This window comes from Zosterops lateralis (assembly GCF_965231275.1).
Source record: "Zosterops lateralis genome assembly, chromosome: 2".
Taxonomy (NCBI): domain Eukaryota; kingdom Metazoa; phylum Chordata; class Aves; order Passeriformes; family Zosteropidae; genus Zosterops; species Zosterops lateralis.
The window spans coordinates 107223571-107339702 of NC_139763.1; the positions used below are offsets into that span (position 1 = coordinate 107223571).

The following is a 116132-nucleotide window of genomic DNA, read 5'->3' on the forward strand; positions in this document are numbered from 1 at the left end:
CAGCCCCAACCACGCCTGGTACAAGCTGGCAGAGGAGGTGTCGGGCCGCACCGAGGTCACCGTCAAGCAGCCAGGTGGGTAGTCTTGGCATTGGCTCCCTGTCCTGGTGTCCTCGTGCCTGCACGGCCCTGCCTGGGAGGAGGGTTTTCCCTCCTTTGACGTGACCCTTGTCCCTCTAGGCTGAGCTTGTGTGCCTTTCAGTGTCCCCACATGAAAGTCTGTAGGGCCACTGCATTCCAGCCAGGTTTCATTATTCTTGAGAGTATTCATGTAGCAAGAGTGTCAACTAGCGACTTACTGAGACAGAACCCCCTGTGTGCCTGTCTGGGAAAGCATTTTTATGTCTTGCACACAGTTTAATTTTACTCTGTGCCTGTATCCTGGCAGGCGCAGGGAGCCTTGTCTCTTTTCCCTTTGCACATGAGATGGGAATAACGTTCAATAAAGTGGGGAGCTGGCTGCCAGGAAAGGAGAAATATGCTCTGTGGGTGGTTTCCGTGGCAGTGGATGACACTGATAAAGGTAAGCTGGTGGAGGAGCTAAATATAGGCTCCATAAGCCGGGACAAAGGGCAAAGGTGAGAGTCAAGGAGGCAAGTACTGTCCAGAGCATTGGTACTTCATGAGGAAGCCTGCCTTGTCCTTGCTTGTTCCAGCTGCTTGTGTCTGGAAGATAAAATCCCTCAGGCAGGTTGGATGCAGTTGGATATCAGGGCTGGAGTAGGGTGCTTAGTGCATTTTCTCTGTCTGGATTTGGCTGGCTAGACACAAGCTCTGTGGACAAGGGTGCAAGGGGGATATTGGACGTGGTCCCCAGTGCAGCTTTGCCTGGTCACATACTGCAGGAGGCACAGCAGGCCGTGGCTTGCTGCCAGTGCCAGCTCCTCATTTCTGTCTGCAGACTCCCAGGATGGCTGAGGGGTGGTCAGGGCTGGGAGAACTGTAACTGCCCCCTTTGCACTGCCCACCTCTCTCTGGGAAGTACGGTGCTTGTTGCTGGCTGCAGCAGCGGTACCTGGGAAGTCCAGACTGGCCCTGGAAAGAATTGTGAGGGATTTAGGAGAGTTGGACACGTCATTTTGCGTAAAAGAGCTGACTCCAGTCACCCTCCTGTGTATCAATGAAGTTGTGGAGCAAAAACCAGGGACATTCCTGAGGCAGCAAAACACTGCATGTGACTTTGCCCTCATGCCACTTCTTGTTTTGCAGTGGGGGTTCCCTGCAATCAGCTCTCTGTTCTCCACCTTGCTGTTTTTTTCCTTTTTCCCACAGTAGGGGGGGCTTACTCCTTGGGTGTGATCAGGCTAATGCCTCGTCCTAGGAGGAGAACAAGAAAAGAGTGAGGTGTGATCTTCCTTCATTAGGTTTCTGTGCACTTAGGGCCTTCCAGGTCCTTCTAGGAGATAGTGGGTTTCCAATTCCCTGCACTGAAATGCTAGCCATTTGTTGGTGGCTAGCCTGAGATTTTCAGAAGACCCTAAAAAAACACAAGCCTTATTTTCTTCTCCTCCTCTATATTTTTTGTCCTTTCCTTTCTCCATCATTTTTTCCTCTACTTCCATCACACCCCAGGATTGTGGCCATGCATGAAAGGCTTGTGGGGAGACAAAGGACCCTTGCAGCCCTTGGTCACACTGAATTTTTAATGGGGCTTTTCCCTTAGATAACCGCCTGCAGGTCAGCCAGACTCACAAGAACATCACGGTGCTGGAGAACGAGTGGGTGACCCTGGAGTGCCTGGTGAGCAACCGGACCAGCCCCTCCTCGCAGCTGCAGGTGGAGTGGTCGGTGTGGCGGCCGGGCCGCCCCGAGAAGGAGGTGGTGGCCTGGCTGAGCCGGCAGAGCACACTGCACTATGGGGACCTGGCAGTGCTGGGAGAGCTGCGGAGCCGCCTGCACCTGGAGAGCCCGGCCCCGGGCCTCTTCCTGCTCTCCATCCAGAACTCCACCGTGCGGGACAGTGGCGCCTACGGCTGCCGCGTGGAGGAGTGGCTGCTGGACCCCGGAGACCGCTGGTACAAGCGCGCAGAGGATGTCTCCGGGCTCATCACCCTCGCAGTCAGGCAGCCAGGTGAGTGGGCTCTGGTGCCGTCTGTCCTGAGCAACCCTGGGCCCTCTTGGGCAAACACGGATCACCATCTGTCTGTCAGCAACACTGGGGCCAAGCACAGGGCAGGACCATGGGGCAAACCATTCTGATTCCGTTTTCCGTGTCCTCTTGATTGCATTCTGGCTTTTCTAGAAAGAGTGTACAGCAAGTTCTGCAAATACAACTACGTAGGCTTGGCATTTTGTCACTGCATCTGCTTTTTTTTTCCTAACACTTTTGGCAGGTTAAATATGGTAGGCTCCTGATTTTACTCACGTTTTGATTGAGAATAGGATGGAAGAAGCTACCTGTGCTTCCCAGGTATGTGGCCCAGGGGAAAGGTCCTTTCGTGAGAAGAGGGCAGTGGAGAAACACTACTGAGTCTTAGTGACCTTGCTGTCAATCAGCACCCCCAGATCCCTTTCTGCAGGACTGCTCCTCTAGCTTCTCCTCTCCCAGTTCTACTTTGCATGGTGTTACTCAGACCTAGGTGTAAAATCCAGGCATTTCAACTTGTTAAATTCTGTTCTATTCAATAAAGTCCAGATCTCCAATCTATCTAGATCGCTTTGTAAGGCTTCTTGTCCCTCAAGAGAGTCAGCAGCACCTCCCAGTTTGGTATCGCCAGCAGATTTGCTAATGGTGCATTCAACTCCTGTATCCAGATCTTTGATAAATATATTGAACAGCACTGGCCCTAAAACTGAACTCTGAGGGAACACCACTGGTGACCAGTTACCAGCCAGAAGTAACCCCTTTCACTGTATCCCTTTGAACTCTGCCCTTCAGCCAGTTCTTCACTCAGTGCACCAAGAAACTTCCCCATAGCTGGAAGGATGCTGTGAGGGACAATATGAAAAGCCTTACTGAAAATGAAAAACTGCATCCACTGCCTTTCCTTCATCCACTGACAGAGCAGGTGCCACAAGGATACTAAATTATTTAACCAGACTTCCCCTTTGTGAAGCTGTGTTGGCTGTGTCTGATGACTGTGTTTTTCTTTGAATGCCTTTCAGTAGTACCCTGGATAATCTTCTCCATGATTTTTTCAGGAACTGAGGTTTCTAACTGAGGTCTGTAGTTTCCTGAGTCTTCCCTCATGTCCTTCTTGTAAATTGGTATATATACAGGCCAGCTTCCAGCCAAAGAGCACTTCCCCAGACTCCCAGGACCCTGGGATGATGTTCAGGCGGGATCCTGCTGTAACTGATGAATCCCATCAGGCCCCATGGACTTGTGGACACTCGACTGATACAGCTGATCCCTCACAATTTCAGAGTCTGCAGATGACAAAGTTACTGTTCCTGCACTTGTGGTCCTCTGGCTCATGGGACTGGGCAGCCCAAGGTCTATCAGTATTATTAAAGACTGAGGCAAAAAAAACATTGAATGCCTCTGCTTTTTTTAAATCCCTATTAAATAGGTAACTGTCTTCAGCAAATATCAGTTCAACATTTTCTTCAGACATCATCTTGCTATTAACAGCCTTAAAAAAGTGCAGATGCAACACTGACCAATTTCAACTCTGACTGACCTTTGACATTTTTGTCTTCTCCCTCCATATATGAGCTACAGCTCTGTAATCTTCCTGCAGAGCCTCGCTTCCAGAGATCATACAATTTCTTTCTCCTCTTGAGCTCCACAAGGAGTTGCTGTTCAGCCAGTGTTGCTTGACTTGAGACACAGTGGAGTTGCCTGCTCCTGTGCTCCCAAAAGGTGATTCTTAAAAACTGACCAGCACTGATGGACTCCTAAGCCATGAAAAGCAGATTCCCAGAGTACTCTGCTAAGTTTTGCCTGTTTTAACAACAGATAACATGCAAAGGTAGTTTACCTTGGAAAATACAAGTTCCCTAGTTTTTGAGGCATATGACTCAAGATTAAATGTCAGTCCTAAAGGCTGTAGGACAAATAACAGTACAGTGCTCCTTCACTGAGTACTTTCCAGCTTCTAAAGCAACCACTCTCCGCATATTCTGCAGGGCTTCATGCCTGCCCATTCCAGCAAGATGTCAGCCTCATAACTGTGCAGAGCTGGCAAAAGCGTGAGGTTCTGGAAAGATTTTAGTGGTCATTCCTAGCAGAGATTTGTACTATGGAGGAGGAGCATTCTTAGGGGACAGCAGAGCCCTTATCTGCCACATCTTTGCTTGGGAAGTTTCGCTGGCCAGCATGGCTTGAGCAGAGACACCTCCCAAAGCACCTCCTCTGTGCCATGCTGGGTTATCACTACAGCTCTCCATCCAGTGTGATAATTGCCAGCCCTGATGGAGGGGATAATGAACAGCAGGAAAAATCTCTGAGGCTCCTCTTGAATTGCAGAAGAATGTGTGGAGTGGGAAGAAGAGAGGGAGTTTGGGAGTGCACTAATCAAAGATTTTTTTTTTTTCTGAAAGTGCTTTGTTGTTGTTTGTTTTTGTTTCATAGCAGTCAGTACTTAACAAAATGACTAATCGTGCTTGTGATTCATGTCTCATTAGTGAGGATCTCCAGCCTCATCTGTTAGGGCTATAATCATCAGCAAAGGAGGGGGAAAAACCTCTCAGCAACTTCAGACATCAGTTCTCTTTATGCTTAACCTGCTAAAGGTGAGGGGGACTTTGTGTCAGTTTTGACAAGCCATTTCCTTCCCTTCCTCCTTTCTTACCTCAGTAGTCCCCAAAATTTCATGACTTAACTCATTCCTGTTTCTCTCAGGAGCCTTCTTTGTGAAGATGTGAACTGCAAATACTCATACTGCTTATGGCCTGAAGAGCTCTGGTCTTAATTAAGGTTTTCCTCATGGGACCATTTAAAAAGTGTTGGGCAGGTGCTGTAATGAGAAGCCCACTGGGCACAGCAGCCCTGTGGCTGATAAGAGCTGAGGGACAGCAGCCTCCTCCTGCAGGGACACCCAGGGTCTGCACAAGGGAGGGCTTGCCCAGCTCTCCTCTCTGAAGGAGAAAGTGCCTCTGTCTTCGGTGAGCTATTGCCCTTCCTGCTCAGCTCCCGCTTTGGAAAGGGCTTTTTAATCTTTAAATGAAAGCTTAGATCCAGACTGATTGTGATCCCCAGAGTATGTGCTCCCTGGCAGGATGACTAAACCAAATGTTAATTGCTCTTGAAGTCAGCCTTTAATCAACTCATCGTGGGTTCTGGCCACTGTGTCTCCAGTAAAAACATCTCTTTAGCCTTGCAGCAAGCACTAGAGGGAAAAAAAATGAGAGGAAGACTTTTAGAGCATCCTTGCTGCATCAGTGTTGAGACCATCTCAGTGGCAGAACCCCTTACCTAAATGACTTCCCAAGCTGCTGGAAGAGGTCTTCTTCTCTTCTGTCATAAGGATTTCCAAGTCCTATGAACACTCTCAAAGAAACAAAAAGCAGGGAGTGCAATGTTCTGTGCAGCAGTAGCTGGGGAGAGGAATAGCACATTGCTCCTCAGCATGCGCACCAGACCTTGGTATCCTGACATGTAGCATGTCTGGATCAGCTGCAGCAGCTTCCTCCTCTTGTCCCTTAGTTGGGGTGAGGATGGGCAGGGGTAGGATGGTGCTTGCAGCCAGCACCTGTTTGACCCTGTGCCAGATGGTGTGTGGTGGGGTGAGGATGCTGTGCCTGCAGGGTTGGCCTCAGAGGAACCTGTGAGTCTTGGCAGGCTGCATCAAGCTTTGGGTTTTGCTTGGATCATGCCCAGCACCAGAGTCATGACAGTTTGTGTTGATATAGGATGGTTTTGATGATAGCTCAGTGCTCAACTCTTGCTTTTTGTCATCTCAGATCCCACCTTGCAGGTGGACACAGCCACTGCCAACCTGACGGTGCAGGAGAAGGAGTCCTTCCCGCTGGACTGCAGCATCCTGTCCCGCTCCAGCCCAGAGTCCCACTTTGCCGTGACGTGGTACAACCTGCGGGCCAAGGAGGCGGGCGAGCACGCGGAGGAGGGCGAGGAGCAGGAGGAGGAGGAGAGGGAAGTGGTGCTGAGTGTGGGCCCCGATGCCATCTTCAGTCCTGAGGCCGGTCGCTGGGAGGGCCGCCTGCGCTTCCAGAGGCTCTCGGCGGTGCTTTTCCGGCTGACAGTGCTGCAGGCCGGCGGTGCGGACACAGGAAACTACTCGTGCCAAGTGGAGGAGTGGCTGGTGGATCCCAACGGCGTCTGGTACCGCCTGGCTGAGGAGGAGTCAGGGATGGTCGCCGTGCACGTGCAGGATGCAGGTGAGGAGAGGTGATGACTGGCTGGGGCCGTGGCCCTGGCATGCTCTGCATCTTTGGGTCAACCAAGATGAAAAGGCCAAGGAACGAGTAGGACTGGGGCAAGTCTGTGGTGCTGGTACTTTTCCAGTCAGCTCAGTGTTTCTTGCCAGCTCATGCTCTGCCTTAAGTATCCATACTGCACCTAGCTCTGTACTGGTGTTGTACCCACAGCATTTACCACCTGGTGTGTCTGGAGTCAGTGGGGACAGGCCTTGCCACCCACTGGGCTTTAACCCTCCCCTTTGGGGGAAGTTGGATTAGCTCTGCACAAGAGCATAGGTTGTGGCACATGGGTCTCCTCACATCAACTCTAGAAGCTGTTGCATGGTTTAGAGGTAACTGAGATCTTGAGGGCCCTTTTTGTGGGCCCTTAAGGGAGATAGAGATCCTGAGGTGCTGCTACCTTTGTGTAGCACCACTGAGAGAATACAGGCTTTGCAAGGCTCCCTGATTTATAAGATACTATAAAATCTCCACCAGAGAGGACTCTATCACTCATTAAACTCTTGGGGGATAAAGCTGAAACATATCCTGTTAGAACTTTCCTCTATTCTAACACTGTTATTTTTCCCAGAGCCTCACCTTCTGCTTTGACATAGAATAATGAGCATGTGGCTTTCGATGTTTCTGAGGAAGTTTGCATGCCCTGATTACAGAGAAACCATGAAATGTGACCACCCTGTGTCTCTTTCCAGGTTCCACACTGCAGTCTGTCATCTGCTCCAATGACGCCCTCTTCTACTTTGTGTTCTTCTACCCCTTCCCCATCTTTGGCATCTTGATCATCACCATCCTCCTGGTGCGGTTCAAGAGCCGAAACTCCAGCAAGAACTCAGAGGGCAAGAATGGGGTTCCCTTGCTGTGGATCAAAGAGCCTCACCTCAACTACTCTCCAACCTGCCTAGAGCCACCAGTCCTCAGCATCCACCCGGGAACCATAGACTAAAGAGGCAGAGACACCTGTAGGGACGTACAGAGGGAGAGAAGCAGAGATACACACCGGGAACCCTGAGGAGCACACTGGGGTTTGTTGTTCTTGTTTCATTTGTTTCAGCGTCTGTGCTCCGACACCGTGGCTGAGCTCTGCCCAGCCAGCAGGAGCAAGAAGGTCCAAGGCTTCTTCCAGCACCTGTGGGAACATACCCCCTCATCCCAATGGACAGAGGCACTTGCTGTACATAGCAGATGTTCCTCTCAGACTAATTTGATTCACATCAGTTGCTGTTTTCGGCTGTTACTTTTTTATTGTTTCTTTTTTTGGTCACTCAAACTGTAGACTTTCCCTGCCTTCCACACAGTGTGGAGTTCCCTGGGGGTATTTGCTCCTGGGATGATCCCTTTGGAAGTAAATGTATATGTTTTCCAAAACAGACTGTTTTTCCTTCTCGGATTCAGTGCCACAGTGAAGAAGGTCTGTTCTCAAGGTGCACTGAGCTAGCTTCTCCTTCCAAAACAGACAAAGCCAGGTCTGTCCCCAAAGGGGTTAACTGGGCTGTCTATCAAGAGGTCCATTTCAAAGACTGGCTATAGCCTCAGCATCTTCTTGCCTCCATCTTACTTGTTTTCTCAGGAGGGAGCAATTCACCTTTTGGGAGTGTTCCCAGGTCTCAGAGAGAGTGAATATTAAGCATGCTTGTGGTCAGGACAAAAGCAGTTTAGTTTGTCTCAAGGAACTGAAGAGGGGGGAAAGGAAGGACACCTGAAAGCCCTGACTATGTTGTAGTAAAGAGGGTCCTTGTATTGTCTCACCAGAGTCATGCTCCTCCCTGGTGTCCATGCTGCCATCTCTGATGAGGCAGATCTCCTCTGTGCCCCAGTCATTTGGGAATGGGAGGCTTAATCCAGTCTCTGAAGGCTTCAACGTGACCAAAGTAATGACTCTAGGAAGGAAGGAAAGGAGAAGCTCCATGGGTCAGGTTCACAGTCCGTGGATGGTTCAGCCAAGGAGCCCAGTAGCAAACATGCCACGTAATCAGGATGTGCAGTTAACCACCACGTGTCACGAGTTTTCCTGTGGCTGCACTGCTCGCCAGTGTGAGCCTGGACAAAGCAAGGGGCCTGCAGCACATCAGCACCCTGGGGACTTCCCTGTCCCCTTGGCCAAGAGAAATTTTCCCCCTGCATTTATGTGCATCTGCTGTTTGTTTCTGAGACTTCAGGAAGAGAATCCGTTTCTCCATAAGCTCCCCCTCCTGGTAAAGTCACCTACTCTTGTAAGAGTCATCGTGGCAGGAAATGTTGTTCTTTCTGTGAAAGATATGGCTCTCGTGAACCAAACCAGGGCTCTCTCCACATGGGGCACCTGACCTCCTGCACCCCCTGATGCCAAGAACCCCTGCCCTGTCCTGTGGAGGAAGCTGCCTCCTCCTCCCATAGGCGTTATGTCTGGCGGAAGAAAATGTTTGCCAAAAACGGCCTTTTGTTGTCTTCCTCGATGTCTTCCTGGCAAATCTGGCCATTTATTTTTCTGCAGCGTGGCTGAAGCCAACCGGGGGCGGATGGGTGCAGCCGCCAGACCCCCCCTGCCCCACGTGTGAGAGGTGCCATACCCACAGCCCTTGTCCTCTCTGGAGGGTTGGACTGCTTTCTGGGAGCAGGGGGACCTCAGCAGATGCTCTGTAGCACTAAGTCAGTTAGACCCTGATGCCTTGATGTTTCAGAGGTGGTGGAGCTTCAGGTAGGAGATTTGCACCGTGAAGCCTTGCTCCTGTCTGGGAGAGGACCCACGTGGCTGCAGATCGTCCCGTGATAAGGCGTTTGGAGTTGGCCACCTCTGCACCTCTACCAGAACAGCACTGGTGTCGTCTTCTGCTGGGAAGCCCCAGTTTCACTCGTCCCTCTGTGAAGTCTGCCTCCTCAAGACGTAACTGCTTACTGGCCCCAGCATATGCTAAAATCACACTCCTGTATGTATCGCACACCCGCACACTTGTCTTCCCTTTCTGCCTAAGACGTCTGCAAAGAGAGGAGTGGGATGAGAAGTGAATGGAAGTGAAGAACCGAGGTGCAAACAGCTGCAGCCAGTGGGTATTGTTTCCCAACTGTACTATCTCCTGTATGTCCTGCTCCTGGGCAGGAACCACGACTCAATTCAGCTTTAAGGAAGAAGAGAAAATGAAGTCGGCAGGAGCCCTTGTTTCCTGGGAGAGCTCTGCTCTGCACCCGAGCCACACTCCTCGCCAACCTGTCTGCTCCAGAGCAGGGCTCTCCTGAAGGCCTGCCCCATGGCCCTGCCCCACTGGGGGATGTGGTTCCTGCACAGACCCCAGGCTTTCCTGGGAAGTGGTTTCTATGGTGATCCCTGAATGTACCTTGCTGGTGACGTTTCTCCATTGCTCTGGCAGTGTGTTGCCCAGTCTCAAACTTCTCTCAGTTTTTATAAGGCAGACTCTTCCTGTTAAAAGTTTTAACACAAAGCTTTTCAAACCACTCTCTCAGTGGTAACTTTCTGTAATGAACTGAAGAAGAAAGAGAGACAGGGTCTCTCTCCCTGTCCATGCATGATGTGGAAAAATGTTTGGGATTTTTTAAAAAAGCAAAAAGTGGAAAAAAAACCCCAACAAAAACTTTGTACTATGTTGCACTAAAACATGTTTTATACAACACACCCAACAGCTGTAGTAAACTGTGTTGAAATTGTGAATCCTATTGCTGCTGGTTTTTGTCAGATCTCGGCTTTTATTTTGCCTTTATGTGCACTCACAGCATAAAGGTGTGCTGAGGCACTCCTTTTGGGAACCCTCTCCCTTTGCCTCTACTCCTTGATGAAGTAACTCCTCTCCCTACCAATCGTAGCACATCTCTCTCTTGCAGCTGGAGCTTGCAGACACCTGGCACCTCTGATTTCATACCCCATCCATCCCTCAACCTATGCCATAACAGAATATAGCATTTAACAGAGGCCTGTCAGGTCTTTTTATTGAGTGGGATACACTGGTTTTGAAATTGTTCTGAAAACAGTAAAAGTACTTTGCTGTGTCATAGTCCAGATTTGAAGAAAAACCTTATTTTGATAGAATTATGCATAGCAAATGTTAAACAAATTACCTTTAGTAACCTTGATGAAAGCAGAATATAGATCACTAGAGAAGCTGATGTAAAATGCAACCTGTTAATACTCATTACCTGCTTTTGCCTTAAGTAAGGATTTGGGCAGTAGTCTTGAATTCCCACATTCACTTGAAATAGGGAAGTAGCATGATGCATTCATACCTGTATTACAGGAGGGGCGTGGAATTGGGTAAAACGTGCTGATGACACAGCTTTAAGGTCAGATTTGGGGTTTTCTTCCAGATTCATTTGAAACAAAAAAATATCCTCAGCTAAAATAATTTTATGAGAAAGCTCTGTTGTCCCCAGACACAATGGGCTGCTTGTGGCCCCTGCTCCCCTTGTAGGGGCAGGATGTTGGTTTAGGGCAGCTTGAATGGGGTTTGCTGCCTGTCCTGCTGCTGCAGCATGTCCAGCAGGGCTGCAGTGGGTGCTCCTGCTCCTCTTGAGGACCAGATGATGTGCAGCCACCCTGCAGCACAGGAGGGATGTCTCGGGGGACCACTGTGTGTTCCCATCCAACCACCAGCCCCAAACTAGTGCCGACGTGGCCTCCCCCCTGAAGCCAACACACAGAGAAAAGGCAGGTCTGGCTCTGGCTTACATGCATGAGATTTAATCCAGGCAGGTTTGCAAACCAAGCGAGAGAGCACGGGTAAGCGCGCCTGTGGGGTGCCCTGCCGCAATCTCCTGCCTAGCTGAGGTTGTACAAGTCCTTGGCTACCTTCACCAGGCGGTCCTTGTACTCCAGGTGGGCGTAGAGGGAGGGGGGAACCCCCTGGAAGCCGTACATGGCGCCCCACCAGCCGGCGGCGATGGCGGCCGTGGAGTCGCTGTCGCCGCCGTGGAAGAAGGCACGGTGGGCCAGCTCCGTCCACGAGTCCCCGGCACCCAGCACGGCGTCGTAGGCGATCATGGGCGCGTCGTGCCCGCTGCTGCCGCCCCAGCCGCTGTAGCTGAGCGCCGTGTAGAACGAGTCCCTCTCCTCCACGCCGTACTTGGCCGGGAACTTGGGTGATGAGATGCCGTCCGAGATGCCTCTCTCCGCCAGGTATTTCTTCCACTGCTCCTCGAAGTAAGACCTGCCAAACGGGATGGGATGGAGCGGCTGTCAGGGCAGCGGCACAGAGCTGAGCGCCAGGCAGGCGCCAGCGGAAAACGCGCCGCGTCAAGAGCCCAGAGGAAGGGCTCGGCAGAATGGCAGGCAACCCCCATTTGTCAAAACTAGGGACATGATTTACAGTAAGAGGCACGAGGACATGTTTCAGTGAGTTAGATTTCCCCTCCCTCCAGCCACGTGAGAGAAGGCAGCCCAGCACCTGCAGGATTCAAAGGCTCAGAGTGAGAACTGAGTCATCTTCCCAAATTCAGAGCAGTTCTACCTCTGTGTGTGCCCCTGCACACAGAGGTGTCGTGAATATGCAGATTTGGTTATAACTTTCAAACTGAGCTCAGCCCTAAGCTTGATGCTGTTCCCCAGCCCTGCTTGCCATCTTTCATAAGGTCACAGTTGCATGAGATGACAAGTCTAGGTACTTCATACTGGATCCGGTCACAACTACATGACCCAAATACAACCTGCCTTTTTTTTTCCCCCAAGTTGAGGTATTCTGAATTGATTTGATCCTGTGGCAGGTGTGTGCTGCCCTAGGAGTTTACCATAATGTGATTACTGAAACTTAGGTGTGAGCAGAGCTCACCCTGTCACATGGGGGCTTTAAGAAACGGTGATGCAGGGAGTGCAGCTCACCATTGCTCCATGTTCTCCTCCACAAAGTAGTTGGACTCTTGCACATAGGCTTTTGCCCGTGGCAGCACCTCCATCAGCCCCTTCCCCCAGGCCACAGGGGGCATGTTGTTGACCGCATAGGCCGTGAAGAGGGCTGAGGCCAGGGCGCCCAGGTATCCTGTGGGGTGGTGGTGGGTCATGCGGCCGCTCTCGATGCTGACTTTGACCAGGGTGTCCAGCTGGGCGGGGCGGTGGAAGCGCAGCCCGATGCACATGGCGCGCATGGCGGCCCCGCAGCCACCCGCCCGCGGGCTGAACGGGATCCGCCAGCCGTCCGGCCGCCCTGGGTCGAGCTTCATGGTGCCTTCCAGACACATGGTACCTGCAGACAGGAGCCACACAGCCCAAGAGAAAGAAGAAATATCAGCAGGAGAGAGCTTGGGAACAAGGGGGATACAGGGATACAGGCAGGGCAGCGGGGAAGAAAGCATCGCTCTGCGTAAGGGATTGGAGCTTCCTTTTAAAAACATACGTTGTCTGCTCACATACATATCCTGCCTTAAACTGCTGGAGCATCCTGCATAATTTTTGTTTGTTTGAAAATAATTAGAAGGTCTAGAGGGTAGGAAACAATTCACCGCTCATTTACTGACATAGTTTATATTTACATTTTGTGTTATCCATAAAACATATATACTAATAGACATATACACATTTACCTAGATATCGCTCTCTCTGTAAACAGGTTTGTAGGATCTCTGACACAAGGCAAGTCTAGGTAGGTAATTGATTTTTCACAGGACTTATAAAGGCAGAGACCTCACAAGCTTCTCAGGAATCTTTCCCATTTCCTCACTAACAGAAAATACACTGATGGAAAATGTCTTCCAGCTCTCCCTTGCTGCAGGTTAAGTTTGTCAGAAATCCTTGAGTGTAGCACCTCACCTCAACAAGTCTGCATAACTGGCTTTACTGTACTCTTCTTCCAATAAGCTGAAGAGCAGCTGTACTAGGTTTGTCCAGCTCACAAGTTCATCTCCAAACACTGCCACTAAAGGTAACTGCAGAAAGACTAAAAGAATTGAGGCAAGCCCACCTCTATCTCTTTCATATTTCTGCTATTTAGTTTTTAAAGAAATTACTCTGCTTCTTCCAGTGCTGCTTCTTCAGACTAACACATTCATAGGACAAAGAAAACCCAGCCAAATTTCAGAGCCCAGCCAGCTTCCCCAGCCAAGACAGTGAAATGTTTTGAGAGCTAAGCCCAAATGCTTGTGCGTAAAGGAAAAACAGGTTTGGAACACTGAATTATCTTTCACCTCACTTTGGTGCAGCTCAGTCCCCATGATCTGTGACTTTACTAATCTCAGTCAGGTACTGCACTAAGTCTCCTACAGAGCTCTTGGCTTCTGCACTTCTGGGTACATGTTTGGCAGTAGGGTTTGCTTTATGTCAGTCTGTTTTACTGCACTTACGGCACCCTTGTCACTGAAATATCTCCAAATCCACACACAGCTTTAAGACTGGCTTCTGGATGTATGCTAAAAATAACTAACAGCTGGGCACTGTCAGGAATAATGTCACGTGCTGGGCCAAGTGTCTTTAGCTCTACTAGGACTGGTCACCACCAACCTCTAAGTGAAGTGCCTGCGAGTTTGCTTTTAGGATGTCTCAGTGTGAGAACATGTTCAAGCCTCTAAATTTCAGGTAGTTTACTAATTCAGGGCTGGCTGCCGTGTATCAAAATTGTTAAGAGGGATATCAGCATAATTTTCAACTTCATGATGACTAACAGAAAATTGGGGCATTTTTCTAAAAATCTCACCACCACACCAAGCATTGTAGCCAATGACCTGTAACAGGACATTAAAATGAACGTGTCAAACAAAGCAGTAGAGCTGTGCCAACTACTCTCTTTGTATGTTCTGGTAACAGAGAACTTATTCCAGGAAACCAAGGGGGAGGGGAGAGAGCACAGGGACTTAGGGTAGCTTAAAATCAAAATCTGTATAACAAAAGCAAAGACTGCTCTTGCTGAAACTTGGAGGAAAAACATTTCTTCAGGACATGTCTGAGCAGGTTGAGACCACACACCTCAGTCCTTAATAAAAAGTGAGATTGTTCTTTCACTAATTGCAGCTAAAATAAAGAGGAAGATGACAAGGCTTTAAATGGAAAGAAAGACTGGTTATTTTGCAATGCATTTTGCTTGAGCTTTAAGCCTATGCATATTTTAGGATATGACTACTGGTAACTTGCAAGTGGAAAAATTGTGTAAAACAAAGGGTTGTACAACAGAGTCTCACGATTTAGGAAGTATTACAAGTATTGTCCCTCACACTTTTGAACTGTTAAAATATTAAAACATTGGAAAGCTGATTTAGGAAGACTAAGCTGGAATCACATCAGGCCTTTTTTTAAAAACAGGTTTTTAAAAAAACTGCTGTAGGGAGTTCTTGAATTAAGAAATTGTTTCGGAAATCCTTCACATCCTGGTTAGGAATCCTTTGTTACTAACAACAGGAAATTAAAAGTAACCCATGCATGGTACTGGTCTAAGGAAAGAAGAAATGCAAGGAAAAAGTACTGTGTGAATTAGGGCAACCTGAAAAACTGTTTCAAGAACAGCTGGACACAATTTTTGGGATAGGCTTTCATTCCGCTTACCTAGACTCTTCAAGAGCACAGACAGTAACAGTTGTTTGGGGTTGATCAGTAACATATAAAAAAAGGTGAGTTAAACCACATAGTGGTAAATAATTCCAAAGAGAGAGGATTAAGACCAAAAGACAAGGTTTTCTGGGGAAGTGCTATATTTGTACCATGAAAAAAGAAGTATGTCTATGCTTGCTTAATTCATTGCCTTTGTAATCTGCAGGGAGCAATGAATTTGGGACTGTGGCACCTCAAGAATAGCCAGAGTGGATGCAGGGATTACCTTGTCACTGAATTATTACCCTCAGAGTTCTCTCCTGGGGCTGTGTCCCTGAGGGACCCTACTGTGGCTGCCCTGTGACTCAGAACGTTGTGGGAATCCCTTTGTTACTGCAGCTTTGGGTTTTCAGGTCTGGACTCCCTCGTGTGAGCCATCAGTGTGACTTTCCCCCACTGTTCTAAGGAAATCTCTTCTGTGTTGGGCAAAAGTTCCAACAGCAACTTTCCATTCTCAGCCTTCAGGGCTGCAATTCCCAGGTGAGTACTTAGGCCAGAACAGCACCACCATGGGTTTTGTTCTCAGTTAAAATCCATTTATTCTGAACTGCCAAAAGAAGTTACTGGGATGCAACTTTTATCATTAGGACTTGTCAATATGGCATGGAGACTCCAGACAGCTGGATTAGGTATTCCCTTCAGTGAGAATTAAACTGCTAAGGGTCAGGATTCAAACTCTCAGAGCTGAATGCCTTTCCTGTAACTGCAGCAGGAGCAAGTCTGACTGTAAGATGTTAAATTGTCTTTGGACCTATTAAACAATGTGTATTTCTTTCTTTACCTAGATAATCTGACCTTTCCTTGTCATTCCTCTTAATGTCCATAGCAAGTTTGCTTTCAAATTCTTCACTTCCAAATGGGAACTTCTTTTGGACATATTGCAGCTCATTTTAGTCACAGAAGGAATGCCTTATATGTCCTATTATCCTTAGATATTATTTACTACTAACATTTAAATTTTAGGTTCTTCTCCTTTTCATCTTAGGTTTCAGTCACCAAGATTAGTGAAAATTCTTCCAGGTGCTGTCTCACTGCCAGCTGTGGTTAGTCCATCTTGGTTGGGGGAACTAAACTATGCTGCTTCACCAAAAATGCAGTGAATCTCTTGGAAGTTTGATCTGCCAACTTTGGTTGTCCTGACAAGCATCTTTAGCCCTTCCTAAATATTTTATTAATTAAGCCACTCCAACAACTGGGATATAGGTGCTAAAAGAAGATTGATAATTTAGCTCTTTACACAAGGATAGGGGCTCACTGTGGAAAGGTAAGCAGAATAAATTCCTGTTCAGGTTTCCAACCTGGTTTATTTTGGAAATGCACAGCTCCAATACACTATGCTCAGTGGCAAGATTTGGCCTTTCCCATGTTTAATGTCAAGACAGAAGACTCTTGACATACTCTTGCCACTCCAAATAAGCACGTCTAAGCATACATACAATTTCAGTGTATAAACTTTGCACAGGACAGCTGAATTTGAGTGTTTCCTGGATACTTCATGCTTCCTGCCCTGGTCAAATTCAGAGGCCCAGCCTAAGCAGCTCCAATTTAAATGTAACCCAAGCATCCAGAAGAGTCTGGGCCATGAGCACAGAGACAGGTGGAATCCTCGGGGAAGAGCTGGGTCAGGAGGGCTGGGTGAACCAGGAACCACAGGGATGTGTTGTGTGCGGTATCTTGGCTGCTGTAGCCTGTCAAGGTGCCCTTCCTGGATACTGCCAGGCCCACTGCTTGTGGCACAAACTCAGCACCACTGTGTCTATGCAGAGAAATGAGAGATGACGGAAGTACAGGGGTTATAAAAGAAGATTGTGGCCTGACTTCCTGTTGCAGAAAGCAGGCATGCAGAGCTAGCTACAAGTGGACTTTGGGTTTAGAAAGTGTAATTACTCCAAGCAGGGATCTTTGTGCCTTTAAATACATGTAATTTGTTGTGTTTCTGATGAGAAGTTCTGTATTCTTGGTTTAAATATGTTGCTTTGCATCTCAGGGTGTGCATTTCAGTGGTTGAATGTGTATTTTTTATCCACTGAATGTAGGAATCCCAAGTGCAAAAGCCATCACCCTTCCCGAGCTGAGGCTAGGCCTCAAACACACCCAGAAGAACGTTTTGTGAATGTGGGAAAACCACTGTATTTTTCATCTAGTTCAGAGAAGCCCAAACCCCTTCAGCTTGCCTTATTCCATTCTCTAGCTCATCCTGAAAGAGGTACTGAGTGTGGAACACTTTTGGCTTTACATGAAATGCAGTTAACACTCTAAACAGCCAAAAGCAGAGCCAGGGCCAGCTGCAGCTCCAAGCTGCAGGAGAGACCTGAGCAACAGCACGATGGAGGGGTTACCTGGAGCTCTGCCCTCCATGTCATTCATGCACTCCTTGTATTTCCTTGCAAGCAGGGAGTAGAGACGTGGTAGGCTTGGGTTTTTCCCAGCAGCTATCAGGGCTTCGGCCGTAGCCAGGTGCATCACGGTGTCATCGCTGACTCTCCAGCCTTGGATGCTGAAATTGCCCAGTCCCCCCATCTCTTCCAGCTCCTTGTGGATGACTGGGCCACTCATCTGGAACTCCCATTTCCCGTTGTAAAATCCCAGCGTGTCTCCAAGTGCACTCAGCACTATGGATGCCACGTAGTTTTCCACCTCCCTAGGACACATTTTTCGTCTCACAACTACTTCAATGTAGAAGACACTAGGAAAAAGAAAAAAAGATAAGAAGAATGAGAATTAAACCTTTCCCAGAGCAGTATAGGGTTGTCCTGCTAAGCTCCAGCAGGCTGGCAGGAGCCTGGCACATGAGTCTCACTCAGAGGATGAATTTCTTCACAGCACACGAAGCCTGTGCAGCTGCCGTGGGTAAGTGTGGCAGCCCCTGGGCCAGGGGCACCTGGGGATGTCCTGCTGGGATGCTGGTAGCAGCCCAGGATAATGCTACATATCGTACCCGGCTCAAAGACCAAAAACCACGGGCAGGACTGCTGAACCATGTGCGGAATTTGACCACAACCACGTTCTCCACCTTTCTGAGTGCATGAGCCAGCTCAGAGCAGCACCCAGCGGCTTTAGTGCCCTGGGGTAAGGCGAGGCTGCCCCTCGGGGGTACAGGAGGAAGGGGTGTATAGGGTAAGGCTCGGCTGACCTTTGGCAGGGCCAGGCAGTGGCGGTGACACCAAGCCCCGACCCTCGGGCAGGCGACAGCAGCGGGAGCTCACACCGGCAGCGCTCCCGCCCCACGGCACCTTCAGCCAGGAAACACCGACCGCGCCCTCCCCCTAAACCCGCCCCAGGCCAGGGCTTGCTTCTCCTTTTCTCCCGTGAGAAGCAGAGGCGGCGGGGGCGGGCGGGCCCGGGTACTCACACAGCCAGCGCCCCGATCCCGGCCAGCGCGGCCAGCGCGGCCACCACCTTCAGCAGGCTGCGGGGCGCGCACGGGGGGCAGCCCCGGGCCACGGGCCATCGGCGCCCGGCCTGCTCGGCCCTCTGCCCGGCCTCTTTAACCCGCACCGGGCCTCTCCCCTCGGCCCGGCCCTGTGCGGCCTCCCGGGGCGGTGTGAGCGGCCGCGGCTCCTCCTCGGCGGCCCCCGGGCTCTCCCCGGCGGGCTCCGGGCCCTCCTGGGCGTCCCCCCCGGCCGGGGCGGCCTCGGGGCGGCGCAGGCGGACGGGCTGTGCGGCCTCCATGCTGAGGGGAGGCTGCCCGCCCTCGGGAGAGCCGCCCCGGCCCCGAATGGGAACTGGCACCGGGGAATGAGCGCGACGCGCGGAAACCAACTGCTCGCGTCGTTTCAGAAAAGGAAAAGGCGCTGAGTGAGCGGCCCCTTCCTCCTCCTCCGGGCTGAGCAGGATCCCGCTCTGTGTCTGGGTTTTGGGAGGGCTTTCCTCAGCTTTGGGTTGTGTTTCCCCTCCTCGGTGCAGCCCGAGCGGAGCCTCCAGCCCTTGCCAGCAATCCTTGCCTTGCCCCTGTGCCTGCCCCCCAGCAGAGCCACAGAACTGCTGCTGAAACTGCGGGGAAAACAGGAACTCACTGACAAAGTCTTTTCAGTGTTAGAAAATCACGGCGTTACTTTATTTTGGCCAGGGTGTGCAGCAGAAATCGTGTCATCCACGCATGTCCAGGCTGCGCAGTGAAAGGCAGTCCACCACACGTGGTTCTTTGCTAGACTTTTCACCCATCTATGCATAAAACAAAGACATTCACATTCATTGGTCTTAAATTACACAATTCTGAGTATTCGATCTCCTGTTGGTTATGGATCCCTTCCCCTTTGATGCTGATTAGGCCCTCATTCTTTGGTTCTCTTGTCAATCTTTTCCCAGACCAGGTGTTTCTGACCCCATCCGAGGCAATGTTCATTAATGTCCATTTACCTCCTGTGTATTTTCTGGCAACTCCCACTCTATAGCTGTTAAACTTATCAGACCTCACTCAATCTCTTTGAATAGAATCTTTTAAAGAGAAACTTCAATCCCCCTCCCTCTGGGCAAAGGTGAACAACCCCATGAGTAAAGTTACATCAAAATTTTTTAAAGTTGCATCATTTCCAACAGAATAATCAGTGTTGGAAGAGACCTTCAAGATCACTGAGTCCAACCATCCACCCAGCACAATCACTTTAATCCCTTAACCACAAACCATCATCCAGGGCCACATCCAGACACCTCTTCAGCATGGTCAGGGGTGGTGACTCCACCACCTCCCTGGGCAACCTGTTCCAATGTCTGACCATCCTAATAGTGAAAAACCTTCTCTAATACCTACTCTGAGGTAGGTAGAAGAGGCTGTAGAAGAGGTCGTTGAAGAGACCAATGAGATCACCCCTGAGCCTCCTCATCTCTAGCCAACCTCTTCAGTATTTGGTATTTGGGGGCAACACTTTCCCCACAGCCCCAGCCTGGCCCAGATCAGCTCCCTGATGACCCCAACCCTCCCAGACCAGGGCTGATCTTTACTATGTCCAGCAGTGCTGTTTTACATAGTGTCCTGAGGTGCCTTGTGATCCCACTGCCTGGCTTTATCCTTTGTTTTTAGTTTTGGTAGTGGTTAGGTGGCTGAAGGGGTCAGTGGATGAGGAAGGGATAGGAGCACAACACAGGAGCAAGAGGCAGGACTGAGCATGGCTGGGATTGCACTTTGTGGAAGCTGAACATTTTTACCAGCTCATGATCACCTCCACACCAGGTCTCCAGAGCTCTCATTCACCACAGAAGGTACCAGCACCTCTTATATGGAGGGAAAACAGAAATTTCCCCCTTGGTGCCTATGGGAGAAAGCGGTGGTAGTTTTTGAGCCGCAGCCCTGGGGGATTTCAGGGCAATCACCAACGTAGTGCTGGGTCAGAGCAGAGTCCCTGGGGAATTTGGGGGCAAGTCAGAGTGGGGTGCTTGGAGGTGGCCATGGGGGAATTCAGGTAGCTGAGAGCACAGGTCTGCATGGGAACATCAGCCACGATGGCCTTGATGCTTCACCATGCCAGGTTCATTCCTAGATCTACTCCTCCTCTATGCCCTGTTGCAAATGTGGAGTTTGAGAAGCATCTAGCAGGAGAAATCGTAACAGAAAAGGAAGTGGGAAAAGAAGCTGCCGATGTTCCAACACTGCCAGCAGTGCCTGATGACCTTTTCTGCTTCTCTGCTTCATTTTGTTTTCTCTAGAACAGCTCTGAATTTACCCAGGTTGGTGCAGTGCTCAGAAGCAAAGTGGGGCTTTTTGCTCCTAAGGTTTGGGCCTGTGAGAGGGAAAACCCCTCCTGCTTTTGTCTTGCAGAATGGCTGTCTGTGAGAAATGCCTTCTGCTCCAGCCTCAAGGACAGCAGAGCAGAGAGGAAAGTCACAGGGCTACTCAAACAGAGGAGAAAGATGGGACATCATCTCTACATTGGCAGAAAATGGCCTGTGGGTCTGAGATGTTTGGTTCTCTTGATTGCTTCCAGCTTCCTGAATTCTCAGCTTCCTAAAAAATGAGAACATGATGTACATGCAGTGCAGTTAAGTGGCATCCAAGAGATATCAGAGAAAAGTGTTGAGGGCTTCTTGCAGACAGACAGCGGATAGTGATCCAGCAGCAGAAACCATCAGCAGGAGCCTGCAAACCAGGAGTGGGGAGAGCAGCAGTCTTCAAGCTCAAAGGGATGCATTGATCCCAAAGGGATCTCCGTGTGTGAGTCCCATGGGATGTCCACAAGTGGGTTAGGAGAGCATTCTCTGTCAGGGAGCACCTCCATCTCCAAGAGATTGCAGGGAAGCATTTCCCTGGCTCAGACTGTGGTGTGGGGAGGTGGGCACATTTCTCCCCATTTGTAAAGATGGCCTTCTGATGCTGAGCACTGCAAAGAGTTTGACTCACTGTGTTGCACAATTCTGGGGGTTTGCTGTATCTTTTATTAATGAAAATTTAATTATGAAAATTATTTTAATTATGAAAATTTAAATATTAATGACCACTGTGAACCAGTGGTCAGGATATGCCTTCTGGGAAGTACCACATTGGGAGCAGCTTGCTGACCTGCCCCTGCCATGTGTTGGACACTGTGGTTAGCACTCACTTAGACTTAGAATTTTCCTTTACATTCATCTGGAAAAAAAGGGTAATTCTTTCTGACTAAAAAAATTTGCCTTTCTAGATGAGCTCAGGATTGAGGACTCCTATTAGAGGGGGCTGTGAAGGGTAGCACTGCAGCACTGGAGCTACAAACTGATTGAGACCCTGAAGGACATTTCCTCAGAACTACATGAGGCCTTCAGGCTAGGAGTTAGAAAAAAGGTGAACATTAAAAATGCATGCATTGGTGCAATTAAACACATCAGTGTCCCTGTTCTAGATCCTGCAGCTGTCCCCAAAATGGGACTGTAAAGGCACATCTGGAATGCTCATTTTCTCACCTCCTCTATTTATCATCTCCTTGCCCTCTCAGACTTTCCACAGAATCTTTTTGGGTCTCTCATTCTTTTAATAGTTCATTTTTCTCTGTAACAACAGCTGGCCTTTTTTTTTTTTTTTTTTTTTTTTTTTTTTTTTTTTTTTTTTTTTTGAGTGGGGAATATTTCTGGGCTTACCCCAGTTCTCAGTCCCCAAGCATGAGTCTGTCACCTGTCACTGGCCAATAAATAACAATGCTCTGTAACAGGGGCATTCAAAGCAGGGGAGGCAAGTGCCACATGAGGTGTGGATCTCTGTGGTGAGCCTGGGCAGAGTCCTGGCAGGGCAGTGGTGTGTGACCCTGCCTGCCTGTGCAAGGGAAGCACTCACCCTTGCAGGATGCCCTTGCAGGACCAGAGGTGTCTCTGGGCAGCTGGGTTTCAGAGATTACTGGACTTTTAGTCTCTTACTGAAGAAAACAGAGTTATTGCAGAAATATCAGCCTTGCTCTTTCCAGGTTTGTCTTCCACAAGCTAAGAGCAGGCCTGACTCACTCTCCAGGGCAAAAGGGAAATGGTGGAAAATCAGTGTGTTCTGCTCATTGTGGCACCTACTGCTCGCCTCATGATGCTTTAAAAAGCCATTTAACACAGATTTAAAAACAAAAATATAAAAAATGCAACAGAATTTAACTGTTTCAAATAACAATAATTCTGCAGGGCAGAAGATAAACAGGGCAATTGCCTTACCACAGAGAGAGGCACTGCAATGCCAGCTTGAGACAACCAGAAAGGTCAGGGGCACAGGGAGCATCTGCTGGACTGTAATCACCTTTCCCTTGTCCACATCTACAAAATGGAACTGCAAACTCATCTTTACTGCCCCTTCATCAGGTTCATAACTGACATGTTGGTAAGTGGGAGAGTGTGGGCAGGAACCTCCCACGTACACTCCAAATCCTACTTTTGAGCCTGGGAACATCACTGAAGCAATCCCAGAGAGCTCTCGTGGAGCTGATACCTGGCTCCAGTGGTGGATCTGAAACTCCATGGCTGACAAGCCAGTTGCTCCTTGCTGTGAATCAGGTGACATTTTCTTTTTGGATTGTGTCCTTTCAGAGAGTATCAGGGTGGAGGGGAGCCCGTCAGAGGTGTGACAAGCCTGCAAGCAGAGGGGCCCATCAATCTTGCCTTACAACCACTCTCAACTCACCCTACAGCACCAGCAGGCTAAACTTGGAGGTCCTTGGCACTTGCCAGTGAGAATAAACGCTAATGGAATGTGGTGCTTAGCGGTGGGAGGGGAGAAAGTTTCATCATACTGTAAGTTTTGAAACAATGATGCTCTTCCTGCATTGTGCAAGCAGCAATGTTTGAAGTGTTAGATGTGCTTTCCTGCCTTGAGAGCAGATTTTTCCATTCTGTGGGAAAAGAGACAGTTTGGGGAGCATGATTGAAGTCCACAATGTAGAAGAGATGTGCCAGGTGCAAGGAAAATGAAGAACAGCTGCAGGAGAAGGAGCTCAGTTGTCTGGGACAGAAAGCACAGCCCTCCAATCCCAGCCAAAGCTCTGCTGAGGCTCCTGATTTTGCAAGGATAGAAGTAGTGTAAAAATAAGGATGAGAAAGGAACGAGGTTGGTGAGTAAGGGCTTCTCTTCCTTCTGCCAGCAAGTTGCAAGTGTGTTCAGGATGTCTGAGGAAATCGTGAGCTGTGTACAGGCACAAGAGCTAAGCTTGAGGGAGGAAGAGTTGGAGGCAGTAGCTGAAGTTTAGGAAAGCAGGTGGATGGGAATGATACTCAGAAATTCCTATTAGCTTACTGGGGAGGGCTTGTAGTACCAGGGCCTGGCAGGCTGAAGGATGACTTTCCTCCACTTGAATGATTTAAACTGAGAGTAGGCGAAATTGTAGGTAAGATAGGTTAGGAAAAGCCCTGTGGTTGCTTTGAGTTACTTGACTGGGTGGTTATATTCCACCAACAGGGATTTCTTGATGCTGGGTTGTGACCTGGGCCTTCTTTCTTGTCTTTCTCTTGTGGCTATTTCGTCACCAGCTCCCTCTGTAATGCTGCTGTTCTTGGGACTGACTCCTGCTTTTGAACATATACTAAAAGAACAAAAGGGCATGAGAATTAATGAGAAAGGGCTTAGGAACAGCAAAAAGGACATTTGAAAAGTTACTTCTGCATTTGATTCTTCATGAATTGAATTTCAGAGAATTGGGAAGTGCTGGTTTGTGACGGAAGAGGAACATATGAGCAACATCACTGAATGCTCTATTTTATCCACTGGTCTGACAAGGCTTAAAAATATCTGCCTATGTTTCCTTTCTCTATTTACGTGCTTTGTGTGATGCAATTCAGTGGTGACATTGTTTTGATGCATGGAAGAGTCCTCCTGAAAGGAGGAGCAAGGACTCTGGCAGTGGCATCCGCCCTTCCAGCTTAACCCTCACCCTGTGCATGCACCCAAACTCGCAGGGCAATGAAGGCTTTAGAGGGGTCACCAAAAACACTGATGCTGTGGCCAGTCTCCTGGTGTGTTCCCAGGATGAGCCTGGTCCAGCAGAAAGGACAGGCAAGCTCCTGACAGCAATCACTAGGCAAAGGAAGCTGCTAACTGTGAAACCTCTTGCTCTTAAAACTGAGACAGCACTTGAGGTCTAGGAGGACATGGCTGCTGATCTGCCAGGTATGTGGCTGCACAAAGCTGCAAGACAGTGTAAGAGTATCTGGTTTGGGGAAAAAAAACCTAAGCATATTTGATGTGGTGTCAGACCTCATGTTGTTGAAAGTTAAGAAAATAAGTCCAAAAGACAGAGAGAGGCATGGGGATAAGGATGCTGCCCTCCTTGTAGGTTTAGAATTGCTGTGATCTGTACCTCTGGCTCTGCACTGCCTCTGAGCAGTCACTTCTGCTTGGAGCAGAGGAGAAAATCACACCTGTGCTTTCATCCTGTATCAAAGACCCCATCCCTGTGCTCTACCCCAGCCCCACAGCAGCAGGAGCACAGGACAGCTCCTTGCTTGACATGGATGTGACAAGAGCATGAGCCCAGGGCTCCGGCTTTGTGTCAGCCCAGACATTTGCTGGGTGTGGGAAATGTGTTGGTCTCTGGTCTGTCAGTCTGGAGTAGCTGGGGAGCTGTAAGAGGCAGAGGAGTGTGAGATCTTTTTCATGCTGTTCATGCTGTGCAATCACCTGCTTGCACTGGGACCAGTGCTTGGAAAGTGAAATGTTGCTTGTCCTGTCCTCAGTCCCCAGAGCCTTCTCATTTTCTTCCACTGAGTATCCCTGACATGCCAGCGGCTTTGATGTAACCTGCTCATGCGTGGCTCGAGTTGTTCTGGCTGTGATAGTGAAACCTGCGGGGCCACGCTTGGACTGGCATTGCTGTGTCCAGCCTTCAGCAAGGCTGGGTGTGAGGAACCCCTCAGAGCCTTGGGCTGGGGCCAGGAGGAAGCTGCTTGTGCAGAAGAGCTGCTTGTGCTCCTTGCTGGAAAGGCTGTGGGTGGTGGCAAGGGGAAACGAGGGGCAATAATAACTGCCCCGTTCAGGAACTGGCATGGGAAAACACAGTCCAGTGGTGAGACTTTCTACCAGTAGCAAAGGTCATTGCTATCATTAAGAAACTAAGGCTGGAGAGCTGTGTAAGCTGGGATCCCCAAGCAGCCAACTAGCCTGACCTCAGTAAATGGGAAATGAGATCAAGTGCAAAATGAGTTTACCAAGGCTATCTCATGGCTGGCTATCTTAGTGGGTTTATTTTGATAAGATAATTGACTATGTAGACAGTGGACTTCAGTAAGGCAGCACTTACAGTGCTACAGGCAAAGCCATTAAGCTGGAGAACCAGGGGATTAATGTGAGCATTGTAAGGATTTACCTAAAGAAAGGATGTCAGGAGGTTGTGCCTCGAGGGAAGCAAGCTGGGTGGAAAGGAGTTATAAATGATGCTCCTCAAAGGGGTGATCTTGTTTACCCAGCAGGAAAACAAGCTGTAATCAGATTTGGTCAGATTTGAAGGGCTAAGTCACTGCAAAGATTTCTCGGGCTACAAGAAGAGAAGAACTGATGGCACCAAGGACAGGAATAGGGTAAATAGGGTGAAAAGCAGCAGCACAAAATGCAAGCTTGGATATTGGTTTCCAGCTTGAGCTCTGCCATTTGAAAAATACAGAGTAAGTGGAGTTTGACCAAGGATGAATTCTCACCATAGTGTAGCCAAGAAAGAGAGGAAGGTGGGCACATCTGCTGAAGGAGCCAAACACAACACCTGTGCTGTGGCATTGCCTTGTCTCTCCTGGCAGCTTTTCACGAGCACATTTAGATCTTGGGCCTCCCATCAGTCTTTGCCCTAAGTGGAAGACAAGATACATTGATGGAGGAGCTGTACTGTCCAGCCAGCCTCACCTGAGCCTCACAGGTAGTGGATATGGCCTCTGAAGAAAAGGAGATCCAAGTCAAAGACACCCATGCCCCAGCAGTCTGAGGGTTTCCATTTAAAAAATTGTGATACCCATTTAAAAGGGGAAACCCCATGGCTCACATTTAGAGAAAATTACTCTCTTTATGTTCAAATGGAAAAGAAACAAAGCAAAGCTGGACACCACATTTAGGTTTGAGATTCTGAATGTTTTCAGGCTTGGTTCTTGTTTTAGGTTTTGGGGGCTTTTGCATTTGTTTGTTTTCTCCTGAACTCCCCCACCCACCCTCAAATGTCAAGCTGGCAGGTTTCTGGAATTGAGTCCTCCTGAGCTTTGCTTTCTGAAAATCCTGAATTTGCACTTCCCATGTTGCTGTCTGATCTGTGTATACACTACAGTGAGCTATGTCTGCTGATGCTTCAGCAAGGGCAGATACATAGCTGCCTCGAAGAAAGCAAATCTGCCAAGAAATGTTGTGTTTGGCAAGGAAACTGCTCCAACACAAAGAGTGGCCAGTCTGTGGGTTGCCAGCACAACCTTGCTGCAGATGGAGGTTTTGGAGGTGTTCTATACTGATCCCTCTCCTGAGCACATGCAAAATGAAACCAGCTAATGTTTCCTAGCACGCATATGGGCATAATTTTTCAAAGGGTTGGAAAAAACAGGGGCCCTGACAATGCTCTTCTGAGCATTGAATTTCTTCTTCCAAGACAGAAGCAAGCCAGAGCCCAATAAGGATATTACAATCACAGCCTCAGCAAAAGGAAAAAACCCCTTTATTCTGTTGCTGTTAGTGATAGAAATACATGTTTCTTTTTTTTTTTTTTTTTTTTTTTTTTTTTTTTTTTTTTTTTTGTGGATTTTTTAATAGATCTGTCTAAACCATACCTGATGTAAAAAAAAAAAAAAAAAAAAAATCACCCCAGGAGGTTAAATTTTTAAAATGAAGCCTAACCACAATCAAAACAGAGGACAACAATGCCTGGCAGCGCTGATTACATGTAGTGCTTTCAGCTCTGCTTTTAACAGAACCTATAATTCTGCTTTTTGGGCATGATTTTCATTGAAAACAGTGTCGCATTTTCTATACAAACCTGTGTCAGGATGGCATTCACACCTACAAATATGGTGCTTGTCCATATGGGAAAATTGCAGGTAGGAAGCTGGGCTGCAAGATAGCAGCATGCTCATTGTTTCCAATTAATTCCTTGATTACATGCTCCTGTGGGCACCAGGGGTGATTTACTTACTTCACTCTTAAAGGCAGGAGAAGTTTAAACACAATGATTTGTGTGAAACTATATGTAACATTTTGAGTTGATTTAGTGCCCGCTTTTTGTCAACAGCCCCTTCTCTCTTTCTCAGTCCACCACGTTCTGCTGCTGATGCTGCTTCCAGTAAATCAATGCAACTCACAAAAATGGCCAAGAAAAGCAAGTTTGTTTAATTTTTTTTTTTCTTTGCAGGGTTAGCATGTTGAACCAGATTCCATGGGGGCACTGAGGGATAAATGTTTAGTGGTGAGATTTGTCCCTGCCTCTGATCAACTGTATGGAAGTAATTCTTGGGATTTTTGTAAGCCTGCATCTTAGAAATCAAGCATCATGGGAATCAACTGTGGATTACTAAAATCAAAAACAACCTTCTGATGAGCAAAACATGCTTTCAGTTTGTCAGTCCTTATTCATCTTGACAGATTCCTCAAGCTGGCAGGACAAATGCCCAGCAGACCTCATGGAGAAGGCAGAGCCAAAGTGCTGCTTCTCCCACAAGGTACTTCACACCTTGATTCTTTCCTTTTGCAGTTGCATTTTCATATCCACATGTCATCATATTGGCACACAGGCTTAAGTATTTGCTTGCTTGTGTTTGCACTGTGTCAGTTTCTCATTGTCACTGTGGTTTTCATGATTAGGACAGTGTGAATTTCCATGGATCTCTGCAAAGCCTCTAGGACCTCAGGTCCTCAGATTTTGCCTCTGTGTGATCCACTCTGAAGCCAACTCGGAACCTTACACTTTTTTCCCCAGCGAATGCAAGGCTAACACAGGGAAATACAGTCCTGGATAGGAAACAGCCCAAAAATCACCTTCCCCTTGATGCAGTCACTTGTGCCAAAGAACAAAATGCCTGATTAGGCACGCTTTCCAGGGATCCTGCTATCCTCAGCTGCACCCTGGCACTGCTGGCGCCCAGAGCAGGGAGCGCAGGTGCCCTGCCTGCAGGGAGAGGCAGGGCTCCAGCAGCCCTCCCAGGGGGGAACAGGGCAGGCACTGTGCTCTGAATGTGCAATGCTTGCTCCTGGTTGCATTCACATTTTTCCCACGTAATAGCACCAAAAAAAAAAAAGGTAGTCAGGATAAGGCCATCTCAGCCACAGAGCTGCCGTTCCCTGCCAGCCTAAACTGCTTGTAAAAACAGGACGAAGGCTCACAGCCCCTTATGAGCCAGCAAAGCCTGCAATGCACCCAGCACAAACAGTAATTTAAGTCTCAGCACAGCCAGATACAAAGCTTGAGCTGCCTGTGTGCTGAAATAGTTGGTGGGAATATCAAAACCAATAAAAGTCAGCCTGTGTCTTCTTCCCAGCCTGGTGCTGCCAAGGACTGTGACTCCCTGGCACAACCATTGCAGGCAGCCCATCCTGCTTTTGTGAGGGAAACCAGTGTGTTTGCAGCACTGTCATCACCTACAGGGGTGGAAACCTCAGGGGATTGCATCCTCCTTTATGAGCACCTCTGCTACAAGGGAAGAGCTTGCAGGAGCTACCCTGGAGAAAAGGTGTGGATGAGGGCAGCTGTGAGTGCCAGCCTGTTTGCACAGACTTGTCACTCTCTCCTGCACAGTGGTTACACAAACAGGGATGCCTCACTACAGCAAAGGACAGCAATCCAGTGGATTCCTTGCTGTCAGGTAATTGAGGAAGGTTAATCCCAGATTATTAAGGAACTTCGTCAAGAAGCCCCAGTGCTTTGTGCAGTAAAAATTGAATATCCACCCATGCAGTAATCAGGTCAAAGTTACACTTGTCAAACAATTTTGGTGCATTTTGCATTTGCATTGCTGGGATTAATTTTCCACATTACCCCCCTCTCTGTTTCTGAATTCAGAAGACTTTTTTAACTTTATTGGTCACTCCTGATTTACCATGGCACACCACGCATACTCGCTGTGCTTTCAAATTTACCATGTCACCAAAGCACACCTTCCTTCCTTCCTTCCTTCCTTCCTTCCTTCCTTCCTTCCTTCCTTCCTTCCTTCCTTCCTTCCTTCCTTCCTTCCTTCCTTCCTTCCTTCCTTCCTTCCTTCCTTCCTTCCTTCCTTCCTTCCTTCCTTCCTTCCTTCCTTCCTTCCTTCCTCCCTTCCTCCCTTCCTCCCTTCCTCCCTTCCCTCCCTTCCCTCCCTCCCTTCCCTCCCTTCCCTCCCTTCCCTCCCTTTCTTTTTTTTATCTGTAAACAAGATGATGCTTGTGCTCCAATCTGTGCCAAGACAAAGAATTCACTTTTTCAAATTTTGCCAGTTTTAGAATCTGAAGGTTGGGGAGAGCTAGGGGGAAAAACAAGAACAAGAAGTCTCTGGAGCTGTAGGAATTTTGGTATTGTTTTTTTCCTTTGTAAAGATGAAAGGGATTTACTGTAACCTGAAACCGTTGGATTTTTCTTCTTACTTCACAAAGTTATTTTATTTTGTTTTTGATATTGCATAGGAGACCATCAGTCTTTTTGTGAAAGGCCTAACTTCTCAGGATGCTGGGACCACTTTGGTAAGGTTGCTATCTTTTCTTTTCCTACAGGAAAAGAAAAGAATTTGTCATATAATTCCACTGAGAAACAGATGAGTATTACCAGCTGAATTCAGTTCATTACTCCACATACCCTGTATTCCATGTGCTGATATTGGAACCAGCAAATGCTGACAGGACAAGAAGAAATGGCCTTGAGTGGTGCCAAGTGAGGTTTAGATTGAATATCAGAAGAAAAAAAAAAATCACCAAAAAGGTTATCCAGCCCTGGAACAGGCTGCCCAGGGTATGAGGTATCCCTGGAGGTATTTAAAAGACATGTAGACATGTTATTTATTGGTATTTATTGGTGGACTAAACCCAGTAGTGCTGGGTTAACAGTTGGACCAATTGATGTTAAAGGTCTTTTCCAACCTAATTCTATGATTTTACGAAAAAAAAAATTCCCTAAAAATGTTATTCTGCTTTGCAATGGGATAATTTCTCTGACAAAGCTGTTTTAAGGGCATTTGCACAACCATATTTTGGTGATGTACACGTCTGGAAACATATCTTGGGTACTTCCCATTCAACCTGGACATTCTGGTATTTAAAAGCATATGGATGTGCTTTTAGTTCAGATTAACACAGATTGTAATGGCTGTTCACCTTAAAAACAGTGAAAGATATCCCAATGTGGTTATGAATACTCAGTGATGAGTGGGTGCTGTGTTTTGGTTTAGTGTTTACCCAGTTCTGACCTTCTGATAGTTCTCTGAGATGTCAGTTGAGAAAGAGAGGGAGGTTGGAGTTCTTTTGTATGTTCTTGACAATCAATAAATATTCTAAGTAAGGATGTTCAACTGCACTGGAAGTGCATTTCTGCAGAGGTGGAAAAAGTTGGTGATGTCAGTGGATCTACAGGAGAACACTATGTATTTGAACACTAATGTATTTGAAAAGACTTCCCTTTGAGTGCAAAGGAATTCTACCACAAGTGCTGATTACTTAAATTAATTTCCCCTACACAGCACATATGCTGCAAATTTTCACTTGTCTTTTCTGCTTTTTCCCTAATGGTTTTCTGTGAAAGCAATGGAAAAATGTAGTTGTGTGATGCTCTCACATCTTCCTCTTTTCTGCAGTAAATATATTTAGCAGAATTTAAGCATTTTTCTCATTAAATCTTAGCTCCTCTCCTGCAATAATTCTACATATTTAAAGCTGTTTCCAGAGCACATAGGGATGAAATGCTGAAGGCCTAATCAAGTGCAGAAGAAACCTTATTTCTGTGGGGATTCTTCTGTGAATTTGGTGGGCTTATATTATTCTCTGCAGTGCTCAAAAAAGCAGTGTCTTCTGTACTGTGACTTCAGTATGTAGGAGTCCTTCAACTTTGTTAACTTCCTAAAAATGCATAACACCTCATCCCTTGAACTGATGGATTCCACAAATCAAGGATATGATACATGCTTAGGGAAGCTTTAAGTGATGGAAAAAATATTACTTCTGCCTCTTATCAAAGCAGAACAAAGCACTTGGCTGCTCCTCTCTCTCTGTTATTTCAGTCTCCTTGCAATCAGGGAGATCTCTGGAGGAGAAAGGTACCAAGAACTGCAATACCTAGGAAAAGAGAAGGAGCCCTGAGTAAGAATAACATCCTTGCGTTCAGCTGTCTATACAAAATTTAGGCAGCCTTAGCTGGTCCAGGTTCTTCTGTGTGTAATAAGGGGTTGTGGTACTTCCTTACTACAGTCTGGCAGCTGATAGCTCAGTTACTTTTCCTGGGAATGCTCATCCAAAAGCAGGGTTAAGTCCTGAGGAAGAAATGCAGATGCAAATGTAACGGGCTGGAGTTTCCTTCTAGTTCTAACATGCTAATGGCAGAAATATGTATTTTAAAAAAGCTTGAATTTGAAATGAAGGGGAGGTGATGAACTGTAGAGCTGTAACAGGGTTGCCAGTAACTCTGGCAATGTTATCTAATGATAAGGATTCATGATTAGACCAGCAGGAGAAAGTTTATTCCATCTGACTCTCAGAGAGGCAGTACCTGCCTGAGAGCTGTGACTTAGGGAAGGTGTGTATGGCTGGCTGTATTAATGATACTTTCTTCTTCTCTGAGCACCATGGAAACACTTCTATGTAAACACATGGTGCTACTGTCATCTGCATTTGCAAAACCACGCTGGTGGAAAATGCATGGATGGAGTACAAATGTACAGGATTTAGATCATAGCCCAAAACAAAAAGCACAGGCACTCAAAACCCTGCAATGGAGAGAGTGCCAGTCTGACTCAATAACAGACTCCTCTCAGCCATTTCATATACAATGATTTTCTCTCTGCAGAAATGCTATAACCTATATTTGATTTCTCTACAGAATACCATCGTTTTAATTACGTCAAAATAAAATTCTGATTTGTAATTCAACCCAGTCCATCTAATCTATCTAATTCAAGGAGCCTGTACTGAAGAAAAACGGGAGCAATATAGCAGCAAATCGTTTCAGATAAAAGGGATGCATTTCATTTAAATCATAATAATTTAAACCAGCAAACCAGAAATCTGCATTTAAATAAATTATTTTACTCTTGATTTGTATTTGCACTTTTTTTTTTCTCCTTGAAAAATACCAGGTTTTCATTGCTGTGCAGCCCTCTTGCTGTGATTATTACAGCTAAATAAAACCCCTTACACTGCAATCCCTTACACTATATCAGGGTTTATTTCATTTTGCAGAAGAGTGTGTACAAATATTTTGCAGGAGATCTGTACAAATCTACATCACTTAGCATGCATTTACTCCCTCAGGCTCTTATTTACTAAGTGGTTTATTTTTCTGCCCAGGATTTGCTCCAGGCTGGCTGTGTTTGGCCCTGGCTTTGTTTGGCAGTTTGGGTTGGTGATGGCTCTGTCCTTGCAGGCTTTAAAGCAGGGATGGTCCATACCTCCCCCTTGCCCCATGCAGAGCTGGGGTCTTGGGTGAGCAGTGGGTGCCTTCTGGGGAAGGCAGGACACAATGCTGGGGAGGCAAGTGCTCCCTCCACTTCCACAGGGCTGGTGGGTGCTCTCTGGTGACACCACAATCATCCACATTTGGCACTGCTTTCACATCCTGCTCCCTGTCCAGGTGCTCAGCCACGACATCTATCACGTGCCGCCTGAGCAATCTTTAAATTTTCTTTGGAAAATCCATTTCTCGATGGATTACATCCACTGGACCTGAAACGGTGGTTGCGGGCATTTTGTTTCGTTCCAAACATAATTTTATCCAACTGTTCCCAAAGCAGCACCAGAGTTCCACTTAGCTGCATTTTAACCCCCAAAGCCCCCAGCACTGCCTGACACACACATTGATAGGCAGGACACCCTCGTGGCTGGAGGAGCACCCAGAGCATCCCCAAGGGATGAAGGCAGCCGGTGCCCGTGGGGGCGATGGGGGCGGCGGGCGCTGCGCCCTGACGCACGCCCTGCGAGGAAGCCGTGGGCGGTGTGAGGTGACTTATCAGGCTGAGCAGCCTCCCGGCACCAAGACTTCCCCCTGCACCCTGTCGGGGAGTGTTTCAGCAGCCTGTGGCAGCAGCCAGGCACCCATGGCCTGGCTCTGAGCCCTCTGCCTCCTCCCTGCCTCAGGGGTGGCCTCGGTGCTGCTCGACCAGGGAGACAACAGGTACCAGGGGAGAGAAATGGGCAGGCTGGGCTTGTGCTTAGGGGTTTTGGTGGTGGCAGCAGGCAGGAAGCAGAGAGACACGGTGGAGGGTGCTGGGCTCCTCAGGCTCTGTTCCCCTAACCCTATTCCCCTCTCCTCCCAGGCCAGGAGCTACAGGAAGATGATGTGCCTTCCTGCCTCCCCACCGGTGCTGGCGTTGAGGACGTGGCTGGGGCTCGGGCTCTTGGTGCTGCTCTGCCTTGGGATGGGTAAGCAGGAGCCAAAATGGGAGTGTGGGAAGGGGCTGGGCACCAGCAGCAGCACCCCTGTGATGCTCAACAGGGGATGGTGGGCCTTGGGACACTCCTGGCGCCTTCTGCCAGGGCTCAGCCCAGGCCAGGGTTTGGGGTGGCTGGCACTTCACTGAGCAGCCATCAGCTCTCAGCTTCCCAGGCCCATTGCACCAAGCTGCTGGCTCCCAGAGAGCCATGGTGATCTCCCATCCCAGCCAGGGTGAGAGAAATGAGGGTGGTTTTGGTCAGCTGTGTCTGTGCATGTCTGCACATGTCGCAACCCCTTGCTCTTTAGCTTCAGTGGCGGGGTGGTTTCTGCAGTTTTTTGGGTGGTAAAAGTGGGTACATGGTGGAAAGATAGAGAAAGGTGGCAGCTCAAAGTGCTCTGCACCTCCTGGGCAGCTCAGCACACAGTGGAGTGAGCTCTTTCTCCAACAACACAAATCCCCGTTGAAATCGTGCCTGGGCCGTGCCCTGTCCTTTTCTGAGGACTTGCCACAAAGCTCACACAGATCTCTCCTCACCTCAACAGGCTTGGGATGAGTCTTCTCATGTGAGTGAAGTGTTAACCTGGAAACCACACAAAATTCACTTCTGAGCTGGAGTTCGTTGTGGCTGCAAAATAAGTTGTGTTTATTGTAAATTTTAGTGTTTCACTGCTGCTAACGATACTCTAGAGCAAACCTGGGCTGAACTGAGGCTTTAGATAAAAATCAAGCGATGCTAAATTAGGAGCTTTCCATGCAGCTATTGTGAAACTGGGAGATATTTGATGCTGGGTTTCATTTTGAGTTTCAGTCTTAGAATTTTAAGATAAAACTTGGAGAATTTAGCAGGGAATGAATTGCAGAGATCACTTGTAAAGAAATCAACGACCTCCAATGTCGCTCTGGGATCTCTGCTCTTCTGTCTTCCCCTCACTCCTTCCCCTACCTCTGTGCTTGCAAAGCATTTGTCAAGCACAAATATATTTTGCTTGTATTTTCATTAGGCAAACAATCTATCAGGAGTGGAACTCCTCAGTTTCTCTCTCAGTACTTTAAGGGTTTGTGGTATGTTAATAATGTAATTACGAGCGTATGGTAATTCACCAGTCATGTAATTTCTCTGAAAACTATTCTGGTGCCTTGGCTAAAGGGTGTATAGTTGGATGCATAGTTTGATGAATGCTAATATCCACTGATAGGAGTTTGATAATAGAAAAGAGCACTCACACACACACTCTGAACCCTTTCTCTCCGAAGATCAGCATTCCTACATTAGTGCTCCTTGAAAATACGTGGTGCAGGACCCACAAAGGACTGGGTTTTGAAACTTTACTGGTGCTTGTGAGTGATGCCTTCTCAGCACTGCCCACAGGGACCACAAGGACTGAGTTCTGACCTTGCTGTGGCGAAATAGTGGAGGCCTGGGTGTCTGCCATCACCCTGGCAGCGACTTCCCACGCAATATTGAGCAAGTCACCAGAGCCAGCATTTACAGGACTGACCCCACATGGGTCATGACCACACCAAGGCACAGTCAGGCCTGGCTCCCAGAGCCTGTGCCCTTGGTTTGGCCCAGGTGTCCTGATGCTGGCACAGCTCCCTGATGTAGCACTGCAAAAGGTCAGGTGGCATTCTAGGATGGAAACAAGTGTCCTCTGTAAAGCCCACTTGAGCAAAATAGTAACAGAGGGGATGCCAGGCTGAATTTTCACATTGTAGCAGTGGAAGGCATTAATGGGGGGCTTAATTAAAAGGGATTTGAAGGTTATCTTTGATAGAAAAAGTTGAAGGTTGATTTGAAGGTTGTCTTTCATAGGAATTTCATGTGCAAGCTATGTAGATCCATTTGTTTGAATGGAATTTTGCTAGTCTGATGTTCACCTGAGGTGCCCCACTGAAAGGCCAGTGTAATTTAGAGCTGCTTTTAGGATGTCATCTGCTGCTGGAGACACTGATGTCCATGAACAATACCCCATTGTCTCAGCACAAAGTGGCAGAACAACCTTGGCTACAGCACAACTTTTTTTATTTATGATCTGAATTCACTGCTGGTATCCCCCATGGGCTTGATTTTGTCCTGCCATTGCACCTTCACACCTGCCTACAAACTGTAGGATGTTCTCAGTCCCAGTTTGTTATCCTAGAAAAATATAGCTTGAAGTCCCTCAGGATGACCTTTTCCTGCCTCATGTGAAAACAAAGCATAGGCACTGACTTCAGGGACCCAGCAAGCCCAGCTTTATGTCCATGGAGTATTTTTAAAATTCCCTGTAGTCTTTTCTTCCAGCTGGGGACCATTTAGCCCTTGGTTTCTTCCCAGGGGTGAAATTTTTTGAGAATTTTTGAGGAAAATTCCCTAGAGCTTTTCTAAGTTAGTGGAGAGTTGGGAAGGGAGGGGGAATATCCACTTGAGCATTGGCTCATTCCGGGAATCCCCTTCCCTTGCGTTACTCCCAGTAAAGAGCTCGGAGTGGAGCTGGGTTTCAGAAAGGGACAATGAGGGCTGAGAAAGATTCCCTGTTTTGTAGCCACCTCTGAACATTCAAGTGTCTAGCAGTGAGCTTTAGGTGCTTGGTGTCTAATTTCCATGCCAGCTCTGGTATGGGTTGTGCTGGGGCAGATTTCACGGCGGAGATGGCAGAAATTTTTCTTTACATACCGGATTTGCCCACTTGATCACTGGATGCAAATTGAGTTTCTGACTTATTCCTCCTCATGCCTTCAGCTGTTGTTTTAATATCTTTTTTCTGATGAGTTTCTGTCTCCTGTTCCAGACATGCAGAAAAAAATGTCTTTCAAAAACAAGAGCAGAGGATCTTAGGAACTCCTTTATCTGTCTTGTCAGTCTATCCAAAGTGAAACCTGCTGTAAGAGCTTGTCTGGAGAAAGAGAAACCCAGCTAAAGCCTCCTGCTTTTTGCTTATAGAGACTGTTTTCCTTCTTCTGTTGAGTGCTTGTTACGGACTTCTTAAGAAAGAAGTCCTTAAAAAAATAAATTCTTTAGAAAAAAAACCCACAGAAAATTAAACTTAGACAAGTCTATGTTTTTACACACAAAATACAGTCAAAACCCTAAATGCCAAGTTTGTAGGGCTATGGGTCAAATGTTCCTTTCACCCACATGATTTCCTTTTTCCAGTTAGATCGGAATGAACCCAGATAGCTCCAGTGATCTCATGTTGCTCTGACTGCAACTGCTTTTTTTGCATTTCTTGGATCACTTGGACATTTGTGTCCTTTTTGCAGTGTACCTGTTGGACATTTCTGCATTTAGACATGGAAAGTTTGGAGTGGACACTTTTACTAATTGTAGTAGATTTACCAGCAGAAGATGCCACCCTTACACTCTCACACTTTCCCTGCTCATCACTGCCTTGATTTTGAGTTCCAGGTGTGGTTTAATGGGGGTAATTAATCTGACATAAATGACTGATATTATCCCTCTGCCTCTCTTGTGGTGAGTTAGTTTTTTCAGAGCCAGTTTGCCTCTACACCTATGCTGTGTACCCCCTGGAGGGGGATGGATACAGACAGGAGTCACAGATGAGGGATACAAACAAACCATTGCCACCAGAAGATGCAATCCTGGCCCTCTCTGGCTATGTGATCCTCCTCTTCTTTGCACATATCTGATCCCTGTATGATCTACTTCACCTTCCAGCTTGGCAGAAAGTTTCCTTTTTTATTTTTATTTTTTTATAACTGGTGTATTGAACCAGACTCTGGAGAGCCCTGCAAGGGGGAACATATGGGATTGGAAGGGAAAGGGGAGCCAGTTCCCCTCTGCTTGCATGGGGAAGGCATGAGATCACTGTGAGTTTGTTGTCTGGCTGCCTCCCAAGGTTGTGCCAGGCTGGGGGAGAACTTCTACATTCAGAGAAATTCTCATAGAATTACAGAGTTTGTGTTGGAAGGGATCTTGAAGCTTAATTTGTTCTAACCTCCCTGCCACGGACACTTCCACTAAACCAGGTGCCTCAGAGTCCTACCCAAACTGGCCTTGAAGACCTTCAGGGCTGGGGCATCCACACCTTCCCTGGGCAACCTGAGCCAGCACCTCACCTCCCTCACAATAAATAATTTCTTCCTAATATCTGATGTAAACCTTCCCTCCTTCAGCTTGAGGCCATTCTCCCTTGTCTTGTTGTGATGTGCTCGTGTGAAAAGTCCCTCTCCAGCCTTTTTTAAGGCTCCTTTTAAGCACTGGGAGGCTGCTCTAAGGTCTCCCTGGAACCTTCTCTTCTCCAGGCTGAAGGCTTCTCCTTCCTCTTAAACATGTGTTTCCCAGTATAAGTGCTGTGCTTGTGTGGATGTGATATCTTCCATAGGGTGGCAAGGCAGGTGAAGGCTGGATGCAGTGAAGTCTGTTCACTTGGCAGAAGGAGGTCAGTTTTATTTTAAAATAGATTAACTTAATGTTTAATTGTAGCTCTTCTGTCCCCTTGGAGGGACATCACCATTAGGAGTCTCAGGAATTCATTTGAGAATATGTAAATCTTTCCCAACTCGGAAATGCCACAGGCTTTGCTTCTGCTTTTTCACTGTTATTCTTTTAAAACATCATTGGTCCCTGGGGACTCCTTGACTGAAAAGAAAGTGCTGACTGATGGCTAATGGTGGCATTTCTACCTGTCCTGCCCTCAAAGGACATCCACCTTTTGGCGAGCTCCAACTCCTAACACATCACATAAAAAGTTGTTAGAAAAGACGATTTAAAGAAGTATCTTTGCACACCGCTGCTCTTGCCTTAGCAGGCACCCTCTGGTGTTGTTTTAAATGCCCCGCAGGCAAGGATTTGATCCCTGTGCTGGGGGAAGTGCTGCAGAGAGAACAGAGACAGACACCGGTCCCTGAAAGGCGAGAGAGCCCCTTCCCTGCCCTTGGTGCTCCAGGATGGTGCCTCCAGCATCACCTGCCCAAGCCAATCCCACTGAGTGTTGCTATGGCTGTGGGCAGGTACTTTGGCAGGAAAAGAAAAAAAAAATTATATATATATACGTTTAAATTTGTAATTTTTCGACTTTGAAGTGGGCTTATGTGAGAGGTATCATATTTAATTTTCCTAGTTACTGAGTACTTTCACCTTCTATCAGTTTCAAGAGAGGGCTGGCTGCTTGGGGAGCATGTGAGGCAGAGATTTACCAAGCACTGAAGAAAACTACAGCCTTAAGCAGTGGGGAGGACCTCAATTTCAGAAACTGCTGTGAGGACAGCAGCAGGCATGGCAGTGGTACTGGAGGAATTAGGAAAATTATCCGAGAACATCTTCAGCTGGGAGATAAATATAGAGGAAGTACAAAGTGATCCTGTCAGCAAGAGACAGAGACTGCAGGGGAAAAATTAACAAATTTATTTTTGTCTGTCTTTGTGGCAAATCTCCCCCACCAGCCCGTCTTACACAAACGCCACATCTAGTTTCTGCTCCCAGTCTGGGAAATTGAAAGAGTGCTGAGCAAGATGCAGGAATTTGATCTCTAAAGGAACTAAAATATGCAAATCTTCTGAGGAAGTCCAGATCCACCGGCCCTCCCTGCCCTCTTTTATTCTAGCAGGGGTCACATTCCACGGGCTAGGAATGGAGAAAGGGAGATAGTTCAGAAAGACTCTTCTTTTGCTCATTTCTCAACGCCAAAGACTTCTGTCCCCACGGCTGTGTGTTCCTTCTGGGGACAAAAAGAGGTCTCCATCCTCTCCTCCCTGAGCATCCCCCATGTGGTGCCCTCTGCAGCACACGGAAAGATCTAAGACATGATCTAGTCCCCATCTCCAAGTAATTCTGGCTCCATATCCAGCTCCTTGCTCCAAGCACCTCCTGCCCGGTGCCAAGACGAGAAATCCGGTGCTTTGTGCAGGGTTGCGGTTTTACTCATGTAACAAACACGGCGGGCTGGACATACCCGGGCAGAGGGCTTGTCCCAGGCTGACTCAGAAGGCAGGAGATTTGTATCTCCACAAGTGCCCCAGTGCTGCAGCCAGCACCTCCACCGAAGTATTTCAGATTCCCTTTTGTCTTCCCAGATGGTAACTGCAGATCGCCCTCTGGTTTTCACAGCCACTTCATGGCTTCAAGGATTTCCTCACGGAAGACGGAGAGCTGCAAATGCACACAAAATAAAACAGCATTACAACGGGATGAAGGCTGCTGATGGAGTGAGACACCAAAACACCCTGGGAGTGTTATAATAATTGCCAAAGCAACAGTATAGAGCTGAGCAAACCAGGGTTACTCTTTTGTTTAGGAGAAATGTGGCAGCATAAAGGTGGGAAGTGCATAAAACCATGTATGGGGTACCCCGAGGTTCCAGCACAGAACTAAGCAAGGATGAACTTTTAGAAAAAGCTGTTCAGACTATTTCCCTACCTCAGACCTGCCATGCCATCATCGTTCACTAGGATTAATCCTGTCACTTATCTGCTGCAGGCACACTTGAGTAGTGTCAACAGGTACAGGAAACTGAGGGGAATCACTGCCAAAGTCCATTGCTGGCTTTATTCGGGACCAAATATTTGAGTTTTATTCTTTTCTGCTCCCCTCTCTAACCACATTTGGGACGAGTAAGGGAATTTGACCTGAACAAAGCATTTGGATCTGCTTTGCTTCATCAAAGCAGCCCAGAGCAGCAGCAGGTCCGTGGTTTGTGATGAGAGGTTGGGCTTGGAGTTGTGCAAGGAGAAAGGGCCACTCCTTTTCATGTCTGCCAAGACCTCTCTTTGCATGCCTGAATTTGCTGGAGTGGAGTCTGTGAAGAAGGAGCCTCAGAGGCTTGTCAGGCACTCCTGCCTGGGTTAATCTGCAGTCACAGACTCCATGAAGAGGACAGCCAGCAGGGCTTTATAGCACCCACTTTTCTCTGTTTCATCCCATCTTTCTTAGTGCACAGGGTCTTTACACAGTGAAACACAGAGGAAGGCAGTGTTTTTATGCACTTCTGAAACAGTGTCTCCACGTAGAGAGAGGTTATCTGGGCATCTAGCAGGGTCATTCTGTCATCACTGTGTTCCCAACTGATTTAAACACAAAGCATTTCACTATTCCCATGTAGCACAGGACATTTGATGGCTTTTGGCTCCATGGAAAGCCTGGGGAGAATCTCAGTCCTCACTGGTAAAATCATCTGGAATAAAGACAAGATCAAGGGGGAGTGTCTAGTCTTTTAAAGATTCAGCTTTTCAAAATGTCTTGATTTTTTGGCTCATTGTCTGTTTTGCTTGGAAACCTCTGTAAAATACTGCATTGCCCTCAAAGGATAAATCATGCAAGTTTGGGGTGAATGCTATTCACAGAAAATGAGGGATCTGAGCTGCAGAATTACCTGCAGAGTGGGAATCCCAGATGCTTAGTCCTAGGCAAAGTCAGTGATGCCATTAATTTATGAGTAGAGATACCAGCTGCTGTTGCAAAGATAAATAGGAAACCAGAAGAAAAGAAAAAAAAAAAAAAAAAAGCTCAGAAGGGCAGAGAAATGGGGAAATGGGGAATGCAGAGGAAAGAGAAATGCTTGGGAGCTTCTGTTCACCAGGACTTATCTGGAGGTTTCCAACAGTTGGAGGCTGCTTCTCCAGAGCATTGCCAGGTCTTTAACTGCCTTTTACTGCCAAATGTCTCTGCAAGGCTTCTGTGTCAGAGGAAATCTGCTCTCATGTGCTGCCTCACTGCATGTGTGGTGAGGATAACAAGGGTTTCTGTGACTGGGGAATTTCTGAGTTATGGCTTGGGCAAAGAGTGCAGGAAATAGGGATACGAGCTCGACACCTCTCCTGACTCTCAGAGCAAACAGGAATGAACAATTTTCCTCTATACTCCTTTCTGTTCCAGTTAGCCCTGCTGCATGGGGCATCTGCAGCACAGGCATAGTTTGAACGAAGCGAGCTTTTCTGCCCAGGGAAGAGAAAGTCAGCCCTTCCATCAGTTCAGCACTACCACATGCCACGGGCTTCCAATGATGGAGTGATGTGTGTGCACAGCAAGAGAGTGGGTGGGCTTCAGAGGGGTGGGAAGAGGAGGGATCTTTTTCTAGAAAAGTCATTAAAAATTATTTCCATGGTGAATACCTTTCCCCTCAGCCTGGCTGCACAGAAATGGCACAGAACTGGATTTTCATTTTTGCTTTGCAGTTCACCTCTAAAGTGAAAGGGGACTTTTGTAGGGCTGAATGACTCTTCATGGACTTTGGTTCCTTCAGTCTTGCAGCATTCAGGTTGCAGTTTCAAGGGTGCAGAGCCTTTTAAGGGTAGACATGACATCAGCAGGAGTTTCCAGCCCCTGCACATGTACTCCCGAGAAGGTTTTTGTTCTCCTTTTGGTTGCAAAGGAGACTCTGAGAGGCAAGGTAGGGAGAACCTCATGCAACTCATGATGTGATATCACCCTGACATTTAGTGTACACCTACTCTTCCCCTGCTGCTGCAAAAGGAAACAGAAAATGGTCTTTATCAATCCCAAATTTTGACTGGCCGCTCTTGCGAGTCTCTCCAGTAATAGTAAGAGCTGCACTGTGAGAACGAGCAAAGATGTGGTCAAAGATAAAAACACACATACACACAAACACACACAGGTACGGGAGGACGAACTTCAAAAATCACAGCCCCAAGTGGGCTGCTTTTAAGGTGAACAGAAGGAAATGCTTTCTCACGCAGCATGTAATCAAACTGCACAAGTCATTGCCAGAGGATGTTGTGAATGCCAAAATTATATGTGCATTCCTGAAAGGGCATTCCTGAAAGGGCATTCCTGAAAGGGCAAGAACTGTTCCTGCAGGGTAGGTCTTAGCAGTAGCAATTTAAATGCTGATATCAAGAAATCCTGAATTTCAGGCTGCAAAGGTTGGCAAGACAAGGCAGTTTTTCTCCTGTGTGGAAGAATTAGTTTTTCTCTCATTTTGCTACTAGTTGATGGCTGACAGAGGTCAGTGGGCTGAGCAGCTCCTGGTCTGCCCCAGCTTGGTTGCTCATCATCTACAATGCATTAAAAGGGGAAGTACAGGAAGTGGGGGGGAAATATTGGAACTTCCCCTTTGGAAGACCAGTGGAGTGGCTGAGTGGAGGAAAACCAGTTAAATAAGAAATTGCTCGTTTAATTACATATTCTATTTTATTTAACTAATACTAAACCATTCCATAGTGTACCAGGACCTCCACAGTATTTTTTGGTGTGTTTCCTACAGATTTAATGTCAAGGATGCAAGTAGGACAGGGGTGGGTGTGTGGCAGGGGAGAGGAGTGAAACTTATTTCACAGAATCACAGAATAATTTAGGTTGGAGAAGACTTTCAAGATCTTTGAGCCCAGCCTTTAATTCAGCCCTGCCAAGTCCACCAACAAACCATTTTCCACATCTACATGTCTGTTAAATATTCTGTCCCAAGCTTTGTGTCTGGGCTTTACTCCAGCAAGCAGCCCCAACACCCAGCTGTGGGGAGGCACTGGCTGAGCATCTGCTTGTCTCCCTCCAGCACTTGGCAGCTGTAGGATTGTGAGCAGGTCACCAGGCTGTGCCACAGGGGTCTTGCTGTGACAGTGGCCCCAGGGGTCTTGCTGTGACAGTGGCCCCAGGGTCTGTGAGTCACCCCAGGGTCTGTGAGTCAGTGCTAAGCAAATGAGGCCTGGCAGGCGACCAGCTCTGGCTGCCTCGGACACCGGCTGAATGTGAATGCCGCTGCATCCCGGTCACAGCCCGAGTGCTGCACTCTGCCTCTGGACAGCGTGGCTGCAGTCAGGCTGGGACTGTCAACAGTGAGCCAGCATCAGCCAGACTTTGCTGGGGGGTGGCAGTTCTGAGGCTCAGCTTTGTGCACTGCTCAGCTCACACTTCAGGCAGAGGCTTTGCACGTGGGCTCTTCCCCTCCCCTGACGGGTGATGCTGCGTTGTCCCCATTAGTGACACACCGCCTGTCAGGACTTTCCTGCTTCCTCTCTCAGGTATGTTTGCTGAGATGTGTTCTGCAGGGAAAGAAGAGGGAATCTGAATATTTTCTGTCCAGAAGACAGCTATGTCCTTGTTTTTCTGCTCTCAGTCAGTGGAGTGTAACAGATTGATATCCCACTTGCACTGCAGATGAGTGCTAAGGCAGTGAGGCCAAGGCAAGCAGGACAGAGAGCAACCTGATCTTGCAGCCTGATCTTCTGGACTAACAAATCCCCAGGCTGGCACTAACTCAGGTGAAAGCCCAGCCATCTGCCCCGTGGTGCAGCACAGGGCTGTGTGTCCATGCTGGGTCACCTTTCAGCAGCAGGCACTCCTCCTTGCTGGGCTGCTCCCTCAGAGGTCAGGCCCTGTGAACATTTAACCACTGGAAAGAGGAAGGAGAGGGAAAGCAAGGCGGAACATGGGAGCAGGGTGCTCAGTGGGGGAATTACTGCTGCCATGGTCAAAGTTGTACCTAATTTCACCCTGCAAGGGTCTCAGCTTATTGTTGTCAGCACGTGGCTGTACTCCAGGTATGGCACTGGCACAGTCACTGTCTGGGAGTTGGGGAACATCGGTGCTGGTTCCAAGTCATCCCATGAGCTTTCACAAAGATAAATTTGCTCTAGCTGGACTAGGCAAAATTGTTCATTTGCTAATGCTGGAAGGCTGATGACAGTGTGGCTGCGACCTTTGTGTATTGTTGTAGGGTTGATTCTAGTTTCTGGGATCTTGAAAGTTTGAGTTTGTTGGTTTTTTTCTTTTACAAAAAAAAAAAAAACAAACAAACAAACAAACAAACAAAAAAACCCCACAAAAAAATTAAAAAAACCCACAAAAAAAAAAAGAACAAACACCTACCAAAAATCCCCCAGCCCCCCTGAACAAATAGTCCACTGTGGCCCTGTTAGGCATGCAGAGAACCCAGTGGAGAGTGACACAGATTTTCCAAACACCAGGCTCTGAAAAGGGAGAACAGAGGAGATAGCAGTTTGTGCATGTGTGTTTCTATCCCTGTTTTTAAAGGGGCCAGCAAAATTTCTGTTCAGGCAAGCAACTCTCCTGCCTTTGCCTTCAGCAATCCACGCAGCAATCCTTGTTTGCCTGCTGGGTCATGATCCTGAGTAGGAGTGGAGCATGATGTCCAAGGCAATGCCCAAGGATGGCTCCCCTTCAGGCAGACCTGAAGGTGTAAAACAGCTCAGTGGATGATGAGGGGTGTGAGCAGTCAGAGCCAAAAGGGGTGAGCTTTAGGCAGCAGCTCCTGGCACAAGGCTGTACCACTGACTCACTGCCTTTTGTTTGCCCTCACCTGCAGGCCAAGCACTGGAGAAGAAGGTAGTCAAGAGCAAGGTAGGGGAAAAGGTCGGCCTGCCTTGTTGTTATGAAATTCCCAGCTCAGAGGGCCTGCACAAGTACCGTGTGTACTGGCAGAAGAACATCACAGAAGTGGTGCTGGCCTACTCCGATGGGATTCAGATCCGGGACCACGAGCGGTACCGGAACCGGACGAAGATGGACCCCTGGAACCTCACCCTGTGGATCTCCCCCATGGAAATCCTGGACAATGGCTCCTACCAGTGTGTGGTTCAGCACAACTCCGCCGTGGTGTGTGACCAGCCTGTCATCCTCTTTGTGACAGGTGGGTGGATTTCCTCCTGACACCTGAGCCTCTCCAGTGCCAGGGGGTGAAGGATGCTCTTCCAAGATTATTCATAGTCTACCAAGATTATTCATACATATAAGCAGATAGACTTTCATCAGGAAGCCTGGGAGAGTGCTGGAAGGTGTGTTAACTGCTTCCATTCCAGCAGGCTCTCTTCTTACCTTTCTAAAGCTACCTCAGGTGCAGAATTATTTTTTTTCCCACCACCAGCCCAACCTCCTCCCCTTGATGCCTTCCTCTTGTGAAAGGATCCCTCCTGGGGCTCTCCCCAGGTACCACTGGTGATGGGTGCCTGAGGCAGCCCCTGCTGTCTTTGGGGCAAAGCAAGACCAAGCCCTTAGTGCCTGGCAAGCATTCAAGCTGAAAGAGAAATAGGGTGGCCATGGCAGCATCCCAGCCCTGCATCCAAACCCCTGTGGAACTCGCTGCACTGCAGCTCCTCAGCCTAAGGCTGCATTCATCATGAGGCTTTGAGGCTTTTTACATTAAAGAAACCGAGTTCCTTTGTTCAAAATGAATCTGAATCTTCTCTTAGAGGCCACAAAAAGTTCCACTGACATTTTCCATTTCCACTGGTGTTTGTGTGGCAGTTGATCTCAACCAAAGACTGGTGAGATATAAATATATACATGCATTTTAATACCTTTAACAGCAGAGAGTTACATGAATCTTCCAGATAAGTCAGTGAAGGAGCATTCCTCATCTGGAAGGAGATTTGGCAACAAAAAAAGACAAGCTCCTGAGGTTTGGCCATTTCCTGCTGGTCTGAGGGCATATGTGCAAGGAGACAAATTTGATGATCTTGCTGGGAACTGGTATGAAAAAAGGGAAGTGTACTGCCAGCACCCTTTTTTAACCATGAGGGTTGAGGAGTTAGCTGCATAAAAAACATAAAACTACGGATCTCTTTTCCTGCCCACAAATACTACAGTTTTCTTTCCAGCCAGAAATCCCCTTGCTCTCTTAACAGGCCAGCTGTAATAATTATGGTAGACTTCTGTGCTCCCTTTGGTGAAGTGGGATCAAGTTATTGTGAGGATCAGGAAAGAGAAATGCAGGAATCAGGCTGGGATGTCTGAAGGGATTTTCTAGTCTGGTTGGCAGTGTTGTATTGCTCAACAGACAATGGGCCTGGAAGAAAAACTGTCTCTCCTTGCTTGCCACTGGTCAGCCACACAGTGTTGAGCAAGTTTCTTTCACTAGTGACTGGTTGCTTGGTATCCTAGGCCATGAGCAGGAAAAGCTTCCCATGGTGAGTGCTCTGTGGGGGAGTGTTTGCACTGACCATGGGTTTTGGGGGCTGCAAGCCTCACTGTGGCCTGAGAGAGTGGTAACCAAACCTCTCTTGCTCCAGCTGACTTTAGCAAGCCCAACCTGACGGCAGAAGTGTCCGCTGACTCCTGCGAGGTGACTGAGATGGTGATAACATGTTCTTCTCATGGAGGTTTCCCCAAGCCCAAAATCTCTGGAACCCTCAACAACGTGTCCATGGAGTGGAATGCCAGCTGGGTGTCCGAGTCCCGCCTCAGCCTCTACAATGTCACTGGGAAACTTGTGCTCAATGTGACCAAAGATGTCAACATCACTTGCTCCGTTGAATACAGTGGCTTTGCCACGTCCTCCAGTTTGCTTCTGAGTATGTTTTATTAATGTTTTCTGTCACAAAACCATTTTGTTGAATCTGCTGAGTTGCCTCTCTGAGAATGCAGTAGATTTTGTGCAAGTGTTCATGCAAAGATCACCCAGTGGTCCCGTCTGTGAACTACACACCAAAAATATTTTAAAGGCTGGAAGATAGCTGGGGTGGGAAGGGAGAGTTACAACAGTGACTGACAAGTAGAGGCAGCTCTGTCTTCCTGCTGCTCTTCAGCAGCTGGGCTGAGAGCTGAGCTGGATCCTGTTGTGATCTGGTAATGTCACACTTGGTGGCTGCCACAGGCTGGGGATGCCACCATCCCGTGCCCCATGGTCTGGCTGCCACACACAGCTGTGTGACACAGACCCGGTATTTGAACAGAGGGACCAGAGACATGTGTGCTTTAAAAGCCACAGGCTGCACTCAAAAAGAATTTCCTCATTTAACGAGCATGTTTGTCCCTGCTTCAGTGAAAGAAACTGTCAGCTGGGGTCTAGACAAAATTCTGCTTTCAAATGTAACAGAGGGTTAACTCGTAGGAAAAGAATTCCATCACTGAGCATGGCTTAGAAGTGATGGCATAATAGATAAGTCTGTGCTTTGAAAAGCTTGAAGGCACAAGTGGAAACAGCATGAGCGAAGGCAGCACACTACATTCCAGATGTTTTGCAGTAGAAGGGGATTTGCAAGAAAATTCGTAAAACTGAAAGGATTTTTTTTTATGTTGTTACCAAAAAAGTATTCTGAAATGTCTCTGGGTCTGATGTTTTTACTGTAGAGATAAGGGCACCTTCAAGGGAAGATAGAGAAACAGTATTTTTCCTAGGGAATTGTACCTTATTCATCAAGGTAGCTTATTCCTCTATCTTCCTAAAATCAAAGGGGCTTGTGGGGAGAGGTGCCATTCAGCTTCAGAACAAATGCCAGGAACTAGTGCTTTATGAATATTGGCTATTGCTGGATGTAGAGCATAATGTCCCTAATGAAGGGAGAATAAGGTTAAGAATAGCTCACTACACAGAAAAAGAGAGCAACAACAAAAAAAGCAATAATCAGAAGAAAGTGCAGTCAACAGTGACATATCCACAGCAGTCACAAACCCCCCACTTTTTGACTTTTAGGATGTGGAACGACTCCCATTTTGGTATGGTGTAAATGGTCCTCCTAACAAACCTTTCATGAGCACTGAGTTACAGACAGAACAGAGCCTCTGGTAAATGTAGAAAGCAGCCCCTACAGAGTGAGAGGAGGACTGACTGAACAGCAGATCAGGCTGATTAATGTCTTAGGAGTGGAATGATGCTTCCCTGTGTCAGATGCAGATGTAGAAGAACTGAAGGTCTGTGCACATAGATCTGCAGACCTATGGACATACAGCAAGTCCTGTCCTGTACGAGAATGGCCCAGTATCTACTCTAAAATCCCAGTGGTAGAATGGGATTTCTCACCATCTCCAGTGGTGAAAAGCCAAAGGCTCCAGGCCCACTGAAACTGAACTCTGCCACCACACTGTTCCTGCCATGCAGAAAACAGCCTATTCTAAGCTGTTAAATGCATCATTCTCCTTCACCTGTGAATCCAAAGGGAAAAAAATTAAGGCATAAATCTGATTATAACAGTAAGGAAATCTGGCAAAGGACCTTTGAGAACAGAATTTTTCTAGCTGTGAACTCAAACTTTTCCACCAAGCCTAGCTCATTTCCCTGAAACAGCTTATGTGTTTTTAAATATTTTCTGTCTCAGGACGAAGACCCAGCTTTTTACATTCTGTGGATGTGTTAAAAATTTCAGCCCATAGCAAATGTGGGTAAATGGAAGAAATTTAGCTGTAGTTTTGTTTGCTTGTTTATTGAGTGAGTCCATTTTCAGGCTGAATAGCTGAGTTAGAATTTGGCCAGAACCCCTGAAATGCACATACTTGCTCTTAAATGAAAATGCCAATATCCTGTTGTGCCCTTTATTTATGTTTTATTTCTCCTGTCTCAGAAAAAACAAATGACTGCGTGGTTCCTCCTGTGCCTCCACCTTATAATGTCATTACAGCTTCAATTATCATCGTTATCACCTTCATTCTGGCTATCACCCTGGCAGCAAGATACCTCCCAAGGCATGGTAAGTGCAACTTCTTTTTCAAGAAGGTGTCTCTTAGTGCTGATGGAATTTTTATGTAGGATATACATTTATAGAAACTTGAATGCCACACCAAGTATTTCTGTACCTTCTTCTAATTTTTCTCATTTCCTTTTTTTTTTTTTTTTTTTTCCCTTCAGCATCCACTGTCACAAAATCTAAGTCTAGCTCGTAATTTTGCTACATTTTGTGTGCAGGCAACACTTGAGTTCAGGTTTGAGAGTGAAGAGGTGACAGGGAGTTTTGACAGCAGATCAAAATATTTCCAAAATTAGGGATAATGAAGAGGTTCACAAAGACTCATTTTTATGTATTAAGATGCTTTAAGATGCTTTAAAATGCCAAGAATCTTGGTGGTCATATACGTAACAGCTGAGCACTGAGAGTTTCAAAATTGGATCTCTCTCCACACCCTACTTAATCCCTCAGGAAGTCACTGAGGGAACGTAACAAAAATACCTCGTGTGTTAGGGCCACAGGAGAGACTTCAGCATAGCAATGTCCTACTTTTATGGGAACACCAGCCAGGAGAGTTAGATTTGTGTTCTTTGCACTGCCAAAAATGGCACAGGTAAAGTGTCTGGTCCCATCTTTTGAAGTTTTCAGTAACTCCAAGACAAGTCTCCAAGAGTTTTTCAATGGCAAAGGAGACCTCAAATATCTCAGGGTTAGTGGACAGAGGAGTAATTTACCTTTTTCTCTTCAAAAAAATCCTATCTGTTAGCTGTTGCTCCTAATCTCTATTGGGAGCTGTTGCTCCTAATGTCTAAGCTGACCTTTCCAGAAAGTTCCTGAAGATGCGGGCAGGTATTTAGTAGATTTATAAAGGCAGGTAGGATTGAAAGTCAGCAGCAATAGGCGCCTTATCCATGCCCTAATAGCAGCTTTGCAGAGCAGTCCTGGAGAATGACAAGAGATCTTGCAACACATGAAGATAAATAAACACCAGCTGGGATAAACACCCAGCTAAGTTCTGTCAGGTCACCGGGGAAGCCACATCTGGGGACAAGAATCCCACACTGAGCTATTCTATTCTATTCTATTCTATTCTATTCTATTCTATTCTATTCTATTCTATTCCGTTCCACTCCACTCCACTCCACTCCACTCCACTCCACTCCACTCCACTCCACTCCATTCCATTCCCACTATGCTCAGGCCACTCACACCATCTGGCTGTGGTATTCCCCATTGGAAAAGGTCATTTTCTGGGCAGCAAAGACTCAGTTTGCTTACCTGTAAGTTTGCCATGCTTGTGTCTTCTGATACCTCTACTTGAATTTCAGACAAATTGACTCCCAAGTAAGACATGCAGAGGTCTCATTGTTATTTTTCTTTTCCCCTCCTCTTCAACCACATCCCTTCAAAAACCAAGGTGACCATTGAGTCAAGCTGGGCTAATTTCCTTTTAGTGTTTTATCACAAGGAAAGGAAGCTTCTGGAAGGCAGTGACTTCTGGTCACACCTGTGCACCTCCTCATTTTCCACCCCTGTGCCCTGATGACACCAGTGCCACTTCTTCTCCCCTGCTGTTCCCTGGGGCTGTGTCAACAGGAAAGCAACAAGCAGGCTGAAACCAAGAAAATCACACTTGATCACAGCCTGTACTGTTAGCTGCATGTATAATGAACTTCTAATTATAGGAGAAAATGAACTGGAATCGGAAGATTTGGCTCTCAACAAATATAGGCTGGAAATTAAAAGGTTCCTTACCATTAAATTAGCAAGATCCTGGAGCACTCTGAGATAGCCTTTTATATAGGAACGGAATTGCTTTTAAAGCAGATATAAAAAGCATACCCATGTGGTAGAATGCAATCACCTGCAAACAGCATGGCACAGGGCTGCATTAACTGGAATTTCCCTTTTAGTCCCACTTCCATAATGGGCACAGGGAGTAGATTTGCTGAGTCAGGTGGTGCTAATTTGGTTCAGCCACTTTCCAGACCAGGCACAGAAGAAACTGTATAAGGAACTGTAAGAAGTGTATGAAACTGAAGCCAGAGCTTCCATCCAGCTTTCCAGTTTGTGTAGCTGTCCCATTTCAGTGCTGCTGTGCATGGCCATCTGTCTGGGAAGGGAAATATCTGCCCCGAGAGTGCTTCCTGTGGGTGCTGCTGCAGGTCACCTTTCGAGAGCTCTCGTGGGAGCTCAGAATAGGTCTGAGAGCACCTCTGCTGTTCTGGCCTATGGAAAGCTGAGTCAGGAGTTGCAAAGAGTGGTTTCTGAGCTCGAAAAGCCATGCTTCAAAGAGCTGAAGTGTGGGAGGGAAGAATAGAAAGGCAGAGTAAAACAAAACGGAAGTAAGAGTTCTCGGATGCATGATTGTTGTGGTGGACAAAACAATCAGGTGCTTTGTTGAGGTTCACAGCCGCCTACTCTGAGGAGCTCACAGCCTACTTTGCAGTAATTTAAGAATGAAAACAGAAAGCACCAAGATTTGAGGTCACCTAAAGAATAGCTTAATACTCACAATTTGTGCAAGCACAATTGCACAAGATTCAACTTGAACTACTAAAATTCAGTCATCAGTGGTGAGATATTAAGGGGATATGCTTAATCTGAGATCCTCTTAAAACACTGAAATAGTTTGTTGGTTTTAACACCGCATTCTTTCACTCGATAGGTAAACTGCAGTTAGTGACTTCCATCATTATTTCCCTTCTGACCTTATCTCAGCATGGAGCGACCTGGTTTGGTGCCAGGCTGAGGTTCTAGCCCTGTGCTAACAAGAGCAGTTTATCCATGTGACACTATATAGATATTTATTTGTAACAGAGCTTTCTATCAGATCAGACTGTGACCATATTTATCTACTAACACGGGATCTTCTTTTTCAGTTTGTTCTCCCTGTTGTAAGCGCCAGGATTCGGTGGAAGAGGGTGGGAAAGAATATACAAAGGCACCCATGAGCTGTAAAGTGACAGCTGAAACATCATCTGTATGACCAGAGTGCATTTGCAGGTAGTTTTCTTCACTCTTCTCTTGGCAAAACAGTTTAAATTATTAAAACTATTGAATGCTTGTGCAATGTTAGCTCAAAACACCACGTGTCATCAGGATCTGCAGTGACATCCCCTTCCATCACCCCTGTGTTCATTTATGGGCTTTCCAACTAAACACTGGGCAGTCTTTTAGTGCTTGTCTTGTTGGGCTCATATGAGAGTTATTCATCCCTACCTCAGGTGCCACATGTGGCCTCACCTCGTAGAGGTTCTGGCTGATTCCCTGTGAGCCATGTGCCTGATCTGATGCCTCAGCATAGGAAAATCATTGATGATAGAAACTGAGGATTGACCAAATGGTGGTAAGGGAGGGGGGAACAAAAGGATAACTCCAGATTTCCCAGTGTGATCAGACACGCCAGCCCACTTCTGAGATATGTCAGAATGGAGAAGGAAAAGTTTCATCCCTCAAACTTGCCCAGAAAACACTCATATTTTAAAAGGAGTTACTTTTGATAATGGGGTATTACGAAAGATGGGCTGGGAAAGTCTGCCTTGCCAAGGCTTTATGATTACAAAGGATTGTATTTGTTTTGGCTTGAAAGCTCAGCAGTTTTCAGGGCTGTGTCCTCCAAAAAGATACTTAAGTGAAGAGACTTCAGGGAAGATTAGCAGCTAACTGTTCTTATTCACATCATTATCCAAGTGACTGCATTTCCTGCTCTCAGCGCAGCATGCAGAATTGCCAGGGTAATGCCTGTGGAATTGCCAGGGTAATGCCGTAGAGCAACAGCTGGGGGGTCTTGGAAGTCACGACTTTGTCAAACTGTGCACTGCAGAATCTAAAAGTTTAATAGCTTTGAGGTGGAAAGGAGGGGAAACTCTCATTCAGGCCACTTGTCTCATTTCCAAACCTGACCACCCACTCATGTTTTCCTCTGGGGAAGGCCCTGTCTGGAACAGATACTAGAGCCTCGGTTAGAATGAATTTTGGGGAGTTTTGTGATGGGAGTGGCAGGAGTTCACCTACAGAATAAACCCATTCTCTTTTGTTATAAAAGTTTGCCAAGATTTTCCTGTAGGGGGCTGGTGCTTCCCGACTCCTGGGACAGCCTGCGGGCTGGGATGGAAGCTGTGCTTCCTTAGAGGCTGACTGCCATCTCGCGAAGCCCTGAGCCATGTCCTGCTGCTGCTTCCATAGGGAAGCACGTTCGTTAGTCATCCTCCCTCCGTTCCCGAGGGTTTTTTGCAGGAAGCGCTGGGCCAGGCTGCAGCTCGCTGTGCTGCCCGCTAAAACAGCTCCGAGTTTAGGGACCCGGAGCCCTCTTGTGGAAGGCTCTCGCAGGTGATAGATAACCTGTTTGTCGGTTCTGCAGCATTACTGAGGTACATTTAAGGTGTGAAAAATAAAATAAAAAAAAAAATCAGCGAAATCTTTTCCTCGAGTCCCTCAGGTTCTTCACGCTGTGCATCCCACACTGCAGACTCCACTGTTCGTTGTGCAGCTCGGATGGACCCTTTGGCTCTCTGCAAGGGGCAGGCAGCAGGAGAAGACTGTGCCCACCACGGCCGGCAACACAACCTCCTGTGAAGGAAAGCAGCCCCCGCCCACGCCACAGAAGCTCCTCGCTGTGCGGTGGCCTCCTTACAACAGGGATTCCTCCCTGCTCCTGCAGCGGGGCAGAGGGATGTCATCAGTGGCACACCAGGTCAGGACTTCAGGAGTCTCTGGCTTGCTGCTGTCTCTGAGAATCAGGGACCTGCAGAGCCCTAGCAGGGAGCCCATGCCCACCTGCCCCTTCAGTAACACGGAGCTGCCCTTTGGGAGACCCCAAATCCTGACTGCAATCTCAGTTTATGCGTCCACGTTGCAAGTGGGAGCAGCTAAAACTTCTTTTATATTCAGCCTCACACAAGTATCTGTTCTTCCTGCTGGAGGACTTTGGGTTTGGACTCGACCAGATACACGTCCCTTCTCCCCTAAAGAGGCAATAGTGGACACATTTTTCATGAAAAGAAAGACACCTTGGAAGTCAGTCTGTGTGCTTCATTCTTATTTGCAGCGCTACGAGACTTTTTAGGGAATGATACACACCGACAGTCTTCCTAAGAGCTAAATAATATTGCTTATGTACTGCAGTGGCACAAGTTCTCACAGCCTTTCTCTCCTGAAAGGACAGCCTTGCCAACCCAAGCACTGAGGTGCAGCTCCTCCATCCAGTGGCTGCGTGAGGGCACACAACCTGTGCATACACCTGACCAAAGCTTTCATGGGCATTCCTTCCCACCCACACCTGTAAATCCCACTGGGACTTGTGTTTCAGCCAGTGGTGATCTCGTGGGTATCTGCTGTAATCAAATGTAACTCGGGGCCTTGCTTCATAAACCTGGGTCTGCTTCTGTGTGTACATCTGCCATGGGATAATTGTTAGGGAAAGATCTGCAGATTTTTGGGAGTTTCTCACAGCAACATGAAGATATTTCCTTTGCACTGAACGTTGCTGCTTTGTGCCAGTGCTCTCTCTACCCAGCCAGGACTAGAAGGAATTTCCCTACAGGATGCCAGCAATGGACAGGACTCATCTGATCTGGGTGACATTCTTGCCTACTATGTAGGAAAAAATGGTTTCTCATTTTGAGGGGAAAGGAGGAAAATGCCCCAACCCCAATAAGCTTCCTAAGCAATTCTGCCTACTAACCTAACTCAACCCTGCCTTGAGTTTGACTGGAATGTTTTTCCCTTTTGCTCTGCAAGCTGTACGCATTCCCTCGCTGTTCTATCCATGTTATCAGGGCAAACCAAAGTCTGAAAGCACAATGCCATCCTCTTTGTGGGATGTGTTGTCACTTGAGCTGCTTATCTTCCTAGGACACAGCAAAGACATAGTCCATCCATTTCACCTTTTTTCTAGTTGGTACATGTTGAAAAACTGCTGGAGAAAATAGGGGGATTAACTGTGGTTTACAGGATACTGAGCTCTGAGATTAAGTAAGAAATAAGACAATGCTCCCTTTCTACTCCTGCAGAGTCACGCTGTGCCATCACCTTTTTACTGCCTTCCCATTGTCCCAAGTGTAATGGGAACTCAGAACATTCTTACAGAGTTTTTGACAGAGAAAAAGAGGTAAGCTGGGGGATAAGGAAGCAATTGCACTTGTGTGTTCTGGTTGCAAACAGAACACAAGTGACAGAAATCAGGCTGTTTCTGAAAGGCAGCCTGACCCCATTGCAGGACTTGGTGCATGAGTGATGTGCCTCACACTTTTCACGTTTTCTGTTCTTTCAGCCTATGTTTGTTCCAGCACAACCCACCAGCTTCTTGCAGGCTGACCACCCTTTCTTTGCATTCACTTCCATCTCTGCTGATGTCCAACACTGTCCTTCCCCATAACCACACTGCAATTGCACCTTGCCAGCCACACCACAGCTGTGCCAGTTGTACCAGCATGTTTTCCCTCTCACTGTCCCATGCTCTCTCTACTTCTGCTCCTGACCAGTGATTGCACAGCTCACCAGAGAAGGGTTTGTATTTTGCACTGTGCCAAACCTTTCTACATCAACAGATTCCAGTAACTCCTTCTAAAAGAAACCAAAAATTTCACTGACAAATATGTCTCGCATTTGGTTATTTTTATATGCTTGATGGGCAGGTTATTTGGTTAATTCTTCATTAAGCACTAATACTCTGGATCAGATTTTCTATTGTTTTATGCTATGTTCGTGAATTGCACACAAATGGTTTCTGAGACCTTCTCAGCTTCATATCTGTGTCATTGTAGCAAGTGAATTGGTCTATTTACCATGGGTATTTTGTATATAATAGTTTCCTGGGGTTCCTCCTTTAATTGTATTAAAAAAATAAATGATAAACTCAGTTTCCTTTCCTTAGTAATAAAAGATGTCTGTCTATGCACTGGGTAGAACCTCTGTTATTCATGTTAGCCACCATTTCACAGCATCCAGGTAGGTGATGAGGTGTTGACAAAGCTGTACCAGGTACAGCTGGGATTAAGCCACAGCTCTGTCCAGTGTGCTGACAGCAGTGACAAAATGACACTCAGGTAACCCAATCTGTGACTTCCACACCCCTCACATCTGTCAGTTTGCCAGGGGTTAGCTGAGCAGTGTAGCTACAGATCATCCTTCTCCCTCCAAACAGGTTCTCTGCAAAAGCAAAACCCAGTGTAAGGTGTTCTCACTGTACCCCTGCTACTTGGGTTACTTACTCTGAAAGAGGAGGGTAAATTATTTCAGTGCTGTGCTTTTGCAGGGGGTGGAGGGAGTGGGACTGTGAAGAATCCCTTACAGGTATATGTAAAACCCAAACTCTGAACCAATTCTTCACTCCCCATTCAGGAGTCCAAGAAATAAGGAAGTGCAGGGAACTAAATTCAGCCTGAAACTGAGAAACAAATGGTTGCTAATCTTGAGTGTAGCTGGAAGTCTCTGCTTCCCCTGGCTAATAAGCAGCATAAGAACACGTAGCAGCCCTCCCTTGCACAGAGAGAAAATCCACACAACTGCTACACCTTGGCTCTGCCTTCCCTCTCTCCTATGGAAAAACATCCCTGCATCAATGGACAGGCACAGGAAAATTAGTATTCTTTAGGCATTCCACCAAACAGGAGCAGAGACAGAGCAATGACACAGCTAAATGTCATCAGAGCTGCTGCACAGATAAGAATGTGGGATATTGGGTGGGGATGTAATAGCAAGAAGAAAGAAGATAAAAAAGAAGAAGATAAGACATCGCTGTGTAAGCACAACAGCAAAAATGTGACTTAGAAAGGCCTATTTTCTTTTTTGAGGGGGGCAAAGGACAACGCCATTACTGTCACCAGCACATGCAGAGCTTAAAACAGGAAGAGGGAAAGATATATCTATACCTCTGCTTATGCAGATCCTTCACTTACACATAGCAAAGGAAAATCAGAGCTAATTGACGACAACCCTGAAATACACCTGTTTCTGCAATGGAAAAATGAGCTACATTGGGGTGTTTAAAAATTAAATGCTCACTTCAGGAGTCAGAAAACACAACACCTTCTTGAAAGCAAACTGTGCCAAAAATCTGCTTTGGGTGGGTGGAATACACTCTGTGGGATCGACTGTTCATATTTCAATCAACAGTAATTATCATTATGAATGAAAAGCATTCAACCAGAACAGATTCTTTTCTAATGAGAAGTACACCCAAAAATCCTGCCTGGATGTAATTCCTTTTAGTAGGAGAAACATTTCCAGCAAAGAAAGGGAACAGGAATTCTGACCTCCTGCTTTGGGGGAACAGCGATGGGCCACCTCACCCTTCTGAGCACAGACCATTTTACAGTAACTCCAGCACCACCCACAGGTAACAGCTCTGAGTTAACAGCTCATCTCTGGAACAAAATAATAAGAGCTGGCACTCTTGTGGCTCTTGCCTTTGTTACTGCCTGAGTAGAGGAATGTCTGGTGAAATCTTAGAGCTCTTCTCAAGGAATATCACTCAAGGATGCTTCTCTATACCAACACTGTACCAGCATAAAGTACCAGCTGTACTGACATAAAGAACTTATTTATGGACACAGTCACCACTGCTGGATGGCTTTATTGAGTGTCTTGAAACACATTTGTCCCAAAGGTCACCCCCTAATTTCCAACTTGCAAATGAAATTAGAGGCCTTCTTATTGTTAAAAGTGTCCACAGTGCCAAGTCTTCCACCATCACCACCAGAAATAAGTCATGTTTTCTGTGGCCCCCTCAGGCTTCTACTGAGGAACCCAAAACATGAGTTTTTCAGGGTATTTCCATACAATTCCCAGCTCCTCCACCCGTCCTCCACACTGACTGCAAAATACCCCAAATACTGCAGGAGCCAAGTAAGAAACCACCCATCAGCAAGTTCTTCAGGCACTGTTTGAAGAGCAGCTTTCAACAGGGCATAATTAACTTTTGGAATCAGGGCACCTTTAGCACATGAACTATCCATAAGTTCCTTTACCTTGAGTATTTCTATATCACTGGTGGTTTGCACATTTTCAGCAGTGAAATGGGTTCCAGATGAGGTTCTGGAGCCCTCTCTTCCTTCCAAAGCTAGATGACACTTCCTGGTCTGTAAAGTCTGTATTTCCACTTTCTCAGGTGGAACAGGTTTGACCCTTCCAAGCTCTTTGTGCAGTGACATCCATCCCCGAAAAATGTTTTCAGCAAAACACTTTCTCACAGGATGCAACTGCATTCAGACAACTTCCATGATCCCTTGACTGAAGGCCTTTACAAGCAGGATCAAAATGCTATGTAGCTTCTTACAACAGAGATCTGACTGTTGTTGAAGACTCAGCAGCTCTTCAGTTCTCTTGCTCTCTCCGTCTCTGGTCTTCCCTGGGAATTGCTTTCTGTTTGGCCTAAGATTTCAATCATATTGAGCCTGGATTGCCTAAGGAGAGAAGAGAGAGTGCACAGCAATTTTATGCCTGTATCCTGACAGAGACATGACTGCAGAATCCAAGATCTTGAAAATTTCTTCTAGAACTAGTGAGTAAGTTTCAGTAATGCACATGACCATGGCCTTTTTCCCCCCAAGCCTCCAGCTATCCTCCTTCCTTCCTGTCTTTAATAGGGATGGGAAAAAAGCAGAAATGAAGGGAAGACTGGAAGGGGCAGAAGTGTTCCTCACCACTCTGCCAGCTGCTGCTCGTACAGCTCCCTGCGCTCACGGCTCCTCTTCTCCTGCAAGGTCTCCCCAGCCAGGCCATACATGGCCATTAGGAGGCCTCCTGCAGGAACCCTGAAGGAGGAAGCAGAGAAGTCACCAGTCACCCAGGGGACACACAAGAGCAATAAATTACTGCCATCAGCAAAAGGAGCATGCAGAGCCCAGATGCAGCATGAGGGGAGTGTCGCATTCCCCAAAATTCACATCACACCACAGACTAAGGTACTCCTGTTCTACTGTGACCCACCAACCACAGCCTCTTTTCAGCTGTGATTCACTGGAGCCCCTGTGATCACAGATTTTGAATTCACTCATTGACAGGCACACATACAGGACAAAGGGGTGGAAGGATTTATGGTGCCCAATGAAAACCTCATAGAACACCTAAATCGCATTTCAGACAGTGACACCCCTGCTCAGCTTCCATCCAGCTCTGGAAGCACTTGTGTTTTCACTGGTAAAGCTCCCTAGGCTGCTTCCAGGCATCCTGATGGTGCCAAGCAGCACAAATAAAGCTCATCCTCTTCTTCAGGTAGAATCCCCAGAGTCACTGAGAGGATATTTACAGGTCAGCACTCTGAGAAGAAATCCCAGCCCTGCTTGGAAAGTGAGATTTCTCCTGAGCTAGAGGTCATTGTCCAGAAGCACAGAGCCCCTGAGAGACAACCACGGCTTCCTCCATGCCCCAGGGGACTTCAGGAGATTCATGACTGCAAGACACACACGAAGACAGCTGTCACCTTACAGCCCAGCCATGCAGCTGCTTCCTCAGTGTTCCCTAATGGCTGCTGCTTCACATTTTAGCTTTGTGGAGCCTATGCTGCTCCCTCTAATAAGCAAACAGCAGCAAATAAGATGCTCTACTGAGAGCACTGAGCTCTCACTACTGAGAGAGCAGCAAAACACAAAACAAGAATGAAAGAAGAAAAGAAAAACAGTTTAAAGGATGGAAGAAAAGTGATCATCACGAGGGCCCAAGAGAGATACAGACAAGGCAAGAGAGGAAGGGAAGCTCCTTAGCCCCACCTGTGATTCCAGGCTCGGTGTGTGCAGCAGTCACAACTCACCCAAATGCTGTTCCAAACACGATGCCACCCACCAGGCCCTGCAGGCCCAAGTGCATTCTGAACAGGGCTCCTGTGAAGGCTAAAAAAAGAACAAACCCACTGAAACTAGAAACAGCCCCACCACAGACATCTCACACCAACACGGGGAGTTGCTTTGCTGCATTTCTCTTCTCCATGAGCTGAAATCTGCTTTTAACAGAACAGAAACCAAGTGCCATGGCCAGTGGGACAGACCCTGACCACACAGTCACCATGGTCTCTGCACTGAAACATTGTACAAAGTTCCTTCTACTTCAGAAAAACTGCCAAAGTTTTTCCTGTATCACAGAAGTATCTGTGAAAGCAAAACCAAGTTCTCTCTAGGCTGGAGCATGATCTCCCTCACCCCTTTTTCTGTTCAACAACAGCTAATAATAGTAGCTACCATGTAAGGCAGAAAGGATCAGTAAAAATGTATCCAATTGCAAGGGCAAAAAAACCCTGTAAAACTGAACAAGCAGATCACTTACCCAGGGCCCCTGTTGCCAAAAGTCGGCATGCAAAACTTAGCATGAAAATAGCAGCCCATAAACAGTGTGCTGAATTGTTACCAAGAGTGGAAATAAAAAATGCTTTCCCTCTTAAATAGGTGCTTATGAGAACAGCTTATGCACCAAGTGTTGCCTTTACCCCACACAAGCATTTTTCACCCAAAATACTCCAGCAAGTATCTTGAAGATGAACTGATAACCAAAAACTCCCCAATGGTTTCAGCAGTGCATCAGTATCTCTGTTACAAATACAGGCACGCAGCAGTCAAACAACGGAGCAAAGTCAGAGGAACAAGAAGCAAAACCCAATAGCACAGAAGCTGCTCAAGCCTAAGGGATGTGGATACTTGCTCATGCTTTTCTGCAATGACCCCTGCTCACAAGCAGAAGCACACAAGGTTAGAGCACTCTTACCTCCTGCTGCAGCAAAGTTACTGATGGCGGTTTTATCGCGGTACGCAGACAGCCCCGTGCTCACCACGCTGCAAAGGTAAGGCACAGAAGTCAGCAGCTGCACAAGGAACGAGAGAGGTGGCAAAACACAGCCTGAAATAAAGCTGGATTTCATTAAGGCAGCCCTCAGGTTGCCCCTAACTGCCTGGATCATCATCATCAGCTAAGCCCCAAAACCCTCTGTTCTCAGTACACTAGCCACATAGTCCCCAGCCTCCTGCACGGCATTGACAAGCCAACAGCAACCCTCCTCTCCTTTCCAACACAGATAAACCCGAACAATTTGGGTTTTAATTGTGAAACTTAAAGTTTTCACAACTGCAGGATGAAATTTTCAACTTGGGCTTTAGACACACAACGCTGAGCAGCAAATAGTGTGGTTCAGAACCTTTTTCAAAGGTGAAAAAAGGGCTGATCTGACGGCAGGGGAGACACCTGGTGGAGGATGACGAGGTTACATGTCAAATCCAAAGAAATCCGGGAAAACCCAAAGAAATCAAAAGCTCCAGGAGAGAAAGCAAACAGCAGGCTAACTAAGCCTAAAAACAGATACTAAACTAAAGGGAGCCACAGAAATCAAGAGACAGTGAGGAACAAATTCAGAAAGGAACAAAAAAATTAGGGAGACAGAAATATAAAATAATGCCAGTCAATACTGTGGGATCTTAAAAGCAGAAGGACAACTTAAACAGAACATATCTGCAGACAGAGTCAATGCAGGTTTAAATTTATAAATTTACTACTTTGAACAACAGGGAAGAAGATATTTCTAGTTTAAAAGGGCTTTGCTCAGAAGATCATGCTTTGTTTGATGTTCCATTGCCAGAAATGCATTGAAAACACCCAAGGAAAAAAAATCAGGGAATCAGAACACTCTCTGCATTGGTTTTGTATGTGTAGGAAAAATCTGAAGGCCTAAACAGGTACATAGAACTGGTAGGTCTGATATTCAGCAACTACCCAAGAACAAGACAATCCCCTGCAAGTGTCTGAGGACAATAACAAAGAATTGTGAGTAACAGCAGTGTATACAAAGTAGGAGTAGTGACAATTGTGAGCACCACCAGTGTATACAAACTAGGAGTAATGAGGCATAGCAGAAAGGACAAACATCAGTGTGGGTTAGAAAGCACTTCCAGAAACTGCCAACACACTTTAACACTCCCTCAGAGAAAAAGCACAAAAAGACATGAAGCAAAAGCAGAAAGCAGCTGTCAAGAAAGGGAAGAACAGTAACTCAAGTCAGCAACAGCGGGGATTAGATGTACAGATGGGGCTTTTCCACATTCAGGGTTTGTGTTGATTCAGTAAAAGATGAGAATTCTGGGGCAATTCTAAAAGGTTAAACCCTCTTTGTGCTTCTGCCTGATCAACCAGACTCATGTTAAGGTGACTCAATCAATCACCAGGGCTGTGGGCACTGCTGGCACGGACAGCTCCTGGCCACTGGTGCTGAAGGACAAGCACAAGCACAAACCCAGGGCAGCTCTGGCCCCTCTGCCAGCAGGAAACACTCACTTGAAGATGGTGGCGAAAGCCGTGACCCTCCAGCTCCAGCGCCAGCCGTAGCGGATGAAACTCCGGAGACCAGCGCGGTGTGCGGATTGCTGAGGGGACAGACAGGACATGTCACAGGTCACAGGGCACAGGTGACAGGTCACAGCCACCTCCTCCTGCCAGCACCACTAGCCTGCTGCAAGCCAGGCCATGGGGCTGATGTCCCTCAGGACTGGCAGCCCATCTCTGGTCAAGCCAGCCACCTTCAGGAGGAAAAGCTGCTCCCAGGTGCCAACAGGAAAACCAAAAATCAATTCCAGTTTTTAATTCCAAAAATTAAAAATGTTGCAGTTGACACCATGAAAGTAAATAAAATTTCTCTTCCAGTGCTTGTGGTGTAGGTGCTTAGCCTGGGTTCAGACACACCAGAGAGCTGCCAGAGGGAAGCCCAGCAGTGGTGATTTGCAGGTCACCACATCAGAGGCCAAATCTAATTCTGAGTGATGCAAAATTTACATCAAGCAGATTTTCTAAGGGGTTTTCTTCCTCATAATCCAGGTAACCAACAGTTTAATTGAATGACAAACACCTAGAAGTTCAAATACATCTATGAAATGTCACAAATGTTCTTTGTTGTGCTGTTGTTCTAAAAGAATTTTAAATGGTCTGAAAATGACTCAGATTAATAAAACAAGACTACAATCCCGGTTTGATACTATGAAGTCTCCTGTCAGCACACTAAAATTTAAAAGCAGAAAGCCTTTTCGAGACATATTAATCAGACAGTGAACAGAGCGGTAAACTTTGTTACCAACTCTGTAACGAAGGACACTTTTCTAAAGCTGACAAGTGCACTTTGGGGACCCGGGGGAATAACCAGGCCGGCTGCTTAACGCACTCACACACACACAGCAAACTTTTTGTGCCAGAACGGGGCAAACACACGCGTCCCACAAGCCACCCGGCCCCCTGCGGCCCCGGTGTCTCCCCTCCAAGGGCACTTTCCCCGGGCGGCGCCTCCCAAGGCCGCGGCCTCCCGGGCCGGGCGCTCCCCGGGCCGTACCACGGCATCGGCGCGGTTCTGGAACATCTCGCCGTGGCTGCTCTCGATGAAGGCCTTGCGGGCGCTGACGAAGGCGGGCAGCCCGCCGTAGAGCCAGCCCACCAGGCCCGCCGTGAAGGCCGACTTGAGGATGTTCACCGTCTCCTCCGGGAACTGCTGCTGCTCGCTGCAAGGCAAGGGCGGCCATGGGCACGGCGGGACCCGGCCCCGCGGAGCCCCGCCCGGCCCGGCCCATCCCGTCCCGTCCCACCCGAGCCCAGCCCGGCTCGGCGCTCACTCTCGCCGCCAGAGCTCGCTGAGGCGTTCCCAGCCCGTCTGCGGCAGCGGCACGGGGCGGCCGAACCCCGCCGGGGCTCCGGGGGGATCCGCCATGGCCCGGCCGGCGGCGGCGGCGGGAGCGGCAGCGCCCCCTGCGGCCCGGCGGGGCACGGCACGGGGCGGCTCGGGACCGCTCGGAACCGGTCGGCTCGGCCCGGAACCACTCGGCTCGGCCCGGGACCGCCCGGAACCGCTCGGCTCCTGTGAGGAACTGCTCTGTTACTGATTAATGATTCCAAACATTCCCCCTTTTGTGCAGGGCCGCGTTTGTTCCCCCTACCCGAGCCAGGAGCGGAGTTTTGGGGACTGCGATGTTCGCATTACACAGAGGGGCTGCAGCCCCGGCCGCCAACAGGCGAGATGGTGCCTCAGGTGCTCATCGCCCTCCCTGGAACAACTCGCTCTGTGGTGAATTCCCCCTTCCCCGGGCTCGACTGTGCTGGCACAGGTGCTGCGGTCGTGTATTCGGTGTCACAAACCATCAAAGACCCCCGAAGTGCCCCCAGACTCATTTGTGGGGCCTTCCACCAGGAGAGGCTTTCCCACCCAGCCTGTATTTTAAGCCATGGGACTTGAATTCCCAGGATTCTTCCCCCACTCCTGATGAACCAAACACTTCAGCCACGGGCCACCTGAGGTGCAACAATCAAGTTTCATCCCAAGCTCTAAAGGTGGAACAGCTGGGGCTCTGCAGACCTTTTATTCCTTATCTGATAAAGCAACATGCATCCAGCAAAATTTCATTTTTGTTTGTTTTATTCCAAAAAGCACTTCATTACAAATGGTTTTAAAATATCACACAGAGCTGTTCAGTTTATTGGAGTGCTGTCTCTCCATTGGCTAAAAATAGAAAACCCTTTCCACTCTGGCACAGTTTTCCTGGGAAACCAGGTTCTTTCAATGCCCCATTCTGTTTCCTTTGCTGGGTGGGATAATCCCAGCACTGGTCCCAAAACCAACACTCTGCCCCAGCACCCAGCACTTGATCAATGGGGCCAGCTGCTGTGTCCCTGCACCAGGGCTGCAAGGCCTCTGGGAGGGCACACAAGCACTTAAACATTATTGTTCCATGCAATTTCCTTCTTCCTGAGCCACACTGACTGCAGATGGGCCTGAGAGCTGTTGCTATCATCCTCTTCCATTATAATGTGCTGCTCTCAGCCTGGAGGCTGCTTTACCATCAAGGGTGCTCCCCTAAGGAGGCTCCTGTGTCCCTCCTGCCACCCCACACTCTCCTGTTTGGCTGCCAGAGAAGATGCTGCTCCCTCCCAGCTTCTCACCTTAGGGGCACAGAGCATTTCAGGAGTTGCAGTCCTGGGCTGCGAGGCTGTGGGGGGCATAAACACAGCAAAAACAAGCAGCCTGTGACTGAACTCAAAACGGGTAATGTGAGCAGGAGCAGCTACTGTGTGACTGAGGACATTCCCTCAACCAGGCTGGAGGAGATGAGAAAAGAAGTGGCACAGCTGTGGGGAAGAAAAGCAAGTACTGAAGTGAGCAGATGTAGTACCAATCCCAAAAATAAAACCCACAAAACCTTAAAAAAAAAAAAAAATCCCCAGAATAATCCTAGAAAGATTACAGAAGGGGAGAGCAGACTCTGCAGACTCTGCACTTTTGGAAAAAAGAAGTACTAAGTCTACCTCTGTGAATACTTTCTCTGGGTTTCCTAAGGGTCCCAGGATGTCTGACCAGGCAGCTGGTGAGAGGTAATTGACAGGGTCTCAGTTGTGCAGGGCTGTGCAGGCACCCAGCTCATCTGTTGGAGGATGAACCATCTCTGTCTCAGTTGCCAAGCACATCACTGATGGTGATAGCCACATCACCACCACCTGCTGCTCCCCTGTGAGGTAGGAAGGGTAACTGCAAGGATCAGTAATCCTTTCAAGGGCATGTCCAAACCTTACCATCAATCTATAAAACCCAACATAAACATAATCTAAGCTATCCAGCAATGCTACCCCCAAATCCTAGTACCTGCCTCTGTCAGAGAACACCTAATGCCCCAAGTGCTATCACCCAACTGAGAAAAATTTTGCCAAACAAAGGGGCAAGTATTTGCCAGCTGACTGCAGCTCATAGTTTGTCCCCCTTGCCACGACTTTTGGTATAAAGTCCTGTAAGGCTTCTCATCGACTGAATGGGATTTAGGATCATTCTGAGACAGGGAGTTACTAAGTCCTAAATGCTAGCACCCTTCCTCTAGGTATGACTGACCACCCTATTAAATAGCCATAATCCAACATGCAATATAACCAGGTCTCACTGCCTGGAAGAATGTCCAAGTCAGCCTGCTGCTGTTCTCCGTAGTTCTAGTGTGAAAGGTAAGCCTGAGAGAGGAAGAAATAAGTTAACACTGATCTTCAGACTTCCACAGTGATCAGTTTGAGCCAAAGAGAAAAACAGAGAAGTCTACAGTTCTGTTTTCAGTTGTCCAGAAGTGATCTCACTGTAGCTCTTCCTCCTTTTCACTTTGTAAGTCAAGGTTTGTGAATATTCAGACAGCAGATGCTCCCAGTAGCAGGAGATGTCCTCCATGTCCAAGTGCTCAGTGATGAACTGGCGTCCCCTAAAGACACACAAGGCACAGTCAGGACTGTTTTCCAGTTCCTACAAGAATCATTAGTTTTGGTTTGGATGCATAACATTCACTCTTCCTTGTTTCAATTGAGAAACAACATGCACTGCTCTGTACCATCTATTTTAATTTTACATTTTTCATTCATGCTCACAGCTCTGACATTGCAGTGCTTTTGCTATCCTCAAGACAGTATTTGCTATCTGGGATAATAAATACCAGATTTCACTTATCACATACAGCTAGAGCAGCACTGATGCATGCTGCTTCAGACCAGCCTGGGTAGATAATGTTTGCAGTGCAGACACAGCTCCCAGGAGCCAGATTGCCTCATCCTGAGACGAAAGCTCCCAATCTCTGCCAGCTTTCCATGGGGTTCCTGACATGGGTCACATGTGAACCAAAGAGCTGAGCACAGCATCCTGTTCTCTGCTTCCCTCTGCTTGTTGTGAGTGCTCCAGCCCTCCTGCTGTTATTGCAGAAGATCAGTTATACTGCACCCTACTAATACTTGGATGTCTTTGATGGGCAACCCCTTCAAAAGCAGAGTAAGAAAATGTTTTGGAAGAAGACTGCCTAATAGCCAGGAAGAACCCACTGCTTACCTCTCTGAAATTTCTTGTGCTATGGCATCATTTTCCTTTACAAATTGCAAGAGCTCCCTGAAATGAAGACACACACACAAAAAACTTATGAAACAACTGGCTCAGTGGAGAACATCATCCCTTAGCTAAGTTGTTGGGGAGGGTGAGGTTCAAAGTCTATAAGTGAGGGAAGGTGCTGCTCACCTCAGAGCACAGAAGAAACTTCTTGATTGTTTCACATCAGTTCTGGACAACATCCTGAAATCTGGGAACTAACACATTTTTGGCCCACTGATAAATTCTTCTTCCCCCTTATCTCTGCTGCCCACTTGCAAATTTAAGTGTCTAGTGCCTGCTGATTTCAGTGAGAGTGAAAGACTTACTCCAGTGGAACTGTACTCCACAAGTTATATCAGCAAAGGATTCTTTGGGGGCAGTGATGAAAAGGCCATGACCTCCAAGAGTCTTTGCCTGATGCCTCCATGGAGTGGAGGCACTTCATGGCCCAACACAAACCACCCCACCTTCCCAAAGGCTTCCCCAAGGCAGGGAATGCTCCATGGAGCGGGCCCAGGCCTCACACCTGACATCAGAGAGGTCTGACTGCACCGGGATGTAGTGGACCCAAGGCTTCAGCTGGGGGTAGAAGAACTCCAGCCACTCCTCTCCCACGTGAAATACGAGCGAGCCACACAGGAAAAGGTGTTTCAGGCGGAAACTGGCCGCCACTCCCCGGAAATTAAACAGGTACCTTGGAAAGGATAAGCAAAGAGAGGGGCCTCATTACACATTTGGTGTGAGGAAATGCACTAAAGGGTGCTGGTCTCCAAGTAGCAGTGAACCTTCCCTGACAGGCAGCAGCTGAGCAGCACACCAGTCACTACAACAGAGGAAAGGCATTTATTTGAAGCTGCTCAAAGGAAAGGTGAGCTGAAGTTAAGGGTGTGCTGGGTGAGTTTCTGCTGTCTGTCAAAACTCAGTGAGAAATTCAAGGTGTGAGGCTTTACCCCTGATAAAGGCACCTGCCTGTGACAAACCAATGAGGCCTTGTGGACAATTGCCAACAAGGCATGGAAGGTCACAACATGGATTCCATGACCCTATGGGGTCACCCAGAGGCTTTGTCAACCATGAGGAAAGTTTTCCCAATTCTCTCTTGCCTTGCAGTGAAGCTTTTCTGTTCATCATTGTGCTTTGCCACATCTATCTCAAGTTATTTTTTCCTCTAGGATTCTGCTTTAATCTGAATGTAATTGTTTCATATTAACTTGGGAATGCAACTCTAAGAGGTTAAATGGGCCAGCACACAACAGATGGACTTCGCAGATAACAAAGAATCCACAATTTTGTTTTCAGTATTTTCTGCCAAGTTAGTAAAGTGGGCTTGACTGTGGCAAGGGGGTATTTCTTTTAGCAAACTGTATCTCATAGGGATGTTTGTTTACTTACTTATTTTCTTTATCAAACCCACATTTTTCCTATTATATGGAAAGCTGTTTTTCCTACGGGTAAACCTCCCCAGAACATATAAATGATCTTTGAAGTCAAACATTTTGGGCTGGGGGAAGAGAGTTCTTCCTTTAACTAAGCTATTTTGGGTGAGATAGAGCTTATATATTAAATATAGTTTGGGCAAGATGGGAATTACAGCTAAATTTAGTTCAGCAGTAAATATCAAGGAGTAAATCTGAAATTACTTTGCCTCCTTTACTTTACCTAGGATCTCAAGGCAGGGACGAGGAGCTCACTATATTAGGAACTCAACAAATATACGTAGAGATGTAACAAGAATGATGGTCTGGAAGCAAGGAAATGCCTCTGTCCAGTTCCAGACACAGCTCCCACCATCCATGACCTCAGCCAAGCCAGCCTGCTGTAACACCCAGACTGAAGGGAGCAGACAGAAGTTCATGTTGGCCCTACCACCCTGGGCTACAACAAAAGTGTGTGAGAAGGTCTCAGCCTAAACCATATCATGGGCTGGGGAGCAGCAGAGCTGGGCAGTGTGTGTGTAACAGAAGGGAGAAATCTGGGCTACAGTCTAGTGAAATACAAAATGAGACAAGTCAATCACATTGGCACAAAAACACACATTCAGCCAAATGACTGAGCTCTTATATCAGCAGATTCTGGCTGGCAGAATCACAACTAACAGAAGAAAAACAAAACATCTGACACACAAGTGCATACACACTAAGTTTATATTGTACATAGAAACCCATGAGAGTATTACAGCAAAAAACCCTCACTAAAGTAGTTAAAGAATAAAAACCTTTGTAAATCAAAACCACATTCTCCCAAACAACATAGAAAGTATGAATTAATACTATGTCTGTTAATCATATTTCAGATTCTCTCTTTTACTACATACACCCAGTGGCAGCACTTGTCATGCTAAGCTCCCAAATTTTCAACTGTCTTGTATCTGCTCACAAGCTTTCATATCTACATGAAGCTGGTCATTGAATTAGACCTTAAAATAAAGTAAGACCCTACACCATGCAAGGAAACACTAACCCACAGCCCTTGAACAGCTTTAGCAATCAAAACTCTTACTTGTATTTGCAGTGATCAACCAGTGGAATTTCCTTTGCAGGAGGCTTTCCTAAGGTGTCCTTAAAATAAAGAGAATTAAAAAACAAAACAAAACAGTCAGCTTCAAATGGTGATTTAATTTGTTTTCCTTCTCAGTTAGAAACAAAGGTAATGTGTGAAAACCTTCCATTCCCACTTCTGAGAAAACCTTCTCTGGTGGGCTGTTAGAAGAATTATAAAGAATTCCTGGCCCTTCAAACATGAAAAAAAGCTCAGTAAATTACACACTGCCTGTAAGGGAATGCCAGCACAAACACATTAAATGATAATGTTTTGTTGGCAGCTACAGAGTGGAAAACAGCTTGGGACAATGGATTGTGTGAAGCCAAGTGTAACTGGATTAGCCAAGACTGTCTGGAGAGAGCTGGACGGCAGAATAAGTAAGAAACTAAAAAGTTATCAGCAACAGTTTATCAGCAAGTTATCCACAACAGGATCAAGAAACAGAGAAAACAGAAAAAGGTCTGAAGACTGACAACACCAGAGAGGCAGCTCAGAGACAGAAGGGGGAGGGTTGGCCAATTTTGTTGTTGTGGGAAAGGAGGAGATTGGCAGAGATTCATTTTCTTATGTGTTCTCCTTTCCTTGAGCAACAAGCGTAGAAGGAAGAGAAGTGTTTGGCCTGCCAGGCTCTAGAGACTCCTTCCTTTCATCTGCCAGAGAGGTGCGGCCATCAAGGGAACTGCAAACCTCTCCCACCCCAAAGGATCACCCACAGCTCTCCAACAGGATGTTTCTCTCCCATCAAAGCCATCTTGTAATGCCACCCTTTCTGGCCTTCACACTCAGAAGACAGACAGACACCCACACACCTTTTCAGATTTCCAAGCCTGGTTTTTAGTGTACTCGGCGTCAACAAGTTCTGGGTTTTCTCGGGACAGCAGGATGAGGGGATCTCTCTCAGGGCTTGTTCTGAAAAAGAAATGCTGTCACTAATTGCCAATCCCCATGACTCAACACAGCCAACAGACTGCAGGACTCAAGACACTGCTTCTTTCTGAGGCTGACCTCCCTGCATGCCCCCAAAACATCATGAAGTGTGTACCACAGTGTATTTCTGTCCAAAGGTGTATTAACAGAAGAGAATGAGTTATGAGTACCAAAATTATTTGACTGACTATATATTGAATAGTATTATTTAAACAATACCAAGGACAAATCCTGCTTCCTTTATCCTGATGGGTGCCAAATGTTTCAACTCCCACCTTAGTCAGAGTTAGGAGATGCTCAGCATCTTCAGCAGTGATCCCTCTGACAGGACTTTGGAATACTGCTGATAAACAAGGTTATGACATCCCTGAGACACATTCCTCATCACCTCCTGAGCCTACCTGATAAGCCATCAAATCCTTCCCTCTTGGGGAAGGGGAAGAAACAAAGTATGGTGTTTTAACATTGTTTGAAACTGTCGCTGGAGAGAGGCCAAAAATAATCTTATCTCCCACCACTCAGGTAACTTAAAGCCAGAATACTTTTCATTCAGTGTGGAGCACTTGCACAGAAAATAAAACATTCACATTGGCAGGAAGCATGAACAGCAATATTAAATCTTTAAATTTGTATCAAGCACCTGCAGTTCCCTTCACAGAACAAAACAAGCGGGTTCCTGAGGTGACAGTTTTAGTCATTAAGAAATAATGTGGCAAATCCATCACAACTTCTGTTTCCAATATTAGATGATTATAATAAACTAGCTGCAAATGGCAGTTCTTGTGGAGAATAACTAATAGTGCAATGCTGTACAACATGTCTCACTTTCCATACTTTTGCAAAACACACTCTGAGTTACACTTAATTAGGGATTAGGTCTTGGAGACAGGGAAATTTCTACATACAGAGAGTTGTCACAGCCTCTGTTGGTAGAATCTTCTGCTGCAGGAAAAAATGCTCACCTGGATCCTCGGAAATATCCCTTAGAGATTTTTTTCTTCCATGGCCATTTTTCTGCAGATCTGAAAATATTTTTTAAACATGGCAATAAATGATTTAATATAACCATGAAACAACACTCTCATCAGTTTTCACAGTATGATGTCTTTTGCTATTCTTAATTTTTGATGGAAATCACTTTTTTCATTATAGCATAAAAAAACCTCTCAGCCAGGTTCAATGAAACAGATACTCCTGTAAATATTGTGCTTAAGACAACAAAATATAGGCTACTTTCCAGAACACCTTTCAGGCAAAACAATGTATTACACACAGCCCCCCACCAAACCTTGACGGGTATTAAAAGTCTACTTAAGCTTTGAATCCACTTTTTCTACTGTGGCTTTATTTTGCTGTACTTCACTGAATATGGATAGTGAAAAACGACTAGAGAGTTTCTAATCAGTAATTTCCCACTACAAAACAAAACTACTAATCAAGAAACAAAAAACCCACCTAGTGTTTTGCACTTAAAACACAGGAGTTCATTGTTTTTCCTAATCACTTTCATTTTAAACCTAATCAAGTCCTTCAAAATAGCTGTTCACCTGGGGTTGTTTTCTGCCAGTGCAGTCACCTGCCTCACCAGCTCTCAGGGGAGCTCTGCCACACTTTTCTACTGCACCTGGTGGAACATGCAGGTCCTGATCCCCAGGCTGATCTACCTGTGGAGGTCAAGCTTTGCATCTCCTTATAACCCAGTGACACAAGTGAAAACACAAGGATGAGTAAATGCTTTGACCTCCATTGCACTACAACACATTAAGCTTTAGCTATGAATAACCATGTGGACTTCCAGACTTTAAAAAGCAAAAGATTCGACCTTGCATGGGGATGTCAACTCAAATACACAGAAGTGGTTTTTGTTATTTTGTTTCTGTGATCAGTGTTGCGCACTTGGTTTGTCACTCTCCATGGAAAGCAGCCCCTTAGTCTTCTAATAAGTCAAAAGATCCTGCCAAAAGGAAGACTCCTAGCCAGAAACGTCTTCTTTTCAGCCCAGTAGTGACTCTTGACTCTTAGGAATGATTCCAGGCTTTTCTATTGCACAATGACACTCAAGTAAAAGTAGATCTAAAGAAGGCTTTCCTTTAGCCTTCCAGAAGCTTATACAAACATCCTGGATCATCCCTGCAGTGAAAAAACCACAGCTCCTAGAGAAGTAGTTGAAAAGAAAGAAAAATATTACTGTATATCAGGGGAGATTTCTACAGGCAAAAGATAACTGCTACTTTATTGACAAACCTGCTCTCCCCAAGCCCGATAGTAATCTGGCCCTGACAGCATGAAGGATGTGCATAGTTTGTCCTCTGCATTCCTTACTAAAGGGTTGCAAACAGAGGAGCTAATTATAACTTCCAGTGACATCATCCAAAGTTTCCACGGAGAATTCCCATGCAGCAGTTGGGAATGTGAGGCAGCAGGACAGATCACAAGCCAACAGACCTATGGTCTTAGACACTGACACTGGGCCAGAGCTGCCCAGTGCAGGATAGACTTTTGTCTTCCATGAAACCTCCCCCCACACATAACCATTTCCAAAACATACCTTCTGAGGTCCTCTCTCATGAGGTCCCAGCGCCCCAAACCTGTTGGGTATATTGGCCAAACAGCTGGTCCTCCTTCCCAAAATGTCCAGGCAGGATACATGATATCATTGTATTCAGATGTCTTGAGAAAAAGGAGAGTAATGCAAGAATGAGAGTAATATCTACTTTGATTTACTGACTGAGCCCACCAGTAAGAAATGTTCCTTCTGGAAGCTCTGTTGGCTTTCTCCCTTTTGTGTCCAAAAGACACCACAAGAGCTTTTGCAGTCACCATTTGCTGGGCTTACAGAATCACAGAATTATTAGGGCTGGAAGGAACCTCTGGAGATCATCCAGTCCAACCCCCTGCCATGGAAGGTTACACAGAAACATGTCCAGGTGGGTTTGGAATGTCTCCACAGAGGGAGACCTCCCTGGGCAGGGTTCTTATGAAGACAGCTCAATACTGAAATGCTTCAATGGTTTTTAAAAGGCCTAGTCTGGCTGTGTGATGACACAGGACTTCCATGTGGAAAATAGCAAAAGAGATCCATGATGCAGCTGATTAGTAAATAGCAAAAGACCTGAGCTCAACTCACCTTTCTAAAGGCTTGTGCCTCTGTGTAGCTACAAATGTTTTCTCCTGATGATAAGTCAAGAGGCATTATTACCTCCTCAGAGATAGAGGCACTTAGAGACACTTTGACATTAAGGCTTCCAACACTTCAGTTCATCCCAGGCTTTCTAGAGATCACTTAACAATTCACTGTAACAAATATCCAGGTCATGTAAGAATTCCAGTTCCTCATTACTGTCTGGTAGCTTAAGTCCACACATATTATCAGAAGGAAGACCAGCACTTAAGAAGACTAAACCCTTCAATGAAACCAAACTGGTAGGCAAGTTCCTTGCACTAGTAGTAAACTTCCTACACAATTATCCATCTATCTGTCACCTGGAGATCCTGGTGAGTCCAAGGCCACTGAGGTAGTTAGAAGATTAGTGTACATGACTTAGGAACAGGGGCTGAGGAATGGGTTTGCCTGTGCACAGGGAGAAGAAGCCTGGGGGAAGGTAAATCTCCCCTAATGGGAGAGTTCAGGAGGAGGCACACTCTTTTCTGAAGTGCAGAGCCAGAATGAGTGGCAGCAGGCTTTGATTACAAGAGGAGAAATTCCAGTTAGATAGTGGGAAATATGTTTTCATTCTGACAACACATCAAACTCTGCCTGTGGATGCCCTGTGCCCAGGGATGCTCAGATCTGAGCAGGATGCAGCCCAGAGCTGTTCCTACTCTGAGCCAAGCTGCTGGACTGGGTCACCTTCTGAGGTCCCTTCCGGCTTAAATGAGTGTGTGCTTCTCTATCTTCTCAGTCCTGCTACAACCAGCACAACAGCTCCATGATCAACTTTCTGAGATGCAGAACACGACTATATTTCAATCCCTTAATAGTTTCAGCTTTAGAAAGCACATGGGACCAGCACCCTGAAGTCTTCCTAACACTGGCTGCTGAAATATGAGCTGTGCCTAGGTTACTGGGTTTCAATTAAGACTGGGTTGAGGTTACAGTTCAGATACTGGACATCAGTAAGTGCAGAGCTCAGTTTCTTGCAGGATCTTGCAAGGCATGGGTTCTGCTGGCTAGAGTTAAGGTTGTTCAGTGATCAAGGGGGAGGACAGCTTGGCTTTACTGCTGCATCCAGCAGTGAACGTGGTTATTGTCTGTACTAAAAGTCTAGAGAGAATTTTAGGATCACTGAGGAGTAGCCAATAGTTATGGATATTATGGTTCAGATTCCTTGAGCTGAAGCCTTAGGTGCAGAGTAAGATGCTGTAAGTAAGCAGAAACAGAGCTGGGTTTGAACTAGCAAGACCAAATAGTTCATTGCTTCTCCTTGCACCTTACTGTCTGCTGGACTTCAGCCAAAAATAGGATTTGTCATGAAAGTGCAGGATTTGGGCATACAGGGCATAAACTAAGGCAAGGCAAGATTAGCCAAAGCTTGAGGTGTCAGAACATTTTGTTAGAAAGGATGAGACACTATGCTACAGTCAGGTTCAACAGTAGGGGAGGTCAGAAAATATGCAGGAGGGTGCTGAGTCTGGGAACAAAGAAGCAAAGAGCGATTGTCTCCATGCACATGTGCACCTCTGTGTGTGTGTGTGCACATTTGCAGGTGGAAAAGGGAATCCAAGAGAAAAGGGTTCACAGAAGATGATAAGATTATAGAAATATCCATCTGTGGTACCACAAAAAAACCACTAAAACATTCACATTAAATGAGATTACTGTATGATAACTGACATGATCAAAAATCCTTAATATTGCTGATAAACTATGGCTACAATTTTAAGAGAGGTATTGTAGCAAATGGGAGGAATACTGGCACATACCCCACCCAGCTGTGTATCATTCCACTGCAGCACAGGTACACTTTTTGACCAGGGAGAGAGGCTAATGAGGGGAAAAGCTGATCTATCAAATTGATCTGCAAGTCTGTCTGCCAGAAAACTGTAAGCAAAAGGAAACAAGGGCAAGAAGGAGCAAGAAATTTCAATGCACAGAAAACCTGCAGAGAACCATCCTCAAAAATATGTTCCCAAGAGAAAGAAGGACATGCATGTCTTGGAAATGCCCAGCTTTTAAAGGTGTGTGTACCTTGCTGAAGGAGAAGACTGGGATAATGGGTTTCATCCACTTGGGAACCTGGGGGTAGTCTCGCACGTTGATCACCATTTCCATGTCAGGGAGGCGGTGGATGATCCCCAGAATGAAGTGCTCAACTCCACTGCATCTGTGGAGAAATGGCACGTGGCAAAAGGAGGCAGACTCCTGCAGTCTCTTGCAGGCTTTTATCTGCACAGAGGCAGAAGAGACGGCGAGCCTAAGCCATACCATGATGCCAACTGGGAACTGCCTACGGCAGCCTCCAAGTCCCACTGCAGTATGAACACCAATGAGGCAACACATCCTATTACATCTGGCCTGATCTGAGCTTTCTCTGGGATCCCTCAACCAACTATCCCTTTGTACACTGAAGTGCAACAGTGGCACTTCCCTGTTGATGCATATAAGCCTAATAATTTATTTTCTGGGCTCCTGCTCTGATGACGAATTCAGACCTCTGAAATACCATTGTACTCAGTAACTTCCAACTTGGCAGCACTGGAAGTGCTCTTCTGTCCCAGCTAGGGAGAGCAGATCCTCTGCACAGCTCTTACCTTGCAGGGAACATGCAGTCCTGCTCGCGATACAGTCTGTTTTTAATTATTTGGTAATGGGTCCCGAGCTTCCGGCTCACCACGTCCGACAGCGTCTCCTTGGAAATGCCACCTCGAAAAGGAGCCAGGTCCTGCTTCCAGACACTGCAACAAAACCACCAGCCATTACTAGGGACCACAGGGAGGATACTGTGCAGAACAGGCTTCTAGCTAAGAGAAGCTCCACGTAGCTTCTGGGAGCTCTGGTGTGAGAATTCAAGTCACTTGGAAGTTCCTCAGGGACTCATAGGTCCAAGCTTCACACTTTCACCTATGTGCTGTCTGCCTGAACACAAAGCCCAGCACAGGACAGCTCTAGTCACTCTCTCACAAAAGTACCTGACCTACCCTGGCATGCTTTGGGTAAAACCCTTTCAGCTCACTTCAGCCTTGTGCTCTGGCTCTCCATAAATGATGGAGCACACCAAGACCAAATTCCTGACAAAATGTCATGCTATGTAGACATTAAAAATGTGGGTTACAGTCTAGTAGCATGAAATACCATCACCCAGGAACACTGGGTGAGTGAAGGCTGGCCCAGGAGGACAGGCCTATGCAGCACATGTCCTGTGACTTCTGCACATCATCAGTGAGCTCCAGGAACACACTATGGAAGCACAAATCTAATGAGTATAAGAAAACACAGAAGGAGGCTGCAACTTACATAAATTTAGTCTAAAAGTCCTGTGATGAAACTGCTTGGACCAGGTAATAAACACTGTCAGATTGTAACAGCCAAGGAAACATTCTTGGATTTTAGGTAGATGTTGCATCAATGTTTCAGTTTAAGAAAACACTTGCCAGGGTGATCCCCCAGTGTGGGTGGTCAAACACTGGTATGGGTTGCCCAGAAGGGCTGTGGAGTTACTCTGACATATTAATGTTGAGACATTCCAAACCTGACTGGTTCACAATCCTGACAACCCTACCTGAGCAGAGGGGCTGGATTTGATGATCTCAAGAGGTCCCCTCCAACCTCCAGAATTCTGCTATGTCCTAATCAGGTAGAGAGCAGTAAAACGATGTCAGGAATTGCCACTGTGCAGACAGTCTGACCATAACAGCATGAGCAGTCTGGCAGGGATGCCAACGGGATGAGCTTGAGAACAGGAAGGGAGCTGCAGTGTCATGGCACATCCAGAGCCACCCTCACTTCATGGTACTATTGACTATCAGGTTTTGCAGCAGATTTGGAGGTTGTTACCGCTTGGGAAGGTGTTTTGCCCAGAGGTGGGCAGGAGCTGGTGGGGTGTATGTTTAAAGATTAGGATATGTCTTTAGGCTGTATCTGTGTTGGAACTTAGGAAAAAGACTGGAAGGCTCAGCTAGAAGAGACTTTCCCTCATCAATATTTCAAGAGCAATGATGATCAAAAAAACTCCAAACAGAGCGTACAAACAGTTGCTCAATATGACTCATCTGATTTTAAAAGCCAATACAGCACTCAAACCCCCAAATGAATGAGCACATCTGATACTTTTAAATAGGAGGCTTGAAGTTGGGCATCTGTGTTTCTGCATCTGAAATCCTAATCCTAAAGGCAGGAGAATATGGTAACTCCTACATTCCTTTTCCTCCTTTAAATAAAGGTATCAGAGCCCCCCAGTGCTATTGAGTGAGGAGGCAGGAGTGGGTTGTTAAGAGAGCTGTCACCAGGTATGTGTGTGGTTTATTGTGTGCTCATGTATGAGATGCCAACACACGGCATGCTCAGTTGCAGAGGTGACAAGGTGTGTGGCCAGCGCCGGTCCCATGGCTGCAGAATGTGACACCTCTGGGCCAAAACATTCCCTGGCTAATCCCAATCCACCGGTGCTGCCGAAATATTCCCTCCTGCGTCCGGGGAATGCGCACTCGAAAGGAAACCAGTCTCTCACCTCTGGTGGCAGCTGCAATTTTCCTTTACACACGGCTCATAGGCTTCCACCGCTTTCTTAATGTGGCCAGTTATCGTTTTCCACTTGGCATCTAAAACACACGGGAAGGAAAAGCCAAAGGATTCGCTCCATCCTCCGGCAGGACCAGCGGCGGCGCGGGGGGGCGGGGAGCGGGCAGCGCCTCGGGCGCGCCTCCAGCCCTCGCTCCGCCCCGGGGCGCTGCGGGAGCCGCCCGCCCGGCCCCCCGGCCCCGCCCCGCGCTCCCGTCCCGCCGTCCCGCCGCTCACCTGCGGCCAGGGCGGGCTGCGGGCGGCACAGCGCGGCCACCATGGCCCAGAGAGCCAGCGCCGCCCGCCCCGCCGCCATGGCCGCCCCGCCGCCCGGGCCAAGATGGCGGCGGCGCCCGCCCCGCGCGGCCATGGGAGCTGTAGTTCTCTCCCGGGCGCCCATAGGAGCTGTAGTTCCCGCCCCGCGCGGCCATGGGAGCTGTAGTTCCCGCCCCGCGCGGCCATGGGAGCTGTAGTTCTCTCCCGGGCGCTGAGGGGCCGGGCGGACATTGCCCTGTGGCGATAGTGTCATGGCGGGTTGCGATAGATTAAAGCAGCCGCTGCCCAGGGGAGCTCTGAGCGAGCAGCCGGCACAGCCCCGCCGAGTATCCGCCCGGCTCCGCCCTCAGGAACCCGCCAGTCTCACACGGTGCCCGCCTGCGGCCCTCGCCGCCTTGAGGCGTTTGGGGGGAGAACTTCCCTGGATTCATCAAGGAGTTGGTCCGGCCAGTGAGGGGCTCCTTCTCCTGGCCCGGCCACTCGCTGTTCCCGAGGCCCGATTCAATGTGGACATCTAGAGTAAAGTCACAAATCTGGTCCTTGCAGTATAAAGGTTCAGATTGATTTGTACAAATTTCTTTGCAACTTCAGGGCTGTGGAGTGCAAAGAATCATAGAATCATCAAATGGTTCAGGTTGAAAGGGATTTCAAACATTATTTAGTTCTGACCCCCTTGCCATGGGCTGGGATGTTTTTCACCAGACCAGGCTGCTCAGAGCTCCATCCAAACTGGCCTTGAACACTTCCAGCTACGGGACATCCACAATTTTAGACAACCCATTCCAGTGCCTCACCACCCTGACAATAAAGAATTTTTTACCTAACATCTAATCTAAACCCACGTTCTCTTGGTTTTAATCCTTTTGGTTTTAATCCTTTCCTCCGTGTCCTGTCAGTCCATGCTCTTGTACAAAGCCCCTCTCCATCTTCAGGTACTGGGAGGCTGCAATTAGGTCCCCCCCAAGCTATCTTTTTTCCAGGCTGAACAAACCCAGTCCTCTCAGCCTTTCCTTGTAGGAGAGCTTCATCCCCATAGTCATCTTGGTGGCCCTCCTTTGGACTCACTCCAACAGGATATCCTTCAAGGATTAGACAACCTTTAAAGATCCCTTCCAACTCAAGCCATTCTATGGCTCTATGAAAGAAGAGAACTGAGAATTGGTGGCTGAGCACCATCAATGTAATGTGTAGGACTTTCACTTGGCAAAAATGGTTTGTAAGAATGCAGCATTCAAAGTGTTTGGTGTTTGAGTTTGGGTCAGCTCAGTCATATTTGGCCATCCTTCAGTAGACAGGCTTCTCAGCTGGGTGCTAGATGCAATACCCATGTTGATAAGCACCCAGAGGAAAGTAGGTCAGAGGGGCTGGGGATGAGCAGATACCATTCAAAAACAAATCCAGACCAGTCAATCAATGTTTCTTCCCGAGGCTGAATGTGGGAAGGTCTGTCCTGTCTTCATAGGGTCTGTATACTCAAATGTGAACCCTAAACATTCATTATTCCTACCTTGGTGGCTTTGGATTTCAGGAAGAGGAGCTGTGGTTGCTCATTACCAGGAAGGAGCCACATTTACACTAAGTTTCTATAGAGTGAACTCTGATTAGCCACAACAGCCTCCAACTCCACTAGTCATAAAGGCCTCTTTTGTGTGAAACTGAGCTGGTCCTGCAGATGTTTGTAGATTTGGGTGGAGAAATGGTTACCAGAAAACAGACCAAAGAGGAGAAGCATGTGCTGACAAGAAGCATGAAGGTTTCCCAAAGACTGCTAAATTCCAGAGACCAGCAGTTCTACTGAATTTGCAAGAGCTGATAAAACCCAGGCACCCAGTCTGCTCACTCTGTGCAAGGCCACAAGGGAATATTGGGATCAACCCCTGGCTGTGTGACTGGAGGGCAGTAGCTCCTACAGGCAAAGTCTGTGGGATTGTGTGTGCCCCCATTGAAATAAGTCACTTTGAGGGACTTTCTGAACACCTGCTTGGAAGGTGCTAGTGCCAGCAAAGCCTCTACTGGGGTTGTCCCTATGAGGAAATAAGTGAATCTTTGTGTATTATCTGCTATTAATAGTAACAACAAATTACAGTGAAAACCTTGGGTACTTCTGGCTGTCTCATCCTAAACTCTGGTTGCACGGCCACACATTTTTAAGCAAATCAGGAAAATTATTCTCTTCTTTTCATCTCCTCCTCAAGATCCACTGTCTTCCTTTTGAGTTCTGTATGGAGGTTTGCTTTCTTTCTTTTCCTCTACAGTCCTTCTTAGAGCTGCAATAGTTACAAATCCAACAAGAGGCTGGAGACTCCCCCAAAAGTGTGAACCTTAGTAAGGTAAAACCAAAAAATTGCCAGTACTCTTAAATATCTGTATTTGCCTCCACTGGCAACTCCTCAGTCTTAGCCATCTCTACATCTCCAATCCACCCATTAGTTGTAGCAAAGTTTTCTGTCTTCCCTCTCAGGTTCCAGACCAGATTTTCCTGCTTCTTTCCTGGCTGACTGAATAGAGACATCAGCGCTCTCTCCCAACACCATTTCTGTTTGTTTCTCACAGCTCTCTGCTAGTCTCCTACACAGCCAGTAGAGCTGTAGTAGTTCACTGTGTAGCAAAGGTTATTTCGGGTACTTTCTCTGAAGCAAATAGTAGGAGTGGCAGTCAGCATAAATGTTTAATAGGCCCTGAGAGCTAAGACTTTAAGATGAAGCTCCTTTTGAAGCTACATTTACAGCCTCTGCTCTCCCAGGCTTTGTATAATGAAAGCACCCCAGGCCACTGTGGTGTGGTTTTGGCATGTGCTGTAGTTCCCCCCAAGCACCTTGGATGGTTGTAAGCCTCAGAACCCCTTGACTCTCACTTCAAACACAGCCTTTGCCTCACCTTCTCTACCTTCTTAATTTCCTGTAAATCCAGAGCTCCGTGCAGGAGCATCTGGCTCTGATCTTTGATACCCTCCCTCAAACACAGCCCCTCCCTCATTTTTTTTCTCTGCCAAATCAAGCATAAACACCCACAAATTTACTTTCATCCTGTTCCATGTGCCCGGAGTGGAAAATCACTTGGCTGTAAATCTGGTGTCCTTGCTTTACATATTCAACATAGGTTAGAAGAAGGGTGCTCAGGAAAGAGTTTGATTCTCCAAGCTGCTTACAAGATTGAGTTGAAGAAGAAAACATACTTCCTACATGTTGAGTTTCTCTCAGAGCTGTGGTCTGGCTTTTCTTTGCTGCTATCTGCTTGAGCAGGGGTGGCAGTGGGGGCCGTTCTCCTTTAATTCATCCTTTGGTGCCAAATGGAAGTCCTAGGCTTCCTGGATTCCTCCAATAATGGGGAATATTTCCTATGGAGAGTGGCCATTTCAGCAGAGGGAAGAAAGAAGCTGCACAGGCTACTAAGCTTCAAAATTTGTGATTGACATTACCAAGACTTCTGGGGATGGGTCCAGTCTTTCTCATAAGAAGCCACAAACAGAAGCCACCAAACCTTCAGGCCTTCTGGAGGGCCAGGATTGTTTCCTGTTGGTGAGATGGGGCTTCTTTTCCCCTTGGCTCTGAGCAATGTCTCATAACAGGCAGCCCTGTGGAGGTGTTGGACTGTGGCTGTCAAGATTCAGGGCTGGCCATAACTAGAGTACATGGCTTGGGGATGTTTGGTACTGAATATTCAATTATTTTATGGAAAGGAGGGGAATTATAAAAGTGTTACAGCAACTGGAGCACTGCAGAGAAGTGTAGTGCCAGAAGAGGACACCCAGTAAGGGTTGGGGTCATGAATGAAGGCTCAGACTAAGACTCTGCAGGGTCTGCACAACCTTGGGGTTGGACTGGGCAAAACAATACTGAGGACCCCAGAGTTCGGTTTTGATGAAACCCCATCAGAGTGTGCCAGTGAAGGAAGTCAGTAACCCAGCCCTCAACCCAGCCTGAGGATTTGTCAAGGCAAAGGAAACAATGGAGCTTCCAAGAAACAGTGGGAAAGGCATCTGTAGCTCAAGCCCAAGGTCAAAGTTTAAGTAGCTGTGCATGCTGTGTGAGCAACACAAACCAACTACATCTGGTGCTTGGGAGAAGATGCAAGAACTGCAGTGGTTTCATCTCTTGAGGGATTTGTATATGCCAGAGGATTCCTGTGCTCATGACAGTGATGACAGTGCCATAAATTTTTTTTCATATTGGCAGCAGAGTGGAGCAGCCCCAAAGAGGAAGAAGGACATCTATATAGTGGGAATTGAGTATGTAAATACACTTATAAACATTGGGCCAGGAATATATCTAAGGCTTTTTATTTGTACCCCTTAAAAACAGTACAGATAAATCCGACTTTCTTGGAGGAGTTAAGAAAACCTAGGACTCCTGCACAGAAGGATGAACTGAGTTCTGGTTCCTCCTAAAGACACAGCACTTACCACTAGCAGTGTCACTGCTGCAGCTACTATTTTTCCTGAAGGCCACCATCACTGGAGAATTCCTAGATGTTTGTGACTCCATAGATATTGAGTCATTGGAGTTGTTAAATTGTCAGTCAAAGCATAGAACTGTAATTATGAGCATCTTGTGAACTGAGGGACTAAAGCCACCAACACCCCTGCACAAACCAAAAACTGGGAAAGGCAAATTTGTTGCGGTGGAACATGGGAGGGATGTTTGGAAAGTAAAAAGCCCTTTGTCTCATCAAGAGGATGTATTCAATATTTGTACCCATTTGCTTTTGCATTTGAGTCACAGGACATCACCACAAGCTGAAATTGAGCACATTCCTATAGAAAAAGCCTTGGCATTAGGCCATGGCTGTAAAGACTTTTAAAAATCTGTTTGAGAGGCCATGTTAACTAAAACTGATCATAAATCACTTTTTGCCATTGCCAGTGGGGATCTGGCAAACACCTTCCTGCAAACAGAACGTCTCTTTCTTTAGCTACAGTTGTATAACTTGCAAATTGAATGCGAACCTGAGAAAGATTTAGTAGTTGCAGGCACACTCTCTAGAGCCTTTGACAAGAATTCTGTGGAACAAAGTCCCAGGTTAGATTATGGATATTTCAGTTGGGGAAAACAAAACAGAAAAAGCCCAGCCTTGTCGGTTTTAAAACGAAATGCAGAATTTTATTGCTGGTGGTTTGCTGAGGACGAGACACTGCAGGATGTAATTAAGGTTCTACTAGAAAATGATTTGCACAGCTTATTCTCTCCCTGTTTCAGTTTAAAACTATTTAGATACCACTTCTCTGAGGCATGAAGAAAACTGATCCTTGAAGTGTTGCAGGAAAATAAAGACACAGAAAGCCATTTAGAGCCTGAAGGCAGCGTGAGACATCTCTGCCTCCCTCAATAGTCAGAAATACAAGTGATGTGAAATGGAGGAGTGTGTGCTGGTGGAAAACACTCACCCTCTGGAAGGAAGTTCGGGAAGCAGGCTGGCATCAGCTTGATGTGGGAATCCTGAGCAGCCATTTTCATATTGCAGGGTAGTCTCTGAGGGTAGACACTACAGCTTTGCAAGGGAGCAGGTCACTGGTGTCTCTTAATAGTGGATTTCATATTCATAACAACATGTCTGTCAATGGACTGCAGGTCAGTGCAACCTTATGTGCATCCCAGCTAATCCCTGGTGCCTAAACTTAGCACAACAGTGGAAAGCAATGCCAAAACTCTGCCAGGAAGGGGGCAGTGTCAATCTGTTGCACTCCTGGCACTACTCAGTTGCAGTGGATCATCACATCTGTGCTAGCAGAAACTGATATCGTAGTGAGGGTGGGTTTGTTGAGATAAGCAAATGGGAAAAGTGGAACAAAAACATGGTGTGATTTTGTAGCATGGGATTGGCAGTGTTTCACAAGTGATAAAGATGTACAGTAACAGAGAGACTCAGCAACTGAAGATGGGCTGTGCTTCTGTGGAGACCTCGTGATTATGTGAAGGGGGTTGTTGTAGGCAGTGCATGGTGTAGAGGAGTAGATTCATGTTTCCCAAATTCCACAGGCCAGTGGGAGAGTGTAAATTGCTGCCTTCCACACTGGTGGTGTTGGCTTAGAGGGGCTGTAGGCTAGATAAGCAAGCAGCTTTTTAGTGGGCTTTTTGTTAACCATAGGATGGGTTCTCCATAGGACATGGGTTAGAACACAGGACATCTGTGGCAACAGGACATTTCTTAAGGGAACTGACACCTTGTGTGTACTTGTGGTACTGGGTGTAGTTGATCTTTCAGAAGCTCTTGGAAGAGGTGCCATTGTGCAGAGGCTTGTGTGAACAGCACTGATCAGAGCTCAGACAATGATCCATGCAGAACTCTTTGGGGTTCCTGGTTAGGAGGCGTTCCTGGACAGCATGGGAGTTCTTCCATGCTATTTCAGCCAGCAACAAAAGGCATGGTTAGATACAACCTGCTGAGCATTGAGAGGGCTTTGTTTCCTCCTAAAGTCCCAGTGCTTGTCACTGCCACTGTCATTGCTGCAGCTGCTTTGCTTCCTGAAGACCATCATTGCTGGAGAATTCCTAGATGTTTGTGACTCCATAGACATAAAGTCACTGAAGTTGTTAAATCATTGGAGCATGGAACTGTAATTGTGAGCATCTTTGTTACAACTTTTTTTTGCAGAGCTGCACAAAATTTGTGCTTTTCTCTGTCCTAGCATTGCTTGAATGTAATAGAATTTCCTTCTGCTAATAAACTGTGGCATTAAGTTTCTAATTTAGGGATGGGATAAAATGAGTTGTGCTGTGATTTCTAATCACAGGAGAACTCCTCTAATGTGCACACATTCAGTGTTTGTCATATAAAAATGGTTCCTTAACAATGCCCATTGCAGCTAATTTGTAACTACACAGTGTAAACATTGATTTCTAAAGTTTTTTAATAGATCCCCAAGCTACTTAATTATCATTTACTGACCCTTGTTTTCTAATAGTGATTAGTTTAGTTTCCTCAAACTTTATAAGAGCTGGGTCTCAAGTGGTAGTAATATGGACAATTTCCTACTCCGTATTTAATAGGATTGAGGGTCTCCAAAGCATTACTAGATCATGTCTTCCCAGAATTAGGCTTTACCTTCACAGTGATAGTCCTCTGAGCTGGACATTTTGAATGTTCTATCTGGTTCAGCTACAGCTTGTATTAAAGTCAGGGAGAAGCAAATTCAAACCAGAACTCTGGGATTTATAAAAAGTGTGGTTTAAAAAAAAAATTCACAAAGTCTTGCTTATAATAGGTTTCTTTCAGGTCTGGCACATTTTTGGCCAATAAACCCGTTGGATTCTTCAGCACTCGTGTCTATATGAGTTGAGGAAAGAGACCAACCTGGTTTCTGAGAACAATTTACCATGAAGAAAGTATGTAGGCTAACTTAATCCTTATGCCAGTTTCATTGACTCGAACAGTTAGCAGAGCTGAACTTCTCTTTTACACTTAGTTTTCAACTGCATTCTGCATCCCACTACACTCTTTAAATGACATTGGCTGTAAAGTCAAGAGAAAAGTTGCTTTTGACTCCCTTGAAGCAGAAACTTGGAGAAAGGCTTTTGCTGATCAGAGAGCAGAGCTTCTGGAAGAGACTTCCAAAAACAGAAGTTGGTTTTCTTGTCACCTCCAGTCATCAGAGAACTAGGTCTGTTTTAAAAAGAGTACAGTTTCAAAGACCCACCAGTCTGAAACAAGCAGTGAAACTTTTCTTCTTATCAAATATGATACCACTGAAAAGTCAGAAAATAGGACTGAAGGGTGCATTGGGATGTCTTCTAGTCCATTCCTCTATCCAACACCATGGGTATCTCTGTCTGCCATTCTTGACCACCATTTGCCCTTTTATTAAAGACGTGCAATGATGGAGCCTGCTCAGACTTGTAGGAGTTTTGGGCTCATTTTGGGCTTGCTTTCCTTGTGAGTTCAAGTCCTGCCTTCCAATGCTGACACTAACTCCCAGGTAGCCAGCCCTACCCCGTCTACTACATTTGAATAGCTGATTTTTCCTAAGCAACTGTAGAATTTTACATGTCTTTTTTGAATTCCATCCTTTTTTTCCTCCTAGACTTTCTCAGATAATCAAAGATGTTTTGAATACTAAGTCTGTTTTCTAGCATATTTGCAGCCTCTCCCAACAAGGTGCCACCTAAAAGTTTAATAACCTCAGCCTCTGTTTCTTCATTCTTGTCATTAATGAAAATACTGAATAATACAAGTTCTGGGAGAGTTCTCTACAAAAATCTTGCTTGATGAATCTTTCCTCTTTGATGGAGAAGGAGCTTCCCTGGATATGAAATTTCCCTCTCCTCCAACTGACAGCCAAGAACAATAATTTCTGCATATTGTGAAACATTCCAAGTTTCAAATCTTTTACTAAGAAAAGTCTCTAAAGTCTGGGCAAGCACAGAATGCCTAACAGCAGAATTTATTCATAGATTGTAGAGGATCTGTTCTCTAGCCATAAAGTCCATTTAAAGGGAGATGATCTGCTCAAGGAAATTCTTTAAGTATTTATGGTATCCTGCTAGACACTTAGTAGGACAAGACACCTCCTGGCCTTAAAGCTGGAGTGTTATAGAAACAGTGTCAGCAGATTGTTGAAGAAAAGGAAAAGAAAAAAACAACCCAACCACAAAACTGGGGATTTAAGTCTTTTGGAATGAGCATGACCTCTATAGAATACTTGGAAATATATTACCATTTTATTACTTTGAAAAAAGCTCAGGTTTGGTGCTTTTGACTTTTGGGTTGCACAGTGATCTTGTACTGGTGGCACAGTGACCTGCACGTAGTTAAGTCCTTCTCAGACATATTTCTAAGGGTGCTTAGACATTTAAATGGCCAACAGGAGGGCTTGAATTTTGCAAAATAGTGATGCCTTGCACCTTCCAGATTTAAACCAACCTCCAACAGTTTGGTATCAGGAAGACACTCTGTAGAAGGCAGATTATCCCAAATGGTTCTGCTGCAGTTCAAAGGGACCTAAACAGCTTGGAGAAATGGGCCAGTGGGAGTCTCATGAAGTTCTACAAAGTGAAATACCAATCTCTGTCCTTAGGCAGGAGTAACTCCAGGCCACCAGAACAGGCCAGGGACTAAGAGGCTGGAGCTTTGCAGAGAAGGACCCATGGGTTCCTGGTGGACACCAAGTTGAACACAAGCCAGCAGTGTGTCCTTGTGGCAAAGAAAACCAACACCCTGGAAAAACATCTCCAGCAGGTCAAGGGAGGTGGCCCTTCCCTCCTGCTCAGCACTGATGAGGCACATCTGGAGTGATGCCCAGTCCTGAGCTCCTCAGTACAAATCATACCTGGGCTACTGGAACAGCTCCAGCAGAGGACCAGGAAAATAGTTATAGGCTTGAAGCACTTCTTATGTGGGGAAAGGCTGAGAGGGCTGGGACTGTCCAGACTGGAGATGGGTGTGACCTTATCCATGTGCATAAATGCCTGATAGAAAGAAGACAGACTCTTCTCCATGGTATATAGTGAAAGGACAAGAGGTGACAGGCACAAGGTGAAACACAAGTTTTATCTGAAAAACAATTTTTTGTTGTTGTTGTTTTCACTGTGATGATGGGTTGAATACTGGAACAGGTTGTCCAGAGAGGTTACCAAGTCTATGCACATGAAGATATTAAAGATCTGACTGGATACAGGCCTAAGCAAGCCACTCTAATTGAAGGATCTTTAATCAGGGTTGAACCAGGCAATTTTCAGAGGTCCCTTCCCATCTCAATGATTTTGTGTGTCTTAGGGACACTCTTACATACTCCTCTTGAGCATCCATGTGTGGCATCATCAGAAACAGGGCACTGACTTGAGCCCCAGTTTGCACTGAAGTCCAAAGAAGGGAATTCACATTTTGATGTCAGGAATGAGAGAAAGATGTCTGTTCTTTGTGTCTCTCACACACAGCAGAGACACCTTTGTGTGTGCCAACTGATGCCAAATTTGCATTTTACACATAACTGACTCTGGAAAGGCAAAAGGAAGCAGTGAAGAAAGCCCTGTGTGGTGTAAGTGAACACCTTTCCATGTGTACAGGCCCAGACCCATGATCAAGAAACCTCTCACTCCCTTAGACACTTCATCCTCTATTACCATAGTTAGTGTTTTCCTATCATTATGCTTTTAATTACAGGCATAGATGGATATGTAAATCATCCTCCATCTGAACTAATGAAGAAGCAATTTCATTTTCTTTCCCATAGTGAGAGAGGACACTGATGAAGCCACAGCCCTGACACAAGGTACCATTGTTTCAAATGACCTGTTTGGAAAATACGTGACAGGGAGCTGTGGAGATGCCACCTGGACGGTCCATGGGAAGAGCTGGGAGCACTGCCTAGTGAGGAACAAGAGCTTGTTCCAGAGGCAGACTGCAATTTCTGTACAGGGAAACCACATTCTTTGTGCGTTTCTACAGGGTGTGGGGAAAAGAGACTGGAACAGACAGAGGCTGTGTATCAAGAAAAGATTTGCTGCTACACCTGATGCCTTCTCCACATAGGAACAACCCAGCAGAGCCTGGAAAGCTGGGCAGTGAGCAAACATCATGCAGGATTTTATGGAAGGTTCATCAACAGTGTATATTTTTCTCAGCTTTTCAGGTAGAATATTTCATGTTCTGTCTGTATCTTATTTCAACATTCTTTTTCCCCAAGTTGTACAGTCTTGATGTGCACTGCAGTGACACTTCTGTGGATATAGTCTGTCCAATAGGCCCTGATGTGCAGTTAATGCTGCTTTCTGAAGGCAGCTATAGGATCCTGAGAAAGAAATAATTCTTCAGTGCACAAGTAGGTCAGAGGGCATTATCTATTGCTCCAGTATAAGATTCCTCTCTCACTGTGGGGTGCAGAACCAGCAGTGCTCCTACTTCAGGTTGTTTTTAATGGAGAGCTGTTTGGGTTACCCAGTAACAAAAGAAGGCAAACATTGCAAAAGGGCTATTTTAATGTGCACCTAAAGTCCAATTGGTATTTCCATACAGCTTCTCTATATCACAGAGCAGCAGTGGTCCAACCTTCCTACACTGACACACAAAAATTCTGCACCGAATTTGAGGGCTGGCCTGCTACTGGAATGCAACTGGTGCTGTGTGGGGAGAGCAGCAGAAGGGGCCATTGCATCACTGCATCTGGATGCCATAGAAAGTTCCTGCCGTCAACAGCTGCCCTCTGTAAGCAGGTGGCTTGGACTGGAGCTGTAAATGATGTTGCTATCAGCATGTTCTGGCTGCAGAGGCATCAGCCCCCGAGTGCCACCTTCTGTGGAGCCAAAGTAGCTTTCTCTGAGGCCATTCCCAACAGAATCCAAGATGCAGTGAACAACAGCTGTCTGCCACTGTGACACACAGGCAGCTCTCTGTCACATACTCTCTCCCTGGCACAGCTGGCTGCTGAGCTCTCCAAATCCCAGCCCTGCCATACCCATAGGACCTCTGCAGTAAAATAAAATGGCCTGCAGGTCTGGGGTGAGGCTGCTGGAGCTTCTGTTATCCCAGATCTGAGACTCCAGGAAGAAGGAAGAATTTCTCCTTCCCAGAACAGTGTTTCTAATTAGTTTTAGTTTCAGGCAAATAATTTTTGGATGAACTGGCATCCTTCAGCAGGACGATAATACTTAAATGTTCTTCTTTTGGGGCCCTGTGTGTTGTGCATTAGTTTCTGCTGCCTTGAAAGAAGAGATGTCTGTATTTACAGGTTTATCTTGACAACATTGTATCCACATGGAGTACAATACACTGAAAGTTTAAAATGTGCCAGACTCCCTGTTTGTTGTTTTTGGGTTTTTTGGGTTTTTTTTACCTTTAAGCCATAGGGTGTTTCTGATTTGTTCTTTACTGTGCCCTCTTTGCGAGGGGGAAATGTTGTCTTGCAGCCTTGGGCAAGATACAGTGTGTTATTCCTCCCACCATCTCTGAGGTTCAGTGCCACACCAGTGTACTTTACCTTGCCCTCCCCCCCTGTCCTTTCTCCCCTCCCGAGGAGCAGGAGGAAATGCTGCCCCTGTCATTAAGCTGGATCCATCCAGGGGCTCCTGCCTCGGTCTCCAGCAGGAGTGGAAGCAACCCCTGCTGCTGGAGCATCTTCAGCTGCAGCCCCGCTGAGGTGCCCCTCCTGCTGCTGGAGTGTAAATCCCCAGCAGCTCTTTTAACCACCCTTCTCATGCTACTTGAAAAATAACTTTCTCTTGTCATTAACGCTGATCTATAGCCGCATTAATGTGTGAAATCACTGGGTGTGAAAATAGTGTACTAACCACTACTTAATGTAATATTACCACAGTAATGTCTCTAAAAATATCTTGTCCACTTGATTGCTTTCATTGTGAACTAGAGATAATGTACCACTTACAGCTGATGATTAAAATTCATAAAGCTTTGGTTCTTAATTACAGCAACTTGCAATCAAAGTGAAATGTCAGATCCTGAATGTTGTTTATCTGTATACAAATTCTCAAAACCAAGAAAATATAAGGATCGTCTACACAACAAAGCTGAGCTGCTTTGCTTTAAGGTTAAGTAAAATAAATACACATGTGAGTATATATTGAGGCAGGCTGGAATCAGTGAGCATGAGATCTTTGACAAGGAAGAACTCACCCCATATGAAATGCATATCTTTGGAAAATATGTTGATGAAGATGGAAATGTAAACTTCATAGAAAACTGTTGTGGATGGATGGGAGTAACTGTTTGATGTGCTGTGAATAGAAATTTTGCAAGTCAGGCTCAAGGTTAAACCAAAGATGCAGAAATGAAAATGCAGAAATGGATTCCCACTGCCACTGGGAATTACCATGGTGGCTGGCAGGAGAGGGCAGTGTCCTTGGTTTCCAATGTCAAAATGACCTAACTAGAATCATGCTCTTGGTCAGCAGTGCCACTGCATGACAAAAATCACTTTCTTTTGGGTGTTCTTAGCACTGCATTTCCAGAGATATGGTAATTTTTTTCAAGTTAACTCTAAGCCCTGAGAGCCCTGAGGGTTTGCAGTGCTGTGAGATGTATCTTACCCTAAATTTACTAACACAAGCCCTAACTCCATGTCAGCTCCCTTTTTTTTTTTTTTTTTTTTTTTTGGTTCTGGTATGTGAGATACAGGCATAGCTGAGTGTAGAAATTACAATTCTATTCCATTTATAGTCCTACTGGCGTTCTTCATTTGTTGCATCTCTCTTGTGCCAGTCTGGAAAAATCCAAACCAGAGGGAGCCAATTTGTTATCATTTTCCAACATCATTAAAACAAAATAACATTAAAACAATTGTTGGAGTCCAGGGCATCCCTCTGGGCGCCCTGGGAAGTCACAGACCTCGGTAGAGAGGCCTGGGACCCAAAAAAGAGGGTCTGGGGTCTGTGCAGGGGGATTTGCCTGGCACAGAGCCCAGGAAGACACAGTCTTTGATTTTGGTCCATGAGAAAAACATCTAACACAGAGAAGAATTGCAAGTCACAAAGGTGTTACTGAGAGTAGTGTAGTTATCACTGTGCAGAAGATTTTGTAGTTATGGATTTTTAGAATGTAGATGCAAAGGGACAAGATGGTGATTTTAGGGCAGTGCCCTGGGTTCTTCTTCTTCTCCCTTGGCATCCATCTTCTGCAGTGACGTGGGCACAAAATAGTTTCAGTGGATTGGATCAAAGTAGAAACGACCCTGTTAGTATAGGTGATAGACATTGGCATAGAATTGTAAACAATGGGTACGTAGTTATCTGTATAAGAGGTAGCGACCTCCCATCACAGGGGGGAGTCGCCTTGTGTCCGAGCTGCAGTGGACATCATGGCAGGACACAGGGGAAGGGGAGTCACCTCGTGTCCGAGCTGCTGTGAACACCATGGCCGGACACAGGAGGGGAGTCGCCTTGTGTCCGAGCTGCTGTGAACATCTTGGCCGGACACAGAGAATTGTAAGATAAGAACTAATAAACAACGCGAGAAACCAGAAAACCAAGACCTTGAGACTCCTCATCATTCTCGCGCCGAACACCGAGCACTGAGCTCAGCACAGAACACAGAGACACAGAGTCAGACAGCAGACTCTAAATCCTTCAGAGGTCAAGAGGGAAAATCACTCCCTTCGTGCCCACACGAACCACCAGCCAGCCTTGGAATCTCAGGTGGAAACAACCAGATTGAAACCCCGAGAAACAATAGGATCACTTCCTCACCAAATCTGAGTAGCTCCATTTATTTCTTCTGATTCAATGTCAGTTTGAAGGAGAGCTGAACCATTATTTGTAAACTTTTTTAGAAAAGCTTTTTTTTTCCCCACAGGGTACTCCCACTGTCTCCACACTGATTATTTTTTGCCAGTAGATTAAAAAAAAAAATCTTTGCATAAATGGGAAATCAAAGCTTGACAATGACATTCATTTTCTGAGGGTTTCCATACCATGTCTCCCTTCAGGTGTTACTCTTCCTGGCAGTTTTGGGCAACTTTGCAGTGACACTGATGAGGTAAATGCTCAGTTTTAGAGCTGCCCCAGTGTACCCCAGTGTCTTGGCAGTTTGTTCCAAGGGCATTTGCTCACTGCCTACCTCTGTTCCAGCTGCACAGGTGAATGTTTTTGAAACATTCCTCCACTGACTGCATGGCACAGCTCTGATTCACTGGACTTACCCTGGCATGGAGTGGTCCTGCTGGCTCTCACGGCTTGTGATGGTTTTGTAGCTGTCTGCTGGTGTTTATACCACTTGCATTATCTTGAACAGCACAGTGAGTTTGCAGTGGGGGAGGATTTGCCTGGCTGTGTGGCTTGGTGAGCTCCTTGGCAGGTGCTCTCTAATGCCAGGCTTAGCCACCAGCAATTCCTGGCAGCTCCACACTTCTGCCACTGCTAGTGGAGCTCTCCTCTCAGACAGCTTTTCTCCACATAGATTCTGCTTTAGTTGGAGTGAGCCTGTTCCTGGTTGCCCTTCTATACCTGTTCCATGGGTACCATCCAGAAGGCATGCCCAGCCACAAGCAAAGCAGAAGCCTCTGAGCAAGCAGAGACAAAGTAAATCACCTTCTCTCTCTAGTTCTGCCCCTTCTCAACTTCAGGCTAACCCCTTGTTCCTTTTACAGGGTCCTGCTTGAAACTTTCCTCTACTTAGTACCTGATCCCTCTTTCAGTGTGTAAGGTGTGCATGGCACAGTCATAATTAATTCTCATAATTAAAAAAATAATGTCTTGTTCCTCCTCTTGGTATTCCAGACAGAAAAGGTCCTGTTCATCTTTTATGTTGCAGATAACTTGACCCCTCACATCTCAAGCAACAAGTTTGCAATATATTATTTTCTGCAAAATCTGTAGACCCATACTTTCTCCTGCCAGTGTCTAGTGCTTTATGTCAAGTAGTTTGCAGCTGCAACCAGCATATCTGTATGTACCTTTTAGTCAGCTTCCAGGGCTCCCAGTCTTCTTCCAGAGCCTCCACGAGCTCATTTGCAGGTATCTCAGGGATCCCTTCTGTGGCACTGTATTCCTCTCAGCTTATTTTTCAGTCCCACTCTTGGGACTGTTCATGGTCCCTGGGAGGTTTAGGTGCTTCCCTTGGGAGATCACAGCAGCAGTGAGGATGTGAAAGGAGATGTCCTCAGCTAAACTGTGTCTCAGTGGAGCAGAGGTACAGATAAATGCCCCAATTTTCACGCTACAGTTGCAGCAGGCAGAATGTGACACAGCAGTGCACAGAGAGACAGGTAACCAGGAGCTGCCTGGCTTGGGGGAGGAATCTAGGATTTTCTGAGCAGTCCAAGCCCACTGGGGAACATGTCCTCTAGAGGCAATGTCTGACAGTTATCCCACTCTCACAAAACACCACATGTTGAGAAATTTAATGTGAGCACAGTGGGCTAGGTTTGCATTTCGCCTGTTGCCTCCTCACACTTCCCAAACGATGCAAAAAGGTCCAGGCATCAAAGGGAAGGCAGCCCCTGGCAGTCATGCTCCGTGCCACTGGAGATCCTGCAGGTTCCTGCTGCCATATGCTGCAGGTTGCTCGGGGAGGGAAGGCTCTCTTGTGCCTCTCAGGTTAGCCTTTTATTCCTTGTAACAAGTTCGGGTCTGGTGATGACAGCTTCGCTCCTTAAGGGTGAGACAGTTAATTTAGATCGGGCACCTGTTGCTTCCTTGTCCTCTCTGGCTGAGGATACATCTCCTTTAAATACTGTATCTGTTAACTACTCCCTGAGCAGGAAATCAGACTGTGCAAAGGAGGTGAAGAGGTACAACATGTAAAAAACATGTCCTCCCACTCTCCCTTTTCCACAGGATAAGGCGATGTTTGACTTCGCACTCGAGGAAGCAGCTGAGAAATCCTTCAGATGGTTAAACATTTCAAATGGTTTGGATGGCTAAGTGTCCTAGATTTTTAAAATTTCACAGAAGTACTTGAGTTACAAAGTGGACCATGAAATGTTTATGGAGATGTTCTTACCCTCCTGCTACTGACATCGAGACAAATAATGGAGTAAGGAACGGGAGGTGGGAATTTCAGGGTAACAGGATAGTAAATGAGTGATGCTAGATTTCAAAATTAATTTCTTGTCCTTATAAAGGAAAGGCTATACTTGCCCGGTTTTAGTTTCCCCTGTTTCAGAGAACATTTAATTTCTGTGAAAATTTGTCCTTTTGATTTAATAGCATTTCTATTTCAAGTGAAGCTTTCTCCCTCGGAGGGCTGTGGTTTGGGTGACCCTGGGCTAAGCCTTGGACTAATCATTGGTCACTGGGGGATCCAAAAGGGAATATTGCCAGTGCTGGTAAATTACCGTTTACTAAGAGGCAAATGTGTATTCTGGAAATAGAGCTTCTCATTCAACAGCATGAAGTGAGCGATTTTTCTTTCACTCTGCAGTGAATATGATGTTGGTGAAAGGCCCTGGCCTGAGCACTCTGGGAATTGAGCCCTGTGCAAGCCCTCAGCAGAGAGGCGAAGGATCCTGGCTACAGGCTGCTCTTCTCATCCGGTTTCAATGATGGAAGAGGAAACTGAGTTTACACAAAACCTAGCCCAACCCCCAGAAACATCTCGCTTTGTTTATGTTCAGAGCTGAGCCTGCGACTCTCACTGTTTGGAAGAGCGATCCAGACATTTCTCCATCTGACTGACTTCACATCTATTCCTTGATCTCATCGAGAGATCTGGCTTTTAGCTCCCGCTCATGACGTCCCACTTTTCTCTCTCTCTCTCTCTCTGCTCTCCAGAGTCTGAAAGATCCCTGTATAACGTGATTATGCAACCATGCAAATGGACACGGTTCTTTTCATTTACTGCAAACCCTGCTTCGTGTCTCCCGTTAGGAAAATAAAACCCTCTGTGAGAGACACGCCGTGGAAGGTATCAGGGCAGGAAGGGAGTCCTGTGCGTCTGGGTCTGAACGCTTGAAGGTGGTATTAGAGATTGGAAACAGACTATTTGAAGTAAACCAGTGTGCCACCATCTCTCCACAGGAACCAGCATCAGTTAATAGACTCAGACAGTTCTCCTCTGAATCCTTTCCCCCTAGGAAATGGCAGATACTCGCCTTCCTGGTTGTTTTCCTCAGCTGGAGGTCTCCCCCGCTCCCTCCCGAGCGGAGCTGCAGGGAAATGAGCGGTGCGGCTCTCCCCGAAGGCCAATTTGCACCCTCCCACTGTAAACACGCAGTTGCTTCTCCACTTTGCGCCCAGGCGGGAGGGCCTCGGGGGGCACTTAAACACTCCCCGCCGCCGCTGCTGCTGTGCCCGGCGCTCGGCCAAGGGCTCCCAGCGCCCGGCCGGGGCTGGCGGAGGACGAGGAGGAATGTGGGAGTCCCTTACACACGGAGGAGGGAGGGAAAAACCGCCCAAAGCTTGTACTGCTTGGTTAAAGATTCAAGACGCCTCCATGGCCACCCCGTGTTATCCTTATAAGTGAGGATGTCCCTCTCCACTGCCATTAGGGGGATGAGCTGCTCGGTTCTGGTGGCCTTTCTCATCACAGTGCCCCAGACCCTTTGCCAGGGTTTTGTGACCCTTATCCCATGGCTCGTCCTCGGATTACATGTGCTAAGAGCAAAGGAACGGGGCAGGCTGAGCTCTGCCACTGCTGGGGGCTGCAAGCCCGTCTTCCTCCGGCAGCATCTTCCTCCCTGCCTGCCGGTGGTGCAGGGGATGTACCAGCTCTCTCCCAGTCTCTCTTCAAAAGCTGCTTCTCCATCTCGCTGCCACTTGAGGAGGGTCTCATCTATCGCGAAAGCTCCGCTGATGGAGGAGACAGGGCTCCCTCGAAGACTGGGGCAGCAGCTTGCGGCTACAGCCTTCCCAGAAGCGGCGGAAGGGAGGGAGGGAGGCAGAGAGGAAGGGCTGTAGGAGCGGGGCCGCCAGACTCAGTGAAGGCACAGAGCAGGGGCCCCCGGCAGGGCGGGGCGGGGGGCTCGGGGGGACCCCCGGGATGGGGGGGGGGGGGTCGGAAGGGGGGACTCTCAGGGTCTCCCGGAATGGAGGGGCTCGGAGGGTCCCCCGGGTTGGGTTGGGAGGTCTCGGCGGTGCCGCCCTGCAGGGGGAGCCCCGCCCGCAGTTCCGCGCCCGGCCCGCAGGGGGCGATGGCGGGCCGGGGCTGCCCGCGCGCATCCCTCGCCTTCCCTTCCCTCCCTCCCTCCCCGCTCCTACCTTTTTCCGCCTTTCCCTCCTTTATTTTCATTCCAGTTACCCCCACCCTCCTCCCCCCGCCGTTTTTCTTCCTTTCCTTCGGGGGTGCGTGCCGTTGTTGCTGTGTCTCCCCTCGAGTTGCCCGCGTCTCTCGCTGCCCTGCTCTCCTCCTCGCCCTGCTCCCTCTGCCAGCTCTGCATAGCCTGGCGTGTCTCTCTGTTCCTCTCCCCGGCACTCAGCCCTCCCCCTGTGCAGCTCTCTTCATGAAATGGAGCTGAACAATTGCACCGGAGCAGCTTTTTCTGTTCCTGCCATATGTCCGTGTGCCGAGGCACCGCTGCTCTCGTGGTATTTTGGCTGCGTTCGTGCTGGAAATGCTAGGACAATAACAAAACTGTGGATTTCTGCCTGCGCCTTTTCGGATAATAATGAGATTTGAAATCCAGCATGAATGAGATGTGATGGATGGCTGTACTGATATTTTGAGCCGGTTTAGGTCAGAGTCATCTGAGATGCCCAGGCTGGATAAAGGAGAGCATGGCCCTGAACATTACCTGCCATCCAAGCACCAGGAGGAAAAACCAAGTCGCTGAAGTGACATTATCTTTTTTTTTTTTTTTTTTTTTTTTTTTTTTTTTTTTTTTTTTTTTTTACCTGTCCCTTTTGGAGATAAATATGGTTCTGCCATGTTTATTTATATTATTCAAAGAACCTCTAGTCATTGCTCAATTCCTTAACTATGAAAAGATGATGCCTGAAATGACAGTCTCTGCCATCAGTGCACACTGCCCCATCCACCTGAATACGGTGTAAGCTGAGGCTGCCTCTGTAGCACCAGACTGTCTCCCCTTGTCCCCTGATCTTCCCCCCTGAAATCCCTCCTGGAGCAGCTCATAGTTCCAACCCCTCTCACACACAGAGGGAGGCACAGCCTTGGTCCCTTCTGCTGTTAAAAAAGGAGCTTTGAGGCTGGGAGCTGTGCTGCCCTGTAATTAATGTACACTCAGCCTCAAATATGCAGTGACAACAACTTAAATGTCAACATTCCTAGTTAATCCCTTGCTAACAAAATGTGCCTGGAAAGAGATGGTTCTGCATAATCTCCACTGAACAAGATCTTATTTTAGCAGTACAAGCACTTGGGAGCTTTCCCCAGTTTGACCAATGAGACCAAAAGATTGGCTTTGATAATCACAGCTGTAAACGATGCGTTTGATCCTCTCAAGGAAGGAAAGGGCTGCATGTGGCAGAGCATACAAACCCTGCTCTGCCCAAGCCCTCCTCCAGAGCAGCGGCAGGCTGGCCTTCCTGGGTGGTGTCTGCATGACAAGGGATGTGATTTCTGTTCTCTGATGTTTGCTGCTCTCCCCTCTGTTCAGGGAGATGTCCACAGCCTCCTCCTGAGGCACGTTTTTCAGGCTGAACAGCCAGCAGCGTTAAAAGGGAAGTTACAGGGGAAAATCTTATTTTCATACATAAAAACAATGCTCCTTGTAACAGCACTGAAGCAGGGACCACAACCACAGATATGGTGTTCATATTCCCCTCTGTGTGCTGAGACCAGCCTCACATTTATCCCGGGGAAACCAGGCAGACCCTGAGAGTGTTGGTGCCGTCTCCCTGTGGCTATTTTAAGCCTTCAGTGTAGGCAAAAAGCAGAGCACCCAAGGCGAGGAGATGAACCTCCTTATTGTTCAAAGCAGCCCGATGTTTGCAGCACCCTGGCTCCCCTCAGGCAGGATTCCTGCACTTCCAAGGCTGGCATCCCCAGACACAGATCAGTTCCTCCCCAGCAGGCTGTGGAAGCAGGGGGGCACTGGCACAGGACTTCTTGCCTGGGGTGGATTGGTGCCAGAAAAACAGTAGGAAAGGTGGTGGGCTATTATTTTGGGCATCACCCCGATTTAACAGGCAGGCCTTGCATCCCCAGGTTATTGGTGCCTGTGGTGTGCAAGCACGTGGAGAAGAATTTACCATTCTGCCTGCTTTTCAGTCACTGGGTTCCTGCACACCAGCATCACCTCACACTCAGTGATAAAATATCCACTTCTTCCCTTTGCATTTTTTTTTTCTGTTTTCATCTTGTCCCTTCCTTTCTGAATGATGTCTGAGGGGTGCTCTCCCCACCATTATTTCAGTCTCTCATTTCAGCCTGACTGTGTTCACACTCTCTTCCTCACACCGCCTCTCTTTTATTCTGCTTTGTTCTTCCACCACCACCTGTCACCAAAGTCTCTTCCTTCCCTACTGTGTCATCTTCTAGAGACCTATCCATTCCCTCTTGCTCCATTCCTAATCAATCCCCTCCATTATTTTCTAAAGTATCTTCTTTGTCTCCCTCTTTTCCACTGCCTGGCACTTGCCCATGCCTTTCCCACCCCTCCCCAGCTCCCCACCGTGGAAACACTGCTCACCAAAGTCACAGCTCCCCTGTGCCTGTTGTACACCACAACTGTGCAGCAGCACTGCCTTTCACAGCCCTGCTGGTGCCCACTTGGTTCTCTGTGTGGACAGGCTGTGCACCCACTGCCATCCCTGTGCTGGCAAGCTCAGCTCAGGATAGGAGGATTGTCTCTGGGAAGGCTGCTCCTGTCCTCCAGCATCTCCTCCTGTGGCACTTGGAGATAGGTTAGAGGGCTGCCCAGAGCTTTGAGCTGGGCCAGCACAGCTGTGTTTACAGGTGGAGCTGCCCTCTTTTCTGAGTGCCCCTCCTGCAACCTCTTTCCCTGACAGGGCTGCTTCCCCAAGGATGTGTTTGCCCTGGTGTTCCTTATTGCTCCTCCATAGGGGCTCTGGGGGCTGCAGTTGTTGTCCCTCTGCACTGCCCCTGCCCGAAGCTGCCCTCCTTCTGCCTTGTCTGCTCCTCACCTCTGGGGCCCTGAGCACTGCTAAGGCCACCATGCTGCTGGTCCCCCTGATCCAAGTGGAATGAAAATGCAGGGGCCTCGTTCAGCTTCAGCCGATGTGGCAAGGTGTGACTTCTGGGCTAGGATGGGCTCCCTAATTATTGAGTAATGAGTCTAAGGTGTTTCAAGCCCAGTAACTGTTAGAGATGGCTTTGTGTAGCCCTGAGCCACCCTCTTTACCATCTTGCTGAAACAAGTGTGCAGCACACACCTTCTGGAGATAATTGGACATTTTCGAAGCCTCCATTCTTCTGCAGGACTTGTAGTGCTTCCATCTTTCCCTGCCCTTGCCTTATCCTGTCTCTTTCCATCTACTGTGACTGTTTTCTATTTTTACTCTTGACAAAGGGTTGTGGGCTTAGAGGCTGCTCTTGTAGCTGTAGATGTAAAATGCCTGCTGTGTGGTGTTTGTCATGAAAGAACCGCTCCTGGAAATTAACTAATTCACAGACCTAACTCATTAACTCTGCAGCCACACAGAGCTGTGGAGGAGCATCTGTGTGTTTTCTGTGCCCAAGGCACTGGGCTGGGGGAGAGGGACGGAAGGGAGGTGGAGAGACCCATGTCTGTAATCCCAGCTCTTCTCCCAGCCCCTGCCATGGTTAGCAAGTTGTTTCCCACCGCTGTCTCCCTTTCCCATGCCCTTGATCTCTTCTCCAGTTTAGCTGATCAGGGCAGGAGCTGTTTCTCATTGTGCCTGTTCAGTGCCTTGTGCAGGGAGGCCTTGACCTTGGAGGGGGCACTAATCACCCCTGTTGTAGAAACAATAAGTACTGGAGAGACAAAGAGTTATGGAGGCAGATAGCTCCAGATGCCAGTTTGTTCCCATCTGGATGTCCTCCCTTTACCAACTCTGCCTTCAGGAAGATGGCTGCATGGCTTTGAGAAGTGCAGGTTGATTCCTCCTCCATCTCTTTTCCTTCCCTCAGGCCCAAACCCAATACCCCCTGGAGCGGGTGCCAATATTCCTGGCAGAAACACACTGGAAGTGGACCAGGTTTTTCTACCCTATGCAGCGTAGTTTTAACATCAGCCCACATGTTTAGAGTACACTGGGAGCCAGCTGAGGTTGCTCAGACTATTTCAAGGCTAGATGTTTGATAGGAGAGGTTTCCCTCTATGCATCCTCCCACAGAGCCCACACTGGCTCACTCTTCCCTCCGGGCATGTCACTGGAGCTCCCTGGGGAGTTCTGCTGGGCATCTCTGCACCTGTGGATGGGATGAGTCCTTTGCCCAGGGGCCTGCTGAGAGACTGCCAGGAGCGTCCCTGACCCCCAGGAGGGTCACCCCTCCTTCTGCCAAAGGCAAGCAGGCAGCACAGTGACCACGGCTTTTCCTTGTTGGGATGGTGGTTGGACTGGGGCTAGCTGAGTAATGCACAGCTCGGGTGGGTTTCTGAGGCTTGGGGCTGACAGAATGTGCACACTAGGAAAACCCCATTCCACCGAGTCCCAGTGGGTTGAGGTGGTGACAGCTGGTGCTGTTTGGGATCAGGGATCATGCCTGATGTTGTGGCTGCATGTGCTCCCAGCTGACACTCAGGGCTGAGCACTGCTGGGAGCGCATCCAGCATGTGCCAAGGCAGAGGCACTCCGGCTGGGGACCTGGAATGAGGAAAGGAAGCAGAATAATTGCTGGATGAGGAAGGAGATATATTCAGCTCCTCTATTTAAGCATGCCTTCCCGCAGGATTGCTGGGCTTTGCCTGCCAAATGTGAGCTCTGGCCACCAGGGACAAGAGAGCAGGAGCTTTTCTGGCAGTGGATGGAAACTTGAGGAGAAGGCTCCGAGCCAGGCAGTGCCCACTCAGAGGAGGGTGATGATGGCTGCTGGGCTGGGATTATGGGGGTGTGTGTACTGAGGCACACCTGGCACTGGGGCAGGTGACAAAGCACACCTGAGAGCATCTTGGGATGAACTCTTTGGATTCCCAAGCCAGAGGCAGATGTCCTGATGTCACTCATTCCTCCTTTTGCTCCCCCTGGATACTGCAAACATCTTCACACAGCGAAAGGTGGTGCAAGGATGTCCTGCCAGTGAAGACCCAAGCCACTGTGCCTGTGCAGCACCAGGGAGCCTTGCAGGATTCAAAGCTCTGGCCTTGATCCCATGAAGTCATAGCACCTTTTTGGAGCCACACACAATGTAATAAGGGCAAGGTTTGTTGCAGAAGGCACACTGCTGAACTGAGGAGGCAGGACTAGGACTGGACCCAAGCCAGCTCCTATCCCACGAGCTCTCCTCTGCCTGCATGTTCTAATACAGATTTAGCAGCAGCAGAACCCTGTGCTCTGTGCTGCATAGGTGTCAGGGTCACCAAGGTGGCAAACACTGTGGGACCATGCAGACTGGCTCTGCAGGGCAGTGGGTGACCCACCAGATGCATGAGGTGCAGCTTTCGTAAGGGCAGCCTTGTTGCCAGGTGTCACCTCCATCACTGCAGAGGATCCAACTGTGATTTCCAAGTACCTGCAGATCTATCCCTGCTTTGGCAACCCTGCCTTGCTTCATAAAGATCACTCTGGTTATTTCTGTGGTTGGTGACTGTGAACCTGTAGAGAACCCAAAGACAAATCAAAGTTACTGAAATGTTGAAAGTCTCCTCGTTGTAACTTCATCCTGCAAGAATTTAGGGTTTTGTCAGAGCAGATGGTCAGATGTCAACCGTGAGGGTAGAGCCAGAGATGAGAAGATGTAAGGATTAACCTGGCAAAACCACTATCTGTGGTTCAAGACTTGTGCTTTCAAGTCCTGCCAAGCTACCAAGGCTGGAGGTGATGTCTGTCTCCCATACTTGGTTGGCACATAACTTGGAGGCTGCACTCATCTGCACACTGGATATGCCAGAGGTCTGGAGAACCAGCTGTGCACTGGTTCTTCTCAAGCCCACTCAGGCAAGCTGTTTCTTTTGTCCAGTGCTCAGAACTGTGCATTATGCCAGTCTGAGCTTGCCCCACAGCCCCTCTGCAGATGGTCTGGATACAGCTCATGCTAAGTCTGGAGCAGGTAACTCAGAAGCACAACAGCAGAGAGCCTTTACTGCAGCAGAGGTTTTTTTTTCCAGCAACTGCAGTTGTTAATTTGCCTGCTACTTAGGCAGGAAAAAGTCAACTATCAAGCACCAATTAGCAGGAAAACCAGTAGATACAACCTTTTTGGACTTCAGCAAAGCTTTTGATGGTGTTTCTTGCAGTCTCCTTCTGGACAAAGTGTCCAGCACACAGATGGATAACTGTGTTACACAGAAGGTGAGCAGCTGGCTCACAGGTTGGGTACAAAGTTATAGTGAAGAGGGGGGGGACATCAGGCTGGTTCCATCCTGGGACCAGTGATCTTCAATATTATCATTAACAACTTGGACACAGGACTGGCAGGAATACTAAGTAAATTCAATGGCAAGACTTAATTGGGAGGAGCTGTTGCCTCCCTCAAGGGCAGACACAGCCTGCAGAGAGACCTTGAGAAATCAGAGATGGGTGATCACCAGCTGTATGAAGATCTACAAGGGCAAGTGCCCAATTGTGCACCTGGGACAGAACAATCCTTGTTGTGTGAATAGCCTGGGAAATGAGAGGCTGGAGAGCACTGCCATGGAAAGGGCCCTGGGGGTTCTGGTGGATGGTGAATTGGATCTGAGTCAGCAGTGCCCTGGCAGCCAGGAGGGACATCCCTGTCCTGGGCATCACCAGCTGGGCAAGGGAGGGAATTGTCCTGGGGCAGCCTCACCTCCAGTCCTGGGGGCAGTTTGGGTGCCACAACATAAAAAAGACATGAAGCCGTTGGAGAGTCTCCAAGGGAGGCCACAAGGATGGTGAAGGGACTGGAAGGGAAACTTTCTGACAAATGACTTGAGGTCACTTGTTCTGTTCAGCCTGGAGGAGACTGAGGGGAGACTTCATTGTAGTCCTCAACATCCTCATGCAGGGAAGTGGAGGGGCAAGCACTGCTCTCTTCACCCTGTGACCAGTGACAGGACCCAAGGGAATGGCATGAAGATGAGCCAGGGGAGGTTTAGGTTGGATATCAGGAAGGTTGGGCACTGAACAGGTTTCCCAGGGCAGTGGTCACAGCACCAGCCTGACAGAGTTCAAGAAATGTTTGGACAATGCTCTCAGGCACGTGGTGTGACTCCTGGGGTCCCCTACCTAGGGCCAGGAGTTGGACTTGATGATCTTCATGAGTCTCTTCCAACCCAGGATTTTCTATGATTCTTTGATTCCACAATTCTATGAAGTTTTGATTCCCACACTGTCCCCACTCATGGCACCCAGCCTCAATGCCCTCTGACTGTGAGTCCTATCTGAATGCCCCATCTTTGCCAGGTTTCTTTGGACCAACACACACAGGCACACCCCATTCCCCCACCTCATCCCAGTCCCTGATCTGTTTTGCTGGCTTGGTGTGTGCCCTTCAGCTTGTCCTGCAGCACTGTAGCTTCTGCGTGAAAAGTAGGGCTGGGGATCACTGGGACCAGCAAGAGAGGACACGAGGGACCCTCCTACAGCACAAAGCATTCACTCACAGGTGACTTTGGGGCACTCTGCCCCAGCCCTGAGAGTGACTGGCTTAGCATTTGGGCATGACTGCCGCAAAAGTAATCTCTGCTCACCAGGGTGTAATCGAGATTCATCCACCTGAACCCAAGCAAAAACCTGCTGCTGTGCAGGACGAGCAACTGGCATACTGCAGGAACCCGGGCACCACAGCCCCGGGATGGCCCTGCCCGGCTGCCCGGGCTCAGGAGCCCTGTCCGTGCCGGTGCAGGCAGGGGAATGCTGTGTCCCTGGAGCTCTGTCAGCTCCAGCCCCGGCTCCACTGGCAGCGACAGGGGTGGGTGGGTGTGTGTGTGTGTGCAGCTGCAGCATTGGGCAAGACATGCTAATGGGAAACAGAAACAATTCAAACTGCCTGGTGGTGGGAGAAACACTAACAACATTATGGCTTGGAGCTTGTAACAGCCCTGCTAGTGAAACAACTGCCGGTGAAATTATGGGGTTTTTCCCTTTTCTTTTTTTCATTAGGACACAGGAGTTTTCCAGCTCGTTATACCAGGGCCAGCAATATTCTTCAGTGTCAACAGGGGCTCGGGTGAGCCAACATTTTTTATCTGCTAAGGAAGAAGGGCAGTACATCGTATCCTTTTCCAATGTGCTGGTGACTAGGAGCACTTCATGTCCCTTCAGGCCATGGGCAGGCAGAAGTGCAGGGGTGTCCCTGGCAGGGCACCAGCGGCTCTCAGGGGTGTGCTGTCCCCCTTTCCCAGCAGATGCCTGCAAGGCAAGCACATTGCAAATGTCACCCTTTGGAGAGAGAGAGGCTGTGAGGGCTGGGGCGAGTCTTTTTTTTTTTTTCCTCTGGGAGGTGGCAGAGCACATTCTGAATAATCATTTCATGCTGCTTGGGAGTGGTGCATAGTTTGGTTTCTCTTTGGTTGTGTTAATTGTGTGGTAAGGTGCCTAGAGCCTTCTATTGGCATCTTTATTTATTTAAATACAAATGAAGAAGGCATTAAATCAATTGTTCTTTTTTCTTCCCTCTCTCTTGCCTTATCATTGTTTCTATCACCTACTCTTAGCTGTACTGGGCTTTTGCTTTTTCAGCTGAATCAGTGAGATCATTAAGGGAGAGTCCCGGGCTGAATTTCCTGCAGACTCAGGGAGGCTGCCCTGAGGAAGCACACCTTACATCCCTGGCTTTCCCCTACTGCTATTTCACTTACATTACAGACACTTCCTAACTTTACTTGCTGGCCAAGGCTTCAGTCTGTGACCCCATGCACGCCCTAACTGTCCTGCCATGCAAAAATTAAGAAAAAATCTGCACAGTATGGAAACAGTTGGGTCTAGAATACATTTCTCTTACTCCTTCAGCTTCTGCCTTTCATCTGAATGGGCCAAATTACATGACTCGATCGACCCCTTTACTGTTTTAACCTCTAGCTCCTATAGCTAGGAGCAGAACCCAGTATTCCTGGATTTGATAATTCTCCTGCTATTTAGCAAGTAGTTTGCAACCAAATGGTAAACTATGAGTTGAGGCCCTCTCTTCTCGCCAAACTCCATAAAATTTAATTACTCCTGGAGTTCAAGTGGTGGCATGTTTTGTGAGAGATCTGGAGGCCTAGTATGCAGCTTTCAGATAGACATTGTAATTGAGCTTCTGATTTTTCCCCCTCCTTTTTCGTTCCCAACAATTTACTAAACTCACACATTGAAACCTTGCTGGAAAACTATTGTGTATGTCAGCAATCTGCTCATTGTGGTCTGCCAGAGATCAGAATACCTGTATGCTGATTTGAGGGCATGTTATGACTATGGACTGGTGAAATCAGAAGTGTGGGGTCCTGAGGTGTCTGCCTCTCTCATTACATGGCAGGAGCAGGATGAAGGCAGCCTTGGTCCTTCCCAGAGATCCCGTTCAGTCTGCACCACGCAGAGGTCAGAGCAAGGGACACTCTTCATTAGGGACTGAGCTCCCTCTGCTTGGAGCCTCGTTTGCTTTTAAACTTTGACTCTTCTTTGTCTCTGGCCAAATCTACTGCAGAGGGATGCTGGCCTCATTGCTTGCCCTAAATTCTGTTGTACTTACCTCATTACTCTCCTAATGACAAGCTGACAAATGCCTTTGCTTGATTTACTGGCAGTGTTACAGGTGTGTGGAACACTTGTCAGTACCTTGCTACTACATGCCTAATTTTTCAAACGGCTGGGTGTGCTAGCTTCCTTTGCAAGTTGTCTCTGCACACTCACCTGGTGTAATTCCCCTGCCATGGGTTTATCACATACATGGACCTAAAGCTTCCAGAGGTATGCCTGAAGATTTCATAGAATGGTTTGGCTTGGAAGAGACCTTAAAGATCATCCATTTCCAAACCCTCCTGCCATGGGCAGGGACTCCATCCACCAGACCAGATTGCTCAAAGCCCCATCCAACCTGGCCTTGAACACTTCCAGGGATGAGATATCCACACCTGCTTTGGACAATTTTTTTCAGTGCCTCACTAGCCTCACTCCACACATCCAAGAAGATAAATCAGACCCTGCCTGCGGGTTTTGATGTAACTGGCCTTCTGGTAAGAAGTGAATAGTGAAATGGCACAGTGCAGCAGCCCTCTGGCTGCTTGTGGGCATTTATGGGTGTGCTGGATCAAGGATGGTCCTGCACCCACCCTGGGACAGGCAGCAGGGCAGAGGTGTCCCTGCTCAAGCCCTTGCCAGGAGCTCCCTGTGGCGGCAGGTTCGCACCCCACTTCTTAACCCTCATCTCTTGGTCGTTTTAAACCAGGCAAGGACATTTTCACTGACCAAACCCCAGGAAACAGAGCTGGCCACCAGCTGCAGGAGCACATCACTGAGATCAAACAGGCTTTGGAGCCAGGGAGCACAGCAGGTGGGGGGGCTCCAGGCCTCGCACAGCGATGGACCGGCAACTGCTCGGGAAGGGAAGGGCACCAACATTTCGCACACACATTTCTCCACCAGTTGGGCAGAGCTCTCCTGCTCTTCCCCTGGCTGTGTTGCTAGGAGAGGAGCGCTCTGCCCTCCTCATGGCTATGAATAGCTCTCGCTTGTTTATCCAGCCCAGCTCCGCCTGCTGGTTACAACCACAGCCGGCACCAGCTCACGGCATGACACCACCGGGAAACAATGCACTGCCAGGGAACAGCCCCCTCCGGCTCAGGGCGCTCCGGGATACCTCTGCTGCACCGCTCCGCAGCCACCCTTCTCCTCCTCTTACCACACTCCTGGGCGCATCCTCTGCCTCCAGCAGAACGGGCTAAACCCGGCCCAAAGCTGCAGTGTCACCCCCAGAGAGCAACGCTGAGAGCCAGGACCTCAAAATTAGGGCATCGGCTCAGAAATCTGTCTTGAAAACACACACACGATCACTTCAGGGTCCTTTTCTGCTCTTCCAATGTCAGAGCTTTTCATGAGCTACAAAAGTTACTTTTCCTTTTCTTAGTGAAGGCTGATCTTCTTGCATGAGACTGAAGACCAGGGACTTCAAGAAAGGTAACGTGGCTTGAAAGTTGGCAATAATGGGATTCCTGAAATTTTCTTGAGAATATTTTGTCTGAGGTCTGATGGGGAATGAAACATCTCTAGCAGTGATATTAGATGATCTGTATTGACAAGGGGAAATACTGATGGGGTTGAGCAAAAGACTCTCTGGAGTGCTGCAAAGTGTGACCACTTCAGGACATTTACTCCAAGGGACAGAGGTTCAGGCATCAAATACAAGCAGTCCACACATAATGAGGCAGGATGTGTGCACAGGCAACCACAGAAAGCCATGCAAGTTCAGGGTAGCAGAGCAGACACAAAACTGCAGCTTTTAGAACAGCCTGGGCACTCAATGAGAAGGAAAGTGCTGGGGAAGGCAGAGCAGCAGAGATCAGAAGAGATATGGATGGTTGCTGCACAGGTACAGGTGAACCACCCCTTCTTTTTCAGCATTGTGAGCTTCCACATGTGCCTATTTCCTTGGACATCTTGTCTTTCTCCACCTGGGAATTTGGTTGGGACGAAATCTCAATGCTGCATATGCTTATCCAGAATTTCCACATGCCCATCAGGCCTTTCAGATAGTTGGAGTGCTGAACATCCAGAAATTCAGGATAGGTTGACTGCACACTAGGGAGGTGAAGTGTAGAACATTCACACACTATGTCTAATGAATCCAAAAATTGTCAGACCTGCTGTGCATATGCTGTGCAGATGATCTGCATATGTACAGTTTGCCCAGCATGTTCTGAAGGTGTCTGCTCTACCCTGTACTCACAGAACATCTATATGGTGCAGGTGTATGTATTCCTACTTGGAGAACAGGACAAACATAGGGGTTTTTTTTTACACATTCTTGATGTATTTGTAGAGGAGGGAACAGCTTCAGTGCAGCAGGCAAGGAAACTTAGGTATATTCCTTGTGTATGGGGTCTGACTCTCCTATGCCATGCTGCTTGTTTTACAGCAGTCACCCATACAGAGCTGGGGCTGGGGTTCTGTTATTTAAGACATTGTACATGCACATAGTGAAAAGGGTGTTGTTGTTGTTGTTGTTGTTTTTCTGATGCCCCCCAATTCTTACACCATGATGTAAACCTATAGAAGTGCAAGAAAGGGAGATCACAATTCTTACTTGAGAGATGAGCCAAACAAAGGGAAGCTCCTAGTCTCCTAAAGCAGGACCCAGGTGGAGTTTAGACACCTGAGTGCAAAATGTGATCCTGCAAATCCTTGTTTAACTCACGCCGTGTGCTGGGGATGCCCAGACCCCTCACACCCAGATCTGACAATGAGGGCCCATGGCTCTGCTCTGCACCTACCTGGGGAAGGCTAAGGAAACTTGACAAGGCAGCAGTAGGAGAGGCCAGACATGAAATTCCTCTTTGCCTAGGGGAGCATAACTCTAAGGTGGGCTCTCTGTGAGCCCCAGAGAGGATGACCCTTCTTTTCAAGTGCAGTATCCTCCCCATTGAGGATATATGGAAGACTCAGCTCGAGCTTCCTTCTCTCCTGCAGGGCTTTCCTGTCTGCATGTCCCATGGATGTGCTCCAGCTCCCAAGGTGCTGGCTGTTTTGGAGAGGGCATGCTCACCTCTACTGCCACAGGCATTATGATTTTCCTAAAGCATTGTGGCTTCCCTGGCACACACACGCACCCAGGAGAGGAAGCATCCACAGGAATCAGCAGCCTGGATGGTTGAGCTTTTGGCAGAGAGGAGGGGGAAGCCCATGCTGCACCAGTCCACCTTTGGGTGACCACTTCTAACTTTTTATGTCATGTCTCTTTGACAAAAAAATTCATAATCAGGAGCTGGGCAAAGGGACCCACGTTTTCCTTCATACATGGAGTGCCACGAGATCAATGAGATTAAACATGTGCTTACATGCTGTCCTGAACTGTGGCCATGAGGAGAGCAATGGGAAAGTAAACAGAAGGGAAACGTTATGGAAATGAAGGAAGAGGGAAAATCCACCCTGCCAAGAGCAGCAGCTCTCAGCAGTTACGAGATATGGCCTCACCCAGAGCTGATTGGGCATTAGGAATTCCAGGGACTGGAAAGGAAGACCAGGTCACCTTCATCAAAGTTGAAAAGTGACTAGAAAGAGTGAGATTGGGAGCAGTGGAAAAGGGCTATCCACTGGGTGCAGCCATCCCCAGAGAAGGTAAGCTTAAGTTAACTTGTTTCACCCCACTAGCAGAATGTGGATACTTGAAACAATCAGGCTTCAACCTGTGACAATACAGGGAGGCTTTTGTCTCTCTGAAGACTCCAAAACCTGGGAATGAATGTCAGGCTCTGCAGAACCCTGTCCACCAGCAGGCACAGCTGCTGCCCTGTGTCCCTTTGAGGAGACTGGAGGTGAAGCTGGACGTGATGACTACTCTGTCCATAATCTGGCTTTGCTTCCAGCAGGCTGAGTGTGCTTGAGCAGCCTGTTTGGGGGGTTCACTGACACCGTGGCCAAAGCTTTGCTGTGAGTGTGCCCTACCAGCTTTCAAGTGTCTCACTGCAAGTGCTTGATTTGGTTTTCCTGCAGGTCAAATTCCAAACTCTGCGTTCTTCCACCTTTATATATATTCTTCACATAGCCTTTAAACCTTTCACCCAGATCTTTTGGAGCTATCCTGCTCTTCCAGCTGGGAAGTTTGTAGGTGTGTCTCTGATTTTCCAGCCTTCTCTCCTGGCTTTGCTCTTCCCCTTCTCCTTTCTCCTCAGTCAACCTTGGTTGTAGTCTTTCTTCACCACTTGACCTCTATTTCTCTTGGCCTGGGAAGAACCACGCTTGCATCTGTCCTACTATCCAAGCTACAAATTAGACCTGGTTAAAAATTCTTTCAGCAAAACTGCGACTTTTGAATATAACTTTTTTGAGTTTTGGGGGAGTTGTAGGAGCTCTGTTTTTGGGAAGTGGCTTTTCTGTTGAGCACTTGAGTTCAAAAATGTACATTCTCCCTTCTGTTACAGGTTCAGAAGATGACCTTGAGTAGGTCACTTCATCTGCCCAAATGTTTTTTTTACTAATTGTTAAATTTAGATAAAAATACTTGTCTGGGTTAGTAAAATGTCTTTGGGATCACTGGACAACAAAAGCCATCCAACTGGTGATTATTATGATTGTTATAATTACTTTTATTAAATGAAACCAGCTGATTCTTGTGCAACACTCTTCTGGGCTCCACAGACCTTTACTGTTGAGACTCGGAGAAAAAAACTTTAAAAAAATAAAAATCTTTTGTTATCCCTGGACAGGGATGTGTTTTTTGAGATTGAGTTTTGTGGTTTTGTTACGAAACTCATGACAGTGGGTCATGTGGTTTGGTTTCTGGGCCGGCTGAACCCTGCTGAACCCGTGTGCGAGGAGCCGAGTTTAATGATTCACAGGGGCCGTGTTTTGGTTTGGCTTTGGCTGGACCCAGGCCGTGCAAACCTGCATGGCCAGGACAGGAAACCTCTCGGCCGAGGCCACTGGGAAGGCTCAGCCCAAATCTCTGCAGGCCTGGGCCCAGCACGGCCCCGCTCTCGGGCCAGGCCCTTTGGGGTGTCTTGGGTTCTACGGGCTGCTCATGCCTTGTGACACTTAGCCTTTCTCACCGGACAGCTGGGCTCTCCTCATGCTCACACTAATGGGTGGCTGCAAAAATCTGTGGGAGCCCACGAGGGCTTGGTTTCCTTGTGATTTTCTCCCTCCCTTTTCCCCGGCCTCCCACCACGGCGGGATGGACTGCCCCCGAGGCCTCGGCGCTGTGTCTCCGCCGCTCGGCGGGCCCGGCTGTTTGCACGACCTTGGGAAGGGGGAACGGGGCGAATTCCCGGGCGGCTCCTGGGGGAGCCGGGGAGAGGCAGGGCTGGTGCTGGCCTGGCGAGGGCGGCGGGCCCAGCTCTGTGCTCGGCGGGGTCAGCGCCGGTCTGAGGGAGCCGGGATGGCCCTGTCCCCGCCGGGCGGGGGAAGCGGGCTCCTGCCGTGCTCCGTGTTCCCTGTTCCATGTTCCATGCTGGCGGGAGGCGGCGGGCCCTTCTCCCTGCCCCGCGCCTGTCACCGGAGTTGGAGTTCGCATGGAGGAGGCCGGCGGAGGAGGAGGAGGCGGGAGGCGGGAGGAGGAGGAGGAGGGAGGGGGCCGCCTTGTTTGTGGCTTGTCAGCAGCCGCTGGAGACAAGCCTCCATGCGTGAAAGCCGCTTGGCATGAATGCCTGGGCCGTACCAAGCGCCGCGGCGCCCGCGGGGGGAGGCGGCCCCGCTGCCGCCCCGATGCCGCCCCGCGCAGACAAAAGGCCCGGCTCCGCTTCCCCGTGAGTTGCCCCGGAGCTGCCGCCGCGCCCGCCCCGCTCCCGCCGCCCCGGCCATGCCGCCCCCCGCGCCCCGGGCCTGAGGCAGGTAAGCGCCGGCCGCGGGCGGGGGGTCCAGCCGCCGCCTGTGCCGCCCCCGGGCCGCTCCCCGCCCGCCCGTGCCGCAGTCAGCCCCGCCGCTCCCCGCCCCGGCCCAGCAAAGTTTTTGCCTCAGTTTCCTTCCCCGTCTGGGTTCGCCCCCGCCGGCCGGAGGGGAACCCCGGGACAGGGCGCGGAAGGGACAAAAAAAGCGGCTTCCACCTGTTGTCTCCTGTCCCGGCGGGTTTCTGGGGGCGGCGGGGAGGGAGGCAGAGCCCCGGAGAAGCCCCGAGCCCCTCAAGCCCCGCGGGGAGGGCGGAAAGCCGGGCTCTTTTGTCAGCCCCGCATCCCTCTGCCCCCCGAGCCGGGCGGGGATGGGAGATGGGCTTTTTTTTTTTCCCTCCTGGATGTCGGGAGATTAGAGGAGATGTATTTACAGTTGCCGTTTATCAGCAAGTAAATATCGAGCTCGGCGTGAGAGCAGCAGCAATGTGAAGCCTTGCTTGCTCGCTTTCTTGCCGGAGGTTTTGTAGCTGTTACCCGACTGTTGGTGAGGTGATAATGTGCAAGAGCCAAAAAAAAAAAAAAAAAAAAAAAAGAAAAAAAGAAAAAAAGGCAAAGGGGAGAGAATCCCTGCTCCTCCTCACACCCGGGCTTATCACAGTATCGGTGCTGGTTTAGGTTAAATTTGGAGGGATATTTTTTTTTTCCCCTTGTGGCATGGAACACAGAAAGCCTTCCTGAAATGCTGGGTGCATCCTCACGAGGTCTTTTGAGTTTGTCGTGTGCCATCGTTCAGGTTTCATTGATTCCAGTTGTTTTGTAAAAAAAATAAGCTACAGGATTCTGAGCTGCACAAATGTTCATCATCCTAATGTCCTGGCACAACCTATGCGAGGCAGGAGCCGGGAGAGGGGGAGAGTGAGGATATGTGCTTTCCCAGTCAAGGCTGGGAGGAGAGCATCATGTGTGGAAGAATATGAGCAGGAATGGGAGATGGGGGAGGGAGTCTAAATTGTCCTGAGACCCTATTCAATCCAGCAAGGAAGATGGAGGATCTTGCTGCTGCAAAAAAAAAAATGTACGGCAGAAATCTCAGCCAGCTTCTCTCTGACTTGTTACCTCCCTTCAAAAAATAAATAAATAAGCAGAAAAAGAATCAAAGCAAACCCCTGTGATTTGCTGTAGCGTTTTCCATGATACCTTTATCCCACATGCCTTACAGCCAGTCCAGTGATGGAGGTATGTGAGAAGCAGGGAGAGAGGCTCTGAGGTTTATCGTCACAGGAGGGGGAGAAGTATCAGATCATGTTTGAAAGGAGACTTGTCAGGCAATGAGGAAGGGAGGAAAAATGCCTGTTCCAGGCAGCTGGACCTGGGGAGAAGAAGGAGGCGGCTCCAGCACCTCTGGTTCTGAAGCTGGGTGGGAAATCTGTGGAGAGGGGATGTGGGCAGATGGGGGAGCGAGGAGGAAGGATGTCTAGGGAAGACCTTGGACCCTCTCCTTGGAGGGCTTTAAAAGAGGGAAATTTTTGAAGTGAATCAGGGCACAAGCAAGGCTAAAGCACAGCTAAGCTAAGTGTGGTGTAGCAGGACTTTGCAGTATGGGAGAACACAGAGGTTGAGTTTTCTGACTTGGCAGAGTTCGGGGCGTTTGGTGAGGGGAAGAGATTTTTGTAGCTGGAGTGATTGTGACTTGGGCAAGAATTGCATTTGAGAGAATGAGGAGGGAGTATGTGGCTTGCCTGTTCCATAGGTGGCTTCTCTGGTAGAGGGGACTCCTGTTAAAATATCTTTGTAAATTTCTGTTAATTTTGCTGGTATCTGACAATTTTGCTGGAATCAGCAAGGAGAAAGTCACCTGTCCCTTGTGAAAGGAAGTGTGGGTATGAAATAAACCTTTATTGCTTTATCGATGTTTCCGTGCACCCAGCACCTCCACGAGCATGCAAACAACAAGTTTGTGCAAACACACCTGCTTGTGTTGCACATCCTTCCTCTTGAGGGGCAATGTGCACGTGTTGTGAGCATGGTTCCTGCACAGACATGGCCCAGCTCTGGTGTTTTCCTCAGTTTACAGGATAGCTCATTCCCTCAGCCTGGGAGCAGTAGTACATGACAGCCGACTCTGCGATAGCACCAACTGCATGTGAGGTGGCTGAGACTTCAAACCAGTATGTGACGTGTTTTAGCTTTTCCATTCATGGCAGCGTTCCCATGATGGAGCAGGGACACGGCACAGGCGCCTTGTGTGCACAAATAAAATGTTACACACGTGCAGAGGACAGATCTCAGGTCAAACGTCCCCCAGGTCACTCTCTTTGAGAAGAAGCTGAAGCAGCACCAGTTCGTGGCAGGCAGAGCTCACAGGCTGCTCCCACACACGCAGATCACACGTGTGCACACTACACCTTTCCTCTCCGGGATCACCTGTTTGAATCCCAGCTGGGCTGGCAGCACAGGGAAGTTTTGCACCCTCCTGGACGGGGATTTGATGGCCTTTCTGTTCCAGCTTGGCGCTGGATGGGCTTGAGCCACAAAAGCTTAACAACAGGGAACACTAATGAGCCCCTGCTTGGCATGCTGAGAAGAAAGGCCAAGGGCTGAGTGGGCATAAAAACAGTGGCATGGAGCCCCTTGGCTGGAGTCTGAGCCTCGGCATGAAGGCTGGGGAGGGAGCAGAGTCTCTGGAGTCGGGAACAAGACGGCAGTGCTGCAGCAAAGGCAGGAGAGGAGACCATGTTGGGGGGAGGAGAGCAGGCTGCTGTTTCCACATCATCTGAAAACTCAACCTGCTGTCAGGACAGAAGGAAGGCTTGTGCATATTTTATGTCACTTTTCTCCTTCTAGGACAAGCTGCTGATCTGATCAGCTATGCACTTTAAAATCCTTGACGCGCCAATCAGCAAGTATGACTCGAGGCCAATAACCAGCCTTGGCCTCCTGCCTCTGCTCCTTTGTGGACATCCCATGCCGCCCTTCCCCGGAGAACGTGTGCACAATTAAACCCTGCACGGCGTTCCTCAACTCCGGCATGGGATGTGACGGGCTGCATGGAGACGGGGACAGAAAATGGCAACGTGTCAGGGCTGGGGGGGGGTGGAGGCGGGGAGGGGAGTTGGCCATTTCTTATGCTGTTTGCTGATGTCTAGAAGGAGACTAAATGGGTAAATCGGTTTTCCTTTGAACTGATGGTGTGCTGTTCCAGTCAGCCGCTCTTGCTTCAGAGGTCTTCAGTGGCTGCTCAGGAGTTGATGGGGCTGGCAGTAAACGGTATTTCACTCCTTCAGCCTGAATTTTGTTGGGGGCTGTCAGACAAGAGATTTCTCCTCAGCAGTTAGTTATGCAGTGCTGCTTCTGCATGGCAGAGCCACTTGAGCCACTGGCATTGCTCCTGCCCACTGGAGATGGGAGCACCGCTAGTGCTCCCTGCCCTGTGCCTAAGGGTGCAGGCAGCCCAGGCACCGTAGTTTTGACAACAATCTCTCCCACACAAACATGTAACTCCTGTGTCCCATAAGCCAACTCACTGCCCTAAACACCATTTTGGGACACACGGGAAAGCAGATGTTTTTTTCTGTGTGATGCAGAGTTGTGACCCTAACTGAGGTAACATTGGCCCTGCTTTATCCTTCACTTGTCCCGCATGAGGAATGCCACTGGATGTGAGAACCTGAGATCCTGGCACTGATCTGATGGGCAGCCTTAGGCAAGTTGCCTCAAAGCTCTCGTGGAGCTTCCTGCTGCAGTCTGTGAGATGGGGTAATGCTTGCCCAGCAGCCCACGGGGTTGTGTGTGCCTGTGCAGACACCACGGCGGGCTCTGACACCAGCCCACGGACAAAGCGTGTGGTTTTGCACCGAGCGTGACTCATGCGACGATAAATTTCGCTCGAAGTATGCGCACACTCGGCGCTCTGTTGGACAGTGAATTCTGTTTTGTCCTTCCAGCAGAAAACAGCACAACGTGCC

At 47.7% G+C, this 116132-nt stretch overlaps 5 protein-coding genes across 7 annotated transcripts in view; 2 read left to right on the top strand and 3 right to left on the bottom strand.

Moving 5' to 3' along the window:
* The window catches only part of IGSF3 (immunoglobulin superfamily member 3), a gene marked incomplete at its 5' end in the record, with an annotated part of 185936 nt that extends 175980 nt beyond the window's left edge, over window positions 1-9956 (top strand). The window contains 4 exons of the mRNA XM_083855286.1: window positions 4-74; window positions 1663-2070; window positions 5847-6281; window positions 7016-9956. Of these exons, the coding sequence (XP_083711412.1) occupies window positions 4-74; window positions 1663-2070; window positions 5847-6281; window positions 7016-7266 (1165 nt within the window). The 3' untranslated portion in view covers window positions 7267-9956. The remainder of the gene's footprint in view (window positions 1-3; window positions 75-1662; window positions 2071-5846; window positions 6282-7015) is intronic.
* Window positions 9957-10141: 185 nt separating this feature from the next.
* On the bottom strand, window positions 10142-18211 carry ADPRH (ADP-ribosylarginine hydrolase). Of its 2 annotated transcripts, none has more exons than XM_083855786.1 (4): window positions 18164-18211; window positions 17151-17497; window positions 12121-12481; window positions 10142-11452 (listed from the first exon to the last, which is right to left on the bottom strand). In XM_083855786.1, exons 2-4 carry the CDS (start codon window positions 17461-17463, stop codon window positions 11065-11067), a joined length of 1062 nt encoding a protein of 353 aa, XP_083711912.1. In that variant the 5' UTR covers window positions 17464-17497; window positions 18164-18211; the 3' UTR covers window positions 10142-11064. The 2 variants fall into 2 exon arrangements, with proteins under 2 accessions (XP_083711912.1, XP_083711913.1); XM_083855787.1 differs by lacking the exon at window positions 18164-18211 and adding an exon at window positions 17945-18031.
* Window positions 18212-33382: 15171 nt separating this feature from the next.
* Window positions 33383-53706, top strand: LOC310906483 (T-lymphocyte activation antigen CD80-like). Of its 2 annotated transcripts, none has more exons than XM_083855801.1 (7): window positions 33383-33479; window positions 33622-33727; window positions 44961-45284; window positions 46663-46944; window positions 48931-49056; window positions 51915-52038; window positions 53466-53706. In XM_083855801.1, the coding sequence occupies exons 2-6, from the start codon at window positions 33640-33642 to the stop codon at window positions 52019-52021; spliced, it is 927 nt and encodes a 308-aa protein (XP_083711927.1). In that variant the 5' UTR covers window positions 33383-33479; window positions 33622-33639; the 3' UTR covers window positions 52022-52038; window positions 53466-53706. The 2 variants fall into 2 exon arrangements, with proteins under 2 accessions (XP_083711927.1, XP_083711926.1); XM_083855800.1 differs by having other exon boundaries at window positions 53474-53706.
* Window positions 53707-57593: 3887 nt separating this feature from the next.
* Window positions 57594-63711, bottom strand: TIMMDC1 (translocase of inner mitochondrial membrane domain containing 1). The gene is given in 8 exon segments (XM_083881458.1): window positions 57594-58383; window positions 58385-58439; window positions 58680-58790; window positions 59786-59864; window positions 60730-60797; window positions 62287-62375; window positions 63329-63494; window positions 63606-63711. Coding segments are annotated over 8 exon segments (696 nt in total). The 5' UTR covers window positions 63701-63711; the 3' UTR covers window positions 57594-58350.
* A 1126-nt stretch (window positions 63712-64837) lies between these two features.
* On the bottom strand, window positions 64838-78366 carry POGLUT1 (protein O-glucosyltransferase 1; the record flags this gene model as incomplete). The annotated part of the gene is made up of 11 exons (XM_083855820.1): window positions 64838-66215; window positions 66830-66886; window positions 67392-67559; window positions 69365-69423; window positions 70216-70315; window positions 71296-71355; window positions 72882-73003; window positions 75522-75657; window positions 76085-76228; window positions 78001-78091; window positions 78288-78366. The coding sequence occupies 11 exons, from the start codon at window positions 78364-78366 to the stop codon at window positions 66059-66061; spliced, it is 1173 nt and encodes a 390-aa protein (XP_083711946.1). The 3' UTR covers window positions 64838-66058.
* Window positions 78367-116132: the final 37766 nt, after the last annotated feature.

Excerpts from the sequence above, each read along its gene's own strand:
- ADPRH (XM_083855786.1), bottom strand. The coding sequence starts at position 17,463 with ATGTGTCCTAGGGAGGTGGAAAACTACGTGGCATCCATAGTGCTGAGT. Across the intron at positions 12,482-17,150 it reads CATGGAGGGCAGAGCTCCAG|GTACCATGTGTCTGGAAGGC; the intron begins GTAACCCCTCCA and ends TCCTGTCTGCAG. Across the intron at positions 11,453-12,120 it reads GAGGAGAACATGGAGCAATG|GTCTTACTTCGAGGAGCAGT; the intron begins GTGAGCTGCACT and ends CCCGTTTGGCAG.
- LOC310906483 (XM_083855801.1), top strand. The coding sequence starts at position 33,640 with ATGATGTGCCTTCCTGCCTCCCCACCGGTGCTGGCGTTGAGGACGTGG. Across the intron at positions 45,285-46,662 it reads TGTCATCCTCTTTGTGACAG|CTGACTTTAGCAAGCCCAAC; the intron begins GTGGGTGGATTT and ends CTCTTGCTCCAG. Across the intron at positions 46,945-48,930 it reads GTCCTCCAGTTTGCTTCTGA|AAAAAACAAATGACTGCGTG; the intron begins GTATGTTTTATT and ends CTCCTGTCTCAG.